Genomic DNA, 142,005 nt, shown 5'->3' on the forward strand with positions numbered 1-142,005 from the left:
GAAGTGTTACCCTCTTGCTTGACTTCGTCGATCACAGATCTTTGCGGTTGATGCCTTCTTCTTTTTTGGACAATTATTTGCATAATGTCCCTCTTTGTGACAGTTGAAACAAGTTCCCTTCTTCAAGTCGGTCTTCTTTTCTTCTTTTGATTTGCCACGATCCTTCAAAGATGTAGTTGATGGCGTAAAGCGAGAATACGGCTTGAACGTAAACTTCTTGTCCCTCTTTTGAAAAGGAACAAAAGCTTTACTCTTTTCACCATCCTTGGGTATCCCGTTCTTTCTTTCACAATTTGTAGCGGGAAATAAACTCTCTTACACTCAATAAAATGAAATTTACTCAGTCATTATACTTATCTCTTGTGCGCTCACCACCCAAGTTGAGAGCGTCCACTCGTGTTGCCAATCATCTTCGCCAAGATCCACAATACCAATTTTACGATGCTATCAATATGTGAGAGAACCTTATTGACGCTTGGTGACAAGAGCTTTACGGCTTCTATATGTTGCCGAATATGATGTTATCGGAGTAGAAAAGCCTCCAAAAATCAGCTTGAGGAGAGCTATCCATATGCTCGAGATATGAGAGAAATAGCGTAGAAATAAGAGGGGTAGAAAAGGAGTAGAGGTCTTTGATAAGTTATTGAGAGTTTTGATAACTTATCAAGCAAATTCTCTTCCTCTTATCACTCCAAACTGCTCTTATCTTCTTCTTCAATGATTTCTCCTTGATACGCACTTTTGAACCCGTTGCTGTGGTAGGAATAAGCCTGAACGGACGGGGGAATGGATTCGGAGGGTCTAAAAACCTAATAGCCAATTCTAGAAGTGATTTTGTCACCGAAATTTTACGGGCTGATTCTCCTTGTTTCCGTGTGGTCGTCCGCTAGAATTCGTTACTTGCAGTAGAGTTCTCACCAAAACCGATTTTGTTCATTTGAAGAGGCTTTGGAGGGAGGCTTTGAAAGGCTTAAGTAATAGAATGAGGTAATGGAAGAAGCTTTGAGAGGCAAGAGGATAAGAAGTGTCATGCGGCATCACGAACAGAGACATCTCTCTATGTTTCAGTAAGCCTCCATACAGCCTCGTACAGTGGGGCTGTACTCTGTTGATGTCATCATGCCCTTCACAGGGTCCAATTGTAGGTTGTACGCTTGCTCTGAAGTTTCATCTTGCCAGGCCAGACCCAAGGCCACATGCCCTCACCATCTCTTCAACACAAGGTCTCCTTCTAATGCATTTTTTGTGCTATCCACATGACAGCTCATGTGCTACCCATGTGGCAGTCCCATTCTTTGCCCATTGGCAGTCTATACATCCCTAGGTCCACCCCCCCATGCTCTCCTCACATGGGGGATTACAGACGGAGAGGTGACCTTTCCAACATCACGTGCTAGATCTCCTCATATTAAAATTTTGTTCATTATCCTTATGTTAGAGTTTACGTTGCTAATATGATGTTCATGCTAATAGCGTATTCTTTATGTGCATGCACCATGGTTTGTGGAGAAATGGTGTCCTCTATCATTTGGAATACTCATAGGGAGAAATCATACTATAGAGAAAAGATAGGATGGCTACTAGTCGATGGCTCAACATGACTTTGTTGGCATTTCAAGGCATGGTGGGATGCCTAATCACCTATGATAGGGACTTACAATTCAATAACTCCATTGGTTGGCTATGGTGAAAAACACTTGTGAAACACCACCATCATGCCTACAGGCAAATGGCTGATCCAGTGTACCATTGAGCAACCTTTGACCAAAGTTGCTACAGACATGCCCCCTCCGAGAGGAAAATTCATCGACCCAAAGGCATCCTATAATAGTTCAAACATTACATTATAAGAGTACTTCAAAACACAAACTCAAAAATTAAAGAAGGAATGTTTAGTTGCTCCCCACCACATTAACATCTAGTTCTGCACCTTCAATGTTGGCTCTTTCCCATGGCTTCCATAGGAAGAGCAAGGTATTCTCAGTATGTAGGGTTTCGAGGCTTTTTGTTACCTACAGATATATCGGTGTTGTCATTTGTAGTATAAGTATAGCTTAGGACCTCGGGTCGTATTCCGGTGAGAGATGTAGGCTTAAGTGTGGTAAGCAAACATAGTGCATGCATGTGTGAAAGGAATGTGCATCATCATGGTTGGGGTAATGAAGGCTTTCACCTTCATTAGGGGTTGAAGGGCTTAGGAGGAGTTTAAGGGTTAGAGGGAGGTTCATGGTTTAGAAGTGGGTTCCAAGGTTCAAAGAGAGGTTCCAGAGTTTAGAAGAGGTTCAAGGGTTAGAAGGAGGATCCAAGGTTCAGGGTAGAGTACATGGTGGAGAACTCGTCTCCCTCATAGATCATAGAGGTTAAGGGTTGAGGAACTAAGGGTTTAGGGGGAGCATAAGAGTGGGAGAGGAAGAAGGTGTAAGAGCATGGGGGGAAAGGAAAAGGGAGGAGGAGGAGGAGGGAGGAGGAGGAGGAGGAGGAGGAAGGAGGAGGAGGAGGAGAAGGAGGAGGAGGAGAAGGGAGGAGGGGGGAGGAGGAGAGGGAGAGGATGGGTTGCAAGTTTGGAGGAGAGGGGAGGAGGAGTTGCAAGGTTAGGACATGCTTTTGGACATGGAGTGCAAGGAAGCATGGACACTTCAGACAATTGCTTGGAATACCAAAGTAGAACTCAACACAATGCCCCAAAGAGTGTGGGCTTCATTCCATTATGGGGTATTTATACAAGTTGGAGAGCTTCTCTCTCTGGATGTAGGAATTCTAAGAAATTCTCTCTCTACATGTAGAACTTGCATATAGAAGTTGCATGTTGGAGTTGCAAGTTGCATGTAGAACTCGCATATAGAACTTGCATGTAGAACTCGCATGTTGCATGTAGGAAATGTATGTAGAACATGCAAGTTGGATTCCTAAAAGGGATTATTCCTAGCCTTGTGCAAGTACAAGCAGAGCTTTGCCGCTACTCTACACACACATTCTGTGCTACCTAAGTCCATGTTGGCATAGAGATAACATTCAATCATCTCCAATGTAAATAGTGATCTTGACTATATTCTGTGTTGTGCAATAGGTCAAAGCTTCCTTCGGTTGTGTTACAATTGGTAACAATTCATAGGTCAAGGGCTCTGCATTCTTCAAACTTGCTAGTTTTGTGCAAAGAAATGGAGATTCTAGATCTTTATCTATTCCTAGAAATCAATAATCTTTGACGTTGTGTCAATCTCAAAACTTGACAGAACTCTAGGTCCCTCATTTTCCATCAAAACAAAGGAGTCTCAATGTCATAGAGGAATAGATATTCTCTTCATCAGATAATGACAAGGATCAATGTTAGAATATCCATTTTTGGATCATAGGGCATGTTTAAAGGCATGGATAGGGGTGTTGTGCTAGTCAAGGGCTCTATGTTAGGATCATTTCAAGGCTTCCTTTCCCTAAAACTCCTTATCTTTCCCATAAAAAATTGCCTCTTCCAAGTAGAGATCAAAGTCATCTTGAAGGACTGACAGAATCAGAGCTAGAGGGACTCTGCAAGGATGAGGGCTCTTCATGATGGTGGTCTTCTTGGAGAATGAAAAAAAAATTCCTCTCCCAAGAGAGGAACCTAGTTCTTGTGTTCCCTACCATACCCAATTCTAGAGGTCTCTTGATATCGACATCCATACAAGATCGTCGGTGGCGAGAAGATTAGAGACAAAATGATCAAGAAGCTTTATAAATCGAGGCTTCTCAAAGTGCAAGTTGGTGAAATAATCTAAGGAGACCCATTTCTTCCCAAATTCATCAAGTTGGTATGCAAAGTCCTTTATTAAATCTTGCATGTTCTTGATTAGAACATGGAAGGGATCTTTTGTTGCTTGGTATGTTCCTAGGAAATCTAGGGTCTTGTAAAATATGGAAAAAAGCATGTTCTCCCTATCAACAAATGAGCTTTGTGAGATGAACTCATAGAATGCAAATTGTGCTAAATTCATGGATATTGTGGTGACTTTGGTAGGGGTGCTAGAGGGACTAGCATAATTAGCAAAATTCTAGCTACTAGAAAAGACTGAAAGTGAATAACAAATGGATCTTACGCCCTTCTGCATCCGATTGACAAATGTGCCAAGGTTCTCACTTTCACCCATCTTTAAATCAAAGATCTCCTGCTTCAATATGGCTTTGGAATGCTTCATCCGTAGTCCGAATAACATCTCCAAGATCCTCCAATTCTCTCTTGTAGACTTCTTCACATCAGTGTGATGAAAATAATTTGGCCCGATTGCTCTTCCAATCATTCTAATTGCCTTGTTCTTCTTCTGGTTCTATGTCAGTAAGTCCCGTTCATTTTTTGGCTTCTTCTCCGACCCATCTACAAGGTTCCATAGACCTTTTTGCATTAAATATAGCTGAGTTGATAACTGCCCCACGAGGAGAAATTTCATCCAGTGAACTTGATGAGAACACCCTCAGACTTCTCTATCTTGTGAACCTCCATCTTCTAAGATTGCTTCGAAGCAAGCTTTGGCCAATAAATAAATTGATGAATGCCTTCTTCTAAAGATTCGACTGCACAGATGTCTACTAGATGGAGGGAAGAACCAGATTGTGTGCTCGAAGAATACTACACTATGAGATTTTTTCGACATGTAGATATATGTTGGTTTGCACGTTCCTTGCACTACCTCCCATGTGATTTGCTAAACACTGCTCTGATACCACTGATGGCAGTTCAACTACTACAAACACTTCAAAACTCAAAGGACTCTCACATGCGATATAGAGACAACACACAAAATGATGATTCTTTGACTCAATGCAACAGTGAATCAATCTCTTCTCTCTTATCCAATACAAACCATTTATTGATCAACCTATTGAGCTCGACTCTCTACAATAATATCAGTAAAACCTATTAGCCTCAACCCGACCAAGTTTGTTGGCATTACAAGCTGTGTATAAATTCCTATACTATAACTATGAGCATCTGCGACACCTATAGGCACATGGCCTCGACAAAAGGAGGGAGATCTTCCAAATACATGCTTATATCATTGCCTCCATGATCACCACCATGTCTTGTGAACTGCTTGAAAGAGTCGTGTCCCTTGAAGAAGCATCTAGTCATCAACATGAGCAACCAACATCACATGCAAATTTGCACATGTCCCTATAGCAAACCAATCCAACACACGATGCTCACGAGCCAATCAACAGTCACCTCCTTGCATTGGCCAATCACTAGCTAGTATCATCTCACCAACCCCATGAGGATGAACCCAAAGGAACCCAACAATGTTGTTTTTAATAAGATTGTAAGAGAGAGAGAGAGAGAGAGGGGTATATCACATAGCTCAGGACACCCTTATTGCAAAAATTGGTAAGCCAAGAAGGTGTACAAAAGAATGCATAGCCCTCCAAATCACATTCTTTTGTACATTTATTTCTAGTTAGGGTCTACAAAAAAGTGTACAAAAGAATGCTATTGAGAGAGAGAGAGAGAGAGAGAGAGAGAGAGAGAGGTATATATCACATGGCTCAAGACACCCTTATTGCAAAAATTGGCAGGCCAAGAAGGTGTACAAAAGAATGCGATTTGGAGGGTTGGGCGATTTCCAACCCTCTAAATCAAATTCTTTTGTACACTTATTTTTGGTGAGGGTCTACACAAAACTATACAAAAGAACGCTAGAGAGAGAGAGAGAGATAGAGAGAGAGAGAGAGAGAGAGCCGGGAGAGATAGAGATGTGTGTTTGTGTGTGTATGTGTGTGTGTGTGTGTGTGTGTGTGTGTGAGAGAGAGAGAGAGAGAGAGAGAGAGAGAATACTTAGATTGTATAACTTAATCATTCAGATAGTAAATTTAAAGGGATATTTCAATTTTTGGTGCAAGGTGTACTAGAATAATCACCATTTCCTTCAATGGAAAGGAGATTGCAAGGACAAGCTTTCCCTTATCAGGGAGAGGGAAGTTCAAGCAAGAAGGAGAGAAGAGATAAAATCAAGCTAGCAAGTGTTCAAGGCATGTATCTTGTAAAAAAGACAGTCTAGTTCAAAGGGAAGACATTGAAACAAGACCAGAAGTCTGCAAATTTGTTACTTTTTGACTTTCTTAAGAAGTGTGATGCTCAACACCTGATTACCATCTCTTTTATGAGATGTGGAACAAAGAGCTCAATTATGTTGCCATTTTGGAGACTCACAAAGATTTTTTAGCAGAAGAGCTAGCATGATTTTAAAAGATTTCAAAGAAACAAAAGGTGACCATATCAAGCAAGTCATATGTTCATGCCAAGGATTTGATTATAGACAAAAAGCTCCGAATTCCCATAAGTAGGAGATTTGATAGCTTTCCAGATATATACAAAGCGGTTTGCAATTTTCATAGTAAATGATGCAGGCTCTTGGAGGAAAGCCTTGCTTTTGCTTTGTTTTCTAAATCTTTGTCATGAAGGTATTGAAGACATGCGAGATGAGGCTAAGGAAGATCTTGGGGAAGAACCCAATATTGAAGACAGAGATAGAAATATAGAAGAGGCTCAGGAACTAGAAGAGGAGGATATTAATCTTGAGGAAGAGAGCAAGGAGGTTGCAGCCTTGGATCTTGCAGCCTTGAAGTCAGAAACAATAAATGGAGCTATGTCTACTAAAGGATTGGATTTTGAGACATGTAGTCCAACTATATCTATCCTTCCTTCCTTCACTATTCAAGGTCAAGAGTATTATCTATTGTCAGATATATGCATCATCTTTGACCTTAGAGAAGATTATGCCTTGGCCTTAATTGCTCAACTCTGTAGCATAGACAAGGAGGTTGGAATTCAAGATGACGATTAATGGTCCTAGAAGATACATTTGACCCCAAGGAGGCACTCTCAATGTGCTTTCAAAAAGCTGAAGATGAGGAGAACATGGATGATGAGATCTTCAATAAGGTCAAAATGCAAAAGGTGGAGGAGTAGAAGAATATTTAGCTAAAGGTGGAGGAGCAAAAGAAAACACAAAGTAGCCTGGAAAGAAGCACTAATCTTTGGACCGAAAAAATTTTGGAGGATGATGAGAATATAAAGATACGATATCACTTTTTTCTTTGCTAGATCTTTTTATCATGACCTCTGTACATATTTCTCATTACTTATTTTTTGATATTGTAGTTCTATATTGAAGATGACAGTTTCCTGAGAAGATCCATTGGTAGCCGAGAAGGGGGACTTGGACAGTTGTCTTCCCTTGCACACTATATGAACAAGATCTTATTTGCCAAGATTTTGATATACCATAGACAATTCAGTAATGATGGAGAGATGACTATCTACTTTTTTTAATGTTTGTATACTTGTGTCTCTATTGACCAATGGCCAATGGTCTTGAAAACTTTTTTGGTCATCTTGTCTCCTTGCTAGACCAATGTGCCTTAGAGGAGCATAGGAGATCTTCATCGCCTAAAGGTCTAGCCGAGTGCTCTCATACCAATCTGCTAGCCACTATGAGATTGGATCTTGCTACCTAAGTTTCTCTCTCTCTCTCTCTCTCTCTCTCAAAGAAAGAGTGATGTCATTGTAAGGGGCTCCTCAATCCTCCTCTAAATTGCATCTATGGCCCATATGGCCTAACCTTGGTTTAGTGCCCAATGTGCAATTTTATTGAGTGGCTCCTCCTAACCTAGTGGGTCACTGCTACTGCAAAATGGTGCAAGCTAGCTAGGTGTGTCCATGAGTGATCCACAACTTCTTCCCCTACTCTACCCTAACCATTCCTCCATCATGTTGAACATCTGAATCCTTAGCGATAATGAAAAAGAAGAGGGGTCCACTGCTCCTTCCCTTGTGAAAGTGGAATTGAAGCCCTAAAAGGGATGGGATGGGCTTCCAACTGTGTAATGAAAACCCATTCTTGAGGTTGCAAGCTCAGAGTTTTGACACCTCTAGTGCAAGTGGGTAGTCATAGCATAATGAACTTGCAAAGCAACAAAATGGTAGCACTGAACTAACACTCTATAGAACAAGCCAACAAGAGACGGCAACACCATCTTCATATTGATTTAGCCAAAGAATATGCGCCTCTTCCAAAAGACAATACGTAGGTGCCATGCAAAGAGAAAACATGAGGAGAGAAGGTTTACAACATATTGACTTATGGTGTGATGGGAAGATTTATCCAAAATGTCTACTCTGAAACTCTACTCCACTATTCTCAAATCTGACAACAATGCTGAAGTTTATAGGCGACAAAACGAAAGGTATGCACGGATACATTAAAGCTCAGTCTCAAGTTGCACACATGTATAAGTCTTTATATGAGCAAGAGGCGAGCACAAAAATGCAAAAGATAGCCAAAAGCTCTAGATTGAAAGAGCAATTATAGAATGAAGAACATACAAAGACGAGGGAGAAGTTATGTAAAGCAAGGTCAAAAGCAACCCCATTAGGAGAGAGACTTATACGAAGAAAACTTTGCAACCTTGCATAATTGAAAGCAAGAAGTGGAGAGTGCAAGCGTCAAGTTCAAGAAGCATGGTAAGGTTTTTTAAAACGTTTGCTATTTGCAATGTGGCTATGATAAATCTTCGTATGTTAACTCTTATTTATGCATCCTGTTTATAGGAAAATTATGGAGCCTCAAAAGGAAAATGTTGTTCCGATCGCTCTTCCTATAAAACAAATGAAAGGTTTATTTCAACTACTATTGCAAAAGGGATGATTGAGGAAAAGAAGTACCATCAAATGCAAAGTTGTGCAATAGTTCGTGGAAAGCAAAAAAGTTGTTGTAAACTTAATTCAAGAGGCTCTCAATGAGAGTGGAGTTAGCAAGAAAGGTTATTCTTCTATTTTCAAAGCAGTGTCATCAACTTTTAAAGATCAAAAGATCAAACGTGTGCTTCTTCCAAATCCTGTTGAAGTCTCGAATTTAAGAGCTTTACTCAATCAACAAGTACATGTTTTTATTGGACAGTGGTTGCATATTGAGGATGTATTTGAAGGTAGTAAGGGGAGCACTGTGCATAATCCTTGGAATAATATTTTTGTCAATCTTGAACAATTACAAAAAAGAATGATTGAATTCTACAGAATCACATTTGAAGAGTGTCAGGGACAACTTATATTTGTCATAAAGTTGGATGAATGTGAAATTGTTAAAGAGAAAAAGATTTAAAGAGTGACCATCACACTTATGAATAGGGCACTTGATACACCAATAATAACAACAAACTCAAAGCATGTCAGTGTACAATCAGAGAATCACATTTGGTGGTTGTTGGGAGCATTTGAGGTAAGTTTGAGCTTTCATTTAAAATGAAATTTCATTTTTCAAATATGTTGTTGTTTGATTTCATTTATTATATCTTGATGCTTCAATAGAGTTTCATTTCCCAATGGCAGGTAAAGACAGAGGATCACTAAATCTTATTTTGGGTGTTTCACCATACAAAAGTACCAGAAGTCATCAAAAACCAAGTTCAAGGACGGCAACTTCATGTTGAAGACAAGGGATTTCCAAGTTGATTGGCATATGGCAAGAGACCTGAAGACCCTCAAGTGCATGTTCAACATAAGCAAAGGAGGTAATTCAAAATCTCCATGTCTTTACTGCAAGGAGCCAGCCCATGTCATGGATCCTAAATGTTGGCGAAGAGATTCTAATGGGGACAAGATTGATTCCGAATTCAAAGAAGTTCTTGATATTTCTATGTTCAATGTACATATATGCACATTTCATGCTTTATGTAGAATCATTGAAAAGTTGGTTTTTTTATATACTGGATTTGCTTGGAAGCTTCAACTAGACAAGCATAGGAAAAAAGCAATTACTACATTAGAAAAGTATTATCGAACATCGGTCTCCATGGAGGAGATGTTCATATCATAACAGACATCAAGAAGTCCTCAAATGGAAAGGATGTTCCTATCAAACCATTAATTGGTGGAGGCAAAGCAAGAAGGCTTTTATCAGAACCACAAAAGAGAAGGGAAGCTTGGTAGACGATCAAGATATGTTTTGAGGGTGAGATACGGCCTTTTGAAGCAGGTGTATAATGTAGTTAAAGATGATATGGCAGATGGTGTTGCTCGAAATGTTAAAGCAGATATATGGAAATCCTTAGACAAGCTTTTCTAGCTTTGTGACAAAAAGACGTGGACCAAGAGCGATCATCGAGTGTTAGAAGAGGAGCTTAAAACTTTTGGGAAATCAATGAAACAAGCCTGGACAAGCTACAACATAACACACTACATGGTAAGTTAAACTAATTTGTTTTGTATGCATAGTTCGTACTTTCAAACATGGTCTACAAAATATTGACTTATTCTTTTTTGTGATCGCAGAATATAACCATCTTTTATATTTTGTTAAAAACTATGGATGCCTTACAATATGGTTCACACAAGGAATGAAAAAGTCTCATTACACAGCCAAAAATGCTTTTTTACGACATACACAACATTTTTTTTGCAAAAAGACATACACAGCATTTCAGAGTAGCACATAAGGCAAATAGTCTCAAAGAGGTATTTCAGTGGTTCTTTAGAGGTATACTTCAAAGGTTGCAAATCCAAAAAAAAGTTGCATTATCACAAGTTAAAGTTGCCTACAATATGTTACAAAAAGAAAAGAAGAAGGCAGATCCTTGACAATTCAACAGCTACACAGAAACATGCAGGCAGTCAAAGGTCTTTGTGAATCACAAGTGGAAATTGATAGAGTTGGAAACCTTATGGAGATTTATAACAATGAAGTAGAGACTTTGTAATATTTTTCAAAAATTTTAGTACAGAGTCTAAGTTGACTATCTTTTCTTGCAGGACTTTGTGTCCTTTGTAACTTTTAACAATACAATATATTTGAGTTTGCTCGTGTACTTTTACATCGAGTTGCTCTCCTTCGATCTATTTAGCCTCAGAATCTAGTAGAAGTGGCTATCTAAACCTAATCAAATGATGCTTTCCATAACCATCTAAATGTCTAGGATTTTTTATTCCAAGTGCTAAAGCATAAGTAGTGTATGTCAAAAAGTACCCTGCCATTGAGCACTGTTCGCCTAGGCAATACCAAAAATTGTCCAAATCAAATAACTTCTCCATCAATATAACCTTGTCATTCTGCCAATTTACTTAGTACCCACCAAGAAATTTCGACAATCGGATGAGAGCGATCTATTAGATGAGGGTGATCAGATGCAATTAGACCCTCATAAGATTCTAGAGAATGACGACCACTACCTTCTGTCAATAGTTGTTTGATCGAGGCCATGCATTCATGCAAGGCATGAAATAGATTTAAACCCCTAGAGTGGGAGTTAGAGGGTGCCCTTGGCCACCCCTTGGACTTGAGTTAATCTTTGGTTGATGGACTCTAAACTCCACATGGTGGGCTAGCATCTTTGTGCATGGGGACTTGTTAGAGGGCCTCCCTGCGCCAGCTTTGGTGCTAGGGAGGGCTGCCTAGTGAGCAGCCATAGTCCTGCAGTGGGAGCGTTCCCCTGTGTCAAATCCTGCAAGGAAATGACGAAGTCCACCGGTTGAACCTGCTGCATAGTCTACATTGTGCAAGAAACTGGTATATCCAGTTTTTCAGAAGCTCAAAATTGCATCTAATGCAGCCTGAAACCAGTTCTTCCAATCTAGCAGCCCAAGGTTGGGTTGGAGATGCGAATTTTGGGAAGGCTGGCTTGGCAGTCAAATGCTAAGTTCAGCAAGCATCCAAGCTCATGGGGACCTGCAAATAAGTTGCTAGCACAGCTGGGATAGCCCTGCTAGCTCACGCGGGGAGCTGCTCTTATTTGCTCAGATCATTGAACACGTGGCATCCGCTAGTGCATGGGGATTCGTGGCCTTGGTACATAGTCTCACCCTTCACGTTGGTGTTTTCACAAAGAGATGCATGGGATGCATGTTGTGCAGCTCCTAAGATAGGAATTTGGAAGGCACGAGAAACACTACCTAGAGCCAATGGTACGGTAATGCATACTAGCGTATGACAGTTGCACTAAATTCAAGAGTTGTTTCTCTTTGCGACATGAGAGACTGCAGGATCTTTTGGGGGAGAGAGGTTCCAGGACTCTAGTCAGGGGCTTCAGTTGTTCATGTAAAACAAAACAGTGACAACTTTTCAAAGGTGTACCTACTCTCCAGACTCATTCATTCAATCGCAGCACATCCACCGCCGGGTCTCATCACCCTCATCCGCTTCGTCCTCGTCTTTCTTCCCTGTGTCATCAACAATCCTCTCTTTGCTCTTTGCTTGCCGCTGCTCACTCTACTGCTACGACTACTCTTATTACAACAAGATAGCTAGCTGCTCGACCTCGTCATCTTCATCAGCTCCTCCCCGATGAGGAGCTTGGCAATGCAGCAACTTCTACTCCCCACAAGCCCCGGCATCGCCCTCCTTGCCTGCTCTTTCCTCCTCCTATTCGCCTCTCAACCTGCTCTTGGTATCGTATCCCTCTCCCTCCTCCACTGTTCTGCACCTCGCTCCTTCCCTCATCCACCCATTTTGTAGTATACGTACTGCCGGTACGCTTGCGCTAGTGAGCTTATTTGGTAGGCGTATTCATCACCCTCCACTGTGCTTTGCAGGTTGCCCCTATAACTTCGCGATCGTGAAAAACTTCACCAGCTTGTGTGGCCAGCTCGGGAGCACCTCCGTCTCCTCCGCGCAGATCATCATCTGTTGTGAAGATATCTACGGAGCTGCTGTTTTTGCAGTGTCGCAGCATGCCAATGCTACAGGTCACATGTTCGTGGAGACTGCCCAAGAGGCCGCTGCCTGCATCGACACCTACGAAGCTACTCTCATCGCCTCCCAAAACCTGTCTGCCGAGTTCTTTCGGCGCTACTGTTTGTTACCAGCTTCCCGTATCACTGCCAATACAAGCTCTTGCAACTTTGAGTCCACAAACGCCTTAAAGAGGCTCGTCGATCTCTCCAATGTCTCTCAGGCGTGCAACCAGTTGCAACTAGGGGAGAGAGGCTGTCAAGCTTGCCAAACGCAGCTCTTAAACACCGTATCGCGGTTAGTGAACCTTACTGGAGCCGAGCCTGCGGCTTGCGGCACCGCTGTTGCAATCGCTATGACAAGCTTCAATCCCACCCTCCCTGCGTTCGAGAATTTCTATCAATGCGCCCTCGAGATCCTGAATGGCGTGCCTCTTTCAGGTCCTCCACATTCTTCCAATCCGACGCACTAGAATTGCCGTGCCTTTGAATTAGAATTTCGATGCACTCAAGAGTATTCTTACCCATGTTTTGCAGAGTTTTTGAACTTCTCTACATCGCCTGCGCTTCCGAACTCCGATCCTTCTACAGGTACTGCTTGTAGTTGTATTGAAGCATTGATTTCCGAGCTCTTTCATCATTCTCTGTGTGTGCTTGATGAGTAAATTAAACTTGCTGCAGCGAAACCCCTGGCTTCCCACTTCGCAAAATCATCTTCGGAGAACCTTTTTATCCTAGTCGGAACTTTTGCAGCCTTAGCGTTATTGGCTTGCTTTATCTTCGGTGCTCTTTACATTCTCAAGGCCCGGAAGTCTGAATACGACTTCCCAAGCGGTTTCTCCAGTAAGTTATAGTTTTAAGTCTGTCCGTACTCTGTTCCATTTTCGAGTCACTTCCTTCTTCGACTAACGCTGTTAGGGCTGAACTTGCAGTGTCCGCAGGTGGTCTGTTATCGTCCGAGTCCAGCGATGCAACTATGCTTCCAACAGAGGGTTTTTATATCTTTCATCTGAAGGAGCTCACGAAGGCCACCAATAACTTTAGCGAGGGATTGGTCATCGGAGAGGGCAGTGCAGGCACCGTCTACTTGGGTAATCTGCCTAGTGGCAAGCTTGTAGCTGTCAAGCGCATCTTGAAAGAAACGAAGGTGGAGACTTTCAATAAAGAAGTAGAACTGCTATCTCGAATCAGGCACCCGAACCTTACTGCCCTGTTGGGGTACTGTCAAGCCAAGTTTGTTCACCTCCTAGTATACGAGTTCATGAGCAATGGGGATCTTGGACAAAAACTTCTGGGTATTGATTCTGCGCCGGAGCCAAAAATCTTCTTTTAGCTCGTCTGTTAGTAGTGGCCATATTTCGTTGCTAAACACAGCTTGAATCTCATATAGATCAAAACGTTCCGCCTTTAACTTGGGAACAACGAATCAAGATTGCAATCGATTGTGCTAAAGGCCTCACGTATCTGCACGAATGTCCGGAGGGCCCTATCATCCATCGTGATATCAAGGCAAGTGAAGACGCGTAATCTTTGAACTGTTTCACTAGCAATTTTGTCCGACTTTGCGAGCTCTTATTAACTATTCTTGCATTCTGGGATTCCTTTCGGTAATCTTAACAATCTGAAGGGATCTTCCGTGAATGTCACTCCTAAGCCTTTATCTGATTGGTTTGTTGCAGCCCAGCAACATTCTTCTGAGCGAATCCTTGGAGGCCAAGCTTTCTGATTTCGGCCTGTCCAAAATACTGGAGTTGGAGGCATCTCATGTATCCACAGATATAAAAGGTACAACGGGTTATTTAGACCCCGAGTACTTAATTTTAGGGCAACTTACGGAAGCCAGTGATGTGTACAGTTTTGGAGTGGTTCTCCTTCAGCTCCTAAGTGGCAGAAAAGCCATCGACGGAGATTCCCAGCTCAACAGATCTATCGTTCAATTGGTGCGTGGCATGACTTTATTTCATGTGGACGTTTCCTCAGGTGGGTAAGAGCGCGCGAAGTGTCTTTAAAACGAGGCTCGTGGTTTTTTCTGCAGGCATTCATGGTGATGAGTAATGAGGTGGCGTTCGAGGACTTGATAGACGCAAGACTGCAGGGCTCCTATCCCGTGCGCGCACTTCAGAAGATGGCAGAAGTCGCCCATCGCTGTGTACAACCCCGGAGTTACGATCGGCCTTCGATAACTGAGGTGCTAGATGGATTAGAGTTGGCAATGAGACTGGGAAGTCTGGGTTCGCCTGCATCATCATGATACAGAAGTCCGTATGTGTGGTTACAGTGGAGACTGTTTTGATCGGCAACTATAAAGGTTTCTGGGATGCCGCCCGAGACAGACGGTCGTCTCCTACTGCAGGCTCGGCGACGCTTTTCGTCCATAAGCGTGGTTCAGATCAATTGAGAAAATGATCTACGGGTCCGAAGAGCACCTCGAACGCCCACTGTTTGGGGAGGCATTGCCATGGAAGTAGGTGATTGCTCTTGCGTGAGCTGCTTCGAGTTAAAAAATCGTTCAAGCAAGGTGTTCGTGATATAGAGGACTCTTTGGATTGCAGAGATGTTGCTGCACCAGCGTTTTTCCTTCCAAGCCAAAGATCAAAATGCCTGCCTTATCCATTGTTGTTGAAGGAATTGAGGATGGATGGATGACAGACCCACTAATGAATTGGGTTCCTTAATGTTGCAGCTCGACTTTTCTGCACTTGCTGCCTGCTGCAATGGCTATGCTACGTGAAAACGTATTAGAAAATAATTCTTAAAATCTTTTGGGGTGTTCATAAACATATCACAAAACTTGGGGTTTCCAAGTTTTTGAAGGGTTTTCTTGAGAATTTGCAGACTTTTTAAAATAAATATGACTATATTGCCTAAAATTTTACTGATTTTATGAATTTAAAAAATATTAACATCATGTAAATTGCAAGTCACCTCACGTGACTTTTGTACCTTTAATGTGGCTGCTGAGCCATCTCTTTTAGCTCCTCAAAGTTGATGTGTCAACATTGGGATGACAATTGTGATGTTGCTCCCACTAGAACAGTAGGAGTGAGTGTTTTGTTTAAATTGTCGTATCTATCTGAAAATTATTGCCTCAAACCCAATCTAAGGTACAATCTTTCAACATTACAGCTAAATAATAAATGCACTAAAGGTCTTAAGCAGTTTTTGGTCATTATAGCTAGTAAAACTACATTGAAGTTTTTAGAAGTGTTGGCCCATGGGTCACCATATTTAGGGCTTTGTTTTTCCCTCTTCTTCCATCTCTCTTTTAGATTATATCTTCATTTCCTTACACATTACAAAAATGGTGGGGGTTTCGATTTACAAGAATTGCTCTGGCCTCCAATTTGCTCATTAGGTACGTCTCAAATTCAATCTTTGTCTTTGCATCTTGTTTAGATCAATCACACTTTCTTCATAACACCATCTTCTAGTAGAAATTCCTCATGATGAAGGATTGTCCCAATTGAGATTGTTGTTCAACTATTAGTTATCTCTCAAGCTTTTTCCACAAAGCTCAATATTTATATGGTATCTTGATGGTGTTGCTTCTTGGTAATTGATATTCCATGCTCTTTGCTTTGAGTTAACCCAACCGCTTGCCTCCTAAAACATTTAATGGACTTAGAACACAGCCAAACACAAGGTGTTAAACCACAGTAGCACTACTAGCTTCAAGTTATGCCAAAACAATGGAGTCTTTGCTTCGTGGAAATGGTCTTTCTATTTTATTTACTCTAAGAGTTAACCCAACTGCTCGCTTGTAACATTTGATGGACATGGAACATGATCAAACACAAGCTGTTGCACCACGGGTACGTCTTTTCTTTGAGCGTCTTGGTTTGAGCACATTTTTTTTAGCATGGCCTATATTGTGATTTCATAGACAATTTTATCATAACATCATACACCATTTAGTCATAAAACTACCCCAAGAAGATACTATATACATTTTCACCCCACAAAGATGCCACTAACATCACATACCCTTTAGTCATAAAACTATCCCACAAAGATGTTATATACATTTAATTACATTTCTTTCCAATAGTATTTAGGGCTTATAAGATCCCTTTATTCACAAAACTACTTTTCATGTCTACTTCATTTCAACACCCTCGACCTATATCATCCATCATTCATACTATCATGATAGATAGTGATTTATCGATGAAATGATTGCAAGTCACATGGTGAAGAATTTAGGGTGCAAATTTGCATGCATCTATGCCAAAACATCTATTAGTTGCATCAAGGAGATACTTTAAGATTCAATTCACCATGATGATCATTTGTACACAACTCATAGTTTTGACATGCAAACCTTAACTAAGATATGACATGATTGTCACATCTCTAGCAAATAGAAAAAGTTTTATGAAACCAACATGCTCAAAATTGAATGTGCGATATTGAGATTAATATTCATGGTGGGTACTCACATGATGTACTAATAGTTCTTCAATATGATTACTACATCTCTAGCAAATGAAATAGGTGCAAGACACCACAAAAGTTATGCATGTTCAATACTAGGGCATCATAAGCAAAATGAATTGCTTGAAGGGAAAATCTCATGTCAAATCACTAGACTCAATCTTCTTTACTGATGTCATCCACATAGATACTGCGATGATGCCTTCTCTCTTTGATGGGGGCATTGAATGCAATGTCATTACACATCATCTCAACCATAGCACCTACATAAGAAGGCAAAAAGCTAAAATAGATCAATCAATATCAATGCCTCATTGATAATAATATTCTCCAACAAATAGGTTTAAAAAGATAAAACACGAGAGTAACATACTTACTAGTCATCTGGAAGATTAACAACCATTTCCACATCTTCGGAATCATTTAGAGTCCCATAGTTGCTTAACACATTTCCCTTTCCTTTCTGTCCATCCAAAAATGGTTGCAATATAGAATTGCAAATGTCAGGATCATTCTCAATAGATAAGCATGCTCTCCCAGAATGCATGCATGCTTTTTGCATAGAATCAGCCCCAGCACCTAAGTCCACCACATGTCCAGAAATTGGACACAAGAACTCCAAGAAGTACAACATCATGCATGGAGCCTTCTCCAATGCACCTCTCCATGGAATACTCTCTCCATGTTTTATAGTCTGCTCACTTGGTGGTAAATAATGATGAAACAAACTACTTCCAAAAGCAATGCCCAATTTGGTACCAACCACGGAAGCATTTCCAGGAAATCTTCATAAAATTCAAGTCTATTCATTGCTTGTATTTCCCCAAAATACTCTCTCAATGTAGGATCTTGAGGAAGCACAAAGCTAGCTTGTTGACTAGCAACCAAGACCTGAGAGAGCAACCTCTGAGATTCACAAAGCAACTGATCCATCCATGCCTCTTTCGCCATCCACTATATGAATTCTATCAGCTTTTGGCATCCCATAACTTGTTCTCAAATTTGAATCTGACCTAAGATTCTGAGGGTTGCTAGTTGTGTCTCCTTTGAGACTTTTGCAATGGAGATGTTATACAACTTTTCCAATGTGACAATGGATGATTTTTCATCAAATGGGAGGCTCCACAAGATATTAAACCAATCTTCGCCATTTGTTGGTTTGACAATAGATAGAATCTACATATAAACAATACATGCAATCATCACACTCAACTGCATTTTTTAATCATACAATACATGCATATCCCATACCTTGATCATTTTGTAAACAAACATCATACGACCAATCTCAAAAAACTCTTGAACACTTTAAAAAGTCAACTTTATGTTAAGAATCATTAAATCAACCATACCTTGATCATTTTTCGACCATACTTGAGATTCACATCCTTTCGAATACTTTTAAGTGCTTTCTCCATATCAGCAACACTCAAATTTGACTGAAGTTCCTTTAGCTTTGCCTCATAATCTTGCTTGTATAGTGGCTAAAATATATTCCAAAGAAATGAATGAGTACAATGAATTAGTTAGTTATAATTCAAAAGACATCCATGACAAATGGTATGAAACTTACTGCAAATACCATTCTCCCTAGCATCAGAGATGTCAAAGGATACCAAGTACTTGATCCTTTACTGCTTTCATTTGCCCTATGCTTTTCAAGTGTCTTTTTTTCTTCCTCAGAAAATAGAGATAAGTACTCATTCTCATCACACAAACACATTGTCTTCGTGTTGTACAAATAATCCTTGAGATTTGTTTTAATAATTGTTGTTTCATTAAGGCTGAAAAATAAAAAATACATACCTTCAAACATATTAAGAATTGTTTACAAAACCCTTAAAAGCTCGAAAAAAGGTAACACATATAAGCAAGAACTCGCACTTACAGATTGAACCTTTGAAGAGCAGCTATTAGCTTCATTTCTGTTTCTTTCTCTGGAGTAATAAAACTTGCTAAAACTCGAATATGCCATGCCTTTGATGTCTTGAATCTCTCTTCAATTAGAGACATCCATGCAACAGTATGGTGATTCCCGTCCCACACAAAAAACATCTTTCGAGACAAAAATGACCATTCATCATCATCAACAATCTGTGCCTCAAATTCTGCATTTACATCCCTCCAACAAGAATCCCATGATTGTTCAATTTCATCTGTCACCTCTTGCAAAACACTATCCGGAAGTGTTGTAGATAAAATAAACATTCCTTTCTGTTGAATATATTTTTCTACCTCTAGAGCTTGCTTTAGGCTATCCATATCAGTTCGTAGGCCTCTCACTCTCGTGTTTACAACACAACGACATAAAGGGATCAAGGGAGAAATCTTTCCAGGATTGATTGCAAGAGATTCAATAACATCCTTCCCCTGGCCAATATCAAGTGCAGCAGGAACTCTTGCTCAAACTCCTCATCCAGTTGTTTATCCTCTTTCTTTCTCTTCTTAGAAGATTCCTCCATAATTATAGTAGTGTCTTCAAAGTCTTCAATCTCCTTATCCTCTTCAACTCCAATTTCAACCTCTTTTTGAATCTCTAAATTTGGTGTAGATTTCACTTGCAAACTTCTCTTGCTACTTGTCCTTCCACCTCTCCTACCTCCTCGTTCTCCTCTTCCACCTCTCCCCCTCCTCTCAAAAGTTCTTATTTTTACCATCCTGCCAACGTGACAAAAATCGGTGAGAAGAACTTACGATGTGATGGAGAAAGCAAGGCGAGGGAAGAAGGAGCGAGGCGAGGGAGGGAGGGACACAAAGACAGTACAGAGGCAAGGGAGGGAGGCGAGGCAGAGGGAGGGAGGGAGGCAAGCGAGGGAGGGAGCCACACAGAGGGACAAAGAGAGGGAGGGAGGGAGGCAGAGGGTTGTTGGTAGCATATCACGGCTGATGTAGGACAAGAAGAACAAATGGGAGCGGCTTCACCGGCAAAAAACCAGTGACAAATTTATGCACCCTTCCAACGCCTTTCTTAGAACTGCCTTTTTTGAGCTCAACATAAAATTGGCTTTACAATACTTTCTTTTTTTTCATGAGAATGAAAATTGTATTAGATAAGAGTTTAATTTGGAAAACCTTCGCAACCCCTTCTTTTTTCAATTATTCTCTATTGTGAAATTCTTACTTGGTTATCACGAATACCAGCAGCCCTGGAAGGTCGAACCAATAGCATCTCCAGAATAAGTTTCCATAAATGCCAACCCTCCCTCAACCCCACAAACCTACTCCTTCGTGCCCCTGCCAAATTCACAAACTCGTTTGCACTCTCTCTTTGTAATCCACGAAAAGCTCTGCTTGCAACCATGACATCTAAAAGAAGACAGATCTTGGGGCACAACAACACGATATATTTTGCCAGGGTAGTAGTGTTCGAAGTACTCTTGTAGTGGTCTCGTGTTTGCTGCTAAAGTCCTAGGAATCCCATGAATCATAAGTGTAAATGCAGCAATACAGTCTGTAGTTACCTCTCCATGAAATCGTGTGGATACAAGTCTTTCACCCAAAGCTCGTATACACAGATGCATCACTCCCACCACTACAACCATGAACAAAAAATGGCCCCATAATAAGGAAGAACCCTTTTCTACATGTATAACTGTGGCCTATTGCATGGGAGGAAGGCTACACACAGGAGGGAGGCGAGGTGAGCGAGGGAGGGAGGGAGCGAGGGAGGGAGGCGAGGTGAGGAAGGCAGAGCGAGGGAGGGAGGGAGGGAGAGAGGGAGGGAGGCAGAGCGAGAGGGAAGGAGTGAGGGAGCGAGGCGAGGAAGGGAGGTTGCACGCGGGAGGGAGGTAGGCAAGGCGAGGTGAGCGAGGGAGGGAGGGAGCGAGGGAGGGAGGCGAGGTGAGGGAGGTAGAGGGAGGGAGAGAGGGAAGGAGGGAGGCAGAGCGAGGGAGCGAGGCGAGGGAGGGAGGCTGCACGTAGGAGGGAGGCGAGGCGAGCGAGCGAGGGAGGGAGGCGAGGTGAGGGAGGCAGAGCGAGGGAGAGAGGGAGGGAGAAAGAGCCAGAGGGAAGGAGTGAGGGAGCGAGGTGCGGGAGGGAGGCAACAATCGGGAGGGAGGCGAGGCGAGCGAGGGATGGAGGGAGCAAGGGAGGGAGGCGAGGTGACGGAGGCAGAGCGAGGGAGAGTGAGGCAGGGAGGGAGATAATTATACTCATGAAAATGAAAGGCCCCTAGGCCCATTTCGTCGACAAAAGGGGTCTATTGGCCTTTCATTTTCATGAGTTTAATTAAGAAAATGAAAGGCCAATAGACCCCTTTCATCGACGAAAGGGGTCTATTGGCTTTTATATTTCTTAAGGGCTTTGGCTTTTATATTTCTTAAGGGCTTAAAAGGCCAATAGACCCCTTTTGTCGTTGAAAGAGTCTATTGGCTTTTATATTTCTTAAGGGCTTAAAAGGCCAATAGACCCCTTTTGTCGATGAAAGGGGTCTATTGGCCTTTATATTTCTTAAGGGCTTTCATTTTCATGAGTTTAATTAAGAAAATGAAAGGCCAATAGACCCCTTTCGTCAACAAAAGGGGTCTATTGGCTTTTATATTTCTTAAGGGCAAGATTGAGAGTCTTGTGTAGTGCTCCTGCGAGCTCCCTCCCCCTTCGCTCCCCATCTACCCCCCCCTCGCTAACTGCACGGCCCTCTCTCTCCCTCCGTCGGCTGCTACCGCACAACCAGCCGCCCCCCTCTCCACCACGCCCCCCCTCTCTGCCACACTCCCCCTCTCTCAGCCTCTACTCCTCCGCCCGTCGCTACCCCCTCTCTCCTCGCCATGCTCCTTTCGCCCCGCTCTGCCTCGTTCCTCTCCACTCCTCTCCACTCACCTCACCCCATCCCGCCTCGACTCACCCGCTCCACTCCGCCCACCTGCCTCTGCCTCGTTCCCTCCACTCCGCTCCGCTCACCTCACCCTGCTCCACTCACCGCACCCCGCTCCGCTCCGCTCCACTATGCTCACCTCACCTCACCCCGCCTCGCACCGCTTCGCTCCGCTCACCTCACCTCACCTCACCCCCTGCCTCGCTTCGCTCCATTCACCTCACCGCCCCCTTTCTTTCCCCTCCTTTTCTACTGCCACCCCCTTAGTCCCCACCCACCTTCCTCTACCCCCGCTTCCCCTTACCTCTCCCCTCCTTCTTCTTTTCCCTTCACCCACCTTGGGAGTTCGCAGTTAGTCAAGCGATATGGCGGCTACGTGCTCGGAACCAGTGGCCCAGACGAACCCCCCCCTCCACCAGCCTATCGTGTTACATTGACAGAGCACCAGGTCTCCTTGGTGAAGCAGGCCGCCACAGACTTCTCCCAGACATCAGTTTATGGGAGGGTCATTGGCTACTCGCCTTCACGACGAGCAGACATCAGGGACTAGTTGCAGTCCACCCTCTACCTCGAGGAGAGTCACATTGAGGAGGTTGCACTCATGGGACGTGGCATATTCTGGCTTAAGCTCTCCTCAGCATAGGCTGCGAGCGACATAGTCAGGCGATCCCCTACTTCTGTGGGTGGGAAGATCATCCTCATGGTCCCTTGGTACAGGGGATTCAGTGTAGTGGACTTCGATGCCTGCTTTCGCATTCCTCGACACCCAGTTACCCTTATCTTCCCAGGTCTCGCAACCGAGCTTCACCCGATCATCAAGGACCTAGGGGTGCACTTTGGTTGGCCTATGTAGGACACTTACGTTGATGCGGCGGTAGCCCAAGGGGTGCCACGTGTCAAAGTGGCAGTCCTTGATCCACAGAGCATCCCCTCGGAGTTCGAGATAGAGACAGACACAGGTGTGGTGACGCAGTGCATTCTGGTCATTGGTTGCCCAAACCAGTGTCTGAGATGCCATGGCTTTGGGCACCAGGCTCGCTCACACAAGGGGCTTCCAGTTGGCAGCTGGCTAAGACATATGGGGTAGGAGGGGCATTGCCAGATGTGTTTTCAGGAGGAGGAGTCCCTGAAGCATTGCCTTTGGAGCTACTCGCATGCGCAGACGGTTTGGAAGGGAATCATGGGGATCTTAGCTAGGGCTACACCCGAGCTAGGACTGATCACTTGGGGAGCTGTTTGTTGGTGCAGCACTGAGCCGGGACATCACTTGGCCTATGAGTTCTCTAGACAGGATCCCGTCTTTTTCATCACGCAGGCCACTTGGGCATACATGGACAGCTTCCCATGGCATCTGACAGAGACAGATGCAGGAGCGATGCCTTGACACCCAGTTTGAGAGATCATAGGGAGCATCGCAGGCTGGCATATCTGGACTTCCAGATGCGCGTAGACTATAGGAGCTCAGACTACTTCTACTACCCAGACCCTAGCAGATATCTGGAGCACGATCATTCACATGCTCAAGGGTTAGTGGGATCAGATTCAGGGAGAGTCCCGGGCAGGGAAGGAAAAGAGATGATGTTTCCTTTGCAACTGGGACCACCGGGAGTTATTCTTCCAGCACTCCACTTAGAGTCCTCAGTGGCATTACGCCCCTCCACCGTGGCTGTTTGTCCACTCTTCGATGATTATGCCCTAAGAGGCTTGTATTTAGCATTTTGACTTCTCGGGCTGAATCCGTTTTGTGATTACAGCCCGCTGGCCTTAAGGCCTTCTTGTACTCTCGCTTTCAAGTAATATAACTAGCACTACTTTTTGCAAAAAATATATATATATTTCTTAAGGGCTTAAAAGGCCAATAGACCCCTTTTGTCGACGAAAGGGGTCTATTGGCATTTCTTAAGGGCTTAAAAGGCCAATAGACCCCTTTTGTTGATGGAAGGGGTCTATTGGCTTTTATATTTCTTAAGGGTTTAAGGGCTCTCATGAAAATGAAAGGCTAACAGACCCCTTTCATCGACAAAAGGGGTCTATTGGCCTTTCATTTTCTTAATAAACTCATGAAAATGAAAAGCCAATAGACCCCTTTCGTTGACGAAAGGGGTTTATGGGCCTTTCATTTTTATGAGGGCTCTTTATTAGCTAGCACTCCTTACCACACATGACGTGATGACATACAATCAATGCATTTATTTTATTCACCATGACGGGATGACATACTGGCTATAGAAATGCTACCGCACTATGATGTTAAAAGGAACCATGACTTATAATGATTATCATACGAATTCGATTGCTCATGAGAATACAGCAATGATGAGTGATCATTTAATTAAACATCATTACTGTGTGAGGTTGATAAATTTTCATAATTGTTTTTGAAAATTACTGATCAACCATTTCTTGTTCACCACAATTATAATTTATATATATCTATCAACTTTAAAATACTTATATCAAATTGTCGGAATGAATATGTAGCAATTATGAAATGTCATTGCTAGCAAGAATGGCTTGCAATAACTCCCATACGTGTCAAAGAAAGGTTGGGGATTAAAAGGTCTAAGAGTCCATGGTATTATAGTATTGTTGTTAACAAATGATGGCTAAATTTTACATCATGGTTCAGTGCCATTGTCACACTAGTGCCGACTTTCACAAGATCTATCTTACAAAGTTGTGAGTATAAACAATGGGCAGTGTGTGCAAAGCATTTGTGAGCAACTTTTCTTGCGGCAGACTCTTGTTTCAAATGAGTTCTTGAAATGAACACTTTGCTCTAGATCTCACCCTTTAGACTTCATCTCATTGAGTTGCATAGCTTAACCATTCCATTCTTATGGAATCTATCACAATTCAGAATGAGGATAGATCTTTGCATATGTTTGTTCGCACTTTCGTAGGTAGAGGAGTGTTGTCAGAGATGGTGCTTGCTAGCCATTTTCAATTCACACTTGGGTCCATATCTATCCATCAGCACTTTGGTGATAATGGATCTGATTTGACAATGGAGCTGCAATACGAAGTCCATCATGATGGATACAAAATATTTCACCTTGATGGTGCAGTTTGGTGATATTTTCACCGTGAAGGGAGAAAGATTCAAGCTTGATGACAATGAACTTCAGAAGACTCTAGTGCATGAAAACAAAAAAGATTTCTACTCTGTTTGCAACAAAAATGATGAGGCAAGGAAACTTGATTCAACTAGCAACATTGAGAATGACAAACAACATAGTGTCATTGAGATTATTATGCAACTACCTATAAAGAACAAATTGCATGAGGCCTATGAGAAGGTTGAAATGCACATCACTGTGGATGAGTTGCCTTCTACTATGATGGTGATGTTTTCTTTGAGTTACCAACTACTTCAGTGAAACATCGCACAAAAGGTACGGAGTCAAAATTTGATGGTCATGTTTGGAGTGATCCTATAATAACAAATATAGTATTTCCTGGTGTGGTTCGTAGAAAGGAATGTGGAGGTCACCTCCATTGTATAAATGCAACTTGTGGTTATAAAACAAGAATTGGGATAGAGAATGAGACACAATGGGATGGGAGATTGATTAGAGTGGCCCCAGCAAATGTGTCAATTGAATCATATGGCTCCTTATCATGTATACATTGTGGTCGTCCACCAATTTGCTTGGAGAGATATTATTGTGAAATGTTACTCTGCATGCCAAAATGTAGAGATGGTGTGAATCTTACTCGTGCAGTCATACACCATGGCCATCATAATCATCCCGTTGGAGATGGTTTGACTAGGAGAACAAAGGATGCCATTAAAACCAAAGTTTCTGAAATGGTGAGGGCTGGTGGTGCTGTATGCCCTAAAGGGGTACAAAATATAATTGTCCAAGACATTATTATGGAAACTTTATTGTCTAAGAAAGTGCAAGATGGGATTAAGATGTCGGATGTTGAGCTACAAGATTTACTAAAACAATGTGAACCTTTGCTCGACAAAAGAAGGTAATTACCATAATATTTGTTATTGCATTGGTTTATTAAATTATGTTATTACAATGAATATTGACCAACTTTAGGTCTATGTATAGATTATCAAAATGGATTGAGGAGGGTCGACGTGACTCTCGACCTGCGTCAGATGGGCTAGATGGAATTTTATACTTGAAAAGACATTGTAGATATAATTATTTCCAAAGAGTAGTGTTTCCTGGACAATTGCAACATAGTTCATTCAGCAGGTGTCATGTATTTAAAATGTCTACCCAAGGTTCTAGTTTAGGGGTTGATTTGGTAAATAAAATGAGACCTAGAGTAGAACTAGGTCATTGTTGGGTGTTGTTTGACTTTGTGAAGCGAATGAAAGATTGGACTACCATGGCTTGCCATGTGTATAATCCTTTTATCCAAGAGTTGCAAACAATTGCAACTTGTGACTTCAAGGTGGAAGATACTGACACAAATTCTATTTTGGGATACTCCCAACAAAGTCATGGTTTCAGAAGGGTTTGACAATGCAGATTTCAAAGGGTTCATGGTAGATGAGGCCGAAGCCAACTGGAGAGCTGTACGTGCCACTTTCAATGGTGGCCTTGACAATATAATGGAAGGGAAAGAGCATTCTTGCCTTTTCCATTGGGAGCAAAGTCTTCATTCCCATGCAAAGGCATGTATAAAAGTTGGTAGCCAAGAGGAATTTAAAATCCGATGTAGATGCTGGAAGGATGCCTCTACAGAGCAAGCTACAGAAGTCAAAATGAGAAGCCTAAGGACATGGTGGAATGCATGCCATGCAAGTGATTCAGACTTGCCACGGCTAAGCTTGGTTTGCATGGTGGCATGCTAGGATTTCCCATTGGGGCCACTACATTATAGAGGTTGGTTTTGTATTTCTCTTGAATTTTTTTAATCATGTTAATAATGTAATTTTGCCATTGCAATATCTCTTCAATGCTTGGTTTGCAGAGTATGTTAGATAACGAGATGTATTGATACCTCGAACAAATCTAGCAGAGTCTATTCATGGTAGTTGGAGGGCTGGATTGAACCATGTCAAATATGTTGGTCTCTACAATGCCTCTATTAGTGACCTCTCAAATGCAATTTTACAAAGCTCTAGATACACATCTTTTTTGAAGGGCCAATTCATCGGAAGTGGATCGAGTCTAGAGACCTAAAAAAAAGATCTTCAAAATTTCAGATTGACATTAGTGCCATAACAGTTGTTGATCTAACAAGTGATGTTGCAAAGGAAATGGGTGTTGCATCTAAAGTATGTTTTAATGATGGAGATGACAAGACTATGCGAAGGAAAAGGCCAAAGTAAATGCCTTCAAATATATGTGAGGATGATAGTCACCGCCCTGAGTACAGTTATGCAAATAAGAAAAGATACTCCATGTCTCCAAAATCTAGTACTAAATTTACAACAAAGAGTTTTGAGGATGATGATTCCAAGAGTGTACAAGAATATGAAGTGCATGATGCAAATTGGGCATTATGAAGAGTTCCTATAACAAGCCAAGTCCGTTGCTAGGCTTGGCTTGGACAAAGAGGAAAATGTAACAAGCTTGTCAATATAAAGGATCGTGAAAATCGACGTGGAGTTTTTGCACCATCATTCTTTGGGAGGATTCAAACACCAATTGGATTACGCTCCCAAATGATTTGGTTTTGTGGAAATGATGTAATTCACACATGGAAGCCATCAACTAGCATTACAGGTATTCCAGGACCATCACCAGGAAGGTGGAAGGTTCAATCAGGAACATCCTTGACAAGTGTAGAGATTGCCAGATTGACAAGCTCGAGGTTTGTCATATTAGGAGTGTCAACTCCGATGGTGGGTGCAAGTTGTGCTTCACCAATTCAAGCCCATGATGAAACAATAGTATTGCATGAAGATCGACCTTGACGTCGAGATGGCAAAACAAAATCTCCAAAGAAATGGAAGATAGAAGTTAGAGGTCATTGGTCATGAAATGCATTGTTAGGGATGCAACAGTCGTGAAGGCCATGGATCATGCTGAGTTCATTGTTTCTACAGAAGGATCAATGCAAAAAGGTATTGAATACAAGGTTGACATTTCTCCATTTCCTTCTTGCAATTGTGAAGACTTCATTGGACGATCCTGCAAATTGGATGCCTATATTCCATGCAAACACATTTATTACATCTTCCTTTTATACCTTGGACTGGATAGCAAAAATAATATGTTTGTTCACCAAGCCACCCTCAATAAAAAAGAGATATTCCAAGCATTGTCCTGCATGCCTTGAGGTTTAGTTTTTGGAGACTATACTTTCATGAAGATTTTGAACCACAAGAACAATGTTTTTGGAGCCTTTTGCATATCTCCTTGTGTAAATTTTTGGTTTGTTTCTCCACTTGTTGGTAATTGTGGTAGGACACTTTGTAAGAAACTTATTTGAAATAACATGAACTCAACACAACTAGTAGCAAAATACCAAACTATGAGTGTAAAATATTGACTTGAAATTTGGCAATATTTGTTACATTTCCTTTTGTACCTTGGATTGGATATAAGAAGTCCTTTTTTCCATAAGTAATTTGAACCACAAGGATAGTGTGCTAATTATTCTCCACTTGATAATTGTGGTAGGACATTTTGAAGGACGATTTTACATCACAAAAGTTTGAACATGTCTTCTATGTAATAAATCATGTCTTCATTTTCATTTGCATAGGTTGAAAACTTATTTGAAGATTTGTTTTTTGGTTATTGGTTGTTGTGGTTTATTAGTTTACAAGGATAACCACTTCTTTTATTGAGCAATATGACCCTTCATTTACAAAACAGTTTCATAATCATGGCCTCATTTCATGAACTTCAAGAGTTAGAAAACTTGTTTAGTTAGAAATGAGGATATCCATTTCTTTTCTTAAGCAATATGACCCCTTTCTTTACAAAAGGGGTCCATACACTTGGATTGTTTTCATAAACTTTGACACAAAAAAACTACATTCTGATCTAATTTGCTCGTCAAAACATAGAATTTTGAATTTGAATGTAGCTACTATTATCTAAAAGAAATCAATGCAAATTCTTTCAAGGATTCTAATTCAAGTTGCAACACTTTTTAAATTGCCAAAAAAGGCATTTGTCCTTGGTTAAATTATTCTGAGAATGTATGAATATCATCATTGGTTCGGCTTGCACAGAGTGCATGAAATTAAGCTTTTGCTCCAAGGTTTAGCAATTGTTTGGTACTATCAATTCGATGCTAGCATGAAGCCTTCATGATCTCAATTGATGAAACTTCTAATTAATGCTTTTGAGAACATAAAAGCCAAATCTATCCCTATGTCAAGCAAAAATGTCAATCTTATTAATAAGTTTGATGAGGGAAAGGAGACGGGCAAAAAGGATAATGTAGAAGATTACGACGGGAATTGCTCGCGAAACTTGCAAATCATCGAAAACACAATGAAAACTATACACACAAATATGCATGATCTTTCAAAACTCACAAACGGAAAAGATAACCAGCACGGCTCGTCTTCCACTTCCTATGTATTTGTTTGATTCAATAAATTTGAGCAAGAACCGATAGAAGCTCCTCTACATCTCCTCCATGCATGAACTGGAGATAAGCCACACACACACTTTCCAAAATAGCTTGCCCTTTCTAGAAATAGAGTTTGCTTTTCCCACTTTAGTTACTATGCTTAGGCTAAGCCTCTAATGTTCCAAAAATTAAAATATGTACACAAGCATTTGTAATCTCAAAAACTAGGCTTTCTGAAGCAAGCCTTGTTTATTACTTGCATCACTGGTTGCCGCTTACATACACAAAAATACGATGAATAATGCTTGCCACCAATAGCCATCGCTTGATTAGTTACTCTTCCCCTGAATTCACAACACCATCAATAATGCAAATATTTCAAGCATAAGAAACCTTGAAATCAATCACCAATATTATTCAATCTTTTAGCATTTAAGAGATGCAAAATCTACAAATCATAGATGAATGGTGCACACATGTGACACATACCATCACATGGTGCACACACCGCTACACATGCAAAAATTCATATACAGACACACACATTTCAAAAAAAGTTTCCCCTTTCCAATTGTACCAAACCAACCCCCCTCCACTCTATGCTGACAACCTTTTCCCCCCCACTTCTATGTACACACCTCTCTACCTTTGTTTATTTTTTAGAAAATCTTCCCCTTAATTTCTAACCCCCTTTTTATGACTATTTAAATGTAAGCTTTTTACAATTGGTGACATTTAACTGATTCCCCTACTTTTATTAATATCCCCCCCGCCTAAAATTTCCCCTACACTTACGATCTACATTTTATTAAGCTCCCCTATGTTTTCTTAATACATCTCCTTTCTATTTAGGACATTTCTAACCCTGCTTCCCTTTTTTCCCATTTTTTAATAGATTATATACAAAATTTTAACAAGCTTTCTTTCTCAGATTGGATAGTGATTTTGCAATTTAATCATATGATAATGGGTGTTTTTGAAATTTAATCATATGATAATGGGTGATTTTGATGCTAATATGGATGAATGATCGATGAAGGTTATACAGAGGGATCACACTTGAAGGAAGTTCTTTTGTACCATGTTTTGGTTTAGTGATTATAAGCTAAGGGTTGGAATTACACTAATAGGTATTTAAACCTAAGTGTATGCTCGTGGGCACTAATAAGCATAGTTATGGGTAAGGTTGGTTTTATTAAGTAAGGCATGTGTGGTAAGGCAATGGAATTTAATGCTCACTCCCTTTTGATGCCTAGCAATTTTATGATTGCGGGATGTTTATAGTAATCTCCTTCTACACTACTGTGATTTGGATTCTCCTCTACTCCATATGTTCTTTAGCTACTTCAATAGCTTTCTTGGTTTGCTCATCTTGCTTCACTACACCTTCAAAGCTATGGCTTATGCTCAGCATGGTGGCTTCACAGGTTACAACTAAGGTGCCAACTACTACATGGACTCCAAGACATAGTTTCGATGCTTTCCTTGCCTTGCCTCATTTCTAACTCCCCGTTGCTTATGACCTCGCCTCCATTTCCGTTTGCTATGGCACGTCGTGACTTTCCTTCATACTTCGTCTGTGATAGCCTCTCGTGGCATGAATACCTTCCCTCCATTGTGCTAGCTGATTTCTCTACTTCGACTTTGCTTGCTGGCTACTCCTTCGTTGCCTCCTCTTACCGTTGTTCTACTCTAAGCTCACAATCCTTGGTTTCTACTAGCTCATGCCCCTGCTTGTTCTCCTTATATGCATCATATTCCCAGCTCTTATCTTGATGGCTTTAATTCCTTTAGCATCGCCTCCATCAATCGTGTTACGAGAATTGGAATTATCCCATTAATTTAATCCTTCAGTATTTAGTTTAGTGAGATCTAGCATTTTTGTCGTGCAGCTGATGCATGTGTGCTCACTGTTCCGTAGTGATGCATGTGTGCTCCTACATGGTTGGATATATAGCTGCAGTGTATGAGTGTGTAGCATTGTGTGCACCACTTATGCAATGACGGTATGTGTAGCATATGTGTGCACCATCTGTACAATTTTATTCATGTGTAGCATCAGGTGCACCATGAGATGGTATGTGTCACATGTGTGCACCATTCATATGTGATTTATTGATTTCACGTTGCTATAATACTGAAAGGTTGATTGACTGTGGTGATGAATTGATTTATTGATTTTGCGTTGCTATGATACTAAAAGGTTAATTGATTCCAAGGTTACCTTATGCTTGAAATATTTCATCACTATTGATCGTGTGAATCCAGGGGAAGAGTAATTGATCAGGCGATGGCATCTGGCAAGCGTGACCCACCATATTTTGGGCACATAGGTGTAACTCCAATGATGTGGGGATGAATAAGGCTTATGCCTAATTTTTGATATTACAAAAGCTTATGTACATATTTGAATTTTGGAATATTAGCGGCTTGGTTAAGTGTATAAACTAAAGTTAGAAAAAGCTTTATTTTTAGAAAAAGCCAGCTATTCTAGAAGGTGGATGGGCTTTTGGTAAAAGGGTGCATGGAGGAAAGTACAGAGGCTTTTTGTATGATTTTTGCTCGGAAGCTTCTTGGGGAAATATACATAAATACATAGGAGGTGGAAGGAGAGCACCACACCTATGGGGGGAGATTGTACCTAGCACGCTTGTTCAGCCTCTTCCGTTTGTGAGTTTTGAGAGTTTGCGCGTATTTTCGAAGAGTGTTGCTGTGTTTTTCAAGGATTTGCAAGTTCCGTGAGCGTTTCTCATTGTAGATCGAATCTCCTTTCATGACACTACTGTGTACAAGTTTCACTTGATGGCTACTAGATCCCTCTTGAAGCAAGGCTTCCTCCTAGAAAAGCTCCACCACCCCATTCATGTCTCCCTACGTAGTGTGGAAGCAGCCCAACTCGTTTGCTGGCCATCTTGTATTGGTCGTGATTCTCTTGCCCACCCTCATATTGATTGTCAAGTGTCTCTCTGCACAAGCTCGTGCATGGCCTTATGCCCTCTGAGTTACACCTCCTCTCTCTCCTTGGCTCCTTTTTCTTCATGGAAGACTCCATGCACAACATGGCCTCATGAAAGAACTCTACTCCCCACTGCTCCTTCACTTTGCAGTAGCTACAGCCTGAGCTTCTTTCTCCATCTCAATGTCTTCTACTACTCATTCCATGCTCATGCATCACAAGATCCTCCAACATAGTTGCCTATGGAGCTCCCTCTACTTGCTCCAACCCATCATTTGCTTTAGGCTCATCACCTCCAACCTATGTTGCTTGGCCATTCCCCACACTGAAGTTTGATCATGAGTGACAACCAGTGCCAAAGCTATCATACGGATTTACAATGTGACAACTCCCTTTATCTCTGTGATATATTTACAATGCTTATTCAGCTTAGTGTATGTAGAACAGATATATGGCACCTCTACACGACCACAATGGCTTGCTTTAGTAGCTTGTGTGAAGACTCCTCATGCCTCAGTCTCCTCTTTATTTGCTCAGCCACTTGTTATCACTCTTTTTGTTTTCTTTATTGTTGCATGTTGCGTGCACTTAATAAGTTAATTATTTCTTGCTCGCGTTGGTCATGATTTTCTTTACTTATAGTTATTTATTTTTTGGTTGTTTGCTTTTACTTATTTATTTCTTGTATACATACTTATATATGTCGTATATTTTTTTTGGTTAGGTCATTACCTTTATTTTATTGTTTTGCTTATCCCTTAGATATATTTTTGACTTTCTTTCCTTACTTTTTCCTCTATAAAACTTCTTTAATTAATTTCTCTTTAATAATGGCCCTTATGTATTACTCATGTCGTTATTTTTTGTCATTTTTTAACACAAGCTTTCTTTATTACACTCTTCTCAACTTATCATTCTATTTAATTCTAACAAACGCCTTCTAACCATAATTATTCTTTCCCAATTATTAAGTAGCTTTTTTATGAATTTTTTTTTCAAGCTTGTAAAGTACCCTAATGTTTTCTAGATTATTATTTACTTTACAAAAATTGCTTTCCTTGAAATTACAAGCCCTCTCTTATGGTCTTTTTTGTTTACTTTTCTTTCTAAAGGTGTAGTGTACCCCCTTTATGAATTTTTAGCACTCCTTTAAGGAGTTTCACTTAATAATTTTAATATTTCTTCAAACGTGGCTTAAGGATTTATGATTAATTGTCTCCCTTGGTTGTGGACTACCCCCCACATTTGCGATCTTTTTAAATGGTGATTCTTCCCTTGGTGTTTATAGTTTGATTTTTTATCATTTGTTGTAGACTTGGTCGTTTGTAATATGACTAACCTAAAGTTGGTCGTAGTTTCCTCTTTAGTAAAAAGTTGAGATTGACTAACCTAAAGGAGGTGATTATCCCCCACTTTCTTTTTTCTTTTAAGGGTGTGGACTACCCCCCTTATTGTCTCGCACACTTAAGACTAATGATGGATTTGTGACACTGATTGTACATATAACATGGTTTTTGCTAAATTTTAATTTATGTGAGTCTAGACGCTTGTCTTTGTTCCTAGGTAAAGTAATAACATGCAAGGGAACCTATCTACCCAATTGAAACTATGATATTCTAACACCTAGTTTTTCTTGGATGGTGGCAGGTAAGTAGACCCTGACCTTGGAGCCTCGACGACTGGATGACTTCAACACGTGTATACTTATTTTTGAAATCATATTAGTGTTTGGCCATTTGAAATTAAACTTAATTTTAGTTAGATCTCTAGTCTTTACTCTCCATTTCTAAATAATTTCTATTTAATGTTTTAAAGCTATTCTATGATTGAATCGATTGTATGGTTCAATTATTGATGAGAATTTTGAATCTAAACACAACACACCAAGCATCGGGCTAGACCCACCCGAAGGTTCTTTATTCCTTGAGAAAATTTTGTGTACAAAAGGTCAGCATGTAGGCTGAGCCATAAATCCATACATGAGAGTAGTTTTTACAAAGAGCTCATGGCTCTCAATCTTGGAAACATGGCATTTGTCAAAATGCCTAACTATATTCTAGTTACATGCCATAAAAGGGTACTAGTTACATGCCCCAAAGGGCAAACTCTAGGGTCTTCATAGCCCTTGGTCACATGGACACCTCCTTGCTGCTTGTTAGGCTCCATAGAACTTGGGTATTAAGCCACTCTCTTATGCCTATAACAATTAATCAAATGCACATAGCCATGGCACCCATTAATTATTGTTAGCACCTGCATGCAAAAATAATCTCTAGACTAATCCTAGTCTCTGCCAGCATCCTCACCAAGCAACATGTGCACACATAATATAGCAATCTTCTTAACTGTAATTAAAGGGCTTTGACCAAGGGTCAAGGTGCCTTGATTAAAGCAAAAACCCTTTGATCGGAGTCGAGAATATCTTGGTTGACCAAATTCAACCCTGCTTGGCTAAAGCCAAGTTTTGGTGGTCGAAACCAACACTCGCTGACCATAGTCAACTCTATGGCTCTTTGGTTAACTGTAGTTAATCCTCTTAGTGTAAACTAACCATTCCTAACCAAAGTTAGGCTTATTTAGTTAGGTTAAGTATCTTTGGCTGAAGTCAATACTTTGACCAATTACAAAAAACTCTTTAACCATAAATAAATAAATGGAGAACTCCATAATTATGATCAAATGAAGGGTCAGTTGGAATTGTGACTTGGAGTATTTACAACTTGGTGCACAATCTTTTATTAAACCTTGAAGTGGGTCCAAATACAAGAAGGTGAAATATAATCTTTTATCTAATGGCAGCACCAATGAACCATGGAAAGATCTCAAAAGGCTTTTGAATTGGACTTGCATAGCTTTTGGGACTACGTAAACATCTACAACAACATCACAAAGGAGGAGGGTGAGCACCAAGCTCCTTGCAAAAAGAACAAAAGTGCTTGTGGTTACATACTACGGAAGAAGGAGACCTTGCAAGTTATGGTGACCTAAAAAGAAACGCCACAGTTGTTGTGTCATGAGTGACGATAACTGTTAATGAAGAAGAGAAGAGCAGCCAACTTGGACTCAGAGCTTTGAAGGAAGGCCAAGAAATGCAAGGGCATAGGGAGCTAACCCATCTACATGAGAGTAAGAAGACACCATTGAGCAATGGCGAAGGACTGTTAGCTATGTAAGAAGGAAACTAAGCTGGTAGTCTAGAAAAGAAGGGCCGTGAGAGGTAGCTTGGAGAAACTGTAGAATTAGTATGGGTAGCGAGCTCAAAAGGCATAATCATAGTACTCAATGCGAGAGGAAGGTTGGCGGTGCCAAACAATGGGCATAAAGAAGGTGGCAGTGCATAAGGGTGGCGGTGCATAACGGTTGGTAGTGGTGGCAACAAACAAACGGGTGGTTTGGATAAGGTCACGTAAGAGGAAGAGATAGGTAGGAGGGGTATTAATGGTGTGGAACTTTGGAGGTTTGGAAGTTACCTTAAATGGGGGTAAGATGTGGCCAAGGGTTTAGAGAAAGTGTGTGTAAGTGTATGGGTGGCGAGCTCGAAAGGCATAATCATAGTACTCAATGCAAGAGAGGAAGGGTGGCGGTGCCAAAACGATGGGCATAAAGAAGGTGGCAGTGCATAAGGGTGGCGGTGCATAATGGTTGGTAGTGGTGGCAACAAACAAACGGGTGGTTTGGATAGGGTCATGTAAGAGGGAGAGATAGGTAGGAGGGGTATTAATGGTGTGGAACTTTGGAGGTTTGGAAGTTACCTTAAATTGGGGTAAGATGTGGCCAAGGGTTTAGAGAAAGTGTGTGTAAGTGTGAGCATATGTGTGTGACCGAATGATTGGGGATGGTAAATTTTTAATGGGGGGTTATGGGTAGGCATGTTGAGTAATCAAAGCAGGGGGGAGCAAGTAGCAATAAGAGCAAGCATGTAGGCTAGACTAATTACTTGGCTCACAGGGAAACAAGAAAATTTTACTAATACATAACAATAAAGGTGCAATATAAAGCAACTTAAAGGGGGTTTATGAGAGTAAGGTAGGGGGCTAGGGAGGTCCATATAGTTAAAGTGTAGATCAGGGGGAAGGGGCGTTAGTATCATAATAATTAAACAATAATAAAAATTTAAGGAGTGGACAATATCTAAAAGAATAAAAATAATTAGAAACATGAAGGGTTTTAGGGAGTAAGGTAGGGGCCTAGGGAGGGGTTAGAGGTATGTGCGCGTGTGTGAATGTGTAGTAATACATTGTACTAAAAAAGAGACCGTGAGGCAAAGTGTATAAATTTTGTGTGTGTGTGTGTGTGTGTGTGTGTGTGTGTGTGTGTGTGTGTGTGACCCACCCCCAACCCAAAGGGTAAGACCACATGGTGGGGAATAAGCCCACCATGTGGAACTTACTCCCCACCTAATAGTAAATGCCAAAAAAATGGATTTCTATGATAAGTGTAAAAGTGATATAAAGGCACAATGCAATCAGTAGATGCATAATCTAATTTTTTGTACCAATGTTTTTGCACATAGAAAGTAACCAATAGCACACCAAGGAAAGGGACTCAAAAAACTTGCAATGACAAAGATTTAGCCAAGCATAAATCTATCCTACAATTATGAATTCATTGTATGGTACTAGCCTGACCAAAGGCTGGTTGGGAGATCAGTGTGTGTGTTTAGATTTAATAATCCCATCAAAAAATGAACCATACAATTAATTCAATCATTTGGATAATAATAAAAAGTTGCAAATAATAAATTGATTCAAATTTTTTTTAAAAATTAAACAAATTTGACAAAACTTTTACCTGAGTAACAAGATTAGTAATAGAATTTTTTATTTATATTGAAGTTGCAAATTTAATCAAAGAAATAGTACAGATGTGTCAAATCCATCAGGTAGTCTAGGCTCCACTCCAGGCTCCAAGGTTAAGGTCTACTTACTTGCCACCATCCAAACCAACTAGTTGTTAAAACAATGAAGTTGAATTTGGGTAGACAAGTAATGCCTGTATCCCCTAGCGTGTTATCGCTTTACCACAGAACTTGAACAAACCTTTCGAATTTTTAAAGGAAATTAAGCAAGAAAATAGAGGGGCTTTATAATTTGAAGCCAAAAAGAACTTAAATATATAGTTCTAGAAGCTAAAAAGTGCAGGTGACAATGGAGGTTTAGTCAATAAAAACTTACCTTAGTTATACAACTTAGGTGCCAAACTATTTTAGGGGGCAATCCACTCATTTGAGAAAAGGTGTATGAGTAGCTATACAACTAGGTGTCCCACTATTTTTAAGGGGGGAATCAAAAATTTATAGTAGTTAAACAACTAGGTGCCCAACTTTTTAAGGGGGGCCTCCACAGAAAATGCCTAACTTACTTTGTAAAAAAAATAAATTGTCAAGGAAATAAATGAGGAACGTATAGTTTAACAATGAGGAAAATGAGGAATTAATGAGAAAAGAGAAAATTTTAAGGACAAATTATCAAAAATTAATGAAAACTATTATTGAAAAAAATGAAAGGTAATGGGGTAGTCCAAGCCCAAATGAGAATAAATCAATCTCAAAAACTAAAGAGGGTAGTCCACATCCTTAGTTAATTAATTAAATAGAAAATTTGAATTAAAGTCATGGGGAATATTCCACACCCATGCTCTAGACAAGGAAAAGAAAGTAAACACAAACTAGCTAGAGCACAAAAAAAGCAACTGAAAAGAATTAAGCAATTAATTTAATAAATGCAATTTCCATTATAGAAGATAAGGCAGGGAAAAAAACAATTGCCTGACTAGACTTAACCACTGGAATTAATTATTTTTAAATTATTCTTATAGGTTTTGGGAAAAATAAAATAGGGGAAAAGGGATATATGTATATTACAAGTCTATGTATATTTAGGGGAAAAGGGATAAATGTACATTAATTAGAAGTCTATTATATATTATTTATTAAGGAAAAAGTCAAAAATGGGCTTCTCCTCTAGAAAGAGAAGAACACTATAACAATATATATGTAGGGGAATTAATTAAATATACTTAAAGAAATTAAAAAGTATATAAAAGTAGATAAAGAAACAGTTAAACGAACTTAGGAAAATATAAGAGATATCAAACACCATATGAGCAAAGAAATTTTAAATGCTTACACCTAAAAAACTCTTCTTAGTTACAAGTATCATCATAAGTGTCATATAAGTGTGGAAAAAACTAGAAGGATGTATATGTATATATATATATATATAAAACCAATTAATAATGGAATTGGAAAGAGACAACAAATAGACGTGATCGTGTCTATCAATAATTGAGCTGAGAGGAAAGACCAAAACTATAGAGGTTCTCGTACCACATTATTATCGGAAAGCCACAACTGTTTGCAAGTAGGCAAACTACAAAAATAACAAATCCTCGTGCTTGAACAAAAACACAATGAGTGACATGTGAAAATCCTATGAGTAGACAACACGTAAGGGAGAGGAGAAAAGACTCGAGAGCAACAGAGGGAAGCATACAGTGGCTAGATGAGGGCTAAGCTACTACGATCAAGAAGTCGAGCTCTTTACATAGCTATAAAATCGTAAGAACAGATTGACTCTCAGTCATTAAAGGAGGGCTTGTAGAAAGGGTGTGTGGCTGCAAAAGCCAATGTAGACACAGCTTCCAACATGTAGGAGAAGCAATGGAGCACAATCCAACAAATACCATCCAAGCATTTGTTGCCATGCTGAGCTCTACATCGCCACAAAGCTACGAGCTAAGTTGCCAAGAAGTAAGCAAAAACCATTAAGCACAGGGGAAGTTGAAATGACAGAGCACTTTTGTCTAAAAATCCAAGCTAAGAAGGAGGAAACCCACAGGCGGCAGCCAGGGAAAGAGAATCAAACATGAAGAAGCAAGAGGGCGTAGCAACGCACTTAAGTTGAGGTAGTAACGTGAATTGAACTGCATGAAGAAGCAAGAAGGGGTAGCAACGTGAAGGATGCGAGTTGAGGTAAACTTGTGAGCAAAAAGTTGCCAAAGGAAAATCCACAATGGAAAGAAGGAGCAATTTCAAGGAGAAGGGTGGGAGGGAGAGAGGGGCTGAGCCACAAACTCAATCGTAACACTGAGAATCCATAAAGGACGGCGACGAGGAAAGGTGCGTCGTTTCACGTAGGAGGAGGGTAAGACCATAGAGAAGCGGCATTTATGTAAACATCTACAACAACGTCACAAAGGAGGAGGGTGAGCACCAAGCTGCTTGCAACAATGAGAACAAAAGTGCTAGTAGTTACATACTACGGAAGAAGGAGACCTTGCAAGTTGTGGCGACCTGATAAGAATGCCATAGTTGTTGTGTCGTGAGCGACGATAACTATCACTGGAGAAGAGAAGAGCAACCAACTTGCACTCAGAGCTTCGAAGGAAGGCCAAAAAACGCAAGGGCATAGGTAGGTACGCCATATACTTGAAGGGCCGTGAGAGGTAGGTTGGAGAAATGGTAGAATTAGTATGGGTAGTGAGCTCGAAAGGCATAATCATAGTACTCAATGCGAGAGAGGAAGAGTGGCAGTGCCAAACGGTGGGCATAAAGAAGGTGGCAGTGCATAAGAGTGGCGGTGCATAACGGTTGGTAGTGGTGGCAACAAACAAACGCGTAGTTGGGAGAGGGTCTCGTAAGAGGGAGAGTTAGGTAGGAGGGGTATTAATGGTTTCCCTTAAGTGGGGGTAAGATGTGGCTAAGGTTTTAGAGAAAGTGTGTGTAAGTGTGAGCATGTGTGTGTGACCTAATGATTGGGGATGGTAAATTTTTAATGGGGGGTTATGGGTAGGCATGTTGAGTAAGCAAAGCAAGGGGGAGCAAGTAGCACTAAGAGCAAGCATGTAGGCTAGACTGATTACTTGGATCCAAGGGAAACGGGAAAATTTTACTAATACATAACAATGAAGGTGCAATTTAAAGTAACTTAAAGGGGGTTTGCGGGAGTAAGGTAGGGCACTAGGGAGGTCCATATAGTTAAAGTGTAGATCAAGGGGAAGGGAAATTAGTAGCATAATAATTAAACAATAATAAAAAATTAAGGAGTGGACAACATCTAAAAGAATTAAAAATAATTAGAAACATGAAGGGTTTAAGGGAGAAAGGTAGGGGCCTAGGGAGGGGTTAGGGGGTACGTGCATGTGTGTGAATGTGTAATAATACATTGTGCTAAAAAAGAGACCGTGAGGCAAAGTGTATAAATTGTGTGTATGTGTGGATATTTATAAGAGTGTAGAAATTGTGTGTGTGTGTGTGTGTGTGTGTGTGTGTACCCACCTTTGCCCCAGTAGGATACAACACATTAGGTGAGACAGTAGGTCATCACCTAGTGTGATGACCTACTATTTACCCTAAAAGGACTAGTAATGTTTTAGAAGTGTCAAATAAGCAGTGGAAAGAGAGTAAGAGAAATGCTTGAGGAAGACATGCGATTTTGGAGCAATGGGAGTTGTTGGTTTTGCAAGTAATCAGGGACAAAAAAAGCTTATATGATAGCCATAGCAGGGATGGAGTGGGCTAATCTGGGAATTGTTTAGGGTGGGAGACTTTTTAAAAAGAAGGAAAAACCAAAAGAAAGAAAAAATTGCTCGGCGAGCAATGAAGAAAATCAAAAGGCAAGGCCATGAAGACTGAAATGTAATAAGTGCAACCATCCAAAGATGCCTGGGATGAGGGAGAAGGCCATGATGACTTAAATGTAATAAGTGCAACCATCCAAAGATGCTAGAAGAGGGTTGTTGAGAGGTTCTGATTGGAGTGAAACATCCCATGGAAAATTCTAACAGGGAAATAGGACACAAGTTAGAAAAAGGAGTCAAGAAGCTAAAAAAGGCCTTAATGAATTAAGTGTACTATGTGCAACCGTCCAGAGTTGCAGGGGAAAGGACATTTGTGTAGAAGACAAGACAACCACCCCTTTTGCATAATGAAAAGACAAAAGAGTCACAGTAAATGATAGAATGAGAACATTATAGAATTAAGGAAGAGTTTGAGTATGTAGGTAAAGCACCTACGAAATTGCATAAAAAGTATATAAGAGCTTTAATAAGAAATGACAAAAATGGTTTTGCAAAAAATAAAATTGAAGCTTGGTGAAGTCCTAATAAGCATCTCTTTTATTGAAGAGGAGAGTCTGCATACCTACCACTATCCCAAAAAAAAACATGGTAAGAACCATCTTAATTTTAATTGGAAAGATAGGTGTCATAAAGACCCCTCCCTTGTTATTAGGGTCACAATAAAATAGTGGCTTAAACACAGACTTCAACAACTCAATGTGGACTTTAAAGGTGTAAAAAAAGGAATCTAGAGAATTTTAAAAAAAGAAAAATGGATTTTAAAAGTTAGCTTTTAAAAATTAATAAAAATAATTGTGGGAAAATCAAGTGAAATTGCAGAAAATTATGGGGAAGGAAGAGGAAAATTTTTGTTAAAGAAAATAGGAGAAATTTTGTTAAAGATGCGGGGGGCAAAGAGAGAAAATTTTAGATCTTTAAGAAAGAAATTGAAAAAAAATAGGAGGAATCAAGAAAAATTAGGGAGTGTTTGTGAGATAAAAGGAAAAGAAATTAGAAAAAATAGGAAAATGGCAAATTAAGAAATTGATTGGATGCAAAAGAAAAAGGGAATAGTAAGTGTGTGTGTGTGTGTGTGTGTGTGTCCCACCGCCAACCTAGAGGGTAAGATCACATGATGAATAGTAAGCTCATCATGTGGAACTTACTCCCCACCAATAGAATGCTAAGTGACTTTATAACGGTAAAAATGGATAAGTAAAAGTGTGTGAAAAGTGTTTTTATAAGTAGTTGCGTACTCCAAATTCACAAGAGGTTGGATCCAATGTTTTTGCACAATAAACCAATAGTTAGAAATCAAAGGAAAGAGTATCAATTACTAAACTAAAAGTCGATTGTATGGTACTAGCCCAACCAAGGGCTAGTTGGGAGATCAATGTATGTATGTGTTTAGATTTAATAATCCATCAATAAAAGAACCATGTAATCGATTAAGTCATAGAATAGCTTAACAACATTAACTAGAAATAATTTAGATATGGAGAATAAATACTTGAAGAACTCAAATTAAGTTTCATTTCAAATGTATTATTACAACCAAACCCTGATAGGGTTTCAAAAAATGAGTAAATAAGCGTTGAATCCATTAGGTAGTCTAGACTCCAAGGCTGGGGTCCACTTACATGCCACCACCATCCAAATAAACCATATGTTAGAATAGTGTAGCTTAATTTGGGCAGACAGATAATGACTGTTTCCCCTGGCTTGTTATCGCTTTACCTAGTAACAAGAACATCCCTCCAAATTCTAGCATATAAAAGTATAATGATTTCACAAAGGAAGTGCTAATAAATAATGTATTAACTCGGTTAAAACAAAATGTACCAATAGGCTAAAGTTGCATTTAAAGAAGGAGTAAATTAATTAAAGAAGAAATTAATTTTAAAAAAAAATTGTGCGCGTGCGCGAGAGAGAGAGAGAGAGAGAGAGAGAGAGGCTGAGCAAGAAATTGGCATTAAAATTCTTCTTAGGCTGGCATGTTACATTGGAATCAGAGTAAGGTTTTCTCTTTTTCTCAAGAAAGCATGGTCCTTAAAAGGAATGAAATAACGGCTATGCTGCTGGGTTCAAATCCTAGTCGAATTTGGGAATGTATGCATGCGGATCAAATGGGATCCTTAATTGCCAGTTTGCAGGGCCGGACGTTGTTTGGGATTACACGCATATGCACATAGGCCCATGAATCACTGCTTACGCCTTGCATCAATGACAAGAGCATCAGGTGCATTTCATTGCAACGATAAATTAATCTTTCCAAGCAATATCTAGAGTTGGTAATAGGCAGAGATAGTTTGAGATCCTATGTGATATCAAGATGTTGGATTATGATGTGCGGAGCATTGAACTGTGCAAGGCAAATGGTGAACACTCGTGTTTCACCTCCTCATCGATGATTTGGTGGATTGGAATGGCACAAGGGGGGGGGGGGGGGCGAGGACGTGGAAATATGCCCAAGAATGTCAGTGTGAAGCTTGGAGCGATGCCCACTTGAGAAAATCTACCTAACAGAGACGCAGGAAGTTGAGCACTGATGTGGTATTGCTAGATAGGCAAAGTGTTGATGTGGTAAACTGACAGGCAAACACGTGGCATGTTGATATAGCAAACCAATTGACACGTGGTAGTGAAGTGGAGGAGTGATGTGGCATGGAGTCAGCTAATGTGGCACACAATCAGACTACAGATGTCAGATCTACTCAATTAACTAAACCATGGACAGGTAATCAAACTAGTGTTGAGCACATAACCAGACTAGTTAGAGCCTAACTAGACCTTTTTAGTCTCTGCCTCAACCAATTCTCCAAAAAAAAAAAGAACCAATTCTTACCTAGTCAGCTCTCACCTGTTAGAAAGTTGGTTGCCAGTGTTAAAAAATAGTAGAATATCAGAGTTTTCTGAGAAATAGAGAAATATGCATGCCTTTGAGCAGAAAAAGAAAAGTCAAATGCATTATTATAGCTACATGCAGTAGCCAGAAAGGGGCAACACAATAGTGATGCTTCAGGAAATTTGTAGTTTATTCCTTCAGTTGACATCCAGTCATTGGCACAAGTCTGGAATAAGTTGTGGATGCAATACACCTCTTGTTGAAGCATTTTCACTTTGAAAAGAAAAGGCATGTGTGCACTGGTTTCATACACTATGTGAGATTTGATAAGTCTCAAATCAATTGTAGAAATAGCTTCCCAAGATCATGCAAATGCACCCCATAAGGGGATTAATCAGGCTGAAGAAGGCTAGGAATAAAGAACGAAGAGTTGGTCAGGGCTATAAATGCCGATCAAATGCTCCATGGGGCTCCCTTGATTGGGAAGCTTCGTGTCATTACATAGATCAGAAGGATTTCTTCATTTTCCTGCTTAAACATCATGATGTAGTTTTGGGAATGCCTTGATTTCATCATAAGGCAATGAAGTGATCCTTTCCTGAAAGAGTGCTTAAGTTTGTAACATAGGAGTAAATCGCAACGCGTCGTTGCCAAGAATAGAGAGGAGACCATCCCCATTGTATTTGATGTTTCTATTGAAAAGACAATAAAGTCTGCAATTTCATTGTACATGGTTTTCATTAAAAGAAAGACATTTAGAAATGCATGTTGATTTGAATGATGCTGATATTAGAGAAAAAAATAAAAGTCTTTAAAAAAGCACAAGAAACACCTTGTTGTTGTTTTTATAATTTCCAAGGATGGAATACGAATCAATCCTACAAAGATCCAAGCCATCCAAGAATGGAGAGAGCTGAAAACTGTGCATAGAGTCTAAAGTTTATTGTGTCTCTATTCATATTACATTAGATTTATCGAGCATTTTGCTGATATTGCTGCTCCAATTCATGACTTGACCAAGAAAAATGCAGCTTTCACATGGGGTATCCCACACACTCAAAGAAAAGTTGAATATAGAGCCAATTCAGAGTCTCCGATCTGTATCAACGTCTTGATGTAGATTGTGATGCTTGTGGAGAGTGTGTTGGGACTGCATTTCACCAAAATGGTCATGTAGTGATGTATGAAAGGCAAAGACTACAGGATGCCGAGAGATACTTGAAATTCTATGAAAAAGAATTACTAGCTATGATTCATGCCATTAATACATGGAAGCACTCTCTCTTAGGTGCAGATTTTACTGTGAAAACTAACCACCAAAGTCTGAGATACTTCTTGACTCAGACTAAGCTCTCACATAAACATAAGAAATGGGCAAACAAGCTATCAATGTATCATTTTCATATTGTCCAGACATCAAGAGCTCAAAAAAGAGTGGTTGATTCTTTATCTCGAAGACCCCAGGTCAACAATGTGACTATTGCCTATCAAGGTAATCTTAAAGAAATGAGGGAACACTAGACCACTAATTCAGACTTTGGAGAGACTATGCAGCAAATGCAAGATAGGCAGTCGAGAAGTCAAAATTCCATGAAGGATGACTGCCTATGCATCACCCAAGACATGAGGCAAAAGGTTATGGAGGAATGCCATGCACCTCCATACACTCAGGCTCTAGAGAGGTATTGTTACTGACCAACAATATGTAAAGATATACATTAGTTTGCTACAGAATGCCTACAGAATGCCTTACTTTGTCAAAAGGTCAAATAAGACAGAGGATGACATCTAGCCTACTAACGCCTCTTCCTGTGCCTCAACACCATGGGAAAGTATTGCAATGGACTTCATTTTTTACTTGCCATAATCAAAGTCGAGTTATAATGGGATATGGATTATCATTCATAGATTCAACAAGCAGGCCCATTTCATTCCAGTACGCAAAACCATAAAGGTAGATCATATGTGGCCAAGGTTTTTATGGCACAAATCTTTAAAATCCATGGTCTACCAAAGTCCATTGTCAATGAGACTGAGAACCCAAAATTACTTGCCTATTCTAGAGAGCCTTATTTGATAACATGGGGACGAATCTAAATAGATGGTCAAAGTGAAGTAGCAAAATCAATAGTGTTAGACCTTTTGAAATGCTATGTGACTGACCAAAAATCAGACTGAAAAAAGTATCTTCCACTAGTGGAGTTTGTGTATAACAATGTTGTTCAAAGCTCTTCATGGAAAGGCCCCATTTGAGGTTATTTAAGAAAAGGTGAACCTCCCACGGTGAATCTCCCACCTATCTTAACAACCAAAAACGAGATATTTACAACTGATCAGTATGTTAGAGACATCCAGACAACTTTCAACCAAGTTTCTGACAACAATAGAAAGGTCTCAAGAGAAGCATAAGAAAGCTGCAGATAAGCACAAGAGACAGTTTGATCTCCAACGAGGGGACTGGATACTTTTGAAGTTCAAAATAATCAAGTTCGACAATCTCAAAAGAAAAAAAGAAAGCGTACGAAAAGTTATCTTCTAGACATTATGACCCTTTCAAGGTTTTAGATGATATCAATGAGATCACATACAGATTAGAACTGCCAAAGCATTAGAGGATTCACAATGCCTTTCATGTGAGTCTTCTAAAGAAATACCAATAATCAAAGCCTATAGAGCCAATAACAAAAGATCCACCAGAAGTGAATGGACTAAAGAAGATCCTTTAACCAAAGCAGATTGTGTACCATACTATATGCAAAGACCCTCAGAGCAATGAATTTTACAAATACCTTCTAAAATTCAAGAACTATTCGGCATTGAATGCCAAGTGGATGGATGAAGACATGTTGTATGTTCATCCACAACACTCGATAACTAAAGGAAGCTTTTCAGTTGAGGTCAACTGAATAGAAACCGAGGGAATGTCACCAAGGTGTAAATACTACAAGTCACAGTTCCAATTGATTATTTATTTAATAACAGTTATGAACTTCCTCGTTTATTTAATTATAATTAAAATGTTATTTTTTAATTATAATTCATCATTCATTTAATTATAAATAAAGTGTGATTAAGCCTCTGCCTAGCTTGTTAGAAACACTTAGTTTACGTCAAGAGAATTAACTATGATTAACCAATGTTTTCTCGACCAACAAAGCTGGACTTTAGTCGAGGAGGATTGCCTTCGGTCAACCAAGATATTCTCGACTCTAATCAGAGAGAGTTGTTGCTTTAAGACACCTTGACCCTCAATCAAAGCTCCTTAATTAGAGTCAAGAGCATTGACATCTGATCAACCAAAGAATGTGTTATGTGTGCACATGTTGCTTGGTGAGACTGCCCACAGAGAGATTAGGATTAGTCTAGAGATTACTTTTGTATGCAAACGCTAACGATTAATTGGTGTCATTGCTATGTGCATTTGATTAATTATTGCAAGAGTGCTTTAATACCAAAGTTCTATGGAGCCTAGCAAGCAGCCAAGAGATGTCCATGTGACAGAGGGCTATGAAGACCCCAGAGTTTATCCTTTGGTGGCATGTAGCTAGAATCTACTTAGGCATTTGGAGAAGTGGCATGTTGCCAACAGTGAGAGCCATGAGCTCTTCGTAAAACCTACTCAGCCTGCGTGCTGACTTTCTGTACACAGAATTTTCTCAAGTAATAAAAAACCTTCGAGGCTACAAAAGAGTGTGTGCACGCGCGCACCCCAAAAAAAAACATGCATGCGTGCGTGCCTCTGTGTGTGTGTGTGTGTGTGTGTGTGTGTGTGTACAGAAAACCGTTGTACGATCCTCCATACAGAATCCCATACAGCTTTCCCGTTGCTCCGTACAGTTCCCATCGTGTACGACCCTCCGTACAGTTTTTTCCATACAGCACCTCTTCGTCCGTATAGTGCTCTCCGTACACTTTCTTCCTACTGTTCCGTACAACCTATCCCGCACAAGCCTTCCATACAGCTTCTCCGTACAGCCTCTGCCGTACTGTTTCTGCACCTTCTCCCGGTGCCTTTCCGTACAGTTACTCTGTCTGCTTTGTCTTTCACTCTATTTCTTCCTTGCTTTGCCATATCTCAATCATGGCTTCAGGTTCCGATGTCTGTACATATGCTAGAAAAGAAAGATCTGCAGATGCCAAGCGTCGTCCTTCTCAGCCTTGCATCTCAAGATGATGAGCTTACTATGGAAGCTCAATATGTGTTTGATACACTCAAGGATGACTTTCAGCAGTCACGACAAGAATGGGGCAAACCAGTTCCGGAGGTCACATACAAATTGAAATGGCCCTCCCTTGTGAATCCTCTCAGGAAGCTATCTCAAACCGCGGTAATTATTTTCTTTCCAGGAAGAATCCCAGCCGCTAGTGATGTTGCACAATGGATCAAGTCTATCCTTGGAGGATGTTTTGTAGAGGGTGTATATTTTGCCTCCAGAGGCTTTTATGAGGTGCATTTATCAGATGCTTTGTGCAAGCAGAGGCTCCTTGAGCTTTCTCCCCTCTTTTATGGGAAGCAGATGGTACATGCCATGCCTTGGTCCCCAAATAAGGACTACCAAAGTCTTATACGTCATCATTGTCCTGTATGGGTTGAGGTTGTTAACTTCCCGGACTATATGCATGAAGAATTGCCTGGCCTGGCCGCTTCATTGGGACAGGTCATTTGCCCTCCACGCCCCATGGAAAATCGTAACAGATTTTGCATCCTCTGGGACACTAGCATACCTACCCCTCCTATTGCAGTGGAAGTTAAGGGTGTGCAATTGGGGAAAAAAATTTTTGACTTGAAATGGGGTGTATTTGCAGGCGCTTGCTTTGCTTGCCACAAGTTTGGGCATCTAGCCTCTGAATGCCCAATGGTTCTGCATTAACTCCCTCCTAATGCCTTGCCACCTCAGACAAGGGAAAAGAATGAGAATTTGCAAGCCAAGGTAGCAAATCGAAATTGAGCAAAGAATGCTAAACCAGTTAATCAAGTGCAATCACTTGTTGGAAAAGGGAAAGAAAAAGAAAAAGAGAAGATGAAGGAATCTATGGGGACAGATCGGGGTTTGTTTGCAAGAGCATAATCAACACTCTAAGGCTGGTCATCATGATCACTTTGGCGGCTATGATATTTATTATGCTGGTACCACTACCTACTGAGGTGTATGCATAATGGTCAGACATGATCTGGAGCCTCAGTTAGCATTCAATGACAGCAGTGGCCAATGGATAGTCATACAATGTAATGTCAATGGTGACATTCTTGAGCTTGCATCAGTTTATGCCTCCCAGACCTCTGCCATGAGGGCTTCTCTATGGGAATCTTTAAGCAAATATCCATGGAGATCAAATGCATTTATCTATGGAGATTTTAACAATTCTCCTCTGCTGAGAAAAAACACCACTTCAAGATCTCATATGCTTTCATCGGAAAGACAGAAATGGGATAGCATGCTTCTCTCTGTGCAGGCTGAAGATTTATGGCTGCTTCTACAAGGGTCAGTGCCCGGATATACTTTCCATCATAATGCATTTACCACATACTGGGCAAGGCTTGACAGATGGTATATGTTCTATCCACAACAATATGCAGATTTTAGCCTTCATCTCCTCATAGATTTCTCATTGGGATTGTCAGATCATGCCCCATTATGGTTAAATCTGCAATTTGGTATGCCATTGGATGATTTGCCGACTCTCTCCAGCAGATTACTGCATGTTAATCAGGCTTATCTTCGACATCAATATTTCCAGCAAATGATCAGATTTGCAATTCATCCCTTTCTTTTGCATGCTCAAGAGGACATGAATTATGCTTGGGACGGCTTTGTCTCTCGTATACAGAATGTCATTAGGGACTATGGAAAATGGCACATGGCTACATGGAGGAATGAGGTCAAATGGGCAAAAAGGACAGTACAACAGTTGACTGAATTTTCACATTTAAGGCCTCTTTCTGAATCAAAAAATGATTCCCTCTCACAAGCCCGGATCAAACTGACTGATAACGATCAGCGGAAATTGCACAAATGGCAGATTAGAGCAAGAATGAAGCCCCTCATGGATAAAGGCTGCTCATCAAAAGCCTTTTTCCAGGGCTTGCATGCCACTCGAAAGAAAAACTCATGTCTAAGGGCCAGGAAACTAGATGGATCTTGGACGCACTCTTTCTCTAACCTCCAAGATGAATGCCAAAATTACTTCCAGACACTGTTCTCTACCCCTGGCTCCCCATCAAATCAAATGACTGATGCGAGGACTGAATTTCTTCAATATGTTTCTGGGATAGTGAAAATGGATGATGCTCTATTATTTGAGAGACCTTTTGCTGACACGGAACTTGATAATGCATTGTCCCATCTCGGCAAATACAAGTCCCCTGGCTAGGATGGTCTTACGGTGGAATTTTATATTTCTTTCTGGGATGATTTGAAAGATGTTCTCTTACAAATGATCAATGTTGCCTGGCAAGAAAATCAATTGCCGAACCTCTGGAAGCATGGCATAATCAAACTTGTGCCAAAAAAAAATCTTTGTGATCATATGTCAGATTGGAGGCCTATTACTTTGATGCCTGTAGTTTACAAACTCATCGCCAAAATGATTGTGTATAGGCTTCATGGGACTCTGAATGCAGGCCTTCATCCTCATCAGTATGGGTTTGTACCGCGAAGACAAATCCATGACAATATCTCCAATGCATTGACTGCAATTGAATATGCTAAGTATTCGAATTCAGATGTGCTCATATTGCAGGTAGATATCACTAAGGCATTTGATACTGTACAATGGGATTTTATCTCCCAAACCATGACAAAGTTGGGCTTTGGTCCCAAGATAGCAAATGCAATTTATTGGCTTTATTCTGGCTCTACTTCCCAGTGCATTCTCGGAAGCCATCTATCTCGGTCATGGACATTGGGTAGATCAGTCAGACAGGGTTGCCCCCTTAGTGCTCTTTTCTATGCCATTGCGACTCATCCCCTCCTGATGTATCCTCCTGATGTATCTTGATCATCTTACAAGCACAAGACAGATGACTCGTCTTAAAATCCCTGGGACTGCATCTTTTTTGGCACATGCATATGCTGATGATTCCTTTTTTATGCCACAGAACTCTCCTCTGATGATTCCTTTTTTATGCCACAGAACTCTCCTCAGGAAGTCCACATGCTTATGGCCACATTATCATTGTATGGATTAGCAGCGGGATTGCATATCAATTTTGACAAATCCAAATTACTTCCCCTGAAACAATGTGACTAGCATTCTATTCTCTCGCCTGGTCAGATAGTGCATTCCAAAGATGTTGTCAGGCATTTGGGATATCCTATAGGATGGCATATCACCAAGAAGCAGCAGTTAAAATGGATCTTCCAAAGACTTCAACATAAATTGAAATATTGAAAAATTTCTACTTGGCCACTTCATGTCAGGCTCAGAATAGTCCAGTCCATTGTAATGTCTTATGGTCAATTCTTCTTGCCTTTACTACATTGGTCCTCTAGAGATATCTCAGCTTTTATGTCTCAAGATATGGAGCTGTTATGAAAGACAAAAACTGCTGTGAAAGCAATGAGACTACTGAAGATGGAAATGGTGTGCTCCCATAGGATGCATGGAGGACTTAATGTTCTAAATATCAGATACCATGTACTTGCAAGGAAGGCGACTATGCTTCATATCTTTTTCCGTCAAAAACAGCGGAGGTTGTCATTGGGCGATTTATAGGGAAGATTCTTGGGCCCTTTCTCTACTGCTCTGATACTGGACTGGAAACAAGTGCTTTCTAAAGTCAAATGGGCTCCTGATACTTTCGGGTTCAAACTCAATGAGAAAATAAAGTATTCATTGGAGTGCCATCTTTGACACCCCACTTGCTTTACAAGAACCAGTTAGGACATATAATCTCATGAAATTGGGAATCAGATACATCAATGACGTGGTAGATGATCATGGTCATGTCTTATCTTTTCCTCAGGCCACTGCCACTTATGCATTGGGAATGCATCACAGATTGATATGGAAGAAAATTGATGATCTCTTGCACCCTTTTCTACCTATTCCCCCTGTGGCTGACACAAACAGGCTCATGGAATGGCAATTATACCCCTCTGCTACATGCTCTCGTCCTATTCCTCTGCCTGTTTTGACCTCCATCAAAGTCTACAAGCTTCTTCAGTCTGCCCCTTGGATTCATCAATATGCTAATACTTTGTGGCATATCAGGTGGCCCCTTTCATGGTGGCGAAAAAATCTCCGACTAATATGAAGGTGTAAAATGCCTTTGAAACAAAGACTTTTTCTTTGGAGATGCATGACCAGCACACTGTCAGTGGGAATCACACTTGCCAAACGTCACATTGCTTCACCCACTTGCTTACGGTGTCATGCTCCTTCAGAGACTGTCCCTCATTTGCTTTGGCATTGCCAGTCTACTCGGAACCTCTGGGAAAAATTTCAGATCATCTTCGCCTCCGTTTCCCGAGTCACATTTGGGAAACATTTTTTGTTATTTGGCAGATTTAGGACGCCTTTATCTCAATACTCACTCTTTTTCTCATGGGTGAGATATTGGGCTCTTTGGACAATCTGGGAAGAGCATAATCTGGCATATTGGGGCCGTCAGTTTCAAAAGTCATATGAATCTTTTAGAGCCTCATTGCGGCAATCTTTATATGATGCCTGCCATGAGGGTGATATACATGCATCTTGCATTGAGCTTTTCTTTTTATGCTTCTGATCTGTGGAATACTCTCCATCTTAGAGACTTTCCCTCTTGTAAAGTTATGACAATATAAATACACTGCACTGGATTTTACAAAAAAAAAAGTGTGTGTGTGTGTGTGTGTGTGAGAGAGAGAGAGAGAGAGATGTCCGTTTGTACACAAATTGCTTATATTTTTCTCCACATTTCCTGCAAACCCAGAAAGAAAGGCCACGATAAAATAGCCTTCATAGCTGCCTTGACTTCTTCATCTCTAGCAATTGTCAAATCTTGATCTGTTATAGCATGATTAACAGCATCAGAATTCAAATGTGCTGGGTAAGTTCCTGATTTCATCTGATCCTCAGCATTAATCTCAGGTAAGCTTCCGAGGGAAACCATGCTTGGACATTTCTGATCACACATTCGTAATGGGTTACTTTTGACACCTTTGTTAAGGCCATGATTTCGATGGCAAAAGCAAGCAACTTCATGAATAAGCCTGGAGAAAGCAGCAGTTCCATCATATTTTTTAGTCAAGCTGTTGGCTGGTTTGCTTCCTCCACTGCATAATTCAATCGGTTCTCTAAGGCCCAGGTCTCCATTATTGCTCTCTGTGGGCCGCTTCCAGTATGGCATTCTGCCCGAAGCCCTCGCAGATTTCATTTTCAGTATGCGTTCGTTGCGGCGGATTTTTGAATACTCTGGTGTGACCTTCCTAGCTATGGAGTACAATTCTCTAATTGTTGCATCATCAGCTCTTTCAATTCTTGGCTTTTTACCTGGCCTGCCATTACAAAAACATCCTAGACATCATTTAACCTCTGCTATGCATGTAAGGTGTCACATATATAACGCACCAAAATATCACATTCAGAAAACGTACTGGCTTACCTTGTACTTTTTCTGTTAGGCCTGCTTTTCCTGCCCCTGTCCACCTTACACGTCTTCGGAAAAGCTGCACCGGTATCAGAACATGCACGTGGTTCAGGAATGAAATCACTTGGGCTTAGCCTGGGCCTTTCTTTACGTCTGCCTACAAAATTGCCCATAAGAGCAACCTTGTGAATGTGGACGTCCTTTTGAAATGCCACAACATGTTCCGGATGTAAATGCTTCCATCTCCTGCAAAAATGGGAAGAAACCGAGACACTTGAGCCAAAACAAAGTAAAAGTGATTAAATGTAGCTGCTGCCTCAACCCCACTTCCTTTGGATGGTGTATACTATGAATGGAACATCATGTGCACTCCTTGGTACTTAAACTTTAAAATAGAACGAAATCAGAAATCACACTCTTGGCATAAACTTTTGTTTATCAATACTTTATTGCCTTAGTCATATCTAGAATTTACGGGGGTGTAAATTCTCATTCACCCGACTTTTCAACACGCATGACCCTTAACTCAGTAGTCTGTTTGGAAAAATATACAGCATTAAGCTAGTTGAGCAAAGCACTACAAAATCAACAAAAGCACCTTGGTGAACCATCCTAATATGGCATGTAGTGTAGCAATGAACTGCTATGTTCAAATGCTACATTATTGATATTTCCAATGGCAGAACAGTCAGGAGGGGAGGGATAAGATGACTGACCAAGGCAAAAAAGCGGGAGTAGTGAACAGTCAATTAAAACTTGCAGAAACATTAGGAAGATGCAAGTCAGAAGCACCTGTGCTTAGATAAAGAGTTTCAAGCCGCAATACACAAGATTGGCACTTGACAGTTTACTTTATGCAAGTAGTTTTAAAGTGCTGACAAATTGTGTGATGAAATGCAGCAGAAACCGCTCTAAAGTTGCTTCATTTGCACAACTCGAGATCTGAAACTGGTTTCACAAAAGACTACTTATTTGTCCATAGTGCAAACAAACTGCTAAGAATACCATCAGCACACCAACTGCGAAAAAAAATTCTAGTCATCCCTATTACACACTTCTGAAGCACCTAGAAAACTCACTCTTGTGCAAAGAGACCTTAAATATCAATGGCTCACTGACACAGCTCGCTCTCCTCTCTCTCTCTCTCTCTCTCTCTCTCTCTCTCCCCCCCCCCAGCCCAGCCCCTCCCTGCCTCCCATCCCAGCCCCGAGCCCAGCCCTCCCTCCCCGCCCAGCCCCTCCCTCTCCTCCCACCTACTTCGTCCTCTCGTGGGCTCCTGCTGGCTGTCGCGCCAGCCCCCTGCACCATCCCGGCTCGAGTAGGTGCCTTTTGTGCTGCCTGCACCACCCTCAACACTCCATGTGCCACCCCCTGCCACCCAAAGGGTGGCTACGCCCTTAGCTGCAACGCAGCCATAGGGGCTGATGCGCCACCCCTAGCTGCAGCGCCTACTGCAGTGCAGGCCATATAGGCCCTGCGTAGGCTGGTTGTGTTGGCTCCGTAGGCTGCTAGAGCCTCTAAGCTCTCCCACACCTCCTCTCACAGCCCAGGCCTCCACTCCATCGCTCCTACCATCTCCAATACCTGCAAAAAAATCAAGAAAGCGCACAAAAGGACAAGAAAAACAGAAATCCACACAATGCAATCCTGAAAAGGGTCAAGAAGGACAGGGAAAAGGTACCAGCATATCTAAAGATCCCAAGGTACACTAGTAGAGCAGCAGCTACCTTGTTTCTCCATCTCTGGAATATCCAATAAACAGTAAACAGCTCCATCCATTTGGAATGACGACACGAGGCTATGTAAAAGCCCTTGAAAGTGCAATGACAGCCTACATGGCAGGATCACCACCCAAAACACCTCTGACCTTCTTACTCACCTTAGTACAATTTGTATGGCTTTGATAGAGAAAGTAGACAGCCTTGAGACCACCAATGTGGTGTTGATGGCAGAGAAAGCACATATTGACAAGACACTCAATGAAGTCAAGAAGCAAGAAGGGCGTAGGCAAGAGGAATGGAGAAAGGAGAGAAACAAGAAGGATGAGTGAGAGAAGGAGAAGGCAGCGTGGGAAACTGAAAAGACCAGCCTCAATGACAAAATGCAAGCTATGGGAACAGAATTACAGCAACTAAGAGGCATGCAAGGAGCTACTGGAAGAGGCACAAGGCAATGGAAGAACTGAAACTTGAGAATGAGAAGCTCAATAAGGAGATGGCAGCCTTGCAGACAACCATCCAAGGAAAACATGCTAAATTTACACAGCAAATGAGCAAAGGGAACGCTCATATGTTAGAATGGAAGAATGTGGTCAAGAAAGATGCAGCAGCCCCCAAGAAAGAGACCATCTCTAAGGCTCTGGAGGAAGAAAAGAGGAGCAGCAAGGCATTGAACATCTTGGTTAGAGGCCAAACGATTGGAGATACCTCTATGTCAGATGCCAAAGCCTTGTTCACTAAGATGGGAGTCAACCTCACATGCAAGACAGCATGGAGAGTTGGCAAAGTTGAGGCTCCAACGAGACCCCTTATAATGAACTCTGAATAGCAATGGACAGGTCTACCCTCATGAGCATGAGGGTCTCCCATAGCTCTATGGAACATATATGAGATGGGTTAAGGCCACAGATCCAAGTGAAGAACCACTCTTTAACTAGAACTCCCCACTCTTTAGGCTACGGGCAAGGTAGTTTAGTCAGCATGCTTTGTCTATTTCTTTGGTATTTCTAGTGCTTTGAGAGCAATCCATGAACACAAATATGCTCACACTGATCTACGGGCAACCAACTACATGTTGGATTTCATAGGAGATAATGTATCCGTGCAACTACGAATTAACCTTGAAAGGAACAAGAATATACTTGGACGATAATCACATGCATCACATTCCCTTGTCTTAGTGATACAGGATGTTGCCACCAGATCCTTTCCCACGACTCGATCTGCACGTGTCCCAGATGGGAAGATGCCCCAAAATCCCTGGTTTGATGACAAGTATAGAGAGATGAGAGCCCACCTCACACGTGGGCGAGTACTGGGACACTTGACTTCACCAGAGGCACAACGGATCTCACGCCAAGTGACATGTCATAAGAAGCGAGCTTTCCTAATATATAGGATGGATGAGGTGGTCGGATCCTTTTGCGAGGGAGATCCTACTACAGGATGGAGGGGAAAGTCGCTCATCTCCGTCACAGATTCAACAGTATGGCAGTAATAGAGAGGGAGATCAGTAAACATACAGAGGGCCACTGGTAGCGAGCCCTTGGGCAGGCAGGTTTCGGAGACAACACTCCACTCTGCACCACACTTTCACCTTGAGGGCTATCATTGAAGAGGCGAAGTCAAGGCTTCATAAAGTAGACACTTGCTTCATAGACTTTCGTAAGGCATTTGATACTGTTCCACGTTCTCGCCTGATCAGAAGTTTACAAGAGTTGCAACTCCCAGAGATCATGATCTGGGGGGTCATGAGTCTATATGAATCTATCAGAGGGAGGATACGTGCCCCAAGAGGTCTATCGGACTAAGTTGATAGCAATATTGGAGTGAAACAACGCTGCCCCCTCTCACCGATTCCATTCGGACTCTATATCGATGAGATTACTTGACTAAGTGGAGAGGGTTCACTTCTGGCTGACCTGCTTGTGCAGATATTGCTGTACGCAGATGACATAGTCCTCATATCATCCTCAGCACAGAGATTACAGAAACATCTAGAGGCTCTAGAAGATGTTCTGCAGAGAGAGGGACTTGACAGTTAACCTTGGGAAAACAAAGGTTATAATCTTCAACACATCGTGAGCAATGTCCCGCCACCATAGTTTCACATACCGAGACGAACCAATGGAGATAGTGCAATCTTACACATACTTAGGGGTAGTGTTCACCGGGCCAGGTTTCACGATGATCCATGCAAGTACGGCACGACTCACACGAGGACGGGGTGCTTTGGCCCGACTAGAAAGGCGGTGCTTCCAAACACACTTCCAGGACCCTCAGACAAAGGTTGGTCTTTTGACACGCTGGTGAGACCGACTGCCATGTATGCAACACCTTTCTAGGGGTGTGATATTTCAGTAACAAAGTGCAAGAGATTTGAGAGGCTACAGGTGATTATGAGATCCATGATGATTCGGAGCAAGCTCTGAGTCCCCCATCAAATCATACAAGAAGAGTTCGCCATGACCCCTCTCCAGGTTGATGCCATCTTTCACACCATGACTCTTCTTCATACATGGGACTTTACGAGAGAGTCTCATGCAGAGTCCAGGCAGGGTCCGAGTGGACAGATAAGATCATGAGCACTATTGGGGTCAAACAAGGGTGTCCTTTATCACCTACCTTGTTTGGCCTCTATATTGATAAGCTCGAGACAGTGATGCAGACACAGGGGAGGATGGATGCTCTCTTGCTGGCACTATGATCCGGATATTGCTGTATGCAGATGACGTGGCACTTTTGTCTTCCTCGGCAAAGGGGCTCCAGAGACACTTGGACACACTACAGTTTTTTTGTGTGTCTCATGATTTGAGGGTCAACCTTGGTAAAACCTGTGATCTGGTAGAAAGAACTCCGTGATAGAGGTCTAAGATGGATCTACCAAGGAAGAGGTCTCCTCCTATCTCCATGATCGAAGTAGCCTCTCGCGGTACCTGATTACCTCATGAATGAAGGCCGCCAAGCATCTCAGATCTGGGGAGGAGAGGAATCGGACAAAACCCTAGAGCTGTCTCTGAAGAGGCAATAGAAACGCCCTCGGATCTCATAGTAAACAGGACACGTGAAGATGAAGTGCTCCTCCATCTCAAGCTGATGTAAGTCACATAATGTGCATATGCGTCTGTCCTTGGGTAGGCCATCTGCTCTGCAGCTCTCGATATGAAGTCTATGTGAAGAGACTTGAAACTACCCAATAGAGATCCTCATTGAGTGGGGTAAATGGATCTGCGTGTATCCTGGTGGGTCAATGAAACCCTCGATATGCAAGCAATGATCTCTGTAGAAGCTGAGCTTCACTGGAAGCTCACTCGGTCTCAGCTAGGTCCGGAATGTTTGTAGCTATAAGAGCTCCTCACGGATTACTTGCTCACTCGGTCTCAGCCAGGTCCGGAATGTTTGTAGCTATAAAAGCTCCTCACGGATTACTGGGTTGACCTCGTGTGACAGGAGGGGAGAAAACGGAGCATCTATACTGTACTGGAAGGAAGGGAGTCTATCCATGTGGAGCCCCAGTCGCTCAAACCATCTCTCTGTGTGTGCATACCAGCATCTCTGGTCACCTCTTACTGAAAGTGCCACAGAGGAGGACAGTGCTAGCCATGGTAGTTTGCTCCGTTCAGAAGTGTAATCCCCGTACTCCCTGACTTGATACAGATACGTGATGACTTGAAATGCAGCATCTAGCTATAATGGGGATGACCCAAACTCATCCTGAATGATCTGGTGAGGAACGGTTGGCTTACCGTGAATCACCCACAATAGCATGAGAACTTGTAGCCGCTCCACACGAGCCCACTCTATATTCAACAAGTCTGGCTCCCAGCAAGGATTGCCATACATCCCCGTTGGGTAGACAAAGGAGTCCAAAAGCAGCTCCTTGGTCCATGGATCTTGAAAGTGTGAGCGGAAGCATTGCCTCTCTAGTTTGGCCAATGAAGCATATCCTCTGTCCAAGCGGGCCTACATCGCGGGTCTCATAGTGAAGATGGGTCCGGAGAAGATAACCCCATGATACATGTATGACGAGACTATCTCAACAAGTGACCCATCAAACATGAACTGCTCCTACGGCTCGAGATGTATTGAAGATCTTAACCTTGACCCCCACAATACGAGGCCTCGACATGATCGTGACCCAGAGCCAGTGACTCGACAGCTCAGACAAACGGGCAGATTACACTTGGGAGCCGCGGAGCCCGACCGACAAGGGTTACTATATCCCTTGTTAGGCACAGAGCTATGACCAGGAGATGTCACAGGGCCACACCCATGAGCAGACAACAGCACTCTATCGCCAATTTTATGCCTCCATTGCCCCACCCACCCTGATGTCATGATGATGATGATGATGATGATGAGATTGATATGTAGTCGACTATGTTGTAGTTGGTACTATCATTTTGTATGTTTTGCATTCTGCATTGGTGTGGACGCTCGTTTAGTAGCTCCACCCTCACAGCTCGTTTGTACCAGACTTTTCACAGTCTCATAGACCCATCGGTTTTCCGAAGACTTTAATAACCCACCCATCTCTCTCTCTCTCTCTCTCTCTCTCTCTCTCTCTCTCTCTCTGTGTAGCTCCACCCTCACAGCTTGTTTGTAGCAAACTTTTCACACTCTCATAGACCCATCGGTCTTCCGAAGACTTTAATACCTCTCTCTCTCTCTCTCTCTCTCTCTCTCTCTCTGCGCCATCCTTCCCCATCAAGTTTTGTAAAACCCGCGTGGGTCTTGGTGGTTGAGGCTCTGGTTTGTGTCGTTGTGTGTGTTGTGTTCGATCCTTTGTGATCGACTTCGAATGAGTCAGAATTGGCTCCTTGGGATTGTTCCTACGAAGTAAAACTCTCTCTCTCTCTCTCTCTCTCTCTCTCTCTCTCTCTCGTGCATGTGTTGTGTTCGATCCCTGATCGACATCCGATGAGTCGTTTCAGCACCCCAATGTAAGAACTCTCTATCTATCTCTTTAACTCTTGCTCTCTCTCACAACACATCCCACGCAGCCCCATGGACAGAGTAGTTCACATTGGACGGATTACTAGCGGTGGAGGTCATCAAATCTCCGAAGACTTTAATAAACCGCCGTCCCTCCCTCCCTCTCTCTCTCGAGCAAACATGCACCGGAAGCAGTTCACTTTCGGTGGGTCACCAGTTAAGATCGTATCCTCATACACTTACTTGGGAGTCATCTTCTCCAGCCCGATCTTCACAATAAGACCAGCGATGCAAGCCAGACTGAGCAGGGGAAACGCCTCACTGGCTCCAAGACCCTCAGACCAAGGCTCTTCTCTTCGACTCCTTGGTCCGACCAGCCGGTATATATGGCAGCCCTTGTTGGGGACCTGACATGTCAGATATAGAGTGGACACGGATGGAGCGCCTGCAGATCCTTATGCTCTCACGGATGATCCAGGGGAAACCATCTATACTATCACTCAGACCGAGTTTGGTGCTTCTCCACTCCAGCTAGATGCAGCCTTTTAGACCATCACATATCTACACCGGGTTAGATCATATGGGGACTGCACATCAGGGAGATAGAGGTTGCCATGGTTGGCTCTCAATTTTTCCATGAGGTTGACAGCAGAGGGAGACGAGCGAGGCTGGTATGCACTGACTCACAGATGGTTTGTGAGACTGGGGTTTCACATCGATAGGATATCTTCTTTTTAGTACACTTTGGATGCCCCTCCGGTACTCCCACCATCCCGATCTGGGCCACACACCAACCAGGTCATTCGAGAGAATCTCCTGCAGCTACACACCTTTAGAACCTGGTTGGAGCCGAGGAAGCTTCCAATGAAGTTGAGCTTCTACACAGATCACTGTCTTCGTATTTCGGAGGAGGGATTCATCACACCACCGGGGTACTCTAAGCTTCACATGCCTCACTCACTTCGGATCTCCATCGCATAGTTTCAGATATCATCACACCGCCTCCGCATAGAGAGCGACAGAACAAACATTAGAAAAAAAGGGAGCTCATTTTGGGGCCTTTTAGAAGAGAGAGAAAATAGGCTCTCAACCAATCAGGAGTGGGCCAACGTAACGTTGAAAATTCAACAAAAGAATATGAAAATAAGAAAAAGAAATAGTACTATATGTTCGTAGAAGCATGTCACATTAATGAGGTGATCTAATTTGAATCTTTTAAAAATTTATTTTCTGTGTAGAATTTGGTGATTCTGACACCGCAGACGCGTCCGGAACGGCCCAAAACCCCAAAAACGGCATTGGAAGCGCTGGAATCGGCCAAAAAAGGCCGAAAAGTGGGATTTGCAGCAAAACGCGATCTGGCACCTTTTGAGATTTCAAAAGGTACCAGATCGCGTTTTGCTGCAAATCCCACTTTTCGGCCTTTTTTGGCCGTTTTCGGGCCTCCGGATGTCCGATTCCAACGCTTCCAGTGCCGTTTTTGGGGTTTTGGGCCGTTCTGGAGGAGGTCTACGGTGTTAGAATCACCAAATTCTGCACAGAAAAGTGTTGCTCTTATATGAACATTGAATGTAAAGTATGTGAAAGAATATATTTATTCCTTTTCACACTGACATTTCTCACGCAAGTATCCATATTTTCTTGCTTTTGTAGAGAGAGAAAAAAGAAAATAGTGAATTTCTTACAGGGCCCCAAAATGAGCTCCCTTTTTTCCTAATGGGGGATCCCTAGGGAGCATCGCATATGCACATTGTGCGACTGTCAGGAGGTTGAGTCAGAGGAGCATTTTATTTTCAGATGCCGAATGTACTATGAGATCCGAGGTCGCTACCACTGTCTCTTCATAGACGACTTCGGGCTCCTTTCCAGATTCCTTGCCTACCCAGATCAAAGATGCCTAGCGGCTTTCATTCACAAGGAGGTCCAACACAGAGAGTACTTACTCAGGCAACGGGGCTTGGCCACACCACCAGACACCTCTAAGAGCAGGATCACAGAGTTCTTCCCATTGAGTGATATTGATCATCCAGTCTCTAGCCGCAGACATGACAGAGACCCCGACCCGACCCGACCTGACGACCACAACACGACACACGAGGCATCGAGGGGACACACAGATCACTCTGGGGACCTCCCGTCATTGTTTAGATCCGGGACACATCCCACGAGAGTCACGATGGCTCTGGTCTTGCGTCGAGCCTCCTCCAAGATACCGACACAACACCCCTTGACAGACGCCAGCGTCCCATCACCGGCTATGCACCAGACAGGGCGACATGGCATACCGAGGATTCCGCTCCACTCCTATCTTTTTTTCTTTTCATTGTCACACCCAGATGTATTTCATTATGTATGATCAGACTTAGGACGCAACACGGGTAATGATGCTCGTTTAGTAGCTCCACCCTTACTATGATTTGTATCAGGTTTTCTTTCAGTCTCATAGACCCATCTATCTTCCGAAGACTCTAATAAAATCTCTCTCTCTCTCTCTCTCTCTCTCTCTCTCTCTCACATTCGTGCATGTGTTTGATCCCTGATCGACATCTGATGAGTCATTCAGCACCCACTTTGTACCCGGATGTAAGAACTCTCTATCTATCTCTTTGACTCTCACTCTCTCTCACAACACATCCGCCCCATGCACAAAGAGTAGTTCACATTGGACGGATTACTAGTGGTGGAGATCGTCACATCCTACGCATATTTGGGGCTCTTTTCTCTAGTCTAATTTTCATGATGCGACCAATGATGCAAGACCGACTGAGCAAGGGATAGACCGCACTTGCTAGACTTGAGACGCAGTGCTTTCACTCTCATTTTCAAGATTGCCGTATTGGAGATATCATAGCCAAAGAGTGTGTGTGAGATGTGATGTGAGATGTGATGTGTGATGTGTAGTACTACGAGATCTAGTAGTGTGAGTGCCACGTGTCACTGTGGGACTTATCCCATATGCACTTCGTGCAAGTGTGTGAGTGTGTGTAGCCTATACGGCTTGTACTACACTTGTCTCATTTACTGATGACGAATGAATGAAAGACTTCATGGATTCTACATTTGTCTACCATTTCTTTACTCCTGAGCCTATCTCTCTCTCTCACTCACACCATGTTTCTAACAAGGTATCAGAGCACGTCAACCTGCCATAGCGCCCTGCCATGTCATCTATAACCTAACCCTAACCCTAATTTTGATCGCTCATTTCCGCCTCAGTTCAGCCTCATTTCCATCTTTTTTCAGCTGCCTTCTACTCATTTAGGGTTTTTGCACAGCCGCCCTCTTTGCTGCCCTCATTTCGCCTTTGTTTGCAGCCCTTTCATGAGCATTTAACCGTCTAGCCTGCCTTTCATAGCCGCCTCTGTTCGAGTCTCTGGGAGCAGCATCCAAGCCTCTTGGAGCTAAAATTGGTGCAATCTCCCCTTCTCTATCTGCTGGTCGGCACCTAACAGCCACAAGTGCCTACATGTGTGGCTGGCACATTTTCCAGGTGGCTGGCACATTTTCCTAAAACGCCTTGCACACGAGCTGCTTCGAAGCTGTTCCATTCCCGTTTTTAGGAATTGCAGGCTGTTGCGAAAGAACTCGAACATTAGTGGGCATTCATTGCAATATTTCGTCACTTCTGGAGGCATTTTCGACCAATATTGGAGCTACTCTTGCATTTCAAAGTGTTTTGGGATTGCTGCTGCAGAACCGCCTTCAACAGAGCCGTTTCCGGGGCTGCTCATAGCCTCTAACTCCTCTATAATAGCCGACTTTTCACTTGGTGACCTGCTGGTGCATTTTGGTACACCTGTACATCTTGGAGCTATATCCTTGCATATGGCGCTCCTCCAACTACCATTTTTGAGGATTTTGGACCTGCTACAGCACCTAGAGCAGTCCTCACGCCCACAAGTGCTTTTCCTTGGCTCATTTCTGTGTTTGCGGGCATCTACTTGCTGCCCTTTGATTTGGGTTCACTCAGTTCTCTATTGCGAGGAGTATTCTTGCTGATTCTCCATTAGGGTTTGCATTTTAGAACCCCCGAGGGCATCCACCAGCTACTGGACACGTTTATTCAAGCATTTCTCAAGCTGCTGATTCATTTCAGAGCCTTAGACCAGATCCTTTATTAGCTGGTTATCTATTTCAGCTTGCTGCCTTTGCTACCTCAGTTTGACACTATGGAGCCTCGTCCTCGTGGTGACGACTCATCAGCACCACTTTCAGCTAGGGATGCACAGCATGAAAAAACATTGGCGCTTATTGGTGTGAGGTTGGTTAACAAATATTGACCTCACTACTTCAGCCAAGGAGACACTCAACAAGCTCCAGAATATTTACGACACATCTACTGAACCTGAAGAGCCCCCTGAGGAGATACAAGCAGGTATAGCTGAGGTTCATGGCCTCTCATTTGAGAAGCATTATGACAGGGGTTCTTGAGCTTTCTAGGCCCTCTATGGTATGTGTTTTTTGTGTTAAGTCAATAAAGGTTCTCAGCCTTGAGTTGTCCCTCTAAACTAAATGTATTTGGAGTCAATAAGATGTACTCTGCCCTGGGTTGTCCCCCAAAAAAAAAGTCTTTATCTTTGGTTCGATGGTATTAACCACCCAGTTCAGAGGAAAGGGGGGGATGTTAAGTGATGGTTTGCCCTTGCCGGTCGCAAGCTGATTGATAAATCGCTATCACACGAGAGGTGTTGGATAGATAGACTAGCTCTTTGCAGTATTGTCACACTCTTTGCTCTGAAGGGGGGTGTTGAAGATATCATAGCCAAAGAGTGTGTGTGAGATATGATGTATGATGTGTAGTACTAGGAGATCTAGTACTAGTTCATGTGTGAGTCATGTGTGAGTGCCACGTGTCAGCATGGGAATTATCCCATATGCACTTGGTGCAGGTGTGTGAGTGTGTAGCCTATACGGCTTTGTACTTGACTTGTCTTATTTAGTGATGATGAATGATCATGGATTCTCTATTTGTCTATCATTTCTTTACTCCCTAGTCTATCTCTCTCTCTGACTGTCATCATGTTTCTAACACGTGGAACCAAGTCTCTTCTCTTTGAATCCTGGTCCGCCAAGCCGGCCTGTATGGCAGTCCTTGCTCGCTGCCTGATCTATAAGAGATAGACTGTGTCCGAGTGGAGAGGTTGCAAGTTCTCGTATTGTCACGGTTGATCCACAACAAGCCATTTGTCCCACATCTAATCATTCTAGCTGAGTTTGGGATATCCCCACTATAGCTTGACATGGTATTCCAAGTGATCACACTACTAGGTGATACCTCTACTGTGTTAAGAATTAAGAACCTCAGGCCGATGCAAGTTGCCATGGCTGGCCTTATCCTCATCTATGACTTTTGCAAGCAGCTGACGCGGCAATCAAAGTGGTCATACGCACGTAAACGCATATGGTTGTTGAAAATATTATACTATTTAAGACAGTGGCCAATGTAGTAATTAATTAGGAGGGTTAGGAGCACCATTTTCCTATGAGGTTTTCTCCCCTAACCACAGTTAGTGGTTGAGTTAATGGTACAATCAAATTTTGACTCACCGTAGGGTTGTATGCTAACAACCCTCTTGTACTTCATTCTTGAAATCTACTCAAATGCTGGAAGAGGTAGAGGCAGAGGCAGAGGTAGAGCAGGCCGATTTGGAGGCCGTGGCACATGTGCAAACATTGTTGCACTCAATTCAGGCATGTCCGCATCCAACGTAAACATCCTGCACTTCTTCTTCCCTTTTGCTATCAAGTGACCTTTATTTTTCATATCCTCAACAAAGCATCCATGAGGATTAAATCTGACCTGCAAGCCCTGCTCAACCATTTGACCAACAGAAACCAGGTTCTTGGTGATATTTGGGACATGAAATACATCAGACAGGTATTTCTTTTTTCCATCCTGCATAGACAAAGGAATTTTACCACCATTGATGTATATAAGGATGTAGAAGAAACTATCTTCAAAAAGGTATTAAGTTAAGGAAGAGAGCATGCAGCAAACCAAGAATTCCAGTTGGCCTCTTTTGTCAACATTGCCGATCTGAATTATAGGAATAGATTCAGTACAACAGCGAAAGCACGACCAGCTATTTCAGCCCCATCACAAAAACAACTGTGATTTATGCTTGGATCAAATGTAGATTATTTCCCCAAACAGGTGGAATCCTCTAAGTCGTTCAATTAAGTAAGGGTTCAATCACTCAAAACAACAAATGCCCAAAGATGGTGCACACTAGGGAAAATTCCAGGAAAGAACAAGCAGCAAGCAGATAATCATAAGTGAAACACCTTCTGCTAAATAATTGAGAGAACTTGCCTACTGGATCCTTGGATTTTAGACCTGTAGCAGTAAGTGAACACTTTCTGCTACATAATTGAGAGAACTTGTCTTCTGGGACCTTTGACAAAAAGATGCAATGAAGCAGGACCAAAAAGAAAAGCATACCTCCAGCATTGATTATCAGTTCGTGGTTTTAAATCATTAGCCACAGCAGACCAGTGGTGCTGCCCGTGCTTTATTACGGCTTCCTCCAGCCTTTTGTCCTCCTCCTCAGTCCACTCTCCTAGTTCCAAAGAAGGATCTAGTACATTGCACCACCTGCCAAAAAATGGGAGGCAATGGACCCCAAATGATAAAGACCAGGTAATACTGAATTCAAAAGCATGGACCCCAAATGATAAGGACCAGGTAATACTGAATTCAAAAGCCTCCATGCATGGATTGAGTCACATAGCACACGATAAGTATCTTGCATACCTTTCACGGCATTGAACCTCAGTTCGACCTGGAACATGGGAAGCAATCATCTTCCACATCCTCGGTCCATATACAGATACAGCCAATTTCAGTCGTCTGTCCTCCATTACATCCCATCTGCCAGATTTCTGTCGCATAGGATGAAGGATTTTGTGCCACCTGATAGAGAGAGATCCCACAAAAACATCATTACAGTCCTCTGACATGAAGCATACCTTCATAATAATGAAACTTCATAGATATTAATCACCTGTTCCAGCATTGGGAGCCAGTGCGTCCTTCAAGGCTTGCAGCCACAGTTGACCAATCTTGATCACCATATAGCTCCACAGCTGCACGAAGCTGTTCATCCTCTGATTGTGTCCAAGAACTTCGCATGATGCTAGCATTCAGACTACGTTGATATCGTATCAAGCATTGAGCAATAGTCCTCCATGTGCCCAATTTCTCGCAGATAAGGTCCCAATTGCAAAGATTGTGCTGTCGAGCAATACTCCAAAGCCTTTTATCTTCCACATTTGTCCATGGTCCATATTCAACCAATGGATCTTCATAATTAGACCATCTGCACAGTTCAATATATTGGACCTCAACAACCATAAATTCAAGAACCCTTTTTTGCAAGCACTCCAAATAAAGATACCACAAGAAAGACAGTGTTGCAGATTATAAATCTGTGTACATATAACAACATAAGTGCTCAAAACAGCTTTTCCAATACTTCCCATTCATATACTAACCTATGCAAAACTTGCAGGTTTTAAGAGGCTTCTGATTGTTTTCCTGTAATAGTAATGGCAATATCACTGTAAACAATCTAGACAGTTGACCTTGTTTGCACTTTGTAGAAATCCCGCTTAGGAAATTGCTGATGCTCTTATGCACAAACCATTTTCTCAGCAAACCTTAGTCAAGACTGTTTCAGGAAAGAGATGTATTAATAACTTCAAAAAGATGCAAAAATTTATTGTACTGTAGTACAGTTTCAGCACAGAACAAAAGATTCTACTGACACCATTAACGTTCTATCTGGCACAATCTAGTCAATGCGCACATAGTGCACTATCAAAATACTGAAAAGGGTACAAAAGAGTAGGAATTACCATATCAGCTAGCTAAATATATACCTTTGTAAGACTAGAATAAGTCCAATCATACAAATTTCAATTTTTTGTTGTTCTAAAGATCAAAAATCTACAAAGAATATAAAAGAGAAAATGAAAGAGAAGAAAAAAGAGGTAAACAAAAACTTTTATGAAAAACAAAAGGAAGACATACTCAACAAGCAAAGCAACACTTATGTCATCATCAGTGCCCAAGCATAAGCAGCTATACTAGGTTTCTAAAGACCCGCGGAGTCTCTTGGGCAAACCCAGTGCAATACGTCAAAAAAACAAAAGAGAATGAATACAAGAAATAAAGAAGAAATGAAGCAGGTGACTCAGCAAAAATAAGCAAGCAAGTCAAGAAACAAAATCTTTCAAACAACTAGAAACTCTCTCTCTCTCTCTCTCTCTCTCTCTCTCTCTCTCTTATTTAAAACATAAAAAGCTAAATGGCCCTTTACACTTATGTATCGTTTCTACAAAGAGGCAAAAATACATTTCTAACTTAGAAAGCACAAGCATACTCAAACAAGCTCTCTTTTGAAACTAAAAGAAAAACGGGCTATTCAGCTCCCCGCTTTTTGTTTTCAGCTTATGTTCAATCATTCCAAACATACCTAAGGCCAATACACCATAGATAAAAGACTTCATATCTAAGAATGTGCAAACTTTTTTCATTATTTTCCTTGGATTATACCTCTTGTTGTGTAATAGTAAAGTGATCAAATTACTATAATGAGTGATAAAAGACTCCTTAGTTGTACAAAGGCGAGAAAATCTATGGAATTGGGAAGAAATGACTCCATATTTTACCAAATCAGAAATGTTTGAGTCAATGTGAGGCATTTTTATAATGTGTAAACCACTATATTCAAGTTGTTCATGTTTATCGTATATATCAACCTCTAATCCTATGGTAGATTGAGAAAGTCTAAGATCTAAGAAAACACAAGAATCCCCTCTTGAAGTGCAGTTCACTTCACAAGAGTCAAAGGATAGATTCCTTTTCCAAAAAGCTCTAGCGTCTTTGTACATAAAGTCTTGAAAGTTAGGAACATCTGATACAAATAAATCATCTATAAAACGCCTAACTTGACTAAGCTTATGTAAAATGATAGGGCAGGTATTGATAGAAATAAGACGTTGCATAAACTCAAATTCATAAGTGAAAAGATAAAAGTTTGCTAAAAAGACGGCACAATTAGTGCCCATGGAGATTCCTATGACTTGTTGAAACAAAGAATCACCTATTATGATGTAAAGATTATCTAAAAGAAAATCTATCCAAGAGCAAACATCTTCCACACTTACTACCTTTGTGTATCTTTTCTTTTTAGAACCTATGTCATGATCTTTATTTTTTAGCCACAAAAAGTCAAAGCATAAGGCTGTTTTCTCAAATTTTAGCACTTTGCATCTATCTTTGTCAAATCTCAGCTTGAAAACTTCAACCACTAGCTTTTTAATTCTAAACTTCAGGTCTTCCAACTCGATCTTTGTGTAAAGCTAACTAAACCATAAAAGCTTAAATTTACGACCAACCAAACCACCCATCCAAGACAAGTGTCTCGCTCAATTAAAGGGAGGCTGGGTAACAATCGTTACTAGAATTCTGCTTTGCTATTGATGGTGTTGTCACTAATCGGATCCAGGTCATTCTTCCATAATAAAATGCTTTAGAATGACACTAATAAATTTGTATTAGCATTTCCCTTGCATACATACTAGATGAATCCAGGATCATGCCCTAACTCATCCTCTTAAAAACGAGGATAGATGCTTGGACAATCTAGCTCATAGGGCAACGCACTACTTAAGATACGGCTTATCGCATAATATCAACAAGCCAAGGCATACACAAAAATGTACTCTCACTCTCCCTCTCCCTCCCCCCTCCCCCTCTCTCCCTCTCTCTCTCTCACCCGACGCATCAACAAGGCCAACAAAGGTAAGATTTTGGACTGCAACGGATGAATCCAATTCCATGAGTATGAGGGCAACATTGAAGGGGACCACGACATAGCTAGATGACAAACTCATGCTCCTACACGCAAGAGTAGAGTAGGGAAGGGATGATCCCAATGATGGCAATAAGATAGGAACGGAAGTGGGATGCATACAGAGACGGTAAGGTGATTATAAGAAGAAAGAGGAGAAAGGAATGCAGACAACATATGACGGTGTCAAGCCTTTGGGACAACGATACATAATAGATTGAGCATGGTTGTGTGGAACAATAATGGCACCCTTAGCTTTGATCCAAGGTTTTCAAAGACTTACACTCTGACATGAGAGTTGTCTTTTACACTAAGACACACGACAGTCCAAAGAAAGGCTACTCACAGTGACAGGATATGCATGGGAGTTAGCTCACATGAAGGGGATGAGTGCTCTAGGGGTGTAGCAGTTCCCTTTAGATCGCATTTGAGGCTCCTCATATCTATGATGCAGATTGATACAACCGCGCAGTCGATTTTCATTGCAACATGCTACTTCCCCCCAGATACATTATCCTATGCACATGAAGTCACCAAAGAGGGACATAGCCCATATGAGATGATACACAATATCACAGAGTTCTCTAGACAGGGGAAGATTCTCCCCCTAAGTGACTTCAATGCACGTACATGGAGCATATAAGTAGGCCTACTAGACTTTGGCTCGAACTCCCTCAGAGTACCCAAGATGGACCCAATAGATCCTGGGATAGTGAGGCAGTCAGAAGATGCACAACATGTGACAGGGTACGGGCGACATCTATTGGAGATGGGAGCACTACACAACTTGATCATATACAACGGCCTTCGGAGATGGCCGTTACATAGAGGGCCCACTTGTTTTACACATCGTGGGGAGACAACTACAGTGGACTATTTGATGGATTCCCCGACCTTTGTGTCACACGTTCATGACTTTATAGTCCCCTCCCACCCACACTCGGTGCTAATAGTTCCTACCTGGCATTCAACATCTCCACTGCTACACCAGACACGGAGGAGTTATCGACCTCCCTTTTGAAGATGATGAAGGCCTCACCCAATGCCTCAGAGACTCTTGTAGAAGAGATTCAAGATGTTGCCGCCAATCATTCCCATGCAAGACTTTATTCACAACACGCTCCCTAGCTGGCAAGATACCTGAGAACCCATGGTTTGATGCTGCGAGATGAGATCTCACCTCATACGTGAGTAGGCTTTGGGACATTTGACAACGTACAAAACACGATGGATCTTATACCATCTTACGCGCCGTACTTTCTTCTCACATAGGCTAGATGAGGTGATTTGCTCTTTTCGAGGTGGGTTACCGAGACGTGAGATTCTAGACCTTAGGGCAATTTATGGCCTTTTGATGAATTAAATGTTAAAAGGCTAGTTCAGCGTAATTAATTCCATGGGCCAAGGCAAGTGGTTGAAGGTTAGAGAGGGGTAAAAATCACTTTGGCTAAATTGGGCTTGGAGGCCACGTTTAGCAAGCTGGCTTGAGGAACAAGCAAAAAAGGACGAAATCACACTTTTCTAGACCAAAGAAAGGCAGAGAGAGGCAGGCCACAAGCTAGGAAACTGCACGAGGGCCATTCTAACAAATAGCCTTGCTGATTTTTGACTACGAAAGCAGTCTGTGTGCTATTTGAGAGCTGCCAAGGCTGCCAAAAGTACCAAAAGGAAATCGTTTTTGTGCTAGGAGCCTCTAGAAGCAATCGTTTTTGTGCCAGAGAGCCTCTAGAGGAAATCGTTTTCCAATCAAGGACCTGCTAGAGAGTTTCATTTTTCAGCCAGGGACCTGCCAGGGAATTTCGTTTTTCAGTAAAGCACCTGTCAAGGAATTTCGTTTTTTAGTCCAGGACCTACTAAGAAATTTCGTTTTTCAATTAGGTCCTCCCAAGGGGAAAAAAAATTCACTTAGGGACCTGCCTGTTATCACTTAGCCCCGTTATGTGCCTTGTAGGTCAGGTCAACTCATAGAGTTGACTTCACTGGTCAACCATATGATTGACTTGGGAGCCATATAGGCCATCCCTTTGTATTTTCTCCTTATCCATTTGAGCAGTACTACATTTTGCTCCAGCTTGTTGTTTGCTTCCCGCACTCCACTCCCGTTCCATTGCTTCCTGCACCCAACAGTGGTATCAGAGTAGTGTTCTAGATTCATCCTGCTCCCCTTGCATGCACCTTCAGCCAACTTCCACCTTCAGTCAGCTTTCATTCGCTCTAGTCATCGTCAGCTCCCATACCTGCTCATCGTACAATTGTACGAATCAGCTTACAGGCAGTTCATCGTCCATACAAATTTGTGCTGCATCACGCCCATCGCCAAACATTTGTGCTGCATCAGCCATCACCAATCGTAAGCTTTGGGATATTGTCCATACAGCTTGCGTTCAGTATCTGTACGGCCCACGTGAGCATCCCTACAAGTGGCGTGAATCATCCGTACAACATATGTTCAGCTTGCGTCAGATTGAAGCATTTGTTCGCACAATAATCTTTGTGGTAATCGTTCGTACGGTGCTTCACTGTATAATCATACGGATTCGTACAACTCCTGCGATTGACAATACATTTCATGCAACTCATCCATACAACTTGCCATACATTCTGTACCTGCACTGTAGCCTGCATCAAACTTGCCATACATTCCGTATCATTTGCAACAAGCTTCTGCATTGGCCGTACGTTTCTCTTGATTTTGACTATACGAGTCCTCTCCTGCCGTACTATTGTGCATTTGCCTCGATTTTGGGACTTCTATGCACTTTGCAGATACATTGCAGGTTCTCGGACACTCCAACCACTCTATTTGAGTGATTACATTTGACATTTGTTGTTTTAGCAGTCATATTTGGATATTTTTGCATTTGGCAAGCATATTGTGGTTTTTTGGTAGGCCATTGCAATGACATGCAGGACACTTTGTCACATTGGCTCTATTTCAGTAAAATGTGGGGCTTTGGTCATTTGCCCCAAATTAGATAGTTTTGCCCTTCCAGAAATTGGGGGTTTTGTCGGTTTTGTTGAAATTTGGAGTGACATTAGCCAATTTTGGGCATTTGGTAGACATTGCATGCAAGAACATTGACATTGGCTTGGAATTGCAGCACATTGAGTCACATTTGCAACTTGCATCACAATTTGGGGCACCTCCCAATTTGCCCTCTTTTTGGCACATTTGTCCTCTCAGAATTTGAGCCTTTTGCCAGATTTGCTGTCCATTGCAGTGGCATTTGCTTTATTCAGCTAATTTGAGTATATTATGCATTTGCCCCTTGATTTGGGCTTGTTGTCCTGTCAAATTTGAGGCACGCAGCCTCCATATGGGAGGCTAACAGCTCAACTGATCATTGCCTACATTTGCAGACATTTGCCCCTTGTTTTGGGCTGATATTTTGGCCAGACAGCTATCTTAGGCAGGGGGGTCCTTTGAACGGAGACACATTGTTTTGCAGGTCAGAGTTTTGGGGATAGCACATGCATTTAGCTCATTGTTTGAGCAGTCATTTCACCAAGAGACTGTGGTACCATGGGCAAGGGGAGGCACTGAGAAACTTTAAGCATGCAATGAGATACATGGTTTTTGGTTGGTCACTGCCTGACATTTCCTGTCATTTTTGGACAGCCAACTCATTTTGCAGTGAAAGCCTTGAAGCTACTCTTGAGCACGCATTTTTCCTTCAGGATTTATTTTATTGCAATGGGAAGCACGATTGGATGGATATGTTCTCCGCTGAGGACAAGCTCGATGGACCCAATCATCCCATGTGGTCATACATGGTGAAACATTTGCTAGTTGCCAAAAAATTTTGGGGTATTGTCTCAGGATCGGACCTTCAACCTCCCTCTGTAGCTTCCACTCCAACTACTGCTACAGCTAGTGCAGTTGTTACAGCCACCTCTAGATCTACTCACTCTTCTACTATTACTCCAGCCCCTCCTCCCACACCCAACTAGGCCAGATGGGATGGTAGAGATGCCCAAGCACATTCTATCATTGCTTTTTCAGTCAAGAAACATCATTCCTCACATTTGGTCTTCCAAGACATCAAAGGTTGCGTGGGACATCTTGGCTAACCTTTACCGAGTTCGCAATGAGGCACGTGTTTTTTTCTTATGCAAGCAATAGGAGAATGTCAAAATGGAAGAGGGGGACAGCATGGATGCATACATCACAAAAATCAAGGATTTTCAAGACCAGCTCATCAATGTGGATGAAATTATTCCAAATGCTCAGGTAGTGTCCACGACACTCGATGGACTTCCTGAGCCCTACAAGGGGTTTGCTACTACATTGAAGTAGGTTGCCATGGGCAATCCCAACACTTATACTGTCGACCAGCTTGTTTCCCTTCTCTTGCAAGAGGAGCAAAGTCGCACAAATCGAGTTGCCTCTCAAATTGCAAATCAGACTTTTGTCGCTAATCACAAAAACCAGGGAAAGAACGGGTAAAATTACAGCAAACCAAAGCCTTCTGGAGGGTCATCTACTGCTGGACACTCATTTAATTCTGCCCCATCTGATGCAAAGAAGAAAAACAGCAAATGCCGTAATTATTGCAGGAAGCCAAGACATTAAGCCCCAAATTTCCAAAAAAAAATATAATATGCCAAAAAAAGGACAAAGTAAAATTTCTGCTCTGTCACTGTACCAGCATGCAATGTGTGCAATACACTGTCATTTGCCTCAAAAGCCCCAAACTCTGTCAAATCAGACAGCTGAAAATAAATGTCTGAAATTGAGTGGGAAAATGCCAAAAAAGTTGCCAAATTCCTCTCTCACTACAAAAGTGCAGCCCAATGCCAAAAGCCCCAATTTCTTGAGGGAAATCAAAAGGAGGGCAAAAACAGGAAAAGCCCCAAATTTTTCTCCCAAGTGTAGCAATTTTTATCAATGTACACAAAAGCCATAAAATTTGGGACAGATCTGACAGTCCCAAAGTCGCCTCAGTTGACTGTCCTGCAAATGCAAGCTCCAAACAGTAAAACTGAGTTGGAAAAGAGCTTATAGCAGAAAATGCCAACTGAAACGGAGCAAAAACTAGCAGAATTGGCACAAACGGATGTGCAACTGCCAACAGTACGAACAAAGTCAAGAGCAAAAAATCGCAGTCTTGACCTAAATCTGTACAGTTGTACAGACATCCATATGGCTGTACGGACAGGTCGTTTGGAGGCAAAATTAGGTTGCGATTATGCAGCAGGTGTTGGTGACTCTCCTGACAAATTCTCAGTAATTTCTAGTGACAACCCCTCAAAAACAGTGACAGGACTGTTTTGAGCTCCAAAAACAGGCGCAGATCTATCGTGGCTCTGTTTGACAGCTGAAGGTTCGGAGCCGAGGCTGGACAAAGGTCGAGCTCAAAAACAAGCTATAATAAGAAAAACCGAGCTGCATAACTGGGAGCTGAGCTGAGCTGAAGGTGAGCACAAGGGAAAACAAGAAGCAGCAAGAGAACTTGCTCTGATACCACTATTGGGTGCAGAGAGCAATGGGAATGCAAGAGCATCCATGAAATACGACCAATGCAACCACACCTAACGGTGGTCATACGAGAAGTGGGGATAAAGGTTTCATCGAAGTACTTGCAAATGGATAATTAAGAAAGGACAAGTGTGGCCACTATATGGCCCCAAAGTCAAATGGTTGACCAAAGTCAACTGGTTGACTAGGACTAGGACCAAATGTCCTAACTAGCCTAGAAGGCCATACCAAGGCTAAGTGTCCACAAAAACAAGGTCACAAATTTGGCATATTGTGCTTATGTACTAACTGTGATGAGAACCTAATACTAAATCAAGGAGCTTTCAAAACCTTTTTGTAGAGGGGATGTACCTTATGCCATGTCATGTAAACTAGGGAAAAAGACTATAGTCAAACAGACGAGATGATTTTCCTCTTCAAATCAATATCATATTTTGCAATGAGTACTTAAAGATAAAAGGATAAGACAGGCATACCGTATCTTGCACTCCTCTGGAGAGCGGCCAACAACGTACATGCGAGCCACTTCCTTCCAATTGATTTTGGGTAACGCAGCTTGTATATCTGCTGGTGTGAGTGATTTTTTGGCAACAGCTCTTATTTGTTCATCTAAACATGTCAATTCATCCATATTGGTGCAATCACTGCATAATCAAACAAAGGAGCTTCAAGATGGTCCATTTTTTGTCATCTACATCACAAATAGCAACTACATGTCTTGAAAAAAAGACAGCAGCTTACCTGCAAGCTTCCAGAGCAGATCGAATCCGACTTTCTTGAATCTGTTGCCTAACACCCTTCACGAGTTCCCTTCTTTCTTCTTTTGACCATTTTCTTGGTTCAAAAGTGACATAAAACTTCTTCTGTACTGCCCTCAGTTTAGCCACATCCTCATTATCTGGTGGTCCTCGTCTGTTCTGTGAGGAATCCTACAACAGTTAAGTCAATAAGACAATGCATACATATGATTCTTAACCAGCCCACACTCTTGTGACAGCATAGCCAACTCTGAAAGAGACACAGCACTGTGCACATATAGAACCAGGCTTCAAATCTCGATAAACAACCCCACCCATCAGAGAGGATCTTGAGAGCTAATTATTTCAAGGAGCAACAACTAGAACAAGACATTGGAAGCATTGATGGAATTATTGAGTGGTATAATCATTGTTTTTGCAGTCCTCTTGAAAAGTTTGAATTACATAACAACTTGAAAAGAAATGTTACTCTTTCTCAAACAGTTCGTCACCACACAATAAATCTTCACAACGTCCACAACATGCAGACTGTTCTTGACAAGATAGACAAAACTCTTGCCATGGCTTAAAGCTCTTGGAAGCAATAAGACTTCCCGTACTTCCATTCAATATAAAAGGTGCACACACACCACAAGTCCATACCCACCACCTACACACACATGCATAGATTGACACAAAATATCCCTGAGATAGACATAAGAAGGTAGAGGCACTATAAGCAACGATGAACACAACTCTTTTTATTCAGTGAAACAATATGCATGACTTCCTGCCACATACACCACTCATCCATCAAGACACACTGAAATAATCGTATTTGTTCAATAGTGACTTTGGGAGACTTATGGCCCTCTTATTTGTTTTGAAGAAACGACATCTTGAGAGACTTAGTACCTCTAAGGCAATAACACTATGTTGATGATCCCTAACATACAACCTCAATGCTAGATAGAGTCCTAGTACACTACTAAACTTAGAAAGAGGCATGACTTTTTGCCAAGAGGCAAACATGGCAATGGATTCACACAATACAATTGACTCATATTATTGGGCCTAGAAAGGCTTCATCTCGATCACTACGCGGAGACCCAGCTCCATGGATTGGCCCATTTTCTTGCCATCCCAAAACCCTATAAAAAAGGGAGCTCACTCCCATGTTAGAGTACTTACACAGCTATCCACTTGTGATAGAAATTGCAAAGCAAGTCAACTGAGCCAATTTAAAAGAATACAAAGACAAATTTGGAGATGAGGCAATGGATAGATTTAAAAAATAGAGAGAGAAAATTTGTTTTTGTTTTTATTTTTATTTTTTTTTGGGGGGGGGGAGTGAGAGAGAGAGAGAGAGAGAGTTGTGTGTTTATGACACACAGAATCACTTCTATTTCCAATGCACAATAAATCCTACTAGCTATTAAGAACAAAAATGCAAAAGTGTTACACTTGCATATAAGAGACCTCTTCAAAAGTTAAATAAAAAATAAAACATGGAACCAAGACACATTATATTACAACAATTTGTCACATCTAATTTTTGTTTGGAACAAGGTTTTATAGGAATACCAAATTGAATCCCACTCGAATTAAAGTGAGACTTGAAATAATCATCATCTTGAATGCCAAGGCAATGAGACTATTACAAAATAGCTGACAAATTCATCCTAGCATGTTGGAAACAGAAGCGAGAGAATGCAAGAGAATGAAGCAGGAATGAAATTGCAGGAACAAGAGTGAAGTACAAAGCTAGGGTAGTCATAGAGATAAAACCCTAGCGTCAAAATATGTGTAGTGACTAACTTACCCACAAACTCAACCTCTAGCTGAGGTTAGGGGGCAACCTTAATAAAGGAAAAATGTGCCCCTAGCTCCTTATTACATAAGGTTGGTCGTTTCCTTAGGAAATATGAATATTTCTAACGCACCCCTGCAATGACAATGTCACATTGTACAAGGTAAACATCAATCACCAAACAGATTCAAAGCTTTACGAAAGACTCTAGTAAATAGATCCACCACATTTTGTTGTTAAGACAAAAGAATAAGCTGATATACCATGCATGTAGCCACTCCCTTACATAGTAATAATGAATTTCAATGTGTTTCATATAAGCATAAAACATATGCTTGAGTGCAACAGCCATGGCACTCTGACTGCCAATGAGGATTGTAGGCTCCTCCAACGATGCATAAAGATCAGCTAACAAACGCCTCATCCCAATACACTCGGCTGTGGGTGTGAAGGTTGTCCTATACTCAACCTCACAGGATGAGCTAGCAACTATAGATTGTTTCTTGCTTAACCAAGAAATGCATGAGTATCCAAGAAAAAAACAGTTACCACTGGTTGACTACCGAGTATCAAAGTCACCAATCCTATTCGAATCAACGTACGCATGTAAATGGAAGTCAGCAAACCAAGAGACCCGGTGCCCTGCAAATATCTAAACACACAATTCACATCCTGCAAACGAGAAGTCTTAGAGTTGTGCATAAACCTGCTTATGGGGACACTACTACTTGATATCTGGCCGCGCATTACATAGGTAAATGAGCCATCCTACAGCTTGGCTGTAAACAATAGCATCATGAACGGACAGCTTAATCCCTAGCTCCATAGGAGCGGAAATGGGTTTGCAATTCTGAAATTTGAGCCATTCCAAGAGTTTTCCAATCTATTTGGACTGCAATAACCCAAAACCTCTGTCATCCAACACAATTTGGATGCCCAAATAATAATGAAGCTGTCAAAAGTCCATTGTAGTTCAACCTTGAAATTTGCAATTTTTTCAAGATTTGTACCAGTGAGCAGCACGTCATCGACATAAAGAACAATAACGAGCAAACTTCTTTCTTGACGTAGAGGGTGCTCTCATGTGGACTATTCTGCATTTGTTGGCTGGTTAAAAAGGTATCAATCTTGGCATACCAAGCTCTAGGAGCCTGTTGTAGGCAATACAAGGCTTTCTTCAATTTGCATACCTTGTCCTCCATGCCAACCACTACAAAACCAATGGGCTGAGTAACATAGACTTCCTCCTAAAGATCCCCATTTAAGAATGCAGTTTTTATCTCCAGCTGATGGATATGGCGTCCATGAAATGCAGCCAATGCAACCACACACCTGATAGTGGTCAAGCGAGATGTAGAGGCAAACCTGTCTATGGAACCATCGGACTTACATTTCAGCTTGTATATCCATTTAGCTTTCTTGCCGATAGGCAAATACACTAGCTCCCAAAAGTGGTTTTTCTGAATAGACACCTACTCCGCTTGCATGGCCTGATCCAATGCACATTGTCACGTGCATTCTCAAAACAATCAGACTCATCCGCCTCAAGTATCTTGCTGACCCAAGCAGATTCACAACAGTGCTTGGAAGATGTCCAGAAAGTTTTTTGTTCTCAAGAGTGCCAAGCAGCCAACGTGGAATTGCCCTGGCTTCCTGCACAGCTATACCTTCTTGAGCCACTCCTTGCTCAATATATTGCTGAGTGATCGGATCAGTCATAGGCTGCATTGAGGCATTAACCACTTTAGAATCCTGCTCCAAATTCTAATTTTCCAAAGGATATCTACTGCAGCATCAAAAGAAATGGGCAGCAGCCCATCAAAGGCATAAAATGAACCCTGATTTCTGTTCAAAACAGCAAGGGGCAGATGTGCATCTTCTGCCAAAATAACATCCCAACTAGTAAAGACCTTCCTGGTCATCAGATTATAAAGCCTGTAACCCTTGCTTTTACCACTATAGCAAATAAAAATGCACTTTTCTGCCTCATCATGAAACTTGCCTCGCAATTCTTAAGGCACATGTGCATATGCTAACAACCGAATGTAACCCACTTCAGGATTATGGTAATACCAAGCTTGATGAAGTGTCATAACCTTAAGTGCCTTTGTGGAACACCTGTTCAAATATGATAGGAGCACATGATTGCTTCCATCCAAAACTTATGTGGCAGCCCTTTTGCCTTGAGCATGCATCTCTCCATCTCCATCAGTGATCTGTTTTTTCTTTCAGCCATTCTAATGCATTATGCTCAAGAGCGTATCATACCATGCACTGATGTCTAATGCCTTTTTCAGCCAAAAAATTTGTCAATGCCTTGAATATATACTCCCACCCTCATTGTGAAAGGAGAGTTTGTAACCTGCAGCCAAATTGATTTTCTACTAAGGCAACAAAGTGCTTGAACACAGTGGATACTTCATATTTCTGCTTTAAGCAAACACCCAGGTAAATCTTGCGAAGTCATCTATAAAGGTGACAAGATACATATGACCCCCAAGAGATGGTGTCCGCATTGGACCACAAACATCACTATGTACTAGCTGCAATTTTCTTGGAGTCCGGACTGCAGCATCCTTGGGAAAATAAAATTTATGCATTTTTTCAAAATAACAGCCTTCACATAGAGGCTTATGAGGCACCTCTATATGAGGTAAGGCATCAAGACTAAAAGAACCTCATACAATGATGGAGCCTCTAAGCAAGAGTCACACCCAAGACAAATATAGCTTAATCATAAAAACACGAGTACATAAAATGTCTGATAATGGAATATTGTGGTGTGGCATCATTGTGATGATCCTCTAGAGGTTGGCAGAGGGATGCGGTCGCATAAAACTTGTGGTAGAGCTAGTAAGAATCGGCATGTGTGGTCCGTTGTGGTCTCCTAGCTGTGGCCTTGTGTCCAACTATTGCATTGTCACCCCCGCCAGCCGTGCCTCTGGTTTGGTGAGCATGGAGGAAAGGTCCCCAAGCCTAATTTGTGCATCAACCCACTAGTAAGATTGTCATATCTCGCTCTGATCCTTGGCTCCGCCATCTCCCTAGGGCATACATCTATATGAGTCCAAGAACGTGCCCAAGCTCATTCTCTAATCATTCTCTAAAAACACAACATAGTGCAATTTCAATCTCATGATAGTCACTCATAAGGCTGAAAACCATAAACTCCATCACGCAGGGACTAGCTACAATGACATCTACTGACGTCATCAGCGCCCAACAGTGGGTGTGGACCATAGTATAGACATATGCTCTCACACATACAAATCCACACCCCCACACATACTTGAGCATCCATTTATACAAAGTCTTCATACTGAGTTTCTGTTGGCACTCTGGATGTGAAGGGGTAGGTAGTGCATGAGGGAATGCCACGTGGCCCCCTCATTAAAGCTCTAACCCTTGCAAACCAATGGAAAATTGATTTTCCTCTCACTTAAAATCCTAACCCCTTCTAACCAATGAAACATTGGTTTCCTTGGGCCTAACTTTAAGACCCCTCTAAACCTTGCCTTGCCCCTAGCAAGTAGATCTAGTGTGTGCACCTAGGGACTTCTGGGAAGTGTCACTTCCCTTGGGCTAGCCCCCTAAGCCAAAGTTGAGAGTGCTCTCAACGGAAGCAAGAACGGAAGAGGGAGAGAGAGAAACTGAGAGCCACACAAGTTTTGGTGGGTGCACAATCCCCTAATCTTCTTTTTCATTCATTTATATATGTGTTTAAGTATTGTACATAACCGGGGTAAAGGCGCAGTGACCTTTAACCCCCACAACCTCCCACTTAAAGGACAATGTGCCTTTAAGGGAGAACAACCAGTGAGCATACTATCCAATGCCCATCAATACACAACAATACTCAAACCACTGACTAGGTAGACTCTTCGTCAGCATATCTGCAGGGTTATCATCTGTATGAACCTTGACAAGCTCTATGCGCTTCTCCTTAAGTACCTCCCTGATGAAATGGTACCTGACCTCAATGTGTTTGGTCTTTGCATAAAAGACCGGATTCCGTGCTAGCTAAATAGCACTCATGGAATCACTATGCAATGTCGGTACACCTGTATGAATCCCCAAATCTCCCACTAGCCGATCAAGCCATATAGCCTCCTTGCAACCCTCTGTGGCTGCAACATACTCAGCCTATGTGGTAGACAAAGCAACGCACTTCTGTGCGCGAGACATCCACGACACTGCACCACCTGCAAAGGTGAACACATAACCAGAAGTGGATCTCCTACTATCCACATGCCCTGCATAGTCTGAATCTGTGTACCCAAGTACACGCATATCTCCTCTACCAAAGCAAATGCACATCTCCTTGGTACCCTTCATGTACCTCATGATGCACTTAACTGCCTCCCAATGCCTCTTTCTTAGATTAGCCATATACCGGCTAACAACTCCCACTATCTCCTCTACCAAAGCAGATGCACATCTCCTTGGTACCCTTCATGTACCTCATGATGCACTTAACTGCCTCCCAATGCCTCTTTCTTAGATTAGCCATATACCGGCTAACAACTCCCACTGCAAATGCAATGTCTGGTCTAGTAGCTATCATAGCATACATAAGACTCCCAACCGCTGATGCATAAGGAACCTTGGCCATCATGGCCCTTTCCTCATCTGATTTGGGACTATATGTATGACTAAGTTTCACATATGAAGGCAATGGAGTACTCACTGCCTTCCCCCCCTCCATATTGAAATAATGCAATACTTTTGTAACATACTCTTTTTGTGAAAGCCAAAGGAGTTTCCTACTCCGATCACGCGTGATGCGCATACCAAGAATATGACCTGCGCAAGACCCAAATCCATCATATCAAAGGCCTCATGCAACTTGGCCTTTAATGCATCTAGCTCATAAGTATTCTTGCTAGCCAATAGCATATCATCCACATATAGTGCCAAGATTATCATGCTATTATCCTTAGCCCTTTTAGTGTAGAGGCAGTGATCGATTTCACTCCTTCTAAAACCCTGGGACCGAATAAAAGCATCAAACTTCTGATAGCATTCTCTAGGCGCTTGCTTAAGACCATAGAGACTCTTCTTTAGCTTGCAAACTAAATGTTCTTTGCCCTTTTTTTCAAAGCCTTCTAGCTGCACCGTCTAAATTTCCTCATGCAAATCTCCATGCAAGAAAGTTGTCTTGACATCCATCTACATAAGCTCCATATCCTCTGCTGCCACTAGTCCAAGCATGCATCTAAGTGTGGTCATCTTCACAACCGAAGAGAATATCTCATCAAAGTCCACACCCTTCTCTTGCTTGAACCCTTTAGCGACCAAACGGGCCTTATACCTAGGCACATCATCACATGTGACCATCTTGTAGACCCATTTACATGGCAATGCTTTCTTTCCATGTGGCAAAGAAACCAAGTCCCAAGTCTTATTTTTCATAAGTGAACTCATCTCTGATTGCATAGCATACTCCCACTTGCATTGATCCTCACGCATCATAGCCTCTCTGTAGCAAGAAGGCTCCCCGCAATCAGTAAGCATCACATAGTCTACCCTTGGAACAAACCTATTAGACGGTCTAGACACTCTAGATGATCTTCTCAAGGGCATTTCAGCTTGCTGTCCCACCTGCATATCAGCCACATTTGGCTCATCATTTCCACCAATAGATGATCCATCATCTACCCTTGACTGTATACCTGTGGGAGTACTTGGTGGTACCATTTCTTGCACATTTGGTGCATGGACAGCTTGCTTTCTATCAACATATGCAAGTGGATTCACATCCTCGAAAGTGATTCTCCTCATTTCAACATCCCTATGGGTAACTTATGCATCTTCTTCTCATTGAAGACTACATCATGGCTGTGTATGATCTTCTTTGCTTCTGGATCCCACAGACGATAGCCCATCTCTCCACTTTCACCATAACCTAGAAAGATGTATTTCCTAGAATCAATAGAAAGCAAGAACTGCATCTGTAAGCTCCTGCGAGCTTCCCCCTCCCCCTCCGTACCTCTACCTCCCCCTCCCTCGCCATCCCCGCTCACCTCCGTCTCACCCCCCTCGCTCCTCCGCTCACCCTCGCCACGCTCACCCCCCCTCCCCGCTCCGTCCACGCTCACCCCCCCTCCACGCTCACCCCCCCCTCCCCGCTCCGTCCACGCTCACCCCCTCCACGCTCACCCCCCTCCACGCTCACCCCGCCTCACCCTCCCCGCCTCGCTCCGCCCCCCCTCGCCACGCACACCCCCCCCGCTTCGTCTCTCCCCTTGCCCCTCCGCTCCATCCCTCCCCGCTTCCGCTCCACTCACACCCTCTCGCCTCCCGCTCCGCCCACCCACCCCTCGCCCCCCGCCCTCGCCCCCTTTCGCCTCACCGCCCCCCCTCCGCTGTCCGCCCGTCGTTGCTTTTTTTTTTTTGCCTCCCCCGTCCCTTCGCTCCTTTCTTTTTTTTCACCCTTCCCCCCGCCCCCCGTCCGCCTCTCGCCCCACTCCGCCTCTCCCCCGCCCCCCCTTCCGTCCCCGCCTCTTCTCCACCGCCCCCGATCCACCGCCCCCGATCCCCGCCCCCACTCCTCCGCCCCGCGCCATCTCCGCTTCCTGCCCCCCCATCCCGCTTCCTCCGCCCCCCGCCCTCCATCCTTCCCGCCACACCCAGGCTCCACCCTCCCGCATCTACCCCCCTCCCTTTTTGGGTGGCAACCTTTTCCTCATCGGAAGCCTCGCAGTTTGTCTTGGCGGTATGGCGGCCCCTTGCCCGGAACCGGAGGCCCAGACGGACCCTCCCTCTCCAGATGCCTACCGCGTCATCCTGACAGAGCAACAATCATCTCGGGTTCAGGAGGTTGCCAATGACTTTGCCCTTACCTCTGTTTATGGCAGAGTCATTGGACATTCCCCCTCCAGATCACAGCCATCAGGGACTGGCTCCAGTCCACTCTCATGCTAGAGGACGGCCATATTGAGGAGGTGGCCCTTATGGGAAGGGGCATCTTCTGGCTCAAACTCTCCAATGCGAAAGCGGCGAGCAACCTGATTGCTGGCTCCCCTACGACTGTGGATGGAAAGATTGTCATGATAGTCACGTGGTACCGTGGATTTAGCGTGGCGGATTTTGATGCTCGGTTCCGTATACCTCGTCATCCAGTGACGCTAGTTTTTCCAGGTCTTGCTGCTGAGCTACGGCCGATTGTCAGGGACCTAGGCTCCCACTTTGGCTGGGTTATGCACGATACTTTCGCCGATGCGGTGACTACGGCAAGAGCCCCCGAGTCCGTGTGGCTGTGGCGGATCCTGCGACTCTCCCGACAGTGATCGAGATCGTGACAGATGCCGGCAGCATCACCCAGAGCATGGTAGTCACCGGACAGCCAAGGTAGTGTTTGAGGTGTCACGGCTTCGGGCACCTGGCGGCTGTTTGTCCACGCTTCGCCAGCTCTTCTCGACCCCCCCGCCCCCCCCTCTCCGCCCCCTCCCCCCCCCTCCGGGCAGCCACGCCAGGAGGAGCAGAGGCAGCCGGAGTCCGGACCAGAGTTAGCTGGCGGCTGGACTGAGGTTAGAAGGAAAAGGGGAAAGAACAAGAAGATTTCTGATAAAGGCAAAGAGGCTGAGGTTACCCAACCTGTAGTTGCACCTCAGAGACCTGACAGGCAGCCGCCCCAGGGACCTGGGAGAGCATCTTCTTCGACGGTAGCCCGCCCTCCACAGACTCAGGTCCCCCTCTCCTCCTCTCCCCAGCCTCTTCCCATTCAGCCCCAGGCCATCCCCCATCTGCACCCTACTTCTCCCGACCCGCAGCTTCAGCCCCCCCCTCGTCCTCCTCAGTCTTCTCCCCCTCCTTCTCAGCCCCAGTTCCAGATGCATCCCCATCCCTCCCCCCCCGCCTCTTTCAGCTCTCCCGCAGATCTAGTTGCACCGACGATTCCTCAGCCGAGGGCAGCCCCCGATCCCCTTCCTCCTCCTCCTCCACTAGTCGCCCCTGAGGAGTCTGTGTTGCCTATTCCCCAGCCTCCTCCCCCTCCCCCTCCACTGGCAGGACACCCTGAGTCTACACCTTCACCGGAGCAGGCTTCTCTGTCCGCTAGCCCCTCAGTAGCAGACTCCGACGGGCCTCAGCTTCAGGAGAGAGAGCTCCCCCGCGACTTTTACAGATCTGGCCCCTGGGACTACTTGGATGTGGCCAACCTCGGGACTTTCCCTGCTTGCCTCGACATCAGTATCTTCCTGCTCCGCAAAGGGGCGGATGGGAAGATAGCCGCCTTGGCCCCCACGGATAGCCCTAGCTTTGCTTTCACGTTCCTTAGCGACGGCACCGAGACCTGGACAGACGACTCGGTATGGGAGGCTCTCAGGGAGCAGACACATGCTCAGGTTTGCTCCTGGATAGGCCCGTCCGGTGGGCAGCTTCTCGAGACTCAGTGGTCCGAGGGTGACGTGCGCCTGCGGTGGCGTTGCGCCGCCGAACGCTTCAGACTGATTGTGATCCTCAAGCCCCCCTGTCTTGGCCCCTCCCCCAAGATGTCAGAGCCTGGACCCCTCAGAAACTCCGCGCTTTCTACGGTATGACCACCTCAGAGATCTCGAGCTGGCTCGAGAAAGCTTTCGTTCATGGTACCAAAGGCCTCTCGCCTTTGCTGAAGGTGTTGAAGGACGGGCAGGATGACCCCGCCTCCCCCTCCAAACCTTCCCATAAGTGTCAGCGTCTCCACTCTGAGATGTCAGCTTCTTCTTCGACTTCGACCGCGAGCAGACAGCTGTTCGCAGCCTCCCAGCCCTCACCATGAGCCTACACCTCGTTTCTTGGAATGTGAACGAGTTTTACTCTTCTGGAACCCGTGGTCCTAGGAAGCTCATTTTGAGACAGGAACTTCAGCCAGCAGTGATAGGTCGTTTGGATGTACTTCTGCTCCAGGAGCACAAGCTTTCTGCGGCTCACTCCCGCAGATGCGGGAAGATTCTCCCTGGACGTTCTCACACTTATTGGGAGCCCTCGATCGGCGCACTGGGGAGGAGTGGTGGTATTTGTACCTCCGTGGGCGAGCAGCTAGCCCAGGGAGTTTTCGGTCATGGCACGCTGATTCCAGGCCGTGCCCTTTGGGTAGGCCTGGAACTGGAGGGATCCAGAGTTGGAGTCCTAAACATTTATGCTCCCACAGTTCTCCGTTGTAGAGCCACCTTCTGGAGGACACTTACAGGGATTCTCCCAGACATGGATTCCTAGATTGTTGGAGGTGACTTCAACAATCTGAAGACCTTGGAGGACCAGCAGGGCAGAGGACCGGAGTTTACAGGTATGTCTCAGGCAGAGCAGTCAGCTTGGGACTCTTTTATCTTTGCGACAGGAGGAAGGGACAGTTGGCGAGACCGTCCTTCCGACGCTGGCACGAAAGCTTGGACTTTTCGTGGGGCTTCCGCAGGGAAGGTGCCAGACTCCTGGAGAGGCTGGATAGATTTTATGTTAGTGATTAGGCCATCGGCAGAGGCGGTCAGGCGGGTATAGTTCCAAGGACGACACTGTCCGACCATGTGCCTGTGTTCTTATCATTAGATTCGGCAGCTCAGTCCCTTCCCCCCCGCTCATGCCGGATTCCTGACTCCATTTTCTCGAGGGAGGATGTGCGCAGCAGTATTTGCAGTCTTTGGGACAGAGACTGGGGCGAGTGCGTGGATCTGGTTGGCTCGGTGGCGCAGGCTTTGCAGGAGTCCAGCCAGATCTGCCAGCTCGCAACCCTACAGGTTCGATAGGATTGGTGGCGCAGAGAGAGCTCTTCGGAGGGACCTCGCCTCCATTCAGCGACTCCAGCAGGCTTCCCCGGGCTCGGAGGAGCTTCGGATCCAGGCCCTTCGAGCCAGAGCCCTTCTGGAGGAGACACTCCAGCGTCGCTCAGAGTTTTCCTATCACGCCTCTCTCTCCTTCTGGGCCCGGAAGGGTGACCGGATGTGCAGGGAGTTCTTCAGGACGCATGGCCAGAGAGCTACAGGTGATCAGCTTCGGAGTCTCAGGACAGCGGATGGTCACATCGTTACGGATCCGGGGGAGGTCTTGGGGTTGGCCACTGACTTACCCTCTTCCAGCAGGAGCTGCTTGCCCCTCGTACTCGACGTGACCGTGAGGAGGTGTGGAGGCACATTCCATCCCTGGTCCAGCCTAGCATGCAGGCGACGTTGTTGGCACCGTTCACCATGGACGAGATGTTGGAGGCCTTGATGGCCATCGACGGACAGAAATGCCCAGGTGAGGATGGGCTATCCCGGGCATTCTTCACCTCCTTTTGAGACCAGATCCATCAGCCCCTCCTTGCAGCTCTGCAGAGGATTTTCAGCAACGGTCAGATGCAAGAGAGCCTTTCCTCGGGACTGATTTGCCTCATCCCGAAGGGAGGAGATAGACAGGAGATCCGTCAGTGGCGCCCGATCACTCTCCTTACCACTGCCTCCAAAATCCTCGCCAAGATGATCAGCGCCAGAGTTCGGCCTCTACTCCCAGACCTCATCCATGACACTCAGACAGGCTTTGTCCAGGATCGCAGTATCCTGGATAACGTCTTCACCTTCTCAGAGGCGGCGGAGTGGGCTCAGCACAGCGGATCACACCTTGCCATTCTACTTCTCGACTTTGAGAAGGCCTACGATCGAGTGGACTGGTCCTTTTTGGAGGGGACTCTGGAGCGGCTAGGTTTCCCAGCGGGTTGGATTCAGGGTATCTCAGCTTTGTACAGCTTCTAGCAGAGTCATCATTGGAGGCAGGATGGGTGAGCGCTTTAGCTTGGAGAGATCAGTGCGTCAGGGCTGCCCCCTTGCTCCTTACCTGTTTCTCTTCTTCGCCGAGGCTATGACTTACTACCTTCGGGCGAGGTCTACAGGGATCAGGGGTGTTCGCCTTCCACTCCGGGAGGACACGGAGCTTTTGGACTCGGAGTACGCAGATGATACAACCCTGTATGTCCAGGACGATGAGAGGATGCTAGAGAGGGTGCGGATGGCCCTGGAGGTCTTCTGCTCGGCCGCTGGTGCGAAAATCAATTGGAACAAATCGGTTGGTTTTCTCACAGACCCCGGGGCGTGTTCTCAATGGGGGAGGTTTTTGGGTTTCAGATGGATTCCACGGGGACAGACCGCTAGATACCTTGGTTTTCAGGTTGGCCTAGACATCACGCCAGCTCAGCAGTTTCTCCCGGTGCTAGACTCCATCCGATGGAAGCTGGCTTTCTGGAGCACTGCTAAGCTTTCCCTTGCAGGTCGTGCCCTGGTAGTTAACCAGGTCCTCCTAGCCACGGCTTGGTATGTGGCTTCCTGCTGGTGTTTCTCGAGATCCAGCGTGGCACAGCTCCGGAGACTGGTTCGGAACTTCCTTTGGTCCGGAGAGGATGGTCTCAGAGATACCAGAGCCAGGGTTGCTTGGCAGACAGTCATTCTTCCGCAGGCTGAGGATGGCCTGGGGGTCATCGATCCAGAGCTTCAGAGTCAGGCCTTGTTAGGCAAGCTTGTCATCCGCGGTTTGACCCCGGGGGGACAGACGTGGAAGATGCTATTTCAGCAGGGAGCCGATTCTTGTGTCCCGCGTCGAGGTGGAGAGTGGCTACCGTCCCTCAGGTGGATCTTCACTTCCGCCCCGCTCACTCAGCCCCGTTCCCCACTCGTTCGTAGCCTCCTCATGGTTTGGAGGCGGCTCCGCCTCAGTCTCATTCAGTCCCCTCCTAGCTATCAGGAGGAGATCGATCGCCAGCCGCTTATTTGGAACGGTCAGGTCAGAGATGCCGAGGGCCTTCAGTTGGGGGAGAGATCACATATCAGGTGGGATGGCTGGATGAGGGAGCCAGCCCGGTCCCTTCGAGTTTGGAGGGATACGTACAGACATCTGGAGACCGCTGATCTTGCAGACGCAGCTGGAGGTACACGTGGAGCCCAGGCGAGACGCACGGAGATCGACGGCGCGATCCCAGCTGATTGGTTGGTTCCACCTGAGCCTCAGGCCCTCATGCCTGGTGACGCCCGCTGGCTGGGACAGTTCACCCCCCGTGGCATCCCACTGGTGATCGCAGGACGTATGGATGACTCCTCTATCTCCTCGCGGTTGTTGGGGATGGACGACTCAGGAGAGAGGATGCGCTCATCGACCCCCTACTCCCACGGCAGAGGGTTCGGGTCGTAGGCCTTTTGGGGAAGGTCTGGCGTACCGATCCTAGCATCGAGCAGGACCAGATGCAGCTTTGGCGTCTCTGGCTCTAGGAGGGGCGAGCCTTGGCAGAGCTTGATTGGGACCCAGGAGAGTGGTGGTGGCCAGAGATTGTGACAGGACAGGGGCCGACTTCCTTCTTCGCCTACAGCACGACTCTGGGCAGGCGAGTTCTTGGGAGGATGCAGAGCCGCCCCCCCACCCAGCGGCCCAGCTGGTATGCACAGGGTATTTCCAGGTTCTTTTTGTAGGCATTCTGGAAGGCCTTATGGGAGAGCTGGCGGCCGTGGAAGATCTCATACTTTTTGTGGCTTCTTGCCCACAAAGGTCTTCCAGTGGGGAGCTGGTTGCCGCAGATAGGCCAGGACGGATGCTGCCAGATTTGCCATGAGGATGAGGAGTCACCAAAACACTGCCTGTGGAGCTGCACTCGCGCCCAGGAAGTGTGGAGGTGGACTTTCGGGATTCTTACTCGCGCAGCACCAGAGCTAGGATTGATCACTTGGGGCGCGTTCTGTTGGTGCAGCACCGCACCTGATCTTCATCACTTATTCGAGGCATGCCAGCAGGACCCCACTTTCCTTATCACACAGGGGAATATGGGGGCCGCTCGAGGGTATCCCTCAGCACCTAGCAGAGGCTGATACAGGAGTTCGGGAGAGACAGCCAGTCTGGGAGATTATTAGCAACATTGCAGGGTGGCACATCTGGACCTCGCGCTGCGCGCAGATCCTCGGTGGCACCTCTTTATCGACTGCCCAGATCATGACGAAGATTTGGAGCGAGATTATTCATACCCTCAGAGGCCAGTGGGACCAGATTCAGGGAGATTCCCGGGCCGGTCAGGAGAAGCGGAGACGCTTCTTCCGGGCTTGGGACACACAGGGCCTCTTCTTTGAGCAGACTTCGCAGGGCCTTCGGTGGCACTACTCACCACCCCGATGGCTGTTCATTCACACTCGTCTTATCCCTCCGTGAGAGTATGATTTATTCTGTTACCTTTTAGGGCTGTCCGATTTGTGAACGCAGCCCGTCAGCTACAAGCTGACCTTTTGTATCTTGTTCTCGAAGTAATATAATTAGCACTGTTTTTTCGGCAAAAAAAAAGATGTATTTCCTAGACCTAGGATCTAGCTTCTTTCGAAGCTCTTTTAGCACATGTGCATATGCCTCACACCTAAATATATGCAAATGAGAGTAAGAGGGCTTCTTGCCACTCCATGCCTCCTCACGAATACCACCATCCAAACTCTTACTAGGTGATCTATTGATCACAAGCACTGCAGTCTTCATTGCCTCAGCCCAAAAACCACCAGAAAGACTTGCATTGAAAAGCATGCATTGCAACCTTTCTTGAATGGTACGTTCATCTTTTTTGCAACTGGATTTTGCTCTGGAGTACGAGGGGATGTGAGCTCCCTCTTAATCCCACGTGTATCACAGAAATGTTGAAAGTCATGAGAGAGATACTCTCCACCACTGTCAGTCCGTAGGCATGTAAGCATTCCGCCTGACTGATTCTCAACCAAGGCCAGTCATTTCTCAAATACCTCAAACACATCACTCTTTCGAGCTATAGCATAAGCCCACACTTTCCTAGTTGCATCATCAATGAATGTCACATAGTATTCAGTCCCGCCTAATGACCGTGTAGGCATGAGACCACATACGTTTGAATGCACCAAATCAAGCTTTTCAAACTCTTTCTTTCTCCTTCTTTTATGGACTGATTTAGTCTGCTTCCCATAGAGACAGTGCTCACAAAATTCAAAATCAGAGAAACTCAAATGCGGTACATAACCCAAACGGGATAAGAGTTTCATTCCATTTTGGCTCATGTGCACCAACCTGCAATGCCACAAAGAAGTGCTTGGCTTCTCGGTTATTGCAACAACATGATCAAATACCCCTCATACATGTAAGGGATAAAGTCCCACACTTGACACCCCTGGCCAAAAGCATAGAGCCCTTCTGAATTTTCCAACTCTGAAAGCCAAAAGTGGTGTGAAAACCAGCATCATCTAGCTGACCCACTCAATTAAGACTCTTGGTCAACTTAGGCACATGTCTCACATGTTTCAAAATAAATGCAGACCCATTTGCAAAAGAAAACTTTATGTCACCTACTCTCACTATGTCACATGCATAGTCATTTTCAAGATGCACACAACCTATCTTTCCAATGTCATAAGTGGAGAACCATTCCCTATGGAGAGTAACATGGAATGAAGCACTAGAATCCAAATTCCAATCCTAAGAATATGCATCATATGAAGTGGTAAGCAACTCTGCAGATAAAGTAGACATGAAGAGAACGTCATTGTCACTATCATGTGTGACTGCATTGATCTCCTCGATCTTCACTTTTCCTTTGTCCTCCCTTGGACTCTCTTCCTTCTTATTTGCACCCCGATTTGCATTCTTTTTCTTATCCTTTTGCTCTCTTTTCAGCTTGTAGCAATCCATTTTCATATGGCCCTTCTTACCACAGTGGTAACACTCAATGTTTCGTGCCCTGGATTTGCTACGAGACTTCCCTCTTTCTTGGGACTTCCCCCTAAACTTTGATCTGCCCTTTGCACATTTAAGGCTGCATCTTGCTTGTTGCCATCCATAGACTTCCGTCTAATCTCTTCGGCCAACAAGCTACCCACATCATCAAATTTCAGTACTCCACTAAGTGCAGAGTTACGAAAGGTATCCCATGAGGATGGCAATAAACATAAGAGAAATATTACCTTAGTCTCCACATCAAAATTCATCTTCTGAGCTTGAAGCTGGCTGAAAATAATATTAAATTCATTCAAGTGAGAAGCAATGGAGACCCCTTCCTTCATCTGCAGCTCAAACAATCTCTTCATGAGGTAAACTTTATTAGAGACGGTTTCCTTCTCATAAGTGGCACACAGTTTCTTCCACAAATCTTCCGTAGTCTGCTCATTTACTACTGTGAAATAAACTGACTCTGCAAGATGAAGTCTGATAGTAGACTTTGCTAATGCATCCAACTCATTCCAATCATCCTCAGACATATTTGCAAGCTTAGCTTCAATCCCTGCCAAGGGTTTAATTTGCTTCTTTTGAATAAGCACATCCCTTATTTGTTCTTTCCACAAAGAAAAGTTTGTCCCATCAAACTTTTAATGCTGAAAAACTCCTTTTCAAACATGGAAGAGGATGCCATGATGCAAATGAAACAAAATCCCAAATGCTAGTACCGGCAAGAGAGAATCACACCAAATACCAGGTGCACCCAAATGTGTATGCCACGATAGAGTGAAATATCACCAAAACTCATGTCTCAAAGCATCTGACTCATGTGTATATACTATGCATCCATATGAGCAAATCTGGCCCAAAAGAAAATACCAACTGCAATGGCAATCCAAAATGCCAATAAGTGCCAAATGACTCAAGCATAAACACCATCCACTAGCATATGCATTAATAATATCTCATCCAAGAGAGCATAGCACTATCATTGCATCACCTGCAATGTGTCAAAGCTGTCCCTCAGCATAAAATAGCATCCATGTGCCAAGCGTTCATAAAAATAGCATCCCACAAGATAATCTGGACCTATCAGCGCATCCAACAAGGATCGCAATGCATCCAAATGGCCTATAAATCATCCACTGCAACCCAAAGCACACCACGAATGAGTGCACATGGCTCAAATTGCAACCAGAGTGATCTGCATCAGGTATGCTCAAGAAATCATGGTTCCACGGTAATGACCGCTACTGAAAATAGAACCTGAGATGCCTCAAAACATGGGCGCCATTGCATAATCGGACTCAGCAAAAAAATTTACAAATATCTCTCTTTTATCGGAACTCCAAAATCCCAACCGATGAGTGAGAAATGAGAGTCAACACTTATCCACTACCATATGGCATAAATCTAAGGTTTCAAAACCTTAGAATGAAAAATGCATAACAAACAGACGAAATCGAATACACAGAGATCTAACACTCTGAAAATCCTCCACCGAATCGCGTAAGAACTGACAGATAGAAATTTTTGGACGTCCGGAACGCAATGGGACAGACAGTTTTGAAAACCGTGGTCTCAATCACTGGGTCCAACACACGGACTGAAAAACGTTTTTGAAAACAGAGCTGTTTGTAAACTCCACCGGAGTGCGAATGATGAGCAACATAGAAGTTTTAGGACCTCCTGAGTCCACCGGAACTGACAGATCTACAAATGGTTGCTCTAAACTTGAGTTCCAACACCCGGACAGAAAAACGCAAAAATTGACACAGTGAGTCAAAAATCCAATGAAATGATTCCAGATTCAAGAATCAAGGTGTGTCCAAGCTCCTGAAGTGAAGTGGATACCAAAAGCAAGCAATAGTTGCCTCTACAAGCCAATACGGAGTCTCTGTCATCGAACGGAACAGAGAAAAGCTCAAAAAACGACTTTTTCTTTGAAAACACTTAACAAACTCTCAAAACCACTTCGCAAAACCAAAGTGACTTTTCCAAAAGTTCCTCCAAGGTCTCTACATACTCGGATGTAAGTAAAGTCATCCACAAAGCTTCCCACAGAGCTTCTCCTTCCTCCCACAGAGCTGCTGAGCTTCAAGCATTCACGCACGCTCAGCTAGATCACCCGGGCTCTGATACCAATTGAGAGTGCTCTCAACGAAAGCAAGAACGGAAGAGGAAGAGAGAGAAACAGAGAGCCACACAAGTTTTGGTGGGTGCAGAACCCCCTAATCTTCTTTTTCATTCATTCATATATGTGTTTGAGTATTATACGTAACCGGGTTAGAGGCACAGTGACCTTTAACTTCCACAAAAGTTAGTCACGGTTCATAACTTCACGTCCCCGCGATAAAATTCCTGGAAAAAATCTTCGTCCAACCACATTACTTCATGGGTACCTCGATTACGAAACTTAGTGTAAAACTCCCGGATCCTACATCCTAGCCCATGCTTGAATTTATGAAGAAGGATCTGTTCTGGCTGCAAAACTTCAGCTTCATCAAGAACTTCAGGTTGTTGCTCATCGAAAATCTTTAAAAAAGGAGGTCCAGGACTGCAAATATTAGTGCACTATTCCAAAGGATATTTTCTTACTCTCCCATTCTTTGGAAATGGAAACCTAGTTTGTTTGGCAAACTGACATGCTAAGGCATACATGGGTGAAATCTAGATGACCCCAAAGAGACAATTCGCTCACTAGTTCTTCGGTTTGCATCTCCTTCAATCTTTTGTAATTGATATGGCTAAGTATTTTGTGCCTTAGTTCAGCTTCTTGATCTTGTTTGTGGCCAGTTTGTGCAAACGTTCCTTACTGTAAAGTAGATGAATCTTGGGGAATGGTGAGTAACATAATGGGATGGCTTTTGAAGAAACCCACATGTAGAGTAGACTTCTTTATGAAAATTCCCTTATGATTCTTCTCACAACTTTTACTTAATAGGGGGGGCCATTGAAAACCCTCTCTCAATCTAGCTTCATGAAAGGGTTTCTCCAAATATGGCTTCAACTAAGCTACATGAAACGCATTGTGCATAGTCCAACTGTTTGGAAGGCATAACTTCATTGAGACATCATTGGTCTTTTGAAATACACCCACTGCCCCTCTTTATACTAGACATCTCGTCTGGATTTGTTAGCTTGACGCATATACGATGCTTAAACTTTGGCGATGCGGCTTTTCACAGACTCCGTAATCTCTGCCATTGATTCAGTGGTTTTGTTGGCTTCAAGAGATGGAGACACCATCCGGATGAGGAGTGATGTAAACCGCCATCCAAACGCCGCTTCATAAGATGTGCGACCAATACTCGAAGAATAGATATCGCTCAGAACGGCCTGCACAAGTGGAAGAAACTGCTCCCGCTTTCCCTTAGCATCATTTTAAAATATCAAACGCCAAAGCATTATACTTTTTCGTCTCGCTGTTCGATTGCGGATGAAATGCGCTGGACATCTGCAGCTTAGTACCAAAATTATCAAACAAGGCTCGCCAAAAGTTAGACGTAAACTTGGAGTTCATGTCGGATGTGATGGTCTTTGACAACCCTCCAATGGGATACCAATACTTGAGCTACATCTTCAGCGTTGACCGTTTGTTTGCACGGAATAAGCATACAATATTTACTAAAAAGGCAAACAATGGTGAGACATTGAGTATTACGCGTACCTGCGGATGCTGAAAGTGGCCCCACGAAATCCATACCTATGTCTTGAAAAGGACCGTCGGGGATTGACAATGGCATAAGTAAACCTGCCGCATTCTTATGGGAAGCCTTGACTTTTTGGCATATCTGACAATTCTGAACATAGCCGTATATGTCCTTCCGCATCTTTGGCCAATAGAAATAGCACTCTAACTTCTCTAAAGTCTCGTTGATATCTTTGTGACCACCGGTAAGGACATCATGAAGAAGCAACTGTCGTTTGTCTTTGAGTACACATAATCTTTTCTTATAGAAAAGCCAACTGTCCTCTAATGGCCTGGAGCAAGCGTCATGGCTAACTGGAACTACATGTCAAATTCTGTTGACTCCGTGTACTGTGCCTTCATGCTATCAAGATCCTTGTCTTTGATTTTGAGCACAGTGGCCTACTCAATTATTCTTCAGACCAAAGGGCATGATGATGAACTCGTAATGAGCTCGCTCTATTCGAAAAAGCTGTCTTTGGGATGTCAGCTTCAAAAATCCGGACTTGATGGTAGCCACTCTTGAGGTCAATCTTTGAGAAAAATTTTGCACCATTGAGTCGTTCCAAGATGTACTCGATGCGGGACATAGGAAACTTCTTGCTTACTGTAAGCTTGTTGAGTGCTCTGTAGTTGACACATAATCGTGCGAACTTATCCTTCTTTGCCACAAATAGAATGGGTGCAACAAAAGGCGAAGAAGGAAGGACTAATAAACCCTGCGCATAGTAATTGAGAGAATTACTGCTCTAACTCCTCCATAGATTTGGAAAGTCAATACGTGAACTTACTTGGAGGTGTCGAGTCCGGAAGTAGATCAATGCAATGGTCTTCCGGTCGGTTGGAAGGAAGCTGGGATGGCAGATCACCCGGAACATGATGTCTTGGAACTCTTGGAGTAGATCCACCATTGCTTGCCCCATCAAAGGAGCGGCTTGAACTGCATTGATTTGGCACTGAACGTAGACAAGTGCACACATGGCATCCTTGCAGGCGGTGCAAGTAAGAAAAATGGTATAATGAGCTCTCTCCTGAGTTTCAAGAGACTCACTTCTTTCAAAAGAAAGCAATTGCTTTTTTTTAAGTTTGATGATATATTTCCTAAATACTTGCCCCATGGTTTACCTCAAGCAAATAGGCAGATCATTACATTGCTAACAAGCTTTGCACTTGAACCTCCATTTGCTTGGAGAACAAAAAAGTTGAAAAGCAATTTAAACAGCATTTAAGAAAGAATCGAATCAATTAAGAAGTTCACCTTGGGCTGCACCAGTTTTGTCAATTTTTATGGAACTATGAATTTATGCATAGATTATGGAGGTGTACCTAGGGTCACTATTAGTAATAATCTTCCCATGCCTTACATGCATAGATTATGGAGGTGTACCTAGGGTCACTATTAGTAATAAGCTTCCCATGCCTTACATGGATACATTGAACTAGAATGGTCACCTCCCCACCTGTGCCATTGTAGCAAAGGGAAAATTAATTGACTATATACTTAGTGCTATGTAATAGAGGGTATGTATGAGTTGACACGTGGCATTTTTTGAGTATTATCCCCCACCCACTCGTAAAACGGCCGGTCTTAATTCTATAGAGGCCTCATAGTCCCATTCATACACGTCTTAACATCTATCACCATTCTATGAACCAAATTGGATTTGTACAACAGAGCTCACTGCTAAACCTGGAATTCAAAGAGGAATTAACACTTTTCGTCCTTGTGCAGCCTATCACAAGTTTCTATGGTAGGTCCAGTGCATGACTTACATTCTCCCAAACTTCTGAGACATACTCTCAGTTTACTTCATCCTTTCAACTCTATACTAATGAATGTAGCTGCTCTATTGTAACTGGCCTTAGATGACTAAGGGCAGTGTATCTGTCTCTACTATCTCACAAGGATGAAAATACAGCCAACTTAACTGATTGCCTTTGTTCACAAAAAGAAACTCAAAGCATAGAACTTCACTGCACAACATCATGTAACCATTCAAGACAAGGGAGGCTAGAATGCCCCTACTCAGAAACATAGAGAGTGACACCTTTTGGCCCCAATTGGCACTTGGCGCCCCTTGCGGTATTTATTTAAACTAGTTAGCTCAAAGATACAAAGGGACTCCCTTCAAGAGCTCACCCGCAGGTGCAACCCAATACAACGCCAACCCGTGGCTATGCTGGTGACCAACTCCCAGTGCTATTACCTTGGTTCCTTTCAGCAGACATGCATAATCACAAGTAGACCACTCTGACAGCATGCCAAGCAATGCATTTCCCATTTCCAAGCCATTACCGAGCCCAAGGCCAGCCATTGCACCCCCAGTGCCCCAATCCTCTCCGGGCCAACGGCAGGGCATCCAACCTAGTAGGAACTCAGTAGGAATGGCTGTAGCAAAGAGTGTAGAAGGAAGATGAGAATTCAGCCAACAGAAAGAGCCTGTTTCAGCCCGAAACAGCTCTAGAAGTAGGATGAGAAGCGGACAGCAAACTTTGGTAGGAGAGAGCTGCCTAGGAGTATCTTCCAGCACCAGAAAAGATCAAAGAAAAGTGCATCCAGCAAGCTGTAGCAGGTCAGCCAAGAATGCGTCCACCAGAACAGAGTTTTCAGCCCACAAACAGCTCCGTTTTCAGTGTGCCTTGCACCAGGCAAGAGCAAGAAGAGAGGCGCCCATGAATATGGCTTCAGATGCAAAAAAGAAGAACTTCTGTCGCAAAGAAAGTCGAAAACAGCCTCAAAAGTGGCCCAGAATGAAGGCACCCGGGTCCCAGAAGCATGCCAACGACAGAGGGCACCAAGGGGAGGAGAACTGTCGCGAAGGAAGCATGAAATTCCAGTTCAGCAAGGAGAGGGAGAGATGCAGAAATCCGCCATGAAGAGAATGAGGCTGCCCTGGTAGGGGTGAAGTCTCAAAACAGAAAGGAAAGCCAAGGAAGGGATCCAGGGGCTTCCAGAGGTGTGACAAGGCAAGCAGATAGGCCACCAGCAGACACCTAAGCAAAATGAGGCATGGGATTTTTAATGCCCCTAGGGGGCCAGATGGCACACCATGACCCTAGTGCAAAGGAACCAATGACCCTATTTTGAAGGACCTCTAGGGGGTCAAGATGACCCCACTAAACCAAACCAATGACCTTAGAAAATGAAACCACTCTAATAGAACCACGAGTCGCACTTGTTGCACATAAAATCATAGGTACCTTTTGGGCATTAACTAAGGCCCCTAGCCTGGTACCCTAGGCCAAATTCAGCGACAGTTAGTTTAGACACTTCACCATCACCACCACGTCCCCGTGACATCTGTATGCTTGGTGAGAGCAAGGCACAGCAAGGAATATACATGCTGTAATGGTGCCTAATGGGCTGTGGAATGCCCTTGATGCAAGTGGAATTGTATCCATTGTGTGACCCAATTTCTGAGTCTTCCAAATATTGAAGAAATACCGAAAGGGGCGCCAAGGTTGGGGCCAATCTGTGTCTTTGTTTTGGAGTAGGATAATTCTAGCTCCCAATCTCTTGGTTGTTTACTTGCTAAGTTGTTGATGTGAGAGTATTGGCTGGTTATTTGCTTACTACCACCCTTTTGTTTGTCTTAAGGCCAGTTTCATGGTTCCATTGCCAAAACATCACCATCTTCTTTAAGGAGGTGAGCTTGTGGTTGTCTCTGGTGCAAGTATTGCTTGCTGTAATTGAATTGCAGCAAGGAGAATTCAGCAAGTATCTCACACTCAGAAGAGGATTAGGATATGGAAGAGCAGTCCTCTCATGATGGACAATCTATGAATGAAGGAGCTTCTCATTATGATCATAATGAAGATAGATAGCAAGCTGCAAATATTTTTTATGCAAATGTTTCTCACCCAAAGGGTCTATGGAGGAGGATAATGCAGAGGAGGCCGATGCATTGTTCAAGGCACAGTTGCTTGGTGCAGTGGGAACGCTAGCCCAGCTTACTCGGGACCCATGGTTTGCTCAATTTCTGTAAGCTCCTTCAAAGACTAAGGAGAAAAAGAAGCATTCACATACAGGGGAGCCCAATGGGGTTCAAAGGCAGCCATATGGTCCTATGCCACTCAATGGACAGCCATCAGTCAAATGCACACGGTGCTCCATTGCACTAGTCTTGGAATTGATTTGCACCCAGGGCAAGAATTTTCAGTATGCAAACCAGGGGCAGCAAGCTATTCCCCAACCCTCAGCGCATCCAGGATATTTTAGTGGTGGTTCACTGTTCCAAGCAATGGCTGGTCAAGCTATGGATAATTTTGTAGTGCCTGGAAACTACCCTGTTGGTTTTCAGTTTGGAATGCAGGGTAGGCAAGGGACTGCGGTTCGGGGCATGCAGCCCAGAATGCGAAGTGTTATATATGGGAATATTGGCATGCAGCAGGAATGCAAAGTGGAATGCATGGCCCTATGAGAGCTCCTGCAAGCATGTTTGGTATGCAAGGAGCTTGGGCTGGTATAGCAAACCCTCTTATGGGTGGTGGCAATGTCTGACAGAATGTAGGTAATGCTATGCAAGCATCATTTTTGCAGCCACCAATTTATGATAATCTGACACCCAAAGGAAAGGCCAAAGACTTTAAAAAAGATGGAGCAGCAGTGAAGTTTGAGAACTTTAATGGGACACAAGATAGGCTGCAAGCTTTGACTTTTGTTCAACCGTTTGATGCGGCCTTTTCTAGAGGTTAACTTCACAGAGTCTTCTAAGATGCGTAAGGCAGCCACCTTTCTGAAAGAGCATGCATTACAATGGTGGACTATGGACTAATCTGTTATGTCAGAACAAAGTACCGTCTAGTTAGGTTCAACTCAAACAGATATTCTCGGCGGCTTGGTTGACTACTACATTCGAGGTGGATGTAATGACAGCTTGGCATAAGCTGGATGCAGCCAAATGCGGGAAGAAGTGTGGTAGGCCACGCTCTAACTGGCTGTCATGTGAAAAAAGGAAGGCCTTAATGGATGCCAACAAATGCTTTCGTTGCAAAGAAGAGGGACATGTAGCATGAGAATGCCCAAAGTGCAAATCAAAGGGGAAAGCTGATGATAGGGATGAGCCGAAAGGCAAGAAGCCTAAACCCCAATGGAAGATTGATGGCTGATGTTATAGCAAGCAGCCAAATGGGGATGCTACGATTATGCAAAGCATGGGGCAAGGTGAAAGATCAGATGTCTTTGATCTTCCATGACCGGGGGCTTTGTGCAAATTTTATTTCTCTTGAGTTACCAGGAAAGTTGGGAATCCATGCAGAAGAGATGGGACCCAAGAGTGAGGAAGGCTTGGCTTGTTCTAGATCCAATACACCTGTTATTCCTATCATTGGGAAGCTCCATTTGCATCTTCAAAGTTTTGTGGACAGTCAGGAATTTTATATCATGCCACTTGAGGGCTGTGATGTCTTGTTGGGAATGCCATGGTGTCACAAGGTTCATGCTATACTGAATACTTACAATTGGAAGATCACTTTGGTGCATGGAGGAAAGACTCACGTTTTGGATGTCAAAACTTAAGGGAGAGTTAGTCCCTGTTGTATCTACATGAAGATCACCCCTAAAATCAGCCTCACATGATGAGGTAGCCACCATAGACTGTTTCTTGCTTAACCAAGAAGCATATGTGTCCAAGAAAGAAACAGTTTCCACTAGTGGACTGCCGAGTATCAAAATCAACAGCCCAATCTCAATAGCTGTAAGCATGTAAGATGACAGTCATCCCCCTGGGAAGGAGCAACCAAGAGATCAGGTGCCCTGTAGATAACAGAACACACACTTCACAGCTTGCCAATGTGAAGTCTTTGAGCTGCGCATAAACCTGCTCAGCTGGGACACTGCATATTGAATCCCAGGTTGTGAGTTACATACATAAATAAGGCATCCCACACTCTGGCTGTAAACAAAAGCATCAAAAGGTTCACTGGTCAAGATTGGACCAGCTTAGTGAGGGTTACGCCTAATTTGACCAAGGAGTTAGTGAGGGGAGGTAGTATAAGTCCACATCCCAACCCTTTGTACAGACTTTTTATGTAACCTCTATCTAATCTACTCTCCTACCTTCCTCCTCCTGTTTGCTCTCCCCCCCCCTTGCCTCTCTCGCTCTCTCTCTCTCTCTCTCTCTCTCTATATATATATATATATATATATAAGTTTAGCACCAGCAAGGACCCTAGCAGACTTTGCTCCAGCCCCATTGAGGCTTGTATGAGTTTTTCCTTTTTGGTGTACTTTGTACTTTGTCCCATAGGCCTCCCGCGGATGTTAATACATCTCTCTCTCTCTCTCTCTCTCTCTCTCTCTCTCTCTCTCTCTCACACACATCCCGCAGTCTGGCACACATATGCTTGCTCTCTATATGATGTCCCAGGTCAGGCACCACCTAATATCTCCTCTGTGCCCAGACCCACCACATGTCATTTGTTTACTCCGCACAATGTGCGAACTGCCCTTCTCCGGCTTCATAACTGACGATCACCAGATCATGAGGGACTACACACTGAGCATTTTGCGCAAAAAGGAGGAGGTAAGTCCATCTGAACCTGGGCACTTGCCCTTGTGAAGGGCAAGTAATGCAGTCTTGAATTCTGCATTGGTGAAAGGTGCATCCAGAGAAACATACATCTCATCCTTCACCAATACAAGGATACACTGCCAAATAACCTCTCTGGCATCATCAATGGCCTGTGTGCCTGGATCTGCAGTAAGAAGGGATGCAAAAAAATCTGAAGCTACACGCATGACAGCATCAGGATCTGACTGTAACATGTTAAGCCAGGCAATCTCCAATTCTCCAGGACCAGATAAACAGGTACAAACACCACTGGTGCCTCTCCAAATTCTGTCAAAGAAACCTCGAATCGGAGGCAAAAACCACAACCAAAGAAATGTCAAAAGCCCCGGTTCAAAGGATAAACAAAATAAAAAAATTATTTAAAAAATGTTTTTTTTTGGTCTGACCAGATCTGGCCGACCAGATTGACCTAGTCGGTCAAATCTGACCAGGTCGGTCAACCTGTTGGTTGACCGACTTAAAGCCCCTTCCTATTTAAAGGGGGGGGGGCTAGGTATTCAAACACAATCTCTCTTCCAGCTCCAGAGGTTCCTGCACACCCTGAGCCACTTCTGCCTCCTGGCTGCCTCCTCTGCTGCCTCAAACTTCTGCCTCCTGGCTGCCTCCTCTGCTGTCCTCTTTTCTGCTCCAGATTTGCCCTCTTTTCTGCCCCTCCTTTCTGCTCAGATCTGTCCTCCTTTCTGCTCCAGATCTGTCCTCTTTTTCAGCTCCAGATCTGCCCTCTTTTCTGCTCCAGAACAGCCTTCCTTTCTGCTTCAGTTCTGCTCTCCTTTCTGCATCAGATCAGCTCCAATTTCTGCTCCAGATCTGCCTTCTTTTAGCTTCAGATCTGTCCCAACTTCTGCTCCAAGATCTGCCCTCAACTTCTGCTCCAGATCTACCTCCAACTTCCGCTCCAGATTCTGTTCTTTCTATTCCAAATCTGCAGCAACCCCTGCATCAGTTTGCTGTCTCAGATTTGGTTCAGTTCCAACTTGTGAAGCTAGTGCAGAAGTCCACTACAGTTGTCAAGACTGACGTTTGTTTCCTCTAGAGCTTCTCATATCTTCGCTTGTACTGAGTTCCGTTTGTGATATATATATCTTCTTCAGCCATTGATTGTCTTCAGTATTGTTTTATTTGTCTCCAAGTATTTTCTTTATATAACACCCCGTCCGATCTTAGCACAACTATTCAACCATGCCGTATGCCATGGCTTCCCAACTGCTGGTGGATGCACACATGCACCTAGCAAGCCCTTGATCACACATATCCCAACAAAGAGAACTGATGAGAGTTGTGTGGTGTCTACCAGTATCTGCTGGTAATCATCCCTGATATGTGCATATTTGGGGCACTGTAGGGCTACATGTGCCTTTGTCTCGACTGTCTGTGAATCACAAAATCTGCAAACTCTGGCATGTCGTGGCAAATTTAGCCAAGCTCCTTTCTCTATGGCCAAGGTATGTGACCGTGTGCGGAATCCGGCAATATTCCTGCGATAGAGAAGAGGGATGGGAGTGCTGATGTATGGCTGAGCAAAGGCATCTGATTTCATGAATGATGACCAGCATAGAGGATTTATTTGATCTTGGTAGTATTCTAACTTGATCTTCCTTTCTAGGGGACAAGCAAGACATGACTTAGGCAATAACAACAACAGCACAATTACTGACTCAAATCACATGACCAGCCTCTGTAACAGAAAATACCGGACAGAACCAATTCACAATAAACTCACCCTTACTGGTCGATGATGATGTCCCTTTTCTTTCTCCCTGTAAAAAAACTCAACCGCAGGGTTTGTATCATGTTCTCGGAAGGAGGTAGACGTCCTCTTGCAAATTTTCCCGAAGTCCAGAAGAGTCCTCACCTGCTTCTTCAGCTCCATATTCTCTTTCAATTTTGACTGTAATTGCACCAGCTTACTCTTTAAAACTTTCTGGCAGAGCCTGTTTTTCTTTAGAGCATCTAAGGTGCTTCTTGTGCTTCCTGTCAGTGGCTCGTCTGAAAGACCTGCTATCAAATTACCATCATGCTGTATGCCCTCCACTGGATCATCTGAAAGATCTGCTATACTGTCATCAAAAAGCTCGACTTGCCCTGGCAAAGTGAAACCAGCTTTACCATCCACTTCTTTATCCTCAGACACAGCTGGGGATAAGCTGCCATCACATCTAGGGGATATGTCATAGCAAATTTCAGATCCTGAAGCGCCCTGTAATGGAACATTTTCTAGAAAATCCGCACCATCCTTTCCAGAACCAATAGCAGCTGTGCAAGATTCATCGTCCTCTTCAAGGTCTTCGCGTTCAATTTTACTGACCTTGGCTGGAAATCACAAACAATCAACTTCACTTAGCACCAACCATGTGACCATTCTGTAATTTCTTGTTCTGAAATATGCCTTTTCCTATTAGACGGAAGAACAGGAACAAATATAATTGTTAGATTGATGGAAAAAGGCATACCCTAAGGGGTCACTATGTAAACATGTACCATAGCACCATTGTTTACATTTGCATACATTCAACAACATAACTGTGAATATACAAAGGAGAGCTTTAAATCAAGCCCCAACCATAAATACATATTAAGGGAGTGAAAATCATCTTTTCTGTAAAAGTACAATTTTAAATGTAGGGCTATTTTTAAATATATGTTCACATGTACTATATGGGTTTTCACAAAGTGATCCCCTGGGCACACCTACCCTATTTCCTATGCTCCCTATTCTTCTACGTAGTCTACATTACATACACATACAAAAGATGTTAGAAATTGGCCCAACAGAGGGTACGCACAGCGGAAGACTGATTAGAGTTGCCCAGGAGCTCACACTGATAAGAGTTGCCCAGGAGCTCACACAGTGTGGTGTGGGGTGTGGAATCACAAACTTCTATAGACTTTCCGTCCAGATCAAAACACCTTGCTGTCTGTCTTTACACCAGCCTAGGTGGGCAGCACTCTAAGCTAGGTCTGCAGCTCTACAGCCCACTTGTCTCCTTCTGGATAGAGGCCCACAGGTGGCTGATCTGCTGCTCCTGCTGCTCCCTGAACTGCTGCTCTGTTGGATGAATGAATGAGGCCCAATGGCCTCTTTATATAGGCCCAAGGCCTGCTCCAAATAAAACCGACCAGCAGCATCATTCTGGCCAACCCAAACAGGCCGACCAGTCTGCTGCAAAACCGCCCTTAAAGGGCTCTCATAACAAGGACCCCTGGCCCACAATACTAGGGCTTTGGCCCTCACTTCAAGGGCAGATGCCCTCCTATATATTCAGGGTCCAGCCCCCTCCAAACCTGCTGCAAACAATGCGCCTCCCTGTACTAGATCCACCGCAATCTGTCCCAGACTATCTCGCCTCTGCTCCAGGCTTGTTCCAGCTCTAGGGCACCTGCCCAAGCTCTGTACATGTCCCTGAAACCAGCCGTACAGCAGGCGACTGTAATCCGTACAGATATGCCATGTTTCCATACTATTCTGGCCCTCTGATCTGCCCATAACAGCTCCGTACTGTTCTTGTTTCTCTCTTTGATTCCTGCCCACATGGCAGTCAATACTCTGCCCATGTGTCAGTCTCTTAGACACCAGGTTCACCCCCCCAATGCTCTCCTCATATGGGGGCTTACAGATGAGGAGGTGACCTTTCCAACAAAAGCACCCCAATGCGTGCTCACACACACACACAAACATGTTACAGCCACCAACAAAGTATGTGCCGTTTTGACATGATCTAGGTTTACCTTATCTAATCCTATCTACTCCCTCCTCCTTCCTCCTCCTTGCAGCCTACACTCTCTCTCCCAATCTCTCTCTCTCTTCCCCTCACCCTTCTCTCTCTCTTCCTCTCCCTCTACCCCCTTTTCTCACTTCTCACTCCTCCTCCCCCTTCCTCTCTCTCCATTCTGCCAATTCTACCCCCAATCTGCCCTGCCTCCTTCATTGTATTGGTATCAGAGCCCCTCCCTAGGGCCCTGTGCCTTCTTTCAATGTACCTTCTCCTCGTTCCTGGTGCTACCTACCGTACCCCGTGCAAGTGAATGATTTAGCCATCAATGGAAATCTCACGAGAATTGACAACAATTGTGGATTGCAACACAACATCTGACACAGAGATCCAGAGCCAAACCTAGCGCCAAGACAGTCAGGGCCAAACCCTTCGCCAAGCAAATCCTGACAAAAACAAGTCGGCGCCAACATTCCTCATCAGCCATCTGTTGCCATACCTGCCTACAGTCGCTCAGTCGCTCACCAACAAACGCAGACTAACACTCTACCGCATCAATAGACCACAGCCACATCTGTATCAACATCCCACAACCACATCTGTGTCGATGCAGGGAAGAAACCGAACAGCCTCTTTCATGTCTGTGTGGATGCAAGAGAAGGGTTGACCGTTGCGCTAATTCCCCAAATCTTGCAGCCAATCGAGCACCCACGTGATGCCCTCCAAACCAAGATAGCATTACTTCTAGACTTGGACTCTCTTTCAGGCTGGTAAGTGATCACGTACTTGATAGGTCTAGGCAGTCTCAGTGTTATATAATGTGATGAGGGAGATGTAGGTGCATATTCAAGCAACCATGAATGTAGCTGCTTTGCAATTAAGATCCCCCTTTGTCACATATCATGGAACCAACAAAGTCAATGTCTCTTGGAATTAGGTAGTACGGCATTGGACACGGCCTATCCTAATGGAGAGCTAGTAAATCCAACACATAGTTTGGTCACCTAAGTTAGGATTTGACTGACCTTATTTTCTCACATCAAACATTTAAAAGTTTTGAACAAATCCTGAGTAAATTCTTCGGGTAAATGGTTTTATATCCTATGCTAAATTTCAAGATGGATTAAATTATAAAGAGTTAAATTGATCCTTTAAAGTTTACACAAAAATCAACTGTGATTAGACCTGAACGTTGACCCACATACTTTGAAGCTTGCCTTGTTCTTGTGGTATTCAAGTCAATGAGTACCCAAAGATTACAATCTCCCTAGATAGTTGGTCTTGATGATATGGAACATCAAGAGATACCATCTTGAAAGGTAAATGAAGCACTCCATAAGCAATTGATATTGATCAACTACGCTGTAATTTGATACATGGATTTACATCATCAAATTGTGCAACCTATTGTGCTAAGTACTTTTACAAGTATAAGTATAATCTACTCTCTCTCAAACAGATTACAATCCACAAATCTAGATGAGGAAAAAACAGAAATACTTCGAAATTACTTGTAAGCTCCCGTCTCTTGTAATAGGAGTGTAAACTCCCAAGAGACGACTATTAAACTGCAAGGAGATTGTTTGAAATGCAGGCATTCTAGTAGCCTCAATAGGATGAGCATCGTCATTCGTCATATTCATGTGTAACCCTATTAAGTCTTTATAGGTTGAATGTTGGGAGTGATGAGCGAGTTGGCGTATGTCATCTGAGATTTCCACGTCAATCCAAGATGGTTACGCTTTTGCCCCAAGAGCCAAGAGAGTGAAGCGCCTACGGGTGGAGTCAGAGGACTTGGAGATCATGAGTGACTCTGGTGAAGGTGCCTCATCACAAGGTTTTGAGGGAGCTCTTTGAAATGATGCATCGGATACGGTACCCTCGGGAGGCGAACCAGAGATGGATGCCTCTAGGCCTGATTCCCCTTCCTACGCAGAAAGGGTCTCGAGAACGATGCATAGTGGTTTCATGCAACTAGAGGACGTTGAGGCCTGGAACCTTCTTCTTCATAGGAGAGTGTGTGAGGTGGAATAGAAGGATATTGCAGAGCAGGGAAGGAAACATGTAGTAGCATGTGAGCTTAGCCTTGAGGTTGTCGAGCCAGAGCTAGAGAGGTTGGTGCAAGGGGAGGTTTTCATGTCTTTTATGGGGTGAGTTCCCTCTTTCGATGAGCTTGGTAAGTTGTGGAGTTTGAATTTGGTCTTCTGTCTTCTGCTTTTGCTGTGAGGTACATGGGAAAAGGTTTCTTCCTCGTCCACTGCATTTCTCAAGCTTTCACCTCTTGTTTTTGCAAGAGCAGCGCTTCTCGTGTTCCCTTGGTCCTCGGATTTCAATATTGATAACTTTTTGTTCCACGACTACCCCGTGTGGGTGGAGTTCTTGGGTTTGCCACAGTGGATGGATGGAGGTGTTGGTTTTCTTGCTAATACCTTTGGGAAACTCCTGTTGGTACCGTCACGTCCGTCCCTTAGTGTCAGGAAGGCTTGGATCCTTTGGGACCAAGCTCAAGAGATCCCAACATTTATTGATGTTTTTGCCAAAGGAGCGGTGTATACCCAGGAGGTTAGATTCGGGCCGTTTCCTAACTCCCATTTCATCTGCCAAAAGTTCGGGCACTTTGCAAGAAATTGTCCAACGAAGGAGGGAACACCCAGCTAGCTAATGGAAGTGATCGGAGGGGCTCTATAGAGTATCATATACCTTTGTAAGACTAGAATAAGTCCAATTATACAAATTTAGATTTTTTATTTTTTATTTTCTATTTTTTCTCTCTCTACGGAGTATCATGGTGCTGTGAGTGTCGGTGAAGGAGTGGAATAAGTGAAGAAGGGTGCGCATGCAGCTCCTCTGCGAGAGTGGCAATTTGCCATGCACCCTTCTCTCCAAAGCCCCTACATCCAACGTTTGATGGCTTTTCCTCATTTGCGCAGATTTTTCAACGCTTCCTTTGCTCTCCCTCATGCATCCCGAGGGGGGGGGGGGGTGTGTGTGTGTGTGTGTGTGTGTGTGTGTGTCTCTCTCTCTCTCTCTCTCTCTCTCTCTCTCTCTCTCTCTCTCTCAGAGCGAGCGAGAGCACACATCCCTTGGCACCATAAATGATGCTGTGCGGACTGTACAGGCAACATTAACGGCTATACGGGCTTCAAAAACTGGCTGTGCGGAAGTGTTTACTGCAGTACGGACACTTCTAGCAGCTGTTTGGACCTGATTTCGTTTGCTGGCACACATCCCAAGGTTGCTCCTCTGCCCCAAAACTCCTGGCACGCAGTGTCAGGCTCGTTTTCCTTGCTGTTCAGTGATTTCTGCAGCTGACACGCATCCCGAGGTTGTTTCTGGAAGCTGCATGGACTGTTGGTGCACCTCCCGAGTCCCCTTGCCGATGTTCTAGCCTTTTTCTCCTGTTTTAGGCCTCTATACCTGTGAGCCTTGCTCTTCTTTCTGTTCTCAGCTTCCAGAATCTTTCTCTCTATTATTCTCACTCTTTTCCCTTGGCTGGAAGTCATTTCTACACCCCTGGGGCCTGGACATAGGATAGGTGCAGGAATAGAGGTTGGCCCTCTTCCGTGGCGGGTATGGATATTCTTACTTTCTTTTGGATTTCATTTGTCATTTTTAAATATTTTATTGCTTCTCTTTGCTTCCAGGCTCTCTCTCTCTAGGCCATACAAGTTGTAGCTCAATGAAAGGTTTACATGCAATGGGAAACAAACACGAGTAGAGAGAAAGATTAAGAACAATACTTTGAGCGTCACAAGGAAAGCTATCTTGTTGAAAAGCAAAATCCCCCGCATCCATTGCTAACAACTCCTTTGAAACCGTCTACACGAAACAAATCTCTAGAAACTGTCTACAACTAGCAATTTGTCACTCACTTTCAAATATCAAATGCACAATAACTAATAGGAGACTCTATCTTTGAAACAATGAAAGATAAGAACCTAATCATGCGAGGGCTCCAGTTTGGAAACTTTTTCACTATTGCCTATAAGCAGTTACCAGTCTGCATAGTGTCCTCTGCAACCCTGAGAACTTGTCTCTCTATCCACAACCGGTCAGCAAACTGCCAGTTGCAGTACACACTTATGCCAACCGGGTTGCTCAAAGAAAACCAGATGTTTGCAACCAGCCTAATCATGTGAACAGGCTCTAAGTAGCACAAGTCGCCTGCCATCACCAAAGTTGGCCTCGTTATGACAACATAGTGTAGTTTCAATCTCATGATAGGTTGAAACAACTTCATCATGCATAGCAGGGAGTAGCTACTATGGCATCCCAACTGAAGTCTTACACGTACTTGAGCATCCATTTATACAAAGTCTTCATTCTGAGTTTCTGTCGGCACTCCGGAGATGAAGGGCAGACTCAGCCATGACGAAGGCTACCACGAAAGGAGAAGGCTAATCAAACAGTTTTCCAAAGTCTGCATAGTGTCCTCTGCAACCCTGAGAACTTGTCTCTCTGTCCACAACCGGTCAGTAAACTGCCAGGTGCAGGTATGCATGCAACTGGGTTGCCCAAAGAAAATCAGAGGTTTGCAACCAGCCAGATCGTGTGACCAGGCTCTAAGTAGCGCAAGTCATCTGTCATCACCAAAGTTGGCCTCATTGTTTATAAAAGATCCCCTTGTTAGTTGTAGCGTTCCGACTATTCAAATTAACTTAACTTTTTTTCCACTAGTAATGGGCGTCATTTTAATGAAAGCCGAGCTGGTGGCACGACATAACACCCCCCTTAAGAAGCCTTGGTGATGTTAGCTAGATGTGCGAAGTATGACCAGTTAAGCTTGCCTTGAAATAATGTAGACAAGCAGACCAGAAGTTCATCGACCAGATGATGCATTGTACAGACTGAGAATCTCTCAGCTCTAATGATTTGTTCGTGGTTCATTATGGAACGAGGCAACATTAGCTTCTCATTCAAGAGCCTTTTCCAATATCACAACATACTGTCTGCTTTCTCTGGAGTGAGAATCTCAGATGAAATGAAAGGGGTCTTCTATGTAAAGAGGTCAGTTGAAATGAAGCTTCAAACACTTCCTTGCGTGATGCAAGGATTGTAAAAATCGCGACGTGAAAAACAAGAATACGACCGGCGAGATATCCAACTGGACGATGAAAACCCGAGTGCTATCAAACTTCAGTCCTCAAAGCTTACCTGTTGAAGTGACCAATTTCTCGCTCTGGAAGCGATTCACTGACGAAAATCTCTGCTGCACTGCTCGTAAAATTTCATCATCGTCCTCTTCCTCGTACATATGATGGGCCTCTTCCGTGGGTCTCGTTGAGGAAACTCCGAATCGTTTTTGAATGGAAAGAAGCAATACGTCGTCATCATCGAGGTCGTCGGCATCATCAGATACCTCGTCGCTAGAGTTGTCATCGTAAAGCCTACAAGCGTGACGTAAAGCGTCCAAGTCTTGTTGAAACCCCTCGACGAGAATGTCATCATCATCATCCGTATCACTACAGTTAGAAACTGACATCTCAAAACAAAGAGAATATGACCAACACCACGTAGACTAACGGGATAGATCGGCCGACTCGAGGAACCCTAAAGCGCAGAGAAAACTTAGGCGCCTTCTTGGCCACATTCTTTCTTTCTCGCTATAGAGGCCGCATGCTCTCCTAGCCACGTGGTCGCTTGGATGTCACGGGGAATGGTCCCGGCCGCGAGCGGCAGCACTGGACTGGAAAATGCCCGAAAATTTGGCTCGCTGCTCACCGCATTCCGTGCACTTTCCAGCCACTCTGGTTTATTCCCTCACATTAAGGGTTGGAGAGAGGGGCTCTACTGTTTGGAGAGGACTCTACTGTATTTATGGGTGGGTTGAAGTATAGAGTTCGATCCGATGACAATCGTGCATTAACTGTTGATTTAACGACTCACGGAAAGTGTCATTTGTAGACCATTGGATGTGAAGCTCGATCCAAGGCCCAGGGACAATTTGCCGCTCTGCCAAATCTAATGATACGCGTTGTGCAACATTTGTGAACCGTCAAATTGAAAGTACATCGAAGGGCCCTCAAGCTTGAGATTTAAATGCAAGGGTTGAAATATGCAGCGCCACGATAAACTAACAATCCTACAAATTGTGGGCGGTTGGGAGGAGCAGGTTCCGACTTAGAAAAGGCCGGGATCGAATGGCGGAGAATCGAGATTCATCCTCCACCAACCCCAAACCTTTATGAAAAGAGCTTACACTTGCCACGTAGCCTTTGTTGCACGGCTGGAGGCACTCCTGTTTTTGTTCATATGTATTAATTGAGATGGCGCATTGATGCACCCTTGGGTGCTTTGTTTGACACCTCCAATTTGCAAGTTGCTCATTTGATCACTCTTGCGCCACTATATTTGATAAGCAACTCCCACTAGACTTTTCTTAGCTCACCGAGAGAGCTCCGAACAAAGGGAGACAATGTACCTCCGGTCAACTTTTATGAGCCATTTCTAAGCGTGTGAACAAAATTACTTCCTCCAACTCTCCTACACGCCATGCACAAGCTACACTCTAGCCTGTGTGTGCACTGGCCCTTAGAGGCCTTCCCCATACACTGTTGCCAACGACGCCATCTCCACACTCTAGTAACCGCCCTCATGAGCTGACCTTCAAATTGTGTGGCTCTGGTTGGTTTTGCTGATGGCAGGTGCCTCCACATGTTGGTGCCGCAGAGGTGTGCATCTTCATGGCTCCCCCACCCTCCAGATTGTCATCGGTGGAGGGTATTGTAGATAGCGACGATGTTGTTGGTTCCCTTATAGGGACTATTCCACTGACTACCATACCCTCTTCAAAGACATTGTGGTGTGTCTATGGGGATGGCCTCTTAGACTCATGGATTACCCCTATCGGGCTCTTGGACTTTTATGGAGTCATGACCTACCACACTACCACCCTTGGACTCCTACACTACCAGGGCACTTGGACCCTTGAAATAGCACAAGCTCATGGACTACCACCCCTGAACTCTTAGACTCTTGTGTTATGCTTGAACTCTTAGAGCAAGGCCACATGCCCTCCAAATCTCTGCTGGAATCTGATCTCGTCAGCAGTACAAATCCATTGTGGGGACGAGCCTCTAATCTTAGCTCTATTCACATGTGCCCTTATAAAAACCGGATCCGCATTGGCGATCATAAGCTTCTTCGGCATCTTCTTCCTTACCTACATTGCTTCCTCCTTCCTATTCCATCTCCATCGCAAGTGCTTCCACAGCTTCAATCTCCCTCCATCCCCTACTCCCCCCCTTTCCCCCCCTTCCCTACCTATCATTTTTCTCTGTCTCATCTCCTCCTTCCTCCAAGCAGCTTGCTTTCACTGCACCCATATTGCTCTCCATATCTTGCAAACTCTCTAGTGCTTACATATCTTCACTCTGAGTTTCATCGCTCCTGCCCTTGAACATTTGGACTGCCATTCGCTAGATAGAATTGAAGCAATCGAAGCTACAATATGAACAGGTGAAAATTAGTCGGATGATAGAAAACAAGGTAGTGGAGAAACAGACTAGAAGGGTCCAAGCAAAAGGCAAAGGGAGTAGAGAAGGCACAACAAGAGAAACAGGAAAACCATGGAAGCGCAAGCAGAACTTCTTCAACCTGCTCACAATCGCATGTAGGAGATGATGCAATTGCACATCGTGTGATGTATAATTTCTTGGAATCCACCCAAAGGTCCCATCCAATGAGAATGGAGGTTGAATAGAGGGTGGTTTTGGGCACCTCTGTAGGACAACCAAACATCTGATTTGATCCATTTTTTAAGGTAAATGGCGAAGTCACATCCATTTCAACAAATGCATCATGCCAAACCTCCAAACATCCATTCAATATCCATTTGGTGGCTATGCTCTTAGACTACCATGGGCTCTTGGACCATGCCACGTGCCACCCTAAGACACTTGGACTATCACTATCCCTTGGATTACCGCTCTTGGACTTTTGGACTTTTATAAACTCATGAACTACCACAAGCTCTTGGACTGCCACACACATACACATATGCATATGTGTAATACAACACACACACACACACACACGTGTATACATGCACACAAAAACACACACACATGCACGTAGTGGCCATGGTAAGAGTTCGTAAGTTGGTCATGCAAACTATGTCTCCTTATGGTCCTGTATTTGGGCACCTCTAGATTAAAACTCAAAGAATACCATGACTTAACAAATGTATTGCTATAGCCTCTGATTTTCGAGAAACTCAAAGAATACAATTAATTGTGATATATCTATTGCATTGAAACTTAAAACATGAGATAAACTTATGCATCATTTTTACACAGTGGAAGCTATAAAGAGGAATAGGAAGTGTGCAAAGCCAACATGCATGAAGTATAAAGATGTATCCAAAGAGGTAAGCAAGGAAAATGTTGAGCTTTTATGCGCAAATGAGGATATGTGTCATCACGCCAAAACAAATTTTACATTAATGAATGGACGGTCGCTGCAACACAATGATGTATTGCAATGATCTTCCTATATCATTTTCGCTTGGTGGGATGGTGGCGAGTGAGTCGGCATAGTTCACTAATAGGGTTGTAGTATAATGAAGTTGGTGTAACTTTACACAAAGCAGGGATTCTCCAAATGGATGGATAAAAAATGACTCATCCTTGAACTATCAATATGTTTTTTCACTTTTGCACTTGACAAGTTTATGGTAGTCATATTATAATGGTTTCATGCTAAAAGGCCTTGGAACTTTAATTAAGTTTGCAAAGACATGGAAGGCTATATGGATTAAAACTTGGGGTATTTTAAACATTTCAAAGCCAATACTCAAAAAACGTTATCTAATAAAGGGATGTAATTCTGGAAATAATTGTCATAGAATTTTTGAAAATTTTAATAAGAATGGAAGAAGTTATGCCGATCTTCGGGTTATCCTACCAAAGTAAGAAGGATACCTTTTATTGAACAAGGCTAAATGGTTTGGTGAGTGAAATAACATGGTTACAATTATTGATGAGTTTCATGAGTAAAGGAGTGGATGAAGTAGTTGTGATAGCATTTTGGTAGGAAACACACACACTTGCAAGTCCATTGTAAGATGAAACATATCTTATTATTTGCTTGGCTGACCAGGCCTCTACATGGCATGAAAACTTAAAATCTTTTGGCTATGAAGGCCCCTTGCTTACCCCTTTGTTGGGTTTTCAAGCAATCATGACCATGTTCATTGGAAGCATCCATGGATCCATCATTGCCTTGGATTCACAAGAGATTCAAGAGCACTTAGATTCAAATAGGTTGATGATAATGCAACTGTCTTTTAATCATTGGTGCAAAATCTTGATTTTGGGTAAGGGAACATTTGAGGAGACGGTAAAGATCCTTCAATAATTAGCATAGTCTTCGGACTAGCTAATGGAAGAGGGAATTTCACACTCATGGAGTTTGCTGAGGAATCTCTTGCTATTATAAAAAACCTCTACTTGTGCTATAATTTGTCAAAATCTATAGGCCCAATATCACCTAATAACCTAGGTTTAAAATTCTTTGTTTTTCCTCACAGATCATCATCTACAATACATAGCACAACTTTTGTAATTTGGAGGTCCTGTCGGAGAAAACATATAAGAGGATCTTTTCTAGCATTTCAATGACTTCTATTATTGCACTAAAGAAGAATTCTTTGCAAACACATACCACCCCATCTTTCCCCCCCAAGGATCTTGAAGGTAGAATTGTTAGCCTTGACAATAAACTTTATGATATGAATTTATTAGCCCTTGTCGTAGTAGCTAATACTAGGATTTTCCTAATAGACTCGGTGGATTCAACAAAATTAATTAAATCAAAAGCCAAGAAAGTTGCTTGGAACTTTAATATCAATATAGTCTATAACTTTGCATTATCAAAAGTTCTCCCTATGTCTGCCTTTGCTACTGGGAGATGTGGATCCCTCATTGGGGTGTTTGGGAGATGCAAGAGTAGGATCTTAGAAAATGAGAATAGAAAACCCTACTACATAGATGATCGTTTTCAATGTGGGGAGACCCTACTTAAAATGTGGATGCCTTGAGGAGAAATTGAATTACAAAGCCAAACGTTATGGTTTGGTCATGTGATTTGGTTCATGGCTAGCAATTTGCAGCCTTTCTTTGCAAGGATGCCATTAAAAGCAACTTTTAATTCTTTCTCCCTATTCATGAAAACTAGTGATGCCATTCATCCCAGCAAAGCCTCCTTGATATTAATGTATATGAGCAAAACTGCACTTACTACTACTGTGAAGGACTTGGAGAAGAACCCCAATTTACCACTATTACCCTAGGTATATGTAGGGGTAAGATCATATGGAGGGCTAAATGTTAACTATATCAAACACAACCTCACTCAAGGGGGTGCTTCTTAGCTCGATAAAATACTTTTCATAGAAGAAATGTGCCTCACATAGTAGTGATCCATGGATCAAGTAGGAGAATGATTGGCAAACTTCTTTTGAAAGTTATGTACACTTGGACAGCATGGAATCCCAAGCACAGACTTCAAACATTTTAAGAGGTGGGAAAAGCATATCATTCACACATAGCTAATAACAATCTATGAGTCAAATACTATAATATGATGACAAGGACTAATATTACGTAGTTATGCAGCATTAACCAGAGAGAGGTTGTTTTACTATCCCATGGTAGATTGTTGTTGATCTATAACAAAATGAAAAATTTTATCAGTTATATCCGTGTTTTCCTTGATAACCCTCTGTTGGAGTCAATAAAAAATTATTGGATTTTTTAATGAAAGAATTGTCTATTTGATATGTTGGATTCCCTTAGCAACTTAGTTTAGGATGAACCTTTGTTGATAATTTAGTTGCAAGGTTTTATAAACCTTGATTGACTTTAAGAGAAGGTAAGGGAAACTTTCGATATTGCCATAATGTGAGACTTCAAAAGTTTATTAAGAATGATTTAAGCCATGTGATTTAAATAAATCGATGATATTCTCACAAATTACCCAATAAGAAATACCGTGACATGTGGGTAGGAATAACTTAAGAGAAAGAACATGCATAAACCAAAGGATGAATGAACAGTTAATTACCGTTGTACATAGCCAATTTGAGATGGAGTCCCAAAGGTCTCGACACTTGGCTAGAGTTCTTTATATGATTTCTTGTTTCTACTCTCTTCTTGTTGCTTTCTCTTTCTTGGAACTTTCACATGTTATGTTTGGTGTAGACATCGAGTGGCGAGCTATCTTTAATGGAGCACATGCAACATGATAGTAATCATATGTAGGAAGAAGAACCACTAGATTTTGGGTTTTTAGATTACACCAAAGATTTTGGCACCCTTGCTCTTTGAGTTAGTACAATTAGTATCAATGTCACACCACTGGTCATGGTCTACTTCTATGTCATCAAGCATTCAGCCTAAACATGATCGAAAAGTTTGACCAAAAGTTTTTATTGGTCCACCAGAAGAAGAAAGGTACATGTTGCTTGACCATTTGACAACCTTGTTGAATATTACAAATGGTCATATCAACAACGAGTGAAAGAGATTAAACCAACATTCTAGAGGTTGGCGGTCACTTGATATCATCAGTTGGATATGTAAAAAAATCTAGCTTGAGATCATTTATGACTGGCTCTTTCTTATGGTTTTGGTAATTCAAATACAATCAAGGATCCCTTACAAGAAGTTGCTACCAGAGAAGGTGTCTTAATTCAGTGCTAGACTCACACATCTCCTAATATGGTAGATGCCATCATGTCTCAACTTGGTGCCAAACTCACACATCTCCTAACATGGTATATGCAACTAAATGCCCAAGCACATTATACATCAATAGAATTAGAATGCCTTGCCATCATTTGGGCAGTTCAAAAACTCCATCCTTATGTCAAATTTCATCTCCAAACTGATCTATCGCTTTAGTCAACCTATTGACCAAAAAAGAAGTTCATGTGTGGTTAGCTCAACGGGTCCTCCTATTGCAAGATTATGACTTTGTCATTACATATTGGCCTAGTAAGTTTAATTAGCTGGCAGATGCTTTGTCTCACATATATTATCAATCAGTACAAGTTGTTCATAGGTAACTCCGCTTCTAGTCTCAAACCATAGTCCATCCATGCCGTCTATAGATGACTTTAAGAAATTATCGTCACAAGATCTAAATATCTTGACTCTAGATTACCCAACAACATTCACATAAGCTACCTTCACATATGAAAATCTATGTTTAGTATAATTCCTTAAACCTACCTTCCGATCCAGGCTCTACATCCTTCAATGAATCCAACATTTTGTATTTCAAGTCTTTTCATGATGATGTTTTGGTTTTGCTAAAGCATTAGAAAAGGTACATTAGAAGTTCTTTTGGCCAAAGCAAGAATTTTTAGTTCACATGTATCTACAGTTGCGTCCAACTTGCCAACTCTTCAAGTCACCTATGTGCTATCATGTTCTCACAACACAAAGGATGGAGGACTCATCAAATAGCCCACTATACTGCCTCCATGTGGGAAAGAAGTGAGCCCTCTAGATATCATCCATCTTTGAAGACCAGTTTATATGATTAGGTCTGAGTGCCTCACTATACCAAGCTCTTCTAGGTCCATCTTTGGTACCTATTAGGGAGTCCAAACCAAAGTTGAGTAAGCCTACCTATCTACTCCGCATATGCGAATTGAAGTCACCTAGAAGGACAATCTCCCCATGCTAGAGAGCTCCATGATATCGTCATATATGGGTTGTGACCCTCTGTGGTGACCTCGTGTGCATAGTTTAATGTATCCAAGCGAAAGTAGCACACTACAATGAAAAAGGCCATCAAATGACTGCACTCATATTCACATGTGTCATGCATGCTCCCCCTTCAACACCACAGAGATGAGTGGTCTCAAATGTGATCTAAAAAGAACTCCTACGCCCCTAGAACCTCATATCCCACTCTCTCTCCTCATCCCACACACACACATGCATGTGCATGCACACACACATGCACATGCGCATGCACACACACACATTTATGTATATATATATATATATATACAAATATAAATAAATAAATAAAGATACACACTCACATGCATGCATATGCATGAGGATGCCCATTTCTTGAGAAAAATTTGCTAAGGAAAAACATTTTCAAGCAATTTAGGCCATTTTGTGGATGATAGTAGTTAATATATTTCTTAAAATTCAGCTTAGTAGTTGAATGGAAATTTTCAAATTCAATAATCCAAATGTTATATCTATCCTTGAATTATGCTTAACAATAAATTTTTTTGGCATTGTTTCTCTATTGCTGCTGCAAACATTGCAAATGTATTTTTCTCTTTTTTTTGATATTGTACCATACCTTTCCTCCCCCATCAAGATACTCCTTTGTATCTTGACTAGGTTTTCCAATTTTCCTATCTTGTGGCCTTTTTCTAGTTCTCTTTTAAGCCATGACAATATGCATCATACCATACAATACATTATAGATGTGTCATACCATACCATAAAATATTTTTAGAAAAGGGAACTAAGGATACAGATTGGGTTGCTTGTGTTTGTTTTCACTTTCATTTACTAACCCCACCCTTCATTAGCTAACTCTAACTCTCCCTCCTCTTTTTATTTTTTCTTCTTATTCTTCTTTTTAATGCTCAACCCTATTACCCACTTAACCATTTGAGCCTTCCAATGTATTATCAATTTTAATTTAGAGGACATAAATGTCTTTAGCCACAGTCCTCATTTTAGGAGTTCATATGGTGTATTATTAGACTCCTCTCAATTTGATGACTCAGATAAAGACCCCAATGAAATATAATCCATAAAGTGGATTTTAAAAGGACTTCAAAGTAGAAAAGCAAGGAAAAATGTCATGCAAAACTTGTGACTTACAAGCATGGCAGGTCAAAGACATGGTCTAATGAGAATCCAATAAAAGTTTCACTCAAATCAAATATGGGACTTAAGGAGGAGAACAAGAATACATTGTACTTACTCTACTAACCCTAACACCACTAGGATCTTACATCAATTCTTACTAACATCTTCTCCCTACTAGCACACACCTTAGGATTTTCTCTTTCTTCCTCTATCTTTGAAAGGTCACAAGTACTCATCTATAATCCATCCACCCAATGTCTAACCATTGCAATAAATCAAGCCATGCCATGCCAATTACAGTGGAATCCAATGCTACTAGATGCAATATCCATCTTTCCAGCAACAATTATGCATATGAAGCACTGTAAATGGCAAAAATTCACACGGATACTCACCAAGAAAGATCTTCACTGACAATGAACCAACAACCATGATTTTTGCACGATCCAAAGGACTAGATTGAGACCAAGATGGGAGGCATGTTAACTGCTTGGTTAACAATATGCCACCACTAGTTAGTGATGTCATTTGATGGATAGTGGAGCTAGGATGGCAAGTCCATAGAGCTAGGATTGTGCCTTGGATCCAAATAGGCCCAAGATGGTTGTAAAAGAATGAGGAAAGAGCGTGGTATAAAGGGAATAGGGTTGGCTCTCCCTTTAAAAGGTGACATGTGACATGTATAAAAGGCCAAGTGGTTGACTTTGGTCCTCATTGTTGGATGCACAAGTTTGGAATACAAGCTCCCTCTTCTCTTCCAAGAGTGTTTTGGGTGTTCTCTTGTTTCCTTTGTAGTACCTTTGTGTTTGATACTCCATCCCCATTCATTCTCCCATCTCCCCTTTCCTTCTTTCTCTCATGGAATCACATTGCAACAATTCGGGAGCGGCTTGAGTGACACTTGCAGATGGCTCATGCTTTACATTGCTCTCACAAGAAGTAGCTTGGAGTGGAGGGTTAATTTCCTTCATGATCCCCTTGACACATGAGTCATCATCGAGACTACACACCCATGAGAGAAGAAAATACCTATTCATTATTATTGGGTAGACCTCAGTTGAAAAGTGCCAAGGTGTTCCATGACTAGGGAACCAAAGAAAACACAAATTCCAACCAATTCAAGTAAGGTGCCTAAAAGTTGTAGACCTCAAGATCTTGAAGTCTGAGACCTGTTTCCACAACATATTGAAACTCATCTTATGGAGCATCAAATTGTACCAATGGGAGAGCTCGACATCTTCTAGGTAGCTACTGACCTAAAACAAAAAATTGAGGAAGATAAATTTTTCCACAACAACACCTATATCCTAGTAATTTCACTAAGGATGTTATTGGTGAGAGGAAAATTTCTAAATGCCAACTCACAATCACTCAGTTAGGTTCTGAATAGCTACTACTAGTACCAACTCGAGAATTGAATTTAGGATCAAATCAGGAACCCAAAATCATCACCTTAAGTGCTTATGTGATTGTTGATTATTTGCAAGACGTTAAGGATTTATTCATGTAGTATGAAGATGTCTTTACTTGGAGTTATATAGAGATCCCAAATTAGGAACCCAAAACCATGGCCATTAGTGTTTATGTGGTTGATAATTATTTGGAGGAAGTCAAGGGTTTATTTGTGCAGTATAAATATGTCTTTACTTGGAGTAATATATTTGAAGGGAGTGCCTGCAAAAATTCACCAACATAGAACTTCCTTGGTACTCGATGCTAAACATACTAGGTAGCAAAGGAACAGAATGAACCCAAACTATGCCAAACAAGTCAAAACTGATCTAGATAAGCTTTTCCAAGTAGGTTTCATCTACTCCATTAACAGAATTGATTGGATATTTCCTATTGTTTTAGTTCCTAAGAAAAATGGGAAACTCCAAGTTTGTGTGGATTATAGGAAGCTAAATGCTCAACCTATACAAGATCCTTTTTTTATCCCATTCAGCGATAGCATACTTAACCAACTTGTAGGATATGAGATGTACTTATTTATGGATGGCTGTAGTGGCTACATCTAGATTTCTATTGTGCCAAAAGATCAAAGTAAGATTACTTTTATTACTGATGGGGTGTGTGCACAACTAAAGTCATGCCTTTTGGACTCATGAATGCTCCATCTACTTTTCCTAGATTTATGGTTGAAACCTTGAAAACTTATATAATTTAGCTCATTGATACTTATTTGGATGAGTTTTGTGGTGTTAAATTGCACCATACCTTAAGGGCATTAGGGGCAAACCCTAACCTTAACCCTAAGGAGTTATCATGTGCATACTCATGATTATGTTCAATACAACATAGTGTACCAGTAGCCATATTGTGTGCACTCCCTCCCCCCCCTCTCTCTCTCTCTCTTAAAAGGTAATTATTCTAGCCTGAAGGAGAGCTTGGAGAGATTAAAAGTGCACCTAGGGGTTGTTAAAGGATTTGAAGAATTAGGGATGCATCATGGGCATCTTCCCTCTAACCCTAAAGTGGATGGATGTCTCAATGGCATGTTGACTTTGGATTTTCAAGATTAGATTGCACATGGGATTCCTATGGAGTCTAACAATGTCACAAGCCTATACATGCTACGTTTTTGGCACATCTACCACCCAATATGTTACTTTAGCACTATAGTAGTAGGTAGAGATGAGTCTCAAATTCTTCTTTTTTATTAGTAAATGTCACATTAAAGTTTTCTCTCATTTATCTCCTTTTTCATTAGTAAATATCACATTACTAATCTATAATGAAATGTAGGAGATCATAGAAAGCAACAAACTATAGACATTAGTAAGGAACATCCATCGTGCATGGATGCCACTGTTGGTGGTTGCCAAAGGTCAACCATGACCATGGATAATGACTATATAGGCATTGTAAGGGCAAAAATGTATGAGCTCACTTCAATAGTTGACCAAGGTGTTGCAATTGACTTAGGTGAAAATGACAAGCCCATTGGGTTCTCTTCTACTACCCCTTACACAAAAAAATCTTGTTGAGATGACAAAAATAATTCCTCTAAGGAATTAAGAAAGGGGAGTCCAAGAGCTGAGTCACATTAGGAGGATGGTGGTAATGATGAATGCATGTTGTTTTTACAACTATCTATAGGTATATAACAAGAAAGACCCATTATTTAAAGGTGATGATGAATGTGTGCTATTGTCAAATTTATTTAAAGTTATATGATCACAAGCAAGATCCATTGTTTCTAGTCAAATTAATTTCAGCAATCCTTCCATGTTGTACTATACGAAGCATTTTTTAGGTCAATATTATTTGCATTCCATTCACTACCATTGCAAATAATGACAAGCCATTGCTTGGAAAAGTTATAATCTATAGCCATCTAGGGATTGTGTAATCTTGTTTATGTTTTGTATGAATTACACTCCCATTAATGAGACCTAGAGTCTTTACATTCTAGTGGCTCGTCCATTATTCTAGATTCTTTGCAGTCTATTCACTCTACATTCTAACTAGTTTTACCTGGACCTTTTTGGTTTCTATTACATTTGCTTTTGCTCAAACAATGAGCTCTTTTCTACATAATTGCCATCTAGGGACTGCGTAATCTTGTTTATGTTTTGTATGAATTACACTCCCATTAATGAGACCTAGAGTCTTAACATTCTAGTGGCTTGTCTATTATTCTAGAGTCTTTGCATTTTATTCACTATACATTCTAACTAATTTTACCTGAACCTTTTTTATTTCTATTACATTTGCTTTTGCTCAAACAATGAACTCTTTTCTACATAATTGCTATCATAGTACTAGAGTCTTTTACAGTCTTTGCATTCCATTCCAAAGTCTTCCTTAAGTCTATTCTACATAATTGTTAAGATAGTACCTATTATACAGTGGTTCCATGATGAAACTTTGTACACACATTACTATGGGGTGCCCCAACATGTTTTCCTTGTTCCTAATGTAGTAAATTTCATTTGAATGCTACCAATATTTTTGTCAGTGTTTTGCTACATGCCTTAGCCTTTGCAATTGCCTTTTTTATTCTCCCTTGTTTAATGATCACACTGCATGTAAATTTTGTTTGTTTAGATTGGGAATTTAGCGAGGCTTGGAACTAGAAGAATATCAAATTTTCTATATAATTGCTATTATAGTACAAAGTCATTTGCTGTCTTTCAAACCATTCTAGAGTATTTTCTTGAACACTTTTCTACATAATTGTTAACATACTACCTCCTATTAAGACTATTGCCATGTTGAAACTTTGCACATACATTAATGCTACAACGTGCTTTCCCTTGTTCCCAAATGCTACAAACTCCATTCCAAATGCTTCCTCAATGTTTTAATAGCATGGTGCTACATACCCAAGCCTTTGCACTTGCATTTTTTGTCTTTTTTGGATCACACTATAAATAGATGTTAATTGTTTTGATGGGAATTTTATGAGACTAGGCAACAAAGATTAAACCAAAAGGAGATATCTATTTCTTTTCTCCTACATGCATGAACATAGAAGAAAGACGACCTTTTATATCTTAAAGACAACCTCTTTTCTCCTACATTCATGAATCATAGAAGAAAGACAACCTTCTATATCTCAAAGGGGACCATTTACTAAATGTCTATTCACACAATGCACAGAGAGTGTGTTAGGAAGATGCTTATATCCCATTTCTATGGTAATTGCACATCTTCAACCTTGAATTACCTAAAGATTTTCGATTTGATAGAGTCAATGAACTTACCTCTCAATGAGGAAACCACATAACCTACACATCGACCCTTAGCTACTCTTGTGTGAGAGCTCACTTGACAATTGACTCTATTCCATTATGTTCTCTCCTTTCCCATGGCTTGAAGAAAAGAAATTCCATGTCATGTGTATAGTTTTCATCCAATAGAATCTAGCCATAAACTAAAATTGTTGCTTAGACTCAAATTGCAATGCAGCCCTACCCAATGATGACTATGTTGGTCTTTCGACCATGCATCTTTGCAAAAGGAAGACATGTTGTACAAGTAATGTATCATGGATCTTGTCATCTATTACATAGTAGTGAGTACTCTTTTCAACTTTTCCTAAAGAAGAGGGATAGTAGCCAATATGAACATAAATAATGACTTGATTGGAGAACCAATGGATAGATTGAATCTTCTTCTACTCCTTGAAAGAATAGTTTCTAGAAAAATCTATGAATGAAACAACGACATCATTAGGAAAGCGAGAGACACACAATTTGAACTATTAACCTACCAACTATAAAGGAAGTTGTGTCAAATAAAGAAGGCAAGATGTTGTTTGGACATATTGAGTAAATCCCTACAAGCCATCTTCAATTGCACGAGGCATTTTCTTTTCTTATTCTTCCCTCCCTCATTGATAGTTCTTTCTACGTCATGGAACACCTTAATAGCCATGACACGTTATTGTTCACCACCTCCTTCTAGACAAAACACCCATTTTTGCACACCACATTCTAGACATGAAATTTTTTTATGCATGCATCCATATGCCTTTATTCAAAATAAAGGCTCCCATTTATTTGTCACAATCTTGTCACATGCTAGGGTGAGGTGCAAGTGCTTGCCACTTCATTGGTGAAACATATTGAGCAAGTACATCTACATGAAGGAAGATGAAACCTTTATTGTGGATGGTGTAGATCGTTGATCCAATCCTTTAAGAAAATCATTTGCACATGTGCATTGCAACAACATGTGTAACCATCCTTCATCCTCTATACAAATTATTGTTCCAAGCATTCAAAACTTCTTCAAAATATTTTGACATTTGGATGCACCTCTTTGAATCTATGGCACAATTGCACCTACCACATTAATGGAGTGGTCATCTACAATTTTACAAGCCAAGTGCATTAATATTGTTATAAACACCGAATAGCACCAAATAGGAATCATGTTAAATCTAAAAGGACCACTTTGAAGATTTTGAAAGCATTTACAGCTTTTAGAAGGACTCTAAACCTATTTGACTCTCTATATGCAAAACCTTGTTTGTAATCCACTTTTCATGTTAATCTCATCGCATAGGATGTCATGTTGGCTGCATCTAATACATCAAGTTTAATATAAAAAGCTAATTATAAATTATTTACATCTTCATGGTGGTGAGTAGCACTTCACAGGTGTGATATAAACCATTCTACAATTAATATTAAATTTCATCCCCTTAAGAGGATGTGCTAGCTCGTTCTCTAGCCTGTTGTCAAGCTATGTCGAAGAATCATTGAAAAAGATTAGAAACCTCATTACAATGCTCGTTTTTAATAATCCCATGATTAAAAAATCCACCCAAAGTCTCTCTCTCTCTCTCTCTCTCACACACACACACACACACATGCATGCACACATGCACTCATGCACACATGCACACACACACATACATACACACACACATGTCTCTCTTTCTCTCTCTATCATTCATATGTCTCTCTTTTTGCTCTCTTTTTGTCCTTTCTACTTCTCTAAGTTCCCTTTTTTCCTAGTTCCTTATTTGTCCCTAATTTCCCATTTCCCTAATCTCCCTAAATGTTTTTTCAAAATTCCCTATTTTTCCTTTTGTTTAATTTCATTAGTTTCCTAATTTTTCCTTTCTCCTATATTCCCCTAATCTCCCCCCCTCCTTTTTCCCTTCTCTATTTTTGCCTAATCTTTTCTTGTTAATCCTTTAATTTATGATTTTCCTTTTTTACTCTGTCTCATTAATTTTACCCTACTCCAATAAAAACACCCCCCCTTCTTTTATTCTCTTCCAAATTTAACTACTTCAAAAAATTCCCTACTTTACCTTACCTGCACTCCTTGCCTATTCCCTATTTTCCCTAAACACCCCCCCCCTTTTTCCTTAAATTAAAGATCCCTTTTAAACACTAATACCTCTAGTACCCCTTTCTTACTTTACCTCGCTGCACGGCCCTATTAAAAGTCCTCGTTTCATGCTCCTCGTAGCCCGAGCTCTACGCCTCCATCGCTTCCCCTTGACCTCTCACTTCCCTCGACTCCCCGACTATCCTATCCTCCCCTATAAAATTGTACCCATCCCATCTCTCACAGCTCACTAAATCATTGCCTCTCCCCTACCTATGCCCGCTAAAGCTCTACCCCATATGCCCGCTAAAGCTATGGCCCGCTGCCTTGCACTGGTGCTAATTACTCCCTCACATACCTGCTCCGTCGTCTCTACTTTGCTAGGCTTTGACTCTTCACTAACCATACTCGCAGTTGCCTCTAGCTATCCATGTGCTCTAAAAGCCTCGACCCTCTCTACTCCTTGCTGTCCTTGCCCGCGATTGTTTCATCTTGACGGTGACCATCTATACATGCACGAGCAGATCTCTCCATCACCACGAGCTCTCAATGGACTCATAGGTCCCCTAAAAGAACTTCTTCTCGTGTTATTTTCATCCATTTATTTCCCCCTTTCTCTAAACTCCCTTCTAAATATATTCCTTATACCTAACCCCCCCCCTCCCTTTTTCTCTAAATTTCCTTTCTAAATATCTCTTAAACAAACCAAACCCCTCTTACCTGTTTACTTTTCCCTTACTTTACCCTTCCTCCCTTAGTAATTAAATAAACCCCTTCTTCCCCCCCCCTCCCCCACTTTCCCCCCCCTCTTTTTTATGCCCTTCTTTAAGATACGGTAGTATTTCCTTTTTTCCTCCCATGTTATCCCCCTTCTTTACTTATTCTTCTCTCTTTTTTAGGTTTACCCCTTAACTTTCCTTTGTTTCTTATTTATTCATGTAAAACCCCTTTTTGTTTTCTTTATTTATCTATACACTCCCTTTTCCCTCTTATTAATTCCCCCTCCTCACTAAGCTAATCCCCCCCCCTCCCCTTTCTTTATTAATTTTTCTCTCCTCTCAAAACAAAATTTTTTCTCTTTTTATTGATTTTATGTTATGAACCTTCAAAAAACCTTTTTAAAAAAAGATTAAGGAAAAGGTGAATCTCCTTTTACTCTATCTCTTCACACTTTATGCATGTAAAATCTAATTTGTCCTCTCAAAAATGTTTTAGTTGTATTTTGCTAAAACTCCTTTCATTATGACTTTTACCTTCTTCTTCCCCCTTTAAAGTATAAATTCAAAATTTAGCTTTTTAAGTCTATTGTGTGAGCATTTATTTTTATTGTGATCCCAGTAACAAGGGAGGGGTGTCTATGACACCTGTCTTCCCAACCAAGTTAAATCATGATTCTTATCATTTTTCTGGTTGGACGGTGGCAGGTAGGCAGACTCCCCTCTTCAATAAAAGTGATGCTGCTAATGACTTTTCAAAGCTTTACTGCTCGCTTTATCTCTTTTGAAAAGATTGTTCATCCTTTAAATGATGTAACTTGCTCCTTTATGGATATTTATTGCAAAGTATTTCTATTAAAACATTTCTCTCTTTTCACTCCAAATTTTTCTACTTTTCACTATGAAAGGGATGTTGTTAATGTCTACTACACCCACACACTTTCCCCTGCAACTTTGGACGGTTGCACATAGTTCCTTTAATTCATCAAGGCCGCTTTTTTGGATTTTTGACTCCTTTATTTAAGTTGTTTTTTCTCTTCTCTCCTCCTTTACAGAAACATTCCTGGGATGTTTCGCTCTAGGCAAAGACTCTGAACAACCCACTTTCTACTCCCTCTATAGCTTCTCAGGCAATTCTCTCATGCTTTTAAGTATTTGAGCTCTTTTCATTCATCAGGACTCATGATCTTAATGCTTTGGCAAAAAACTCCCCTCTACTCATCAAAACCCATTCCTTCAATGATTGGGTTAAACTTTTGAAATTCTCGCACTCTGAAACTGATGGTGCTTTAGCAAGAATTCAAAGAGTTGCTGATAATCTTTCTGCAATCGATCTCGGTGATACCACTGCTCTTAATGAATATCACTCCATCATCCTCGGCCTTGCCAATGACAGACTCATCCTCAATGGGGCCTTCCCACTCCACATCCCTACCGCGGGCCTTGCTCCTCCCAATAGCACCTTTCATTCCTCCATCAACCTTGACCTCCTCTTCCCTGAGGACAAAGCTTCTTTTGAGACCCTCTCCCAGTCTCACTCCTAGCCTCCTCAACCCCTTGAAGGAAAGGAACTAAAGAATTTTGCCTCCCTTGTTCCTTTACTCCCCTCTAGACACATCGAAATGAAGGCCCCTTCCTTGACCACAAAATATGGTGCCTTGACAATCTTAGCTTCCTTGCCCCTTTCAGCATCTAGTCTCTTGCTTCCTTTGTAACCTCTCTTCCAAAGAGGTTGAACAATGCAAAAATGATGCCTACCATGGTCGTCAGCATTTGAATTCTAATTACTTCCTCAACATTCCCTTCTTTCTTAAAACCATTGATCATTCCAAGTGTGGTGTCAGTAAGGAGATCTTTTTCCACTCCGAAGGCTCCGACTGACAAGACTCTAGATTCTCAAACAAAGATGACGATTACTATGTCAAAAATTGTTGGAATGTGTTTCTTCCTTATTAAATGTACATGCCTTATCAAGAAGACCAATCTCTCCTATAAATCCTCCATTTTGTGGCTTGATCATGTTTTATAATACATGCTTAATCACTTAGACATCTTCTTTCCTCTCGGTTCCCTTCAAGCTAAGTTCTTCGCCTTTCTCAATTGGACTTCTCAGTTACCAAAAGAAGTCATTTTTTCCCTTATCATTTTTTATCATTTTCGAGCCATACTTATTGAAACTATCAAATCCCTTGCATCCTCAGTTGACTTTACCTTCCCGAACCTTCCCTTGTGCTCAACATTCTCTCCCTTCCCTCTTCTTCAAAAATAAGCTCTCACTCAAATGCAGACACAGTTCCTCTCCCAAGTATTTACCCAAATTTCAAAAATCGTCCCCTCTTGTTCCTGAGATTAATCTCTTACAAGCCTCCTTGGTTAAAACTCCCTGCCGACGACCTCCTCCACTGCTTCAATTCCCAAAGGCAAAGATCTTGATGATGATGATCTACACTACTCCATCTATTGGGATAAGCACTGATCTACTTCGCCTCTTTGATTTTGTAGATCACTCCTTCTGGTTCACCCTAGGTATGCACTACTACTCTTCTCAACAATGGTTTACTGCATTTACAATTGTCTCTTGTTCAAAAGAATCTGAAATATCTTCATGTTCTGTACTCTAATAAAATTCCAACTAAAATCCCTCCCAAGTCCCTTTATAGAGATACTCTACTTTTACATTTCAATTCCCTTTCAGACACTATTCAAACCTTTGACACTTTTGCTTTTAGTTGGAAATATACACCTCCCCTTAGATCCCTTCTCTACAAACCTAAACTTACTTTCTTAGCAGAAAACTTCACCTCGTCTTGTCTTTGCGCTTTTCTCAAAAGATTTGAACCCTTTCTCAAATCCTTTAATAACAAACTTCACATTTGTACCTCTGACCCTAGCTTCTTTCATCATCCCTTTCTTTGCTCCCACATTCGTTATGGCCTCAATCACATTCCTATCACACCCTTAGATCCACATCTCGCTCTTCAAGCACTCATCCAAACCTTCCACGACGTTTGTTTCTCCCTAAACTTAGACCCTACTCCCCTTTTAAAAAACCTCTCCTTTCTTTTTTGGAAAGATTTCCGTACCTTCTTTCCCCTCCTTAAAATCCAAAAGTCTTGTCTTGAAGATAAAACTCTTCTCAATGAAGTTAACTGGCTTCTTGGCCATGTTTTCATCACTAGTCTAGATAAAGCCTCACAAACCCCCATCATTCTTTGCAAATTTTCAGTACACACCTCGACCCTTGAAAGATTAAACTCCCCTGAATTCCCACCCTCATCCAACCCCCCTTCCACTACTCTTTCATCCCTTGCTACTACCCTTGATTCCCTTAATCTTCCTTTTACTTTCAACTCTTTATCCTATCTCATGTGTACCTATAAGGCACACAAACATAGCTTTTGATGGCTTATTAATGCCCATAACTACATCTTCTCCTCACTTACTGATGTCTTAGCCTTTGGGCTCAAAGAGTTAAAAAACGTCATCCCCCTAGAGGGAGAAAAACGACATTCCACTTATAAAAACTTTCTCAATGTTTCCACAAACATGCTTTGGGGCATCGATTCTAACTTACAATTCCTCATTAATTTACCCCTTGAGATTCATTCCTTATATTTTGCTGACATAGCAAATTGCTACGAAGCCATTCCCCACTTTGGCCCCTTTAGCCTTATGGAATCCCTCACCTTCTTTTGTGAACTTGCTTCTAAAGCAAGCTACAAAGGCTTCTATCTCAATTTTGGTAGTTTCCACCTTACAAAGAGGGTTAACATAAATTTTTTTTTTAGCTTTGATACATTTCTAAGCTATAAACACCTTCTTCTTGATCTTGTGTGATTTAGGCTGGCTCTCTTTGTTGTTGGACCCAATCTAAAGGCATCCCCATGGGTTTCTCTTGTTTACCTCTTTGGTCTGCCACATGTATCTCACTTCTTTCAAATTCAAGTTCATAAAAAAGTTAACACGGCTTGGCCTTTCCCACTTTCTCTCTCTCTTTCTCCTTACCTTTAGGTACATTGACCACATCCTCTTCATCAATAATCCTTTCATCACTCATTTCCTTGACCGTCCAGACCTCTCAATGAAGATGACCCCCTACCATCTACCCTCTTCACATCATCTCCCTCAAATGTAGCTTAACCTCCTCCTTTGTCAACACCAACCAAAATCTCATAGAACTCTCCTGCACCTTTTAAACACACATCTCTCTTTTCCCCCCTCTTCTTGGAGACTTTTCTTCCACATTTGTGTGGAAGAAAAAACTCCTCAGTTTTCCCACCATCTCCCTTATTTGTTGCCATAGCAACTGACCTTTTTCATCATCTTACAAAGTTTGCCTCACCTTCATTCTCCCTATCCTTTACTCTTGTTCTGATGAATTTGATGCCTTTTTTCATTTATCTTTACTTATTGACATCATTTGCAAGGAAAACAGCTTCCTTCCCCATAGAATCACTAAAATTATTCACAACTACATTGCCTCAAACTCCTTTCCACATCTTAAACTTAATTTATACACACTTCTTTCCCTTTTCGGGTAGACAATAGGTCATCACACTTGGTGATGACCTACTGTCTCACCTTGTGTGATGTACTCTACTGGGGCAAAGGCAGGTACACACACACACACACACACACACACACACACACTTCCTATTCACTTTTTACCTTACAGTTACTTTACCTTTTTTCCTTCCCCCCCCCTCCCCCTCCCCCCCTTACATTTACACTCCTTATCATCTCTCTCATTTACACTCCCTAATTCCTTAATTTTCCCTAAATTCCTAAACACCTTATTAACTTTTTTCCTATCTTCCTATTTTTTCCTATTTTCTTATTTTTGTCCTTTCTACTTCTCTAAGTTCCCTTTTTTCCTAGTTTCTTATTTGTCCCTAATTTCCCATTTCCCATTTCCCTAATCTCTCTAAACCTTTTTTTAAAATTCCCTATTTTTCCATTTATTTAATTTCCATAGTTTCCTAAATTTTCTTTTCTCCTATATTCCCCTAGTTCCCCCCCCCCTCCTTTTTCACTTCTCTATTTTTGACTAATTTTTCCTTCTTAATCCTTTAAGTTATGATTTTCCTTTTCTACTATGTCTCATTAATTTTACCCTACTCCAATAAAAACACCCCCCCTTCTTTTATTCTCTTTCTAATTTAATTACTTCAAAAAATTCCCTACTTTACCTTATTTGCATTCCCTGTCTATTCCCTATTTTCCCTAAACACCCCCCTATTTTCCTTAGATTAAAAATCCCTTTTAAACACTAATACACCTAGTACTCCCTTCTTACTTTACCTCGCTGAGTGACCCTTTTAAAAGTCCTCATTTCATGCTCCTCGTAGCGCGGGCTCTATGCCTCCCTCGCTTCCCCCTTGACCTCTCACTTCCCCTAACTCCCCAACTATCCTATCCTCCCCTATAAAATTGTACCCATCCCATCTCTCACAACTCACTAAATCATTGCCTCTCCCCTACCTACACCTACTAAAGCTCTACCCCATATGCCTACTAAAGCTCTGGCCTGCTACCTTGCATTGGCGCTCTACCTCGCATTGGCACAGTCTCCTCCTTTTCTCTACTCTATGGTTGTTTGGTGCTACCTATGTTTGTTGCCTACAGTCTACCTTAATTGCATACTTGCGCCGTCCTCTTTGCTTTGCTAGTCTTTGACTCTTCACTTACCATACTCGCAGTTGCTTCTAGTTATTTGTGTGCTCTAAAAGCCTTGGCCCTCTCTACTCCTTGCTATCCCTGCCTGAGATCGTTGCATCTTGACGGTGACCATCTGCATATGCACGAGCAGATCTCTCCATCACCACGAGCTCTTGATGGACTCACAGGTCCCGTTCTTGCCTTAATTGCTCACACTCTCACCTTTTATACAGTTCTAAAAGAACTTCCCGTGTTATTTTCATCCATTTATTTCCCCCTTTCTCTAAACTTCCTTCTAAATATATTCCTTATACCCCCCCCCCCCTCTCCCTTTTTCTTTAAATTTCCTTTCTAAATATCTCTCAAGCAAACCCAACCCCTCTCACCTATTTACTTTTTCGTTACTTTACCCTTCCCCACTTAGTCATTAAATAAACCCCTTCTTTCCCCCCCCCCCCTTTTCCCCCCCTCTTTTTTATGCCCTTCTTAAAGATATGGTAGTATTTCCTTTCTTCCTCCCATGTTATCCGCCTTCTTTACTTATTCTTCTCTCTTTTTTAGGTTTACCCCTTAACTTTCCTTTGTTTCTTATTTATTCATGTAAAACCCCTTTTTCTTTTCTTTATTTATATATACACTCCCTTTTCTCTCTTATTAATTCCCCCTCCTCACTAAGCTAATCCCCCCCCCTCCCCTTTCTTTATTAATTTTTCTCTCCTCTCAAAATAAAATTTTTCCCTTTTTATTGATTTTATGTTATGAATCTTCAAAAAACCTTTTTAAAAAAAGATTAAGGAAAAGGTGAATCTCCTTTTAGTCTATCTCTTCACTCTTATTTCCTCATTAATTTCTTTACCTTGTGTTATAAACAATTTATGCATGTAAAATCTAATTTGTCCCCTCAAAAACATTTTAGTTGTATTTTGCTAAAACTCTTACACTCTCCTCTATATTCCTAATGTTTTAAATCCGCTTCCTTTCATTATGACTTTTACCTTCTTCTTTCCCCTTTAAAGCATAAATTCAAAATTTAGCATTTTAAGTCTGTTGTGTGAGCATTTATTTTTATTGTGATCCCAATAACAAGGGAGGGGTGTCTATGACACCTATCTTCCCAACCAAGTTAAATCATGATTCTTATCATTTTTCTTGTTGGATGGTGGTAGGTAGGTAGACTCCCCTCTTCGATAAAAGTGATGTTGCTAATGACTTTTCAAAGCTTTACTGCTCGCTTTATCTCTTTTGAAAAGATTGTTCATCCTTTAAATCATGTTACTTCCTCCTTTATGGATATTTATTGCAAAGTATTTCTATTAAAACATTTCTCTCTTTTCACTCCAAATTTGTCTACTTTTCACTATGAAAGGGGTGTTGTTAATGTCTACTACACACACATGCACACACACACACACACACACACACACACACACACACACACACACACACAAACACACACATTATTAGCCGAAAAAGAAATCAAGACCAGAGGATAGAGGCTAAGCATGGCGACACTCGAGGGTCATAGAGGAAAGGAGAATGTGAGGGCGAAGCGTTATCATGGGAGGGGAAAAGGAATTAGAAGGGGAGGGAATGAAGAGGGAGACTATGACACAAGGGGAAAGGGAGAGGGGGAAGAGAAGCATGTACATGATGGGAGGAGGAATGTAAAGATGGAGACATCAAGGGAAGAGGACCATGCTTTATTTTGAAAGGAAGGGAAAGGAGAAATCAAAGTACTAGCTAGGTGGCTTTACAAGAATGAGCATGTCTCATCAATGAATAGCCCCCTCCTTTTATAGACAAGAGAGGGGCTCTCTCCCAATAAATGCATCCTCCCACATGTATGGTGTGTGTGGAAAAGTCTCCCATGTGGGCTAGGCGGTTACACACTCTCAATTGTGTGCGACAACCCTTTGCCTCATTTTTCCACATAAATCAAGCCCCATATCTCAAGTCTATGATACTCCCTTGGTCTCTCCCAATTTTATAATATGTTCAAACCTCTAGGAGGACAAGTGGAGGGTTGGCACAAGGAATCCTGCCACCTCATCCTACTTTCCCCATTATTTAACTTGCTCTCTTGGACCTTCTATACCTCCCCCACATGAGCCTATCCTATATGGAGGGAATAACCCAATATAATATCCATCTCCACCTATTTTATATTACTTCTCCCATGGACTTTGAGCCATATCTCACTAAATGCAGCCTAGGTGGAGGGGTGGCACATGGAGGAGCCATGCCACCTTACATTTTATAATATTACTACCATGGATTATGTACATCACACCTTATGGGTCCTCTTATGTGGAAGGGTGGCACATGGTCATGCCCTGCCACCTCAACCTTGGGCCCTATGCACACCATATTTTATTATACTATTGCCACACATACAAACACACACACACACATATTAATGCCTTTTTCCTTAGACAAATTTATCCATAACAATTCCCCTCCCAAGCAGGGAATGCACAGCATTTCCATGCTTGGGTCCATCACGCACAAAGAAGGGCTTGAGATAATGCTTGTTGATCACCTACCTGCCATATGGCTCATGCAGCTCCTGAACTTGTACAGACCCATTGCTACGTTCCTTGATGACTTTGTATGGACCGGTGGTCCACAGTGGCAGAAACTTCTTATCCATTTGGTGGTCCAATTTGTTATCAAAGCATAGCACAACATCCCCCTCAGCAAAGCATCTTTCCCATCCCTTGCGAATCTTAGCATCCAAGTGGGCCTTTTGTCGATTCTTTTGGATCTCTGTTTGGTGTAGTGCAAGGCGTCGAGTTTCATCTAGCTTGTCAAGTTGCACCAATCTGGCCTCTACATGTTCATCTTCTGTCATCCTCTGTTCTTGTGTGAATCTCAAGGCCGGAATCTCTACCTCTAATGGTAAAACTGCCTCAGTTCCATACACCAACTCAAAAGGGGTGTGACCTATAAATGTTTTATGAGTGATGTTGTAAGCCCACACGGCTTCTGTGACCTTCTGATCCCACTGGCTCCTGTTCCTTGTGGCTATTTTTCCCATGGTTTTACAAAGGAGGTCATTGGTCCACTCCATTTGACCCATGGATGCTAGATAATAGATGCTAGAAGTGCGATGATCAATACCCATGTGATCCATGAGTAACTCCATTGCTTCATTTAAGAATGGACTCCCATGGTCAGAGACTATTTCCATGGGTGTCCCAAACCTTGTGCAGATACGTTCAAATATGAAATTTGAAACTACCTTACCATTTGCAGTGGGGAGGGCGATAGCTTCAGCCCACTTAGTGACATACTGGAGTGGCTACCAAAAGATACTCTTTTTTTGGGCAGTCATGGGCAAGGGCCCGACAAAATCTATTCCCCACTTCTGAAACGGATGGATGGACATCACTGTGTGATGTTGCTCAGGAAGCAAATCCTTCCTACCAAAGAATTGGCATGGTTCACAAGTTTTGCAATACAAAGTGACATCCTTGAACAAGGTCGACCAATAGTATCCAGCATGTAAAATCTTCTTAGCTGTATAGTCACTGGCATAGTGGCCTCTACAAAATCCATCATGATAATGCTTCAATACCTTAGGCACTTCCTCTTTATCAATGGCATGTCTTAGTACCCCATCCATGCCTTGATGGTACAACACCCCATCAAAGAGGGTGTAGCACCTACTATCTCTGTGGATCTTCTTTCTCTCATAGCTAGTACTTTCTGGAGGAAAGGAGAAAGCAGTCAGAAACCTGTAGATACCACCATACCATGGATCCCCCAATTCTATGGCTACCACAAGGCACTCCTCTAAATCAATCAAAGCATTCTTCAAGTTGGAACAACCCGCTTTTACAATTTTGAAAGAAAAATCATATTCTTGTAGAACTGCCAACCATTTGGCCAATCGGCCCATGGGATTTGGTGATTGAAGAACCTGCTTTGCAAGACCAGTGCTAGTGAGTATAATGAAGGACTTTCCAACCACATAATGCTTAAATTTCTTAATGCAAAACACCAAAGACAAGGCATGCTTATCAGCCTCTGAGTAGCATCATTTGGTGTCAAGCAATTGTCGAGAAGCAAATTGAACGGGATACATGAACCGATCCTCCCCTTGGAGAAGAATACCTGCCAGAGTGTGCTCACCAAACCCAGGATTGATATAGAAAGTCTTTGACCAATCTGGATTTCGTAGGATGGGTTCTGAAGCTAGAGCATTCTTGATTTGTGTAAACCCATAATCACAATCCTCATCCCAAGAGAAATCAACCCCATCTTTTAATAGCATAGTCATGGGTCATGTCAAAGCAGCATATTGATCAATGAAGTGGTGATAGTATCCTACTAGATTGATAAATGAGCATACCTGACGTTTGGTTGTTGGTGGGGAGAGCTTGAGGATGGCTTCTACCTTCTCGGGGTTAGGCTTGACAACCTCGGATGAGACAATATGTCCCAGTAACCTCCCTTGAGTGGCTCCAATGGTACATTTCTCCAGGTTGAGACTGCCATTCGCATCATTGACCCTTTGGAAGGCCAACCTACCCTTCATGATGTGCTCCGTACATGACGAGAATATACAAAAATCATCTAAAAACACCTCCAAGAAATCCCCCAAATAAGGAGCAAACACCATCTGCATAAGCTAATGCATATGCATAAGCATAAGCTCATGCTTATGCTTATGCTTATGGTTAAGCATAAGCATGAGCATAAGAAAATGAGACATATGCTCATGCTTATGCTTATGCATGAGCATAAGCGAAGTAGACATATGCTCATGCATAAGCATGAGCATATGTCTCTTTTTTCCCCCTTCTCTTATTCTCTCTTTCCCCCTTCTCTCTTTCCTTTCCCCTTTTCTTTCCCTCTTATTCTCTATTTCCCCCTTCTTGCTTTCCTTTCCCCTCTCCTTTCCCTCTTATTCTCTATTTCCCCGTTCTCTTATGCTCATGCATAAGCATAAGCATGAGCTTATACTTATGCTTATGCTTAAGCATAAGCATGAGCATAAGAAAATGAGACATATGCTCATGCTTATGCTTATGCATGAGCATAAGCGAAGTAGACATATGCTTATACATAAGCATGAGCATATGTCTCTTTTTTTCCCCTTCTCTTATTCTTGAAAGGTAGCAGGAGCATTGGTGAGGCCAAATGGCATTACTTTGAATGCAAATGTCCCCCAGGTTGTGGTAAATGTGGTTTTAAGCACATCTTCTTGCTTAATGCTATTAGTTGAGGAAGCATGATGCTCAAAGAACAATGAGCAAGGTCTTGAACGACCGAATAGTCTTCTTGCCCCGAGCCGATGGGGAAATTCGAGGGCGACCACTTACTCCTACGAGATCTTTTAGTCTTCTCTATTGGTGGGTCTGCCATCTCAGCATCTGAGGGCTCTGAGAAGGACACCTTCTTCCTGGGGTAGCCTGGTCCATGGTTTGGAGAGGGGTCCGAGGTGGTACGACTTCTTTTCCTGAGGTCAAGGATCTCTACATCAAAATCCTCAGTGCCCGATTCACTTAGAAGATCACCCTTGGAATATTGGGACATTCCGTGCAATAATGACCCTTCTGGTGGCACTCGTAGCATACAACATTAGCACGGTCTCTTAGAGGGTGGTTGGCTTGATTTGTGATGCCCACCATCTCAAGCCGAAGATCTCATTCAGGGCCTTTTCTTTGCCGAAATACTCAATCATTGCTGCTGTCAACCTTGGCCAACTTTGGTGAATGTCTTCAGCCTGCTTCTCATACCACACTTGAGCCAAACCCTCTAGAAATGTGGGAAGAACCAACAGCCATTTGTCTTCAGTAAGAAAGTTGAGAGAAACACAACGGCGCTTGAAGGCCACAAGATACTCATTTGGATTTTCTTCCACCCATCCACAAAACACAGGAATGTTAGCCATGCTTGGAAGATGGAAAAGAGAGAGGCAAGATGAGGCTTATCTATGGACAAACAATAGAAAGACGAAGCTTGAACTGAAAATTGGGTGAAGATACATCCACAAAGCACACATAGGCAGGGTAGGGTGTGACTGGTGTATTGTGAAATACTACACGGGAAGAACCTTCAGCATAGAATAGCACATAGACAATCTTAAAAGGACCAACCCTCATGATATCACATCCATCTTTACAAGCGAGGGTTAGAGACACGGCGCTGCATGAGGTTTTTCATCAAGGCAAACAAGAATGCCATGACAAATGTCAACAGTTGGAGAGCTTACACATCACCTTCAGCTTCTTCTAGTTCTTGTAGTCACCATGCTATTTCTTCAAGGGGTGTGCAGTTTGGTATCCTTCTTTTGAGCAATGTCCTTGAGGACCTTTCTAATGATCTTTCGAAGTCGGTAAACTCGTATCAAATATGCCCAATACTTAGTTTCATGATGACCACAACCTTTGCATTCCTTACAAATGATCACCCTCCTTCGTGGCTTGCAGCTTTGTTGGGGTAATGCTTCCACTCGCATCATGCATGATTGAAGTACAAGCTTCACATGCCAAGAAATCAGCAACTAGATTTCGAGCTCGAGGGATATGCTGAATTTGTACCTCTTCAAATTGGTTGCAAAGTTCCAATGCTTGTTGATGTCATGGAACCAAGCCTTTGCTTCGCACCTTCCACCTTCCACTAACTTGTTCACACACTAGTTAAGAATCTCCTTGCAGTTCAAGTTGCTTGACGTGATGTTCTTGTGCCTTTTGTAGCCCAAAAATGAGCGCCGAGTACTCAGCTTAATTGCAAGTACTTGCAAGTGTAGACTTGCTGTAACAATACTCCTCACCACTCGGTGAAGTGAGCTTCACACCCATGCTAGTAGCCTTGGTCAAAGGTTTGTAAGCTCCATCAAATTGAAGGATCCAAGATGTCATCACACCAAGACTAAAATTCGGACATCCCAAGTTTCTCGGGGCTCTCTCCCAATAAATGCATCCTCCCACATGTATGGTGTATGTGGAAAAGTTTCCCATGTGGGCTAGGCAGTTACGCACTCTCAATTGTGTGCGACAACCCCTTGCCTCATTTTTCCACATAAATCAAGCCCCATATCTCAAGTCTATGAAACTCCCTTGGTCTCTCCCAATATTATAATATGTTCAAACCTCTAGGAGGACAAGTGGAGGGTTGGCACAAGGAATCCTGCCACCTCATCCTACTTTCCCCATTATTTAGCTTGCTCTCTTGGACCTTCTATACCTCCCCCACATGAGCCTATCCTATATGGAGGGAATAACCCAATATAATATCCATCTTCACCTATTATATATTACTTCTCCCATGGACTTTGAGCCATATCTCACTAAATGTAGCCTAGGTGGAGGGGTGGCACATGGAGGAGCCATGCCACCTTACATTTTATAATATTACTACCATGGATTATGTACATCACACCTTATGGGTCCTCTTACGTGGAAGGGTGGCACATGGTCATGCCCTGCCACCTCAACCCACACACACATGTCTCTCTCTCTCTCTCTCTCACACACACACACACACACACACACACACTTCCTATTCATTTTTTCCCTTACTTTACTTTACATTTTTATCCCCCCCCCCAAAAAAAATCCCCTCCCTTCATTTTCCTTCCCCCCTTACATTTACACTCTTTGTCCTTTGTCTCTTTTACACTCCCTAATTTCCCTATTTCCCCCTCATTTTCCCACCCCCTATTAATTTTTTCCTATTCTCCTATTTTTTCTATTTTCCTTTCCTTTTTATTTCTCTTATTTGCCTTATTATTCTTATTTTTCTAATTTCCTTTTCTCCCATTTTTCCTATTACCCTAATCCCCCTAATTTCCTATTTTTCTAAATTTTCCTATTTTTCTAAATCCCTTCCCCCCCCCCCCCCCCTTTTTTCCTATTTTCCCTAACCCTTTTCCCCTAATTTTTCCGACACCCCTAATTTTTCCCCTATGTCTTTTAACTAAGCCTAAAAGAAACTAGCCCAATTTTTTACCTATGTCTTTTAACTAAGCCTAAAACTAACTAGTACCCCCCTTTGTTTTAATTTCCTTGTTCAATCAAATTCCTCTCCTCTGCCAACACATGTGCTACCCCTTCTAACTCCCTTCCCACTCTCCTCACTCTACGGTCTAATCTCCTCGCTCTATGCATCATACCTGATTCCCCACAGCAGTCCTTATGCCTCGCCTTCCGCACTTGTTCCACTCCCTCTACCCCCTGGATCTCTCGCCTCCCTGACGGTGCCTACCCGACTTCCTCTCGTAGTCCTATATATTAAGGCACCTCACCACTCATCGCTCTACCTCGTCCCCACTCTTTACTACTCTACAGTCTACTGGCTCTACCCACTCCCCCTGCGCACTGACACACCTACATGCTCCTAGTACCTCTCGGCCCACAACACCACATACTACATTGTCTACCCTTGCGTTAGCTAACCTTGCCTACTACTGCATATTTTGATGCTGCCCACTGCCACGCCCTATCACAAGCACTCCC

General features: G+C 42.6%; 3 protein-coding genes across 4 annotated transcripts; 1 reads left to right on the forward strand and 2 right to left on the reverse strand.

Moving 5' to 3' along the window:
* Window positions 1-12,231: 12,231 nt before the first annotated feature.
* On the forward strand, window positions 12,232-15,423 carry LOC147888274 (putative receptor-like protein kinase At4g39110). Its single transcript, XM_087393773.1, has 8 exons — window positions 12,232-12,405; window positions 12,551-13,129; window positions 13,226-13,279; window positions 13,370-13,531; window positions 13,621-13,983; window positions 14,079-14,197; window positions 14,368-14,628; window positions 14,724-15,423. Exons 1-8 carry the CDS (start codon window positions 12,303-12,305, stop codon window positions 14,937-14,939), a joined length of 1,857 nt encoding a protein of 618 aa, XP_087249899.1. The 5' UTR covers window positions 12,232-12,302; the 3' UTR covers window positions 14,940-15,423.
* Window positions 15,424-17,278: 1,855 nt separating this feature from the next.
* LOC147888275 (uncharacterized) lies at window positions 17,279-18,073 on the reverse strand. Its single transcript, XM_087393310.1, has 3 exons — window positions 18,027-18,073; window positions 17,500-17,907; window positions 17,279-17,405 (listed from the first exon to the last, which is right to left on the reverse strand). The coding sequence occupies exons 1-3, from the start codon at window positions 18,071-18,073 to the stop codon at window positions 17,279-17,281; spliced, it is 582 nt and encodes a 193-aa protein (XP_087249436.1).
* A 34,573-nt stretch (window positions 18,074-52,646) lies between these two features.
* On the reverse strand, window positions 52,647-112,273 carry LOC147888276 (uncharacterized). Of its 2 annotated transcripts, none has more exons than XM_087393733.1 (9): window positions 111,676-112,273; window positions 104,532-105,121; window positions 76,103-76,278; window positions 75,838-76,005; window positions 67,030-67,344; window positions 66,780-66,938; window positions 66,468-66,620; window positions 53,388-53,618; window positions 52,647-53,280 (listed from the first exon to the last, which is right to left on the reverse strand). In XM_087393733.1, exons 1-9 carry the CDS (start codon window positions 112,001-112,003, stop codon window positions 52,683-52,685), a joined length of 2,718 nt encoding a protein of 905 aa, XP_087249859.1. In that variant the 5' UTR covers window positions 112,004-112,273; the 3' UTR covers window positions 52,647-52,682. The 2 variants fall into 2 exon arrangements, with proteins under 2 accessions (XP_087249859.1, XP_087249858.1); XM_087393732.1 differs by having other exon boundaries at window positions 76,103-76,290.
* Between the last annotated feature and the right edge of the window lie 29,732 nt (window positions 112,274-142,005).

Source organism: Dipteris shenzhenensis, chromosome 22 (genome assembly GCF_047967505.1).
Source record: "Dipteris shenzhenensis isolate YYH24624 ecotype China chromosome 22, Dip_SZ_1.0, whole genome shotgun sequence".
NCBI classification, from domain to species: domain Eukaryota; kingdom Viridiplantae; phylum Streptophyta; class Polypodiopsida; order Gleicheniales; family Dipteridaceae; genus Dipteris; species Dipteris shenzhenensis.

Coding starts and splice junctions, on each gene's coding strand:
- LOC147888275 (XM_087393310.1), bottom strand. CDS start 18,073: ATGGCGAAAGAGGCATGGATGGATCAGTTGCTTTGTGAATCTCAGAG. Junction 17,908..18,026: donor TTGCTTTGTGAATCTCAGAG/GTTGCTCTCTCA, acceptor AATTTTATGAAG/ATTTCCTGGAAATGCTTCCG. Junction 17,406..17,499: donor GTTAATCTTCCAGATGACTA/GTAAGTATGTTA, acceptor GATCTATTTTAG/CTTTTTGCCTTCTTATGTAG.
- LOC147888274 (XM_087393773.1), top strand. CDS start 12,303: ATGAGGAGCTTGGCAATGCAGCAACTTCTACTCCCCACAAGCCCCGGC. Junction 12,406..12,550: donor CGCCTCTCAACCTGCTCTTG/GTATCGTATCCC, acceptor TGTGCTTTGCAG/GTTGCCCCTATAACTTCGCG. Junction 13,532..13,620: donor CTTCCCAAGCGGTTTCTCCA/GTAAGTTATAGT, acceptor CTGAACTTGCAG/TGTCCGCAGGTGGTCTGTTA.
- LOC147888276 (XM_087393732.1), bottom strand. CDS start 112,003: ATGTCAGTTTCTAACTGTAGTGATACGGATGATGATGATGACATTCTC. Junction 105,122..111,675: donor GAAATTGGTCACTTCAACAG/GTAAGCTTTGAG, acceptor TGTGATTTCCAG/CCAAGGTCAGTAAAATTGAA. Junction 76,291..104,531: donor ATCATCATCGACCAGTAAGG/GTGAGTTTATTG, acceptor TAACTGTTGTAG/GATTCCTCACAGAACAGACG.